The sequence below is a fragment of the Neovison vison genome, chromosome 11 (assembly GCF_020171115.1).
Source record: "Neovison vison isolate M4711 chromosome 11, ASM_NN_V1, whole genome shotgun sequence".
NCBI lineage: Eukaryota > Metazoa > Chordata > Mammalia > Carnivora > Mustelidae > Neogale > Neogale vison.
The window spans coordinates 68,868,964-69,008,548 of record NC_058101.1 but is presented as its reverse complement, the minus strand read 5'-3'; the positions used below and the strand labels follow the sequence as shown (position 1 = coordinate 69,008,548).

Below are 139,585 nucleotides of genomic sequence, written 5' to 3'. Positions count from 1 at the left end.
GCATGAGCAAGGAGAAGGTCAGAGGGAGAAGCAGACCCCCAGCAGAGTTGGGAGCCCCATGCGGTACTTGATCCCAGGACTCTGGGATCATAACCTGAGCCAAGGCAGTTGCTTAAGTTAACTGAGCCACACAGGCGCCCTTTTTCTTTTAAAAGTCAACAAAGTGTGGAGATTCAAAGCACAGGCTGTCAGACTGTGCACTCAGAGTGAGTGAGTACTGGGAGGTGGTGGAAACCAATAACCGCCACAGCCTGAGGTCGCAGACTTGTCCCAGGGCCACATTTAAGGCCTGCAGACACCCCTTCGAGCCCGCCTCGGCCTGGGAACGGGGCTCGGGTCCAAGAAAGGTGCGGAGGGAAGGCTGGTGGAAGACGGGCGTGACCCCAGCTGCTGTCCCACGGCATGACAGCAGCGGAGCTGCGAGCACAGAGCACCGGCCGGCCAGAGCGGAAAACCGCGGGCTTCTCTATTGCAACCGGTCAGTCCCGGGCTCCGGAGTGCGGCGGGCAGCCGCCTCCACAGCTCAGCCCGGCGCGTCAGCCTCCAGCGAATTCCTGGCCCCAGCACACGTCGAGGCCGGGGACAGAGGAGGCGTTCGGAGAAGGGGTCGCACGGGATCCCAACAAGTTACTGGCGTCTGGTCTGCATACGGACGCCTTGACCTTCTCTAGGTCACTCCGCAATGGGACAGCGGCGCAGCTTAAAGGAGTCCGCGGCACACACCTGCCCACGACAGGTGAGCGCTCGGAGGCGACGGCACCTTACACGGCAGGCCGATGAGACACAGCTGAGAGCTCCTAGCAGGAGGTATGGCACAAGACAGCCTCCCACCTCCCGAACCAGACCCTGCGGGACCTACTGGGACGCGAGGGCGGGGCCTCGCGGGCGGGAGGGAGTTCGCCCATGCACGCGCCGGGAGTATTGGCAAGGGGTTGGGAGACTGTGGGGACTGTGGGGACTGCCGGCACCGGCAAGTGCCTTCCCTTTGCGTATTTCCGGCGCGACGGCGGACGTGATGACACACTGAGCCGGCACCAGTTATGCGGGCCGGTTCACGCTTGTTCGGCGGCTGCTCCCGGAAGCCGCCCGTCGGGGCAGGTCTCGTACTGGGGTCTGGGACCCGGGATCCGCGCCCAGCGGTTAGGCACGATGCGGCTAGGCTCCGGGACCTTTGCCGCCTGCTGCGTGGTGATCCAGGTGCTCGGGGTCGCGCTTTTCCTTCGGGGATTCTTCCCGGCTCCGATTCGTTCCTCCTCCAGGACGGAGCACCAAGCAGAGCCTCCAGCGCCCGAGCCCTCAGCTGGTACGGACCCCTCCCGGCCGTCTCCGCTCCTCCCCACCCCTTTCTCCAAAGGAGCCTTCTGTGAGCATCGCCTCTTGCACTCCTCGGGACTTCCGAGTGCTCTCCTCGTTGGGAGGAGAGGACTCCACGCCCAGGAGTCCTCTCTCTACCGCCCCAGCCCCTTTCTGTACGCCACAGCGTGTGGCACCCACCACTACCAGCCACGCTGCAGTCTCCTCCCTGGTCGCCGCAGAGAAAGCTCTGCACACCTGCTCTAACTCGTCTCCTGACGTCGCTCGTCCCGTCACACCCCCGCCCCTTGCCCGAACAGTCCGTTGTGTCACTCCCTTTCCCAGACACCCTTTCTGCTCAATAAGACACAGCATATAAGATTCCGCTGACCCCAAGCACTGCGTTTTCTTCTGTGACATTCTTTCAGTGAATGTCCCCCTTTTCCTGCCAGTGGCCCTCACTTACCCAGTAGTACACACTAGGTAAAGTCTCTCCCGTTTTTGACTAGGTCCCCACAATACCAGCCACTGACCGTGTAGACAGTTTGTAGACGCTTGCCCATCCTCTACCTGCTGCACTGTGTTTTGAATCAAGCTCCGTAAATGTCAGATATCCAGGGTTCTCACGAAGGAACTCTCCTTCCCCAATACACACCATGCATAGGGCAATTCATGGTTAATACTGGGGCTCCTTCAGCTTCCTCATTATCCTCGCACTGTCCAGTAACCGGTCCTTTTCTTTGGCTTGGGTTAGGTAGATATGACAGTATATGTGCTAGAGAAGTGGGCCAGAAGCAGATTATAAGGTGCTTGGGGGCTAAATACAGTTTAAAAACTTAATTTCCTTTTTCCTTTCAAACATTTTTAGGAGACCGTTCCAACTGGACCAAGCTCCCACCACCTCTATTCAGAAAAGTTGTTATTATGCTGATAGATGGCTTGAGAGATGATTTTGTGTTTGGGTCAAAGGGTGTGAAATTTATGCCCTACACAACTTATCTTGTGGAGAAAGGAGCATCTCATAGTTTTGTGGCTGAAGCCAAGCTGCCTACAGTTACTATGCCTCGAATCAAGGTAAACAGTTTGACTTAATGTGTTGTAAGTCACGATTTGGCTCTTTGGGAGGTTTGGAGGGGCTCTCTGTACTCTTTTACCTAGAGTCCCAATTTTAACTTGGTGGAAATTAGTTGAGTGCTGTCCACCTGGCTGGGGCAATAAAATGCTGACAAAGCCGCACAAGATAGGGTAGAACCCTATGATTTGTGTCTCTTGTCAAGTAGCCCCAAGTTCGCACTTCTTGGAGGGCATAAGGTGTTTAGAGCCAGATCAGTCAGGTTAGCCTAATCCTGAAGATAGTGTCCTCCTTGCTAATCTGGTCTCTTCTTTAATCATCAGTGGGTCACTTACAGTCCAGCCTTTCGGGTTAATCTAGTTCAGTCTCTTGACTTTATAGATCAGAAACTAACTCAGATAAGTTAGATGGCTTGTCCACAACTATAGTATAAATAATAACCAAACCTGCATGATCTGGCCTCAATAGTTATCACTGTTTCTACTATATAACTCACCTTTGAGGTGCTCAGCCTAGTGAGTGTGGCTTTAAAGTGCATAGTGCTTTACCCATGAACTACGAGTTTAAAAAAAGAAGAAGAAGAAAGGGTAAAGCTGTATCAATTGGCTCAAGAACTATTTATTATGCAACTACTGTAAAGGGTTTGCAGTTAGGGCAACATAGTATCTGCTTTCATGGTGCTTTTCGTCACCTGTGAGAGACATAGCCATTAAGCAAATGAGCAGACAAACTGATTTGTAGTTTAAAGTGTGATTAATACATGATGATGAGAAAGAGCAGGATGTGATGCTCATTACTGGGGGGGTTGGGAGGCCTCAGTGTAGATTGAGGGTCAGAAAAGCCTGCCTGAAGAAATGACAAGTTGAAACTGAAAGGGTGAGTAAAGGAGAGGAGGCAGAAAGAGACAGAGGAGCTTAAAAGTTTGTGACTATGTGGCTGGTACGGTAAGATAGTCTCTGGTTGGAGCCTTCCATCTATGGCTGACCATGTGTACCTTGTTATTTGGTGAGAAGGAGCCACTACTTGATTCAGTATTTGGTAGGTATTCAGTAATTGTTTACTGGATGAATGAAACCGTCTGGGATTGAAAGGGTTAATACCACATCTCTTCTTGACCTATTTTTCTTGCGTTTCCCACTTTCTGCAACTTTGGGATGTAGTGTGTCCTTCATTCAGCAGTATTTACTGAACATCTTTTGTGTATCACACAATTTTAGATAAGAGAGATTCAATGAAGAACAAGTGTCCTATCGTCATGGAGCTTAATTTCTAATTGAGGCGAGAAAAGATATGTAATTATATAAATAAATAATCGGGATAGTTTCAGAAAGTGATAAGTGCTGTGGAAGGAATCAGGGAGGCGAATATGACACTGATGAGAAACAGAGAGAGTGGGGCACCTTTAGTCAAGAAGCTCAGGGATGGCCTCTCAAGAATGCTCATTCTGCTGAGGCCAGTCTCGTTAAAGCTGGAAGAAAGGCATCCAGGCTCCTCACCATCAAGAGCACTGATTTCTTCATCTGTTCTATTGAAGGTGTGGAAGGAACCCATTCCTTCCCCCGGTAAGGAATCTGAGTAGGTTTATAAGAAAGCATGTAAGTGGGTGTGCAGGCTTCAGACTGTGTCCAGATTGCATGTCTGCTACTGTGGTTCTTGGGGCCTCCCGTTTCCAGCTTGTTTGTGTCATTTCATGGAATCAGTCTTGTGCTTCATTTTATTTGCTTTCAGGCCTTTGCAGGTTCTTGCTTCTCATTTCCCAGGAATGGAGATCTAGAACCGGAAATACATACTGGAGTTAGGGTTCACAGCTCTAGAATTTGGTAGGATTGGGTAGTAATTGGCCAAGGAGTATGTCCCCTACCCTGCCTCCTGTTAGGGAAGGGATACATTAATCTTGAGGTATTGATGCAGTCGTCACAAAATGCTGATCTTAGTGATTCAGACTAATAGCACTTTCCTAGCACTTTCTCGTGTTAACTAATTTGTGAATGCTTTTCCTTTCTTCAGTGAATTCATAGTCCTCATAAGGAGCAGGTACTGACCAATTGACTGCAGTGAGCACAAAGCACAGATGTTATGTCATGTGCTGTCACAACAGCCCCATGACCTAGGCTCCATGAGGCAGACACTGCCATCTTCTCCATTTTCCTGATGAGGAAAACAGGCTTGAAGTGGTAAAACCACACAGCTGGCATCAGAAACCAACCCTAGCCTATGTGTGTCTGGTTCCAGAGCCTCTGTTGGTCGCTGCTGAATAGGGTGACCAGGCCACATCCTCTTCCAGTAGTTTCTGCAGAGCTCTCCTTCATTCTCAGAAGGGAAGAAACTACTGTTCTCAAGGTCACAACAACTGCAGGATGACCTCCAAGGTGATGGCAGAGTTGGGCTCTCACTTAGACTTCCTAGGGCTCCCAACTGCCTGCATGCTTCCTGGGGTGAAGTGTACCAAGTAGTCCCTGCCCTCCTCAAAAATGTCAGTGGGAACATAGTCTAATATGAGAAGGAGGCAAATACCTTATAAAATCCCCTGGGAAAAGGATGGACAGATTAGACCACATGGAAACCAAAAACATTTATGTGGTGGAAGACACAAAAACCAAGTCAACTGACAAATGATAAACTGGAAAAATTATTGACAGTTGACATCACAAACAAGATATTAAGCCCATGATGTGTAAAGAGAATCTGACCAAGGACAACAATCCAATGGCAAAGGATATAAAGAAATCCACAAAGGAAGACATTGAAATGGCAAGTAAACATATGAAAAGATTCTGTACTAGTAATCAGGGAAAGGCAAACTAAAGCAATTTGTAAGCCCAGTTTTTGTCTGTCGCACTGTAAAAATGTAAAGATTGATGATGACCTCTTCTTTATATGAAACAAGGTAGACAGTACTTTCAACACTGAGCCAGCCCCTGCATTCTTATCACCCTGGTCCAGTCTGCTGTGGTCTCCAGCCAGGATTGTAGAAGTCTCTCAGCACCTCCTAGTGCCCAAGCCCCTGCAAACAAAGCAGGTCGTGGTGCTCTTCTTCAAACCCTGCACTCATTTAATCTGCCTACTAACCCAGGCCTCGAGTCTGCATGGTCCTGTTCCCGTTTACCTCATCCTCATCTGAGCTGCTTTCCCTCTTCCTGTGTCATTCATCCACATAGATCACACATATCCCAAGCATGCCGCCGTCTCTCAGCCTTGGGGCTTTCACAGTTTGCTGTGTTCCGCCTGGAAAGCCCCACTGTACCTTCCCTTCCCCTCCCCTAGACAACAACATGTCAGCCTTCAGGTCTCAGCTCAAATGGCACTTGCATTGCAAGCTTGTTAAATGCATGTCCATTAAAATGGTCTTGGTCCAAATACTGAGTACTTTGTAGCTGAGTTTTAAAAAAATAAATAAATAAAGTAACTGTGAGTTTTCTGGGGAGAGAAGTTAGGGATATGTTATTAATTGAAAAATAAAAGCAAGTTGCAGAATTGTTTATATAGTTTATTGCCATTGTATATTTGTGATTGTACACATACAGGAAAATATATGAAAGAGTACTTACCCAAAGTAACTGGTTGCCTATAAGTAGTAAAATTCTGGGGTGAAAGAGAGGCTCGCGTTTTTAAAAAATAATTTCATTGAGGTAGAATTTTCATACAGTGCAGTGCAGACATTCTTATGTGTACGGTCCGGTGAGATTTAACAATTGTGGTCTATCCGTGCAACCCTCACCTCAACTCTGGATCCTGATCCTCCACCCCGGGAGTGGTGGTTCTTGCTATCATTTTGCTGGTTTGTCAGTGAGTTACTTGCCTAAACTCGTTCTGTAGAGTCTTTCTCCTGGAGTGCACAGTAACTGGCGTCTGCTTGTTTTTGTTTTAAATTCTTGTTTTTATTTTTTTTTAAAGATTTTATTTATTTATTTGACAGAGAGATCACAAGTAGGCAGAGAGGCAAGCAGAGAGAGAAAGGAGGAAGCAGGCTCCCTGCTGAGCAGAGAGCCCGATGCGGGGCTCAATCCCAGGACCCTGAGATCATGACCTGAGCCGAAGGCAGCGGCTTAACCCACTGAGCCACCCTGGCTACCCCCAGATCCCATTTCTGAGTGTTGGGCTTGTCTGTTACCAAAAACAGCACTGATGGCTTAGGCAGCTGTGATGTTGGCCTTCCCTGTTTTCAACACATCCCTAGCGTGGGACTTCTCTGTGCAGTTCCAGGTCAGATGGACCCATCCAGGTCCCCATGGCCACGACATGGTGGGAGTAGGGGAAGGGGAGCAGCCTATGTTAAAACACCACAGGTTACTCACAGTTCTTATTGAGATTCTGTAGTTTGTCTTTGAAAAGAACTTCTCAATTTGTTATAAATCCTTGGTAAGTTTTTTAAGTCTTAAAATGGTTGTTTTGGGCAGTTCTGTCCCATTTTGTCTTTACTCTTAGTGGAGAGGATTTGCTGAGTTCCTCTGGCATTCCAGAAATCAGGTTAATTCATATTTGGTTTGTTTGATTGGTTGGTTTTTTGCTGTTAAAGACCTGGCAAAATTGGGCCTATTGTCATTATCCAGATTTCTGTTTATTTTCATTGCACAGGTAGGTCCCTAAATGCCAGTGTCATGGGTTGTTGGATAACTCCAGATCACAGGAGACACGTGACCCATTACTATGGCCTCTGAGACTGTGCTGAAGTGAGGGAGATTGTTGACATAATTCTGCATCAGAAAGGTATGGGGATATGTGACACCCACCCTTTCCTCCCAGAAATGATGGTGCTCTGTGTGTGTGTGTGTGTGTGTGTGTGTGTGTGTGTGTTTAGAGCAGGGGTGTCCCACCAGCACGCTTGGGCCAGTTTACTATGAGAATTTCTGAGAGTTCTTGCACAGAGACTGTGGGAGAGGCTGCTTGTACACATGGCGTGGTCATTAGAATGGCTAGGTTGTAAGATGAGTACACAGAGTTTGCTTATCACACAGGGCAGATTTGAAGCTTAGGTGGGGACCTGATAGGCAGTTGAGTATACAGCTTCATGTTTTCAGTGTATACCATGCTTTGCCATTTTCTTCAGTTGCTCTAACCTGCAGCTTTTCTGTCTACCATGGTGGTCCAGCTGCCCCAACCCCCTCCTTCATCCTCTCATTGGCTGAAAGACAGTCAAGTCTTTGAGAGCAGGTTTGCTAGTTTGCCAAAATCTGTGTGCAGCTTTCCCCTCTGACCCAGCTTCCAGTATTGGGGATGTCCTAGTTTCAAGCTCTCCTCTTTCATCCATAACGTGATCTGCGGCGCTCCTTCCCATGCTGTGCTTTGGATTCCATAGTCTAACTTCATGAATGTTTCCTTCTGCAGGCATTGATGACAGGGAGCCTCCCCGGCTTCATCGATGTTGTCAGGAACCTCAATTCCCCCGCACTGGTGGAAGACAACGTGATCACACAGGCAAAAGCAGCTGGGAAAAGAATTATTTTTTATGGAGATGAAACATGGGTGAAACTATTCCCAAAGCATTTTGTGGAGTATGATGGAACAACCTCATTTTTCGTGTCAGATTATACAGAGGTCAGTTTTTAGAATAAGAACCCTTTATCACACTGGAGTCTGATACCCTGTCGGGGAGAGGCAACACTGTTTTGTATGTGGCCTTTGTTGGTGTGCTGGGAGAGGTGTGGAGAGATTATAGACACCGTTCACCCACATGATCAGGTTCAACCCAGGGACATACACCCTGATGGAGATGTGAACAAAGCTCTCTTAGAACAGCTGAGCACCTGTTGATGGGGTGTAGATGACTAGGAAGGACTTCCCAGCAAGGAGCCATTTAAGCTTTTTTGAGAAGTGAGTGGCAGTTTCCCATGTGGACAGAATGGGGGGTGGCAGCATCAGTACAAGGCAAGGCAGAGGACTCCATGGCCTCCCTGGAATCCTTGAGGCTACTGGCTCTCCTGTTAGTGCAGCTGTGTCCCCAATGGGGAGGTAGAAGGACAGATGGTGAGCTGGGTGGAGCCTGGTCCTAAGGGACACTGTCCTGTGCTGGACAGGCTCCAATAAGGAAAAAGGGAGTGATTAGACCTGTAGTTAGAAAGCTGACCCTGAAGCAGAAGGAAGCCACACAGAACAAAGACAAACCCATACCAGCTCAGTTTACTGGGCCTGATAGAGCATTTGTACTCTTACTTACATTAATACTCTTTCCTAAAGTTGACTTCTGTACATGCAGCAGTTGCTTTCAGAAGTGAGTTTCCCTGTCCTCTGTCTCATCACTCAGAGATCCTTCCCTCTGTAGACTTTTCAGTGGGCGGAAGGTGGACCAGCTAAATGGTCTAGGCTGACCAGGCTCATGGCTCTGTCAGGGGATGCTCAACCGCTAGTTGCTCAGAGCTGTGTCTCTTTCTTCCCAGAACAGCCTTCGCACAGGACACACTTAGATGCCCTCACCTTCACCAACCCCCACCCCCGCCCCGGTCACCTGCGTCACCTGGTCATCAACTAGTATTAGTTAATTCTCAGGAGGGATCCCACAGAATTTTTTTTATTTTTTTAAAGATTTTTTTATTTATTTATTCAAAAGACAGAGATCACAACTAGGCATAGAGGCAGGCAGAGAGAGGGAGAAGCAGGCTCCCTGCTGAACAGAGAGCCCGATGTGGGGCTTGATCTCAGGACCCTGAGATCATGACCTGAGCTGAAGGCAGAGGCTTAATCTGAGCCACCGAAGTGCCCCCCACAGAATGTTTTTGTCAGAACAACACTTCTCATTTAAATTACCTATATAGTATGTTCTGTCTATACCTTAGAAACGTGAGGACAGTATTAGTGAAAGCTTAATCTAATGCTAATATTTGTTTGACTTTCTTATGACAGATTTTTCTGTTTGTGTTTGGGGTTTTTTTGGTGTTTTCAGACTCTGAGTCCTAGATTTTTTTTTGTTTAAAGATTTTATTTGACAGAGAGGGACAGCAAGAGAGGGAACTCAAGAAGGGGCTTGTATGAGTGAGAGAAGCAAGCTTCCCATTGAGCAGGGAGCCCAATGCAGGCTCCATCACAGAGTCCTAGGATCAGGACCCAAGCCAAAAGAAGACACTTAACCAACTGGGCCACCAGGTGCCCCAAATGCCTAGATTATATATTTTTTTCATTTTTATTAACATATAATGTATTATTTGCCCCAGAGGTACAGATCTGTGAATCATTAGGCTTACACATTTCATGGCACTTACCATAGCACATACCCTCCCCAATGTCCATAACCAGCCACCCTATCCCTACCCCTTACCTCCCAGCAACCCTGTTTGTTTTATAAGATTAAGAATCTCTTATGGTTTATCTTCCTCCCAATCCCATCTTGTTTATTTTTTTCCTCCCTACCCTCCATGACCCCCTGCCCTGCCTCTCATAGATGGCTTTGATGATATCAAGGTACCCTACACTGTGAAGAGTTTTGATCAAGAAAGGATGCTGTACTTTGTCAAATGCTTTTTCAGCATCTATTGAGAGTATCATATGGTTCTTGTTCTTTCTTTTATTAATATTGTATCACATTGATTGATTTGCAGATGTTGAACCAAACTTGCAGCCCAGGAATAAATCCCACTTAGCTGTGGTGAATAATCCTTTTAATGTACTGTTGAATCCTATTGGCTAGTATTTTGGTGAGAATTTTTACATCCATGTTAATCAAGGATATTGGTCTGTAATTCTACTTTTTGATGGGGTCTTGTCTTGTTTGGGGATCAAGGTAATGCTGGCCTCATAAAATGAGTTTGGAAGTTTTCCTTCCATTTCTATTTTTTGGAACAGTTTCTGGAGAATAGGTATTAATTCTTCTTTAAATGTTCAGTAGAACTCCCCGGGAAGCTGTCTGGCCCTGGGCTCTTGTTTGTTGGGAGATTTTTGATGCCTGCTTCAATCTCCTTACTGGTTATGGATCTGTTCAGGTTTTCTGTTTCTTCCTGGTTCAGTTTTGGTAGTTTATATGTTTCTCTATTGTCAAATTTGCTGGTGTATAGTTGCTCATAGTATGTTTTATAGTTGTTTGAATTTCTTTGGTATTGGTTGTGATCTCTCCTCTTTCATGATTTTATTAATCTGGGTCCTTTCTCTTTTCTTTTGGATAAGTCTGGCCAGGGGTTTATCAACCTTATTATTTCAAAGAACCAGCTCCTAGTTTTGTTGATCTGTTCACTGTTCTTTTGGTTTCTATTTTATTGATCTCTGCTCTGATCTTTATTATTTCTCTTCTGCTGAGTTTAGGCTTTTTTTTTTTGCCGTTCTGTCTCCAGCTCCTTTAGATGTAGGGTTAGTCTGTGTACTTGAGACCTTTCTTGTTTCTTGGGAAAGGCTTGTATCACTATATACTTTCCTCTCAGGATCGCCTTTGTGTCCCAAAAATTTTGAACAGTTGGGTTCAAACATTTGGGTTCCATGAATTGTTTAAGTTCTTCATTGATTTCTGGGTCGACCCATTCATTTTTTAGTAGGATGCTCTTTAGCCTCCATATATTCGAGTTCTTTCCAACTTTCCTCTTCTGATTGAGTTCTAGTTTCAGAGCATTGTGGTCTGAAAATATGCAGGGAATGATCCCAGTCTTTGGGAACTGTGGAGACCTGATTTGTGACCCAGGATATGATGTATTCTAAAGACTGTTCCATGTGCACTAGAGAAGAATGTATTCTGTTGTTTTGGAATGGAATGTTCTAAATTTATCTGTGATGTCCATCTGATCCAGTGTGTCATTTAAAGCCTTTATTTCAGTAAGGGGAGGTGTTAAAGTTCCCTACCATTATTGTATTATTGTTGATGTGTTTCTTTGATTTTTTTATTAATTGGTTTATATAATTGGCTGCTCCCATGTTAGGGGCATAGATATTTAAAATTGTTAGATCTTCAGGTTGGACAGACCCTTCAAGTATGATATAGTGTCCTTCCTCACCTCTTATTATAGTCTTTGGCTTAAAGTCTAATTTATCTGATATAAGGATTGCCACCCCAGCCTTTTTTTTATGTCCATTAGCATGGTAAATTGTTTTCCACCCCCTCACTTTAAATCTGGATGTGTCTTTGGGTCTAAAATTAGTTTCTTGTAGACAGCATATTGATGGGTCTTGTTGTTTTTATCTATTCTGATACCCTGTGTCATTTAATTGGGGCACTTAGCACATTTACATTCAGGATAACTATTGAAAGATATGAATTTAGTGCCATTGTATTGCCTGTAAGGTGACTGTTATCTTATATCGTGTCTGTTCCTTTCTGGTCTGTTACTTTTAGGCTCTCTCTTTGCTTAGAGGACCCCTTTCAATATTTCCTGTAGGGTTGGTTGATGTTTGCAAATTCTTTTCATTTTTGTTAATCCTGGAAGTTTTTAATCTCTCCTCCTATTTTCAATGACAGTGTAGCTGGATGTAATATTCTTTGGCTACATTATTTTTCTTGTTTAGCACCCTGAATATATCATGTCTGTCCTTTCTGGCCTGCCAGATCTCTGTGGATAAGTCTGCTGCCAATCTAATATTTCTGCCACTGTGTGTTACAGACCTCTTGTCCTGAGCTGCTTTCAGGATTTTCACTTTGTCACTAAGACTTATAAGTTTTACTATTAGATGATGGAGTGTGGACCTATTTTTATTGAATTGAGTGGGGTTCTCTGTGCCTCCTGGATTTTGATGCTTGTTCCCTTCCCCAAATTAGGGAAATTCTCTACTATAGTTTGCTCCAATATACCATCTGCCCCTCTCTCTCTCCTTCTGGAATCCCAATTATTCTCATATTGTTTCATCTTACGGTATCTCTTATATCTAGGATTCTCCCCATGTGGTCCAGTAGTTGTTTGGTCTTGGTAGATGTTCTTGGCTAATCTTCTGGGGGAGGGGTGTGCCATAGTGATTCACAAATGTCTTTGCCCGACGCAGAATTACACCCCCCTTGCCAGGGGCCAGGCTAAGTCATCTGCTCCAGTTTGTGCTCTGGAGCTTTTGTTCCCTGAACGCTTTCTGTAGAACTTTGGAGGACGGGAATGAAGATGGCAGCCACCTAATCTCTGGCCCCATAGGAGCCAAGAACTTGGGGCCCCACTCCTCAGAGCACCCTCAGAGAAAAGTAGTCAATCCCTCCCATCTCCCTGGTCTCTGGCCATGCTCCGAGCTCAACCAGCCTGTGACTGATAGCGTTTCTATCTCTGGTGTACGGCCCCATTTGGAGTCTTCAAACCCAGCAGATCCTGCCACTTGCTTCCATGCCATTCCTCCCGGAGGAGGGGGGGGGGGCTCTTTCTGGATCTGCCACTTATGGGGTCCTTGCTCGAAGAGCAGTCACCCAGCTGTGCCTTGGATCATGGTTTATGGTAACCCTGAGCTGAGAGCCCCCTCCTTGGCTGTCTCTGCAGGTGGCATCACTGCTTCGATACCTGGGAGCACTGCCACACTCAGACACTGCTGGTCTTTCTGTGACCCCATGGATCCTGAGACCACACTGTCCCCACGAGGGCTCCACCCCCACTTAGCCTCTGGAGCAACGTCCCTCAGTGGAGCCGACTTCTAAAAGTCAAATTTGTGCTCCACTGCTCTTTTGCTTGCCAGGAGCTGGCCTCTCCCATTGTGGTCTGTCTTCCCACCACTTCAGATTTACTTGTCCACAAGTCCTGCCTTCTGGAAAGCAGTCGATTTTCTGTTCCTAGAATTGCTGTTCTTCTTCTCTTCTATCTCCTGTTGAGTTTGTAAATGTACAGAATGGTTTGATAACTCTAGCTGAACTCCTGGAACCTGATGATATTTCAGTCTCCTACTCCTCCACCATCTTGCTCCTTCCTCCAAAATGCCTAGATTTTAAAAGAACTGTATCCTTTTCCTTGGAGAGTGTAGATCAAGGGAAATAAAGGAAGCTATTCATATGTACATTTCCCCCTTTACAGGTGGATGATAATGTTACAAGGCATTTGGATAAAGTATTAAAAAGAGGAGATTGGGATGTGTTAATCCTCCACTACCTCGGGCTGGACCACATCGGCCATGTGTCTGGGCCCAATAGCCCTCTGATCGGGCACAAACTCCGGGAGATGGACAGTGTCCTGATGAAGATACACACCTCACTGCTGTCCGAGGTGAGGCTTACTGTGGTGCGCTGGGCTGCACGAGTGTCAACTGTGCCAGCAACTCCTAAGAGATACCGAGTTCCTGAAGTGGACTCGAGACCTATGTAAATGCCACGCCCACCATCACACAGTTTGCCTGTAAGCACAGAGCATGGGCTCAACCTCCCAGCAGCTCTGACTATGTCTACCATTGACCCATTCATCCCCCTCCTAGTTCTTGAATGCCTGTCTGGGCATCTGTAGAGCTTATACTGTAACCAGGAAGGACAAGTGAGGATAATCAACGAGTACATAAGTATTCTAGGAAAACGTGGGGCAGGAGGAGGGACCAGCATCTGAGAGAAGAGTTACAATTTGAGGCAGAATTGTGAGAACAGCTGTCCTTCAGGATGGGAGTAAGAGACGGGAGCAGAGCCTTGAAGGGAGGGAGGGGGCAAATGCGCCATCTGTGAAAGTGCATTCCAGGTGAAGAAAGTAGCAAAAGCAAGGAAGAGCCTGCCCTGCACCTCAAGGAGCGGCAGAGGCCCGTGGCCGGAGCCCTAGGCTGAGGGGCAATCCCATGTGACACATAACATGGGTATGATAAGGCATGTGCTAGGCTCTCACAGTCAGCAGAAACCAGGTCCAAATCCCCTACCCTGTGATGTCCTAAATAGAACCCTGCTGTGCTTCATGACCTCCATATGATTCTGTTTGTTATATTTGTGATATTACTTGTTTTTGACCCTTTGATCTAGCTGTAAGTTCATAGGTTAAGAAAAAAAAGTCTAACTCATTTATAAAGAGTTATTATTTTAAAGTAAAGGTAAAATCTGAAGTTGTTTCCTTAACAAGATCATGTGTTCTCCTCAGTCTGAATGCAATTGAAATATTTTTTTTCTTTGCCTTATAGGAAAGAGAGACTCTTGTACCCAATTTGCTAGTTCTTTGTGGTGATCATGGCATGTCGGAAGCAGGAGGTCACGGGGCCTCTTCCATGGAGGAGCTTAACACCGCCCTGATCTTAATCAGTTCTGCATTTGAAAGAAAACCTGGTGAGGATTTAGGAATGTTTACTATTTTAAAACTGTATTCTGTGTATCTGTCTGGAAACTGTGTAAGTTTGAAATACCCCAAGCAATGTGAAGATGAAAATGGGGCAAAGGGCAGCCAGTATTTGGAATTTACATTTCTTGCCCCAATTTTTAAAATATAAATGTTCTTTTTAGGAATTTTGTTTTATGAATGTCATGGCCTGGGTATCTGAAACTTTAATAAAAATTACCAGTAGTTTTGGGACATCTGAACACATGTGAACTGAAAGAAAAAAACATTAATAATTTTTTAAAATTTTAAGATTGTATTTATCTATTTAAGAGAGAAAACACAAGCAGGGAAGGGGACAGAGGGAGAGGCACAAGCTGTCTCTCCTCTAAGCAAGGAACCCAGTCTAAGGCTTGATCCCAGGTCCCTGGGATCACAACCTGAGCCAAAGGCACACACCCAAACGACTGAGCCACCCAGATGCCCCAATAATCAAAATTTTTACAATTTTTTTTTAAGATTTTTTAATTTATTTGACAGAGAGAGAGATCACAAGCAGGTAGAGAGGCAGGCAGAAAGAGAGGGGGAAGCAAGCCCTGCTGAGCAGAGAGCCCAATGCAGGGCTCGATCCTAGGACCCTGGCATCATGACCTGAGCTGAAGGCAGAGGCTTAACCCACTGAGCCACCCGGGTGCCCCCAAAATTTTTATAATCTTTTGAAACTCTGAGGAGTCAGGATCGGTCAGAGCAGGACTAACTGAGGGCCTGTATGTCAGCATTAAGACAGCCCAGCTGTCCACCCCAAACACACATGGGCTGGCTTGCCTCATGGCCACGTGCCTGTCTCTTCTTCACCCTGCACTTCCTCTGCTGCCTCAACTTTACAACACGCCTGCCCTCACTCACCAGTTATTTCTGAGTTGGACACTCTCTGGCTTCCTCTTATGTGATCCTTCAGTACCATTTGGCATTTCTGACCCCCCGTTCCGGGAGCTCCCATTTGTCTGGTTTTCTTTGCACCTCACTTTGCTATCTAGTCCTTGTTAGCTTAGCTCCTGGCCCTGGCACTCTTTCTGGACTGCCTCCTGGTTTCACTCTATATTCAATTCTAAGATGATCTTGTCCACGCCCACAGTTTTAAGTCCCATGAATAGGCTTGTCAGATTTATCCCACTGGCTGTCTCCTCTTTTCCAGTCTTCAGACTGTCTACTCAGCTGCCTGTCTGACACCTCCACTTGGGTCTCCCAAAGGTAGAGCAACTGTGACAGCCTCATGTCTAATCTGCCCTCTCATATTCCCCTCCCACGTGGCACCTTCATGTGATTCTTCCAGGTAGAAATGTGGGCGTCCCCCCTTCACCATCCTTCTCCCTCACTCCTCACATTCCAGACCATCCCTGATCTCTGGTACATAAAACCTAGCTGAACTTTGGATCAATTAATAATCCTACGTGAAGCTTCTTTCCTACCTTGCAGCTTCATCCTAAACTATATTCACCATTACTCACTGTGTCCTGGCCTCTGCCCTTCGCACAGTCCTCCAGGTGACGAGCTCTTCCCCAGGTGCCCAGCTCTGTCATCATCAGCCCCTCAACCTGCTTGTCCACTCATCCCTGGTTTCAGCTGACATCTCTCGCTCATCCGTGAAACCAAATTGCCCTCCCTATGCTTGTCATTCACAGCAGTCCACGCTCGGTGCCCTCTTTCTTCGCTTAGATTGTAATTACAGACTTGCCCGTGTGATGCATGTAACAGCCGCCTGCTCTCTGCACTTCAGTCTGCAGTCGGGCAGGGCCAAATCTGTTTTGTTCATTGTACATGCCTACCGTGGGCCTAAACGTCACCTGGTATGTGATGGGTGCCAAAAAGGATTGTCAAAGGAATGAGTCTCCCGCTTGAGCGAGGATTGTTTGGGGAAGAATCTCCATTGATTTCTTTCAATCTTTTTGCAACAGTTCCTCCTCTCGGACATCTAATCTCCTAAGATGTAAGTCCTCAGCTCTTGGGACCTGAGCCTTCCTAGTCTAGGTGTCTTAATGAAGCCTATCTTCCAGTGAGCACACACACTAGCCACCGGAACACCTGCCTTCTACACCTGGCTTTCCCCCACTCTGTACCCAAAGAAGGGTTCCACGTGGCTCCCCTATGTGAGCGAGAGCCCCATGCCAGAAATGCCCTTTCCACTCAGCCATCCAGCAGAGGTGGGCCAGGCACTGGGCTGGACACTGTGGGCAGCCTCCACCCTCAGGGAGCTTATAGTCTGCAAAGCAAAAGAGAGAACTAAGCTGGTGACTTTTATTACAGGGATGTTAAGGGTCATTGTTGAACTCGAGTGCTGATGTTTCATCTCAAAGGAAGGTTGTCCTCCATGGAAGGCCTGACTGCATCTTCACTTCCAGGAATAGCCAGGGGGGCTAATTGTGCAGGACACCTGACAGGGTGGTTCAGGCCACTGACCTCAGTGCCAACAAGTGGGTTCCAAGCTTTTCTTCTTTTATTGACTCCTATAAAGAGTGGTTGTGTTCAGTTGTCTCATTATGCTTATTTTATGAGCCAGGACTGCCTTGCAGGTAGCCTGCTGAGAGTAGGTATTAATTTCAGGACAGTGTACCCCCAGTTACCGCCTTACCCTCAGCTGCCAGCAACTGTGGATTTTTTTTCCATCTCTGTAGATTTGCCTCTTTTGGACATTTCCCGTGAATGGGCCCTGTATTACATGGCCTTGTGTGACAGCTGCTTTCACTTGGCGGAGTGCTTTCAAGGGTCACCCAGGTTGTAGTGGCGTGAGGACTTCTTTCTTTCTTTGGCTGAGTTATGTTCTGCATGACAGATAGACCACATCATGTATCCATTCATTAGTTGATAAATATATGGCTTGTTTCCACTTTTCAGCTGTTACGGATAATGTTGCTATGAACATTTGGGAAGTTTTTTGTGTGGATAGATGTTTTCTTTCTTTTTTTTTTTTTTATATTTATCATTTATTTATTTGCGAGAGCGAGAGTGAGACAGTGTGTGCAAGCAAGGGGAGGGGCACAGAGAGTGGGAGACAAGCAGACTCCACAGTGAGTGGGGAGCCCAAAGCAAGGCTTGATCCCCAAACCCTGAAATCATGACATGAGCTGAAATCAAGAGTTGGACACTTAACTGTCTGACCCATGCAGGCACCGTTGGACAGATATTTTCATGAGGTATTGTGCCTTTATTTTTAAAAGATAGTTTTGCTGGGTAGAAGTCTCTGAGCCGACCATTTCTCTCTCTTTCAGGACTTCAGGTGCGCTGTCCCACTGCCTTGTGGCCTGCATGGCTTCTGATGGGACTTCCTCTCAGTCTGCCTGGGCTTCCCTTGTCTTGTCTGTCAGCATTTTCATTATAATATGTCTTTGTGTTTTGTGTTTATCCAACTGGGAGATCATTGAGCCTCTTGGATGTGTAGATTAATGGTTTTTGTCAAATTTGGAAAAGTTTCTGTTTTTCAGATTGTATACTTTTTATCACTCTGCCTTTAAATTTAGTGATTCCTCTGCCTGTTCAGTGCAACTATAGTGAGTGAGTTTTTCATTTCAGTTATTATATTTCTCATCTTCATGGTTTCCATTGATTCTTTTCTTTATAATTTCTATCTCCTTGTTGATAATCTCAACTTGATTACACATTGTCATCAGACCTTCCTTTACTTGTCTATGCATGGTTTCCTGGAGCTCTTTGAACATGTTTTCCATGGTTCCTTGGAAGTCCATCTATTACCTCTAGTGTCTGGGTCCTTTACTGGAAGGTTCTCTTGCTTTTTCTTCTGTTTGAGTCATCATTTCCTGTTTCTTTGCTTAATTCTTAATAGTTTTCGGTATGAAAACTGACCATTTCAAATCATATGTTGCAGCAACTCTGGATGCTGACCCACCCCCAACCCACCCCACAGCTGTCGTCATTGTTGTTCCCTTGTTTGCCAAGCAGCATGGCTAGGCCACTTCAGTGGCTCTCTCTCGCCCGCAGTGTGGAGTCAGCTGTGGCTCCCAGGCTGGTACAGCCACCCTGGGGTGTCAGCAGTCTCACTGACACCCTGTGCCTCTCTCTATCTCTGTGACAGCTGTGCCAGGCTATTACCTCTATTGCTGTCACACCCAGCTTCAGGCTGCACTCATTGCCAGCTGACTGCCTTATTTTTGACAACTTATAATAAATGTGCTGCATAATCTGATCCCGTGTTTGAGCCCCTTTGCAGGGTCATTTTCAAGGCCATTCTATGAGGTGGTTCTGACCCTTCTCTCCTGGCCCTCTCTGTGAGAGCCCAGCTAGTGTGTGGTTTTAGCTTGTGGCTGTCATAAAGCTACCAGCCTCCACTTACCGGCACACCTCCAAAATCTCCATTGTTTTCAAGAGCATTCCTAGGCTTGAATTCACTACCTTCTGTTTCAGACAAAGTCAATTCTTTTGTGGGGAGCTTTGCTCTGTTCTGTGGCCTGCCACAGGAAAAGCCTATGGTCTTTTCCACTAGCCTCTTCTGGGGGCAGCCTCTACCCTGGAAACAAACTGGGGCAGAAGAAGAGAGAACCCAGACACTCAGCTGGGATTGAGCCTCTACACCACACAGCTGAGGAGGACGGGTGATGCTGGCAGCCTGTTCTCCCCGGAAGAGCTCAGAGCCCTCACGGGGACCCAGTGGGGAGGGAGCCCCGTGTTCTTTGCTGCACCCTCTCAGCACGGAGTCTGTCCCACGGAGCTATGGGAGGAGGGAGGAAGTCATGGTTCCTCCGGTGCCTCACACTTCTCTGTTCTTACCAAGCTTTAGGAGATTTTCTTGAACAAAGATTTCTTTATTTACTGTATGCCCCGGATGGTTATATCATGGTGGTGGTGGTGCTTTTTATAATTTTTACCAGTTGCGCTTTTTTCCTGGCAAGCCAATCCACAGAGCTCCTCAAGGCACCATTCCTGATAGGTCTTTAAAGGCTTATTTTTATCCTACAGGTTTATGTCAATTTTTGTTGCTTATTCTAACAAAAATTAATCTTAATATGTTTGTTATTCTGAAAAATAAGCAGTTTTGAATTGTGTACCATGTGATTTCAGGTGCCCCAGCCTGCTGCTGTCCACCCCCGAGCTCTGGCCTCATGCCTCTGTTCCACCTTCACACAGGGCAGAGCTAAGATATGTTATGGTCTTCCTCCTGCTCACTGGATGTGAGCTCCGTGAAGGGAGGGACTTGGCCTTTTCTTTTATATTCTAACCCTCAAGCCCAGAATCGTGGCATGTACTGTCTGTGTCCTCAGTATTTGTTGATGGAAGGTGTGAAAGGTGGCTGAGCTGTACAGAGCACATTGCAGGGGCCAGTGGAGAGGAGACAGGTGGGAGGTCTGGGTGCTGAATGGGGAGAATGGTTTTCTGAAATGCTTTCCTTCTTCTATAGGATAAAACCCACTGTGTAATGTGGCCTCCCTTGTAGTAGTATTACAGAATTACCATTCTCAAAATACTGCTGGTAAGAGCTAGTCATACTAATCAGTAGAGCAAAGTCAAGAGACCAAAAATAGACCCCGGTAGATTTGGGCATTTGGTAAGGAAAGGTGGCATTTCCCATTAATAGAGAAAAGACATCTGGAAGTGATGTCAGGACCTTCTGGGAAAAAATCATGCTGAGAATCTACCTTTTCTCTGAACCTGTATAACTCGCAGATCAAAACATTTAAGTGTTTCTTAAAGACTCCTTATTGTGTAAATTTTCAGATATACAAAAGTATTCAAAACAGTGTAATAAAGTGCACCACCCAGTTTCAGTGTATGGGCCAGTTACAGCCAATGTTTTTTTTTTTTTCTTTTTCTTTTTTTTAAGATTTTTATTTATTTATTTGAAAGAGAGACAAAGTGTGAAAGAGAGCATGGTCAGGGTGAGGGGCAGAAGGAGAAGCAGACACCTCACTGAGCCCCCCAGGCGCCCGTTATGCCCATTCTTTTTTTTTTTTTTTAAAGATTTTATTTATTTATTTGACAGACAGAGATCACAAGTGGGCAGAGAGGCAGACAGAGAGGGGGAGGCAGGCTCCCTGCTGAACAGAGCCCAATGCAGGGCTCAATCCCAGGACCCTGAGATCATGACCTGAGCCGAAGGCAGAGGCTTTAACCCACTGAGCCACCCAGATGCCCCCTGTTATGCCCATTCTTATATCTTATGTCCTCTAGCTTTTTTTCCTCTCCTGTTTTATTTGGAAGCAAGTCTCTAGAAGTTATGTACTTTTCTTTCTTTTTCTTACTTTCTGGAGTAGCACATTTGAAATACGGTATTCATTCCTTTATTTATCAGTGGTGGTCAGTGTTCAAATTTCCAAAGTCTGTCTCCCTCATTAGTTGTTTAAGTTAAGATCCAATAAGATCCATGCATTCACATCCTCTTCTCTTTCACCACAATTTATTTGTTGAAGAAACCCTGCTTATTTGCCCTGGGGAGTCTTCCTCTGCACTGTCTGCCGACCTACCCTCTGTTCCTCTGTGAATCCTCTCTGATCAGGAGGCAGATTCAGATCCCATTGGTTTGGTTGGTTTTCCTAAGGCTGTTTCCAGCAGGATGCACACAGTGTCTGACTGTTTGCTGTTTGATGAAGCCAATAGCCATTGATGACCAACTAGTAATTCACTGGAGGTTGCAAATAGTGGTATTTTAATTACCTAATTCTGTTTTTCATTAACTAGCCAGAACAATTCTGTAAGGAGAATCTTCCCTAATTTACTTTTTGTTACCTAACTACCATTTTTTAACATGAGATAGGAGTAAAGATGAATTATTCTTCCCACTTAATTTCCAGTTCCAGATCAGTGAATTAGTTCACTGTGCGTTCGCTAGCATGCTTCAGCTATAACCAACTAGTGTTTTGTGCTGTTGGTGTTCAGTAGCATTGTGAATTCATGGATTTAAGCATAGTTTGTTTCAATTCACCATAAATATCACCCTTATTAATATTCAGATTGTCCCATCTTTGGCCAGTAAGAGCTTCTGATTCAGATTAGCTCCTGAGTCCTTCTAACCTGAAAGTCCCAAACACCTTTGTTTCTCTGAGGGCTCTGTTGCTGCCTTGTCTAAAAAGTTGTTTCAGCTTCTCGTGCACAGACCCTTGCCTAGACCTGGAATCAGCTGCTTTTCCCAGATTCCTTGGTCCCTTTCAGTGCAAAGGGATCTTTGAGGACCACCATCTCAGGACTAGCAGTACTCGTGGATACTTGTGTAGTTATCATTTCTGGACAAAGCAAGGAAATCTTTTTAAGATAAAATAGGTCTTGAGTTTGTACTGATACTTGCAATCCACATTCACTACCATAAAATGAAATTCATGGATCTTACATCTGTTCTCTCTACCTCCCAAGCTTAGAATACTGGTTGTCACCAGCCTTGGATATGAGTGTCACATAATGACCTACAATGGTCCCAGAATAACACCAGCACCACCACCTTTATCGGTGCCAAAAGCAGTTTAAGGTGGGCTTTCTGTTTTGGGTTTTGTTTTATTTCAAATCAGTGCCCTTAGTATAAGAAAATACTAGAAGAAAACAAATGATAATTCTGGAGTAGAAGGTTCTTTCTAAACATAACCCAGAAAAGGTTAATATACTTGACCAAATTAAAAAGAAAAAAAAAATTCTATACAACCAAAAAGTACCATAATCAATATATTGTCCTGGCATGGTTAGGCTGGGTGTTCCCTTTGCAAATGAGAACAGTCTGACAAAGTTGCATTCTTGTCCAAGGCATGAGCTAGATGGTGGCAAAGCAGGAGTGTGAGCCCAGTGTCCTGCTGTGGAACCCATTCTCCTTGGGAGGGGCAGTAGGACGGCCAACCATTGCTAGGACTTGAAGTCCTTCAGTTGCTTGGGCCATCAGTAGGCAGATGTCTTGTTTGTTGGAGTTGGTTATAGGACTTGGCCCAGCTGAATCCAGCCTCATTCTACCCTCCCCAGTTAGAGGTACCTTCTACAGCCCAGGAGCTGCTGAGATGCCTGTGTCTGGTTCTCAGCACTGTGTAGACCTCTCTGAACCCAAGGGGTAGGGGCCGCCAGAGATCCCACCGGCACCCTGGTTCAGGGAAGGCCCCATGCCACACAGAATGAATGTTTGGTAAATTTGTTGACATAAACACCAGTGAGGTGATTTCTGAACGAATATTCATGGAATGCTTTGAAGAGGTAGGTAATTGGTTATAGCAAGTTGAGGGAAGGACCACCGTTGTACACACTTGAGAGCCTGTTGCTTAAAACACTTTCCTTTCTCTAGGTGACATCAGACGTCCAAAGCATGTTCAACAGACTGACTTGGCTGCAACCCTAGCAATAGGGCTTGGTCTTCCGATCCCAGGGAACAGTGTTGGCAGCTTGCTGTTCCCCACGGTGGAAGGGAGACCTGTGAGAGAACAGCTGAGGTTTTTACATTTAAATGCAGTGCAGCTCAGCAAATTACTGCAAGAGAACGTGCCATCCTACACAAAAGGTAACTCCGTTAATGACAATGTCATTAACTGCACCTGGCGTTTTCCTGTTTGTTCGTGGTGTGCACGACTGTGCTTCTGTTTTCTTACAACCATGATGGTCACCGTTAGCAGCACGGACAGATACAGTTATCTACATCAAGCTCTTTCATAAATGTACTCATTCAACAAATATGGACTTTTTTAACTAAGTTCCTGATTGGCTGAGGACTGTTAAAAGCTCCTGAGGGAGCTCCTGAGGGCTCTGCCCTCATGGAGCTTACCTTACAGAGGTGGAGAAGGAGCAGCAGCTGTCAGATGGTGATGAGTACCTCAGAAAAAGGGTGTACTGGGGAAAGGATGGGGGACGCAGGTGGGTGAGGGATGTTGGGGCAGAGGCCCGGCCTTTGAGATGCAGAGGGAGCATGTGGCAGATGCAGGATCCTACAGAGGAGATGTGTCTGCACCTTCAAAGGATGACCAAGGGACAGAGTGGCTGGAACAGGGTGAACTGGAGCAAGACAGAAGGAGACGAGGTCAGAGGGATATGGAGGCCTTTCAGGCCTTGGAAGGGCTCTTAATTCCATCGTGAGCTGGGGGTGGATCTCGTGCAGAGTCTGAGGTCTTCGAGCTGCAGTTTCAGAGGCTGTCTCAGGTGCCTATGTGAAAGGTTCTGCCTTGTGTTGTAGGAGAATCTGAAGGCTGCTGCGTGTCCCAGTGAGAGGTGAGATGAGGGCCCAGACAGTGGCGGCGCTGTGTCCAGGACAGACGATGGCATTCCGGATATATTTTGAAGCTGGTACAGGCAGGACTTACTGATGGTGAACCAGAGGCATAAGGAGCAAGCTGGCGTGTTCAGCAGAACAGTGGAAGAATGGGATGACCATTACTGAAGTGGGAAGTGGGGTGCTTGCAGGATGAGGGGATTAGTGTTGAGGAAGCCAAGTAAAGAAAGAATTTTCGGAAGGGAGGAGTGAGCACCCAAGTTGAATCCTGCTCAAGGTAAGATAAAATGAGGAACTGAGACTTGTCCATTCACCTGGCAGGTGAGGTTACCAGCGACTTTGTCAGGGCACACAGAGTGCTGGGAGAAGGCGGAGCTGGAGTCGGGACAGAGAAGGAGGTGGGATGTGGAGATGGCTGTATTATGAGGTGAACAGAGACCAACAAAGGATATGTTTATATTTTTAAGCCAGGAGAAACTAAGGGGTAGGAATGATCCAGAACAAGAGAGCGTATCTCCCCCAAGACCATCTTTTCAAACAATTTATCTGACCATCAAGTTGCATCAGTGACAGCATGTTTGGTGCAGGGACTCGGGCTGGTTTGGGAATCTGGAGACAGTCGACTCCTGGTCTGAGGTGCATTTAACATGTTGTTGGCAGCTTTTCCTACTTGAGACAGGGAGTACTAGTTAGTAGAGTGAATGCCTGAGTTGTAGGCTGGCCCTGACTTGCCTGTGGAAGATCAACAAGGACTAATGGGGCACTGAGTAAGTATCCTGAATGGTGGAAGAGCTTAGGGGGCCAGCCCCTTGTCCATGAGGTGGCCCCAGTGAGCAACTGTGTGAAAAGTGAGGCCGGCCCAGGTGCATATTTCAGTCCAGAGGAGAGTCAATATTTGTTTTCAAAAGTAACTTGTGAGTTTAGTAGTTTTTGAAAATTTGCTGTTGGTAATATGTGTCGTTTTTCCTCTACTAACATCTAATAAAGCACCAAACAAAAGGGACGCCTGAGGGGCTCAGTCGGGTAAGCGTCTGCCTTCGGCTCGGGTCATGATGTCAAGACCCTGGAATCGAGTCCTGGGTTAGGCTCCCTGCTTGGTGTGGAGCCTGCTTCTCCCTCTCCCTCTGCCCCTCCCACTGCTTGTGCTTTCTGTCTCCTCTCTCTCTGTCAGGTAAACAAATAAAATCTTTTAAAAAGTAAAAAACAAAACAAAACCACAGTGAGGGTTGTTTGCTTATTTCAGGAGGAGCAAGTAGGGAGAATTAAGCACTGCAGTGGGTGTGGCCAGAAAGAAGCCCATGAGTTGAACATAGGCCAATCCCTGGCATGAGAAAGCATTCAAGGGGCCTTATGCTCCTAGGATGCCCCTTATCTATACCATCAGTGATCCTGTTTCCTGAGACAAAACTAAGTACGTGTCTGACACTGTAATCGATTTCAAGGCCTCCGCTAATATCCAGCCCAATCTGATACAACTCTCCCATCACTCCACTGACTTTCATTCCAGTGGGACCAACTTTTCTCACCTCAGGATCTTTGCATGTGCTACTCACATAGACTGGATGCTCTTCCTAGTTGTCACCTGGTGGATTCCTGGGCCAGGTTCCACTTCAGCTTCAGTGTCGTACCTTCTTATCCCCCACCCTCCACCCCAGATTTCAGTCCATTTCTTCAGTGTTACCAAAAGTCTCCCATATTCCCCTACTTAAACCTCCATAGCATTTTTCACAATTTGTACTACATGCACATGTGAGAACCCAGCTAGATCACAGGCCCAAGCAGGCAGGAACTACACATGTCGTCAGTGCTCAGTAAATACTTGTCTGGATACATACACAGGTTTCCACTTCTCTGTGATTCTAGGTGGTTGGGTATAGACACAGGTATCCCCATGTCTGTGTGACTTCAGGGTGGTGGGGTATAACAAGAAAGGTTTCCATCCTAAATCCAGACTAATGGCGTTTAGATCCCAGCTATCACCTGCCAGCCCACGAGCTGGTGTCTGTGTGCCTCTTCTCTGGAGTGGGCTTAGTCATCGTGCGGGGCTGTCACACTGGTCACCAGCTGGTCACACTGGTCACCAGCGCTTTGTCACCCAGTATCCACAGCAGTGGCAGGACTTCCAGCATTTGGGCTGTGCTCAGGGTTATACAGCAACCCTAACCCTAATCCTGAAGGACAGGGCCTAGACCACCTTAGAATAGCTCTGCTGGAGGTTGGAAGAGCACAGTAAACACCAGGGAGTCTCCGAAAGGCAGTTCTTGCTTTGCAGACTAGTTGAGTCACCAGTAAGTCTGGTCCAGCTCCAGAGGGAAGCAGCTTCCTGATGCTGAGCTGCCTGCCAGTGCCGTTCCAGAGTGGGAGCCGGTGGCGTTTGGGGCTGGGCTTCAATCCAGGTGCTGTTCTGCCAGCCCTAGCTGTGTGTTGGGATGGATGGATCTTCTAGCTCAGCATCACGGCAGGAGGGGTCGGGATGTGTGAAGAAGGGAAGCAGGTTAGAGATGGATGCAGTTAGTCCACAGTGGGAAGTGGTTGTGGTGGAAGAGGCGTCGGGCCACTGCCTGCATGATCCTCACAGTGTGTAAGCGTCAGAAAGATTTGTAACACCAAGGGCCTGGTAATGTAATGCCTTTCTGGGCTGTTTTTGGGTTTGTTTTTTAAAGATTTTATTTATTTATTTGTCAGAGAGGGAGAGAGAGCATGCACTAGCAGGGGGAGTCTCAGAGGGAAAAGCAGACCTCCCACTAAGCAGGGAGCCCGATGGGGGGCTCCATCCCAGGACCCTGGGATCATGACCTGAGCTGGAGGCAAAGGCTTAACCCACTGAGCCACCTGGTTCCCCTGGGTGTTTCTGTATTGCACATTAAAGAAGAAGAAAAACTTGGAGAGAGACTGAGAGAGAAGGGGGAGGAGGAGGCAAGGCCAGGGGTGGGAGGGAGAGAATGGGCAGCAGAGCAGAGGGCACGCACATCTATCCATGTTGTGTGCTGCATTGTGCCTCGGGCCGTGGCCGGCTGGCAGGTGGGCAGGATGTCCCAGGACTCATGAGCATCATCAGCTGTTTTACTGAGGCACTGGAGGCTACTCCCCAAGGAATAATAGTTCCTCTTCACTAGGTACCAGGCTTTATGCTCATACCATGTGCCGCGAATAACTGAATATGTTGAAGTGATAAATGTGTGTGACTCTCTGTGATTTCTGCATGTAACCCTGTCCTCTTCTTGTTAGAGCCTGGATTTGAGCAGTTTAAAATGTCAGAGAGGTTGCATGGGAACTGGATCAGACTGTACTTGGAGGAAAATAACTCAGAAGTCCTTTTCAACCTGGGAGCCAAGGTTCGCAGGCAGTACTTGGAGGCCCTGAGGACCCTGAGCCTGTCCCTGAGCAGACAAGTGGCCCAGTACGACATCTACTCGATGCTGGTGGGGACTGTCATGGTTCTGGAGGTACGGGTGCTTGTGTGCAGTTATGGCTCAGTTGTTAGACTGATTTCATACCTCAGCCAGAATATTGTAGTTTAAAGCATATAAAATACTATTTTTTTCTAAAAAGGGGATAATTCCAGTTTCCATGTTTGAAGTCTCTCATTGTGTGTCCTCATGCCCGAGGTATCCTCAGGTGTCAGGCGGCTGTGCTCCACATGGCTGCATGCATACGTTCTTGGCAGGTCATCAGAAATCGTGTTTATTGGGCTTTCTTCTGTTTCCAGCATTCGAACAGCTGGCCTAAGGTCAGGAGATAGACTTTTTCTGAACAGTTCTCTCTAAGCCCAGCAGTCGTGGACACAACTGTTTTTTTTCCCATTCCAGGTTCTAGTGCTGCTCCTACTGAGCATCCCACAGGCTCTGAGCAACAAGGCTGAACTGGAGGTCCCTCTATGGTCGCCTGTGTTTTCTCTGCTGTTTTATTTGGTGTTCCTGGTTCTTTCTGCTCTTCACGTCATCGTGTGCACCTCGGCCGAGAGTTCGTGCTATTTCTGCGGCCTCTCGTGGCTGACGGCAGGTGGAGTGATGGCACTGATCTCTGCACTGCTCTGTGCGGTCGTGTCTGCTCTTGCCAAGGTGTTTGCTGATGGGAAACACCTGAGGAAGGTAAGACTCATTTTTCCATGTAGGACACTGGCCATTGTCTCTTACTTTGCTGTCTTTAATTTGTCAGACGCTGGTAAACCCCAGGTTTGTATATCAGGCCGAGTCAAGGAGTCGAGGAGAGGAGCCCATACTTCAGAGGGGCCAGCATGTGAGCATCCTGACATCTGACACTCAGATCTGTGTTGTCAGGTCACATGCCCCTTTTCTTTACAGGAAAGACAGGGTCCCCATGAGTGTAAACATGGCAGGCACTGCACAGAGCTGTTGGTCACACATGAATAGGCAGTTGTCTGATAGGGCAGTGTGTGAATCAGACATTTCTCTGCCAGTGTTTGAACTGCAGCCAAGGGAAGAACACTTCAGAGAGAAAAGGGTCAACTTGTTAGACCTTCCAGGAAGGTCAGCAGGAGGCCAGGACCCTGTCCTCATCCTGCCCTCCTTGGGAGTCCATCCTACCTTTTCTTTTCAAGACTGACATTTTCTTTGGGATTTCTTAGAATCTTTGGCCTCTGACACCTTTATTCATGGTTGTGCTGGCAGGCCAGTGAAGCAGAGGGGAACAGCCACAGTTGCTCCATAGTACCTGGAGCCCAAGGAACTCAGGGAAGTGATTCCAGCTCCCCCTTACCACCCCCAACCCCTGCCCAGTGCAGCTGCCTCATCTCGGAGCCATCTAATATCCTTCCCTGCGTGCATGTGTCCAAGGAGCTCATAGGTTGTTGTTCATAGTGCATTTCTATTTCCCATCAGAGCATAGGTTTCCCTAAAGCGATTTGATTCCCCGGGACCTAAATAGATTCATGGCATCTCTCCTTTCTTACACAAGCTGTACATGATAGGTAGAGTAAATATTAAGTAGTTATCAACTGATAGCATTAAATTCTCATCTTTAATTGTAAATGCTTTCAGTTAGTGTATTTAAAGGATAGTGCTGGGATGCCAACTTTGTTGTTTCAATAGACTTGACCATTTTAATGAAAACTTGTCTGGATTTCTGGAAAATTCATAGTGAAATTAGATGTCTGCTTTGGTAGAATATATCCTGGGAATGCTTTGGTTTGAAATAGCAGGAGCTGACTTTGGACTACGCCTGAAGACCTCAGGCTTCCAGGGAGAGGGTGAGGGTTCCAGGAGGGCTGGTAGGTGAGCTCTCTGAGCTGCAGCACTGCCCAGATGGTATGGGTCACTCAGCTTAGGACTTGCAGTCCAAGGTGACAACTGGCTGTACCCCAGGGGAGAGTAGGCAGTCCCATCAGAGCAGAAGATGGGTGTGGGGCATGAGGGGCAGCAGGTACCTGTCATAGCAGGTGATGCTCTGTAAGCAAGAACTTTTAAGTGCACGTGGGATTTGTGTCATTTTTATATTTTTCCCTCACGAAATGCATTTTCCTTTTATAGAATCCAGCTCATCCAAAGGCACGATGGTCGGAGTTAGATGTCCTTATCTTACTGGGGACCCTGGGCCACGTGCTGAGTCTGGGTGCGAGCAGCTTCGTTGAGGAGGAGCACCAGACCTGGTATTTCCTCGTCAACACCCTGTGTCTGGCTCTGTGTCACGAGCTCTACAAAAACTGCTTTCTGAGGGACGACGGTGAGCCCCAGCCGTGCTCACACGTGGAGCAGGGACTCGTCAGCAGTGAGCCAGCCTTATGGGACAGGAACATCCACTGTAACGTGTCCGAGCCCCACAGAGTGTCTAAGAGCCCTACTTCCCTTGACACGCTCAGAGGCTACGAGAAGTGGATGGTGTTAGCAAGCCCATGGGTGATACTTACCTGCTGTCGGCTGCTGCGGTCACTCAACCAGACGGGTGTGCAGTGGGCCCACCGGCCTGACCTGGGGCATTGGCTCACCAGGTGAGAGCAGGAGCCATGGCCTTAGCCAGACCTTTTATGGTTGACTGGCCACACACAGAGTCTTTTTCAAAATGTAGACCTGTTTTTTGTATTCAAAACAGAAGTGGTATTTGAGATCTGAAGAAATGGGAAAAAAAGACCGTAAGCCATGAATTAATGTTGAAAGATGGATTTATTTGTTTTTTTTTTTAATTGCTGAATCACTGTATTTGTTTATGTTTGAAAACCTTTGAGTTTTAAAATGACAACTGCAGCAAGCATGTAGTTTTCTCACTTGCTGCCACCTCCCTGACAAGGTAGGGCTGGGGCCAGGGTCATGCTCCCTCCGGCCACCCACTCCTCTCTCCACCCTAAAGCCAGTGGCTGGACAGCCTCATCCAAAGTATAACAGAGGGGGAGCACGAAAGTAAAGAGAGGGAACTGGGGCAGAAAAGGTCAAGATTTGGCTGTATCAGGGTGCCTGGGTGGCACAGTTAGTTAAGTGTCTGCCTCTAGATTTCAGCTCAGATCATAGTCTCGTGTCTGGCTCCACACTTAGCATGGAGTCTGCTTTGATATTCTCTCTCCCTCTGCTTCTGCCTCTACCCTTACCCCTGTGCATTCTCTCTCCCCACTACCAAAAAAAAAAAATATATATATATATGTATATATATGTGTGTGTGTATGTGTGTGTGCGCGCGCTATATTGTGTGTGTATATATTTTTTTATTTTTAAGATTTCTTATTTATTTATTTGACAGAGAGAGAGAATACACATAGGCAGGGGGAGTGGCAGAGTGGAGCCCAATGTGGGGCTCAATCCCAGGACCCCAGGATCATGACCTGAGCCAAAGACAAACACTTAACTGGCCGAGCCAACCAGGCACCCCAGAATTATAACCTCTTAATTGTCAGTGAAAACTTAGAAACTAAAGTAGAAGGAAAAGAACAGAATGGACATTTGTTTCCTGTTGCTGTGAAGAACTTGGATGAAAATCACCAGCAGGAGGGGTGCTGGGGACAGTGCCAGACATGTTCCTAAAGAAGGGAATGCCAACGGAAAGAGAAAGGACATGCTCATCCTCCTGGGGATCGGGAAGCTTCAGGTCAAACAACAAGGCATGATTTTACTCAGAGTCAGGTGGACACACAGAAGGAAGTGATAGAACCCAGTCCGGGTATGGAGCAGAAGACCCCTGACCACATGCTGCCGTGGTCCTTTGGAAAAATACCTGGAATTACCCATCAAAAGCTATAAAAATCGTTCCTCTGGTCAAATAATTCTGGTGGGAAATTTTTCCCAGGTGTTAGTAACTCTGTTAGCAAACCCCTAGCAACCACCGGAGTCACAGGCAGCTTTTTCTGGGTGCCTGCCATGTGCCTGCTCATTTCATTTTCACAGCAAACCTGCACAGAGCTCACTGGCCTGTCCTACCTCAGGAGAGGAAGCAGAAGAAAGCTGAGGCACCTGCCCAAGCATGTGATTTTTGGGAGAGCTCTGGGACAGCCCAGTGGCCTCACTTATTTTTTCTGGAGAGTTGAAGCAGTGCAGGAGAATGTCCTGATTGCCAGCCCAGATGCCTTGCCCCCCACTCCTCAGTCTGGACCCTCCTCCAGCAGACTGGGTACAGCCTCTTCCTATCAGGATGCTCGCCTCCTGAATCACCAGCCTTCCCTATGCTGCTGAATTCTTCCTGTCTATAAGAGGCGGCTGTGTGGTCCTGTTTCTCCTTCATAGCAGAGCTTCTGGGGAGGCGTATAAACTTACCTTCCTTATTGCTGTTTTCAGTTGTTATAATTAACAGTCCAGGAGAGTGCACAAAACACATTTTATTTTTTTCTCTACAAGACTTCATTCTTTTTTTTTTTAATTTCTTTGCAGCTTAACAGTATTCATTGTTTTTGCACCACACCCAGTGCTCCATGCAATACGTGCCTTCCCTAATACCCACCACCTTGTTCCCCCAACCTCCCACCCCCCGCCCCTCCAAGACCCTCAGGTGGTTTTTCAGAGTCCATAGTCTCATGGTTCACCTCCCCTTCCAGTTTCCCTCAACTCCCTTCTCCTCTCCATCTCCCCATGTCCTCCATGTTATTTGTTTTGCTCCACAAATAAGTGGAACCATATGATAATTGACTCTCTGCTTGACTTATTTCACTCAGCATAATCTCTTCCAGTCCCGTCCATGTTGCTACAAAAGTTGGGTATTCATCCTTTCTGATGGAGGCATGATACTCCATAGTGTATATGGACCACATCTTTCTTTTTTTTTTTTTTTTTTTTTTTTTTTAAATGGACCACATCTTTCTTATCCATTCGTCCATTGAAGGGCATCTTGGTTCTTTCCACAGTTTGGCGACCGTGTCCATTGCTGCTATAAACATTGGGATACAGATGGCCCTTCTTTTCACTACATCTGTATCGTTGGGGTAAATACCCAGTAGTGCAATTGAGGGTCATAGGGAAGCTCTATTTTTAATTTCTTGAGGAATCTCCACACTGTTCTCCAAAGTGGCTGCACCAACTTGCATTCCCACCAACAGTGTAAGAGGGTTCCCCTTTCTCCACATCCTTTCCAACACATGTTATTTCCTGTCTTGCTAATTTTGGCCATTCTAACTGGTATAAGGTGGTATCTCAATGTGGTTTTAAATTGAATCTCCCTGATGGCTAGTGACGATGAACATTTTTTCATGTGTCTGATAGCCATTTGTATGTCTTCATTGGAGAAGTGTCTGTTCATATCTTCTGCCCACTTTTTGATATGATTATCTCACAAAACACATTTTAAAGGGCAACAGTAAATGGACAGCCAGGTGACCGCCTCCCAGAGCAAGGACAAAGGCAGGGCCAGGCCCCAGCATGACCCCTGTCACCACCTGCCCTCCCTGGGCCCACGTCTTGACACTGGCCACATCTTTCCTCTGAGTCTTTCCTGAGTAATTTTTCCACTGATGTTTATTCACTTGACAAGGCAGTCATTCATCCACTTAATTCTGAGCATCTAGGTTTTGTGAGCAAGAACTGTGGTGAGTGACACAGAAGAGAACCCTGCCGTCCAGCGCAGCACTCCCCAAGGTAGCAGGATGGTGGCAAGGGCCAGGCGGAGAGGGGGACCTGGCTCTGCTGTGACAGCTCCATGCTCCAAGTGGTGACATCCAGCCCCTCTGCAAAGTCTCCCCACCTGACAGTAGGCAGACTCTCCAGTGAGTCAGTCTGTGCCAGTGAGTGAGCAAGAGAGGGCCACACAGGCAAGTGCTGGCCTCCCTGCGCAGCATGTGCCCTGGTAAATCCAATGAGCCCGGAATCTCCTCACCTCTAGGTGGGGAAAGGGGGGCTGCCAGGGGAGCCAGTGGATGGCATTTTGTACAGGGAAGGCCTAGCAGCAGGGGTTGTTTGTGAATGGAAACGAGCTTGGGGTAGCCATCCTTCATTTGTTGTATTTTAAGAACCTTTGAGTTTAAATCACCAATGATTTTCTTTTCTTTTTTGCTTTTCAGAAAAATCAGCTATTTTTTTTCCAATTTATTTATTTTCAGAAAAACAGTATTCATTATTTTTTCACCACACCCAGTGCTCCATGCAAGCCGTGCCCTCTATAACACCCACCACCTGGTACCCCAACCTCCCACCCCCCCGCCACTTCAAACCCCTCAGACTGTTTTTCAGAGTCCATAGTCTCTCATGGTTCACCTCCCCTTCCAATTTACCCAAATTCCCTACTCCTCTCTAACGCCCCTTGTCCTCCATGCTATTTGTTATGCTCCACAAATAAGTGAAACCATATGATAATTGACTCTCTCTGCTTGACTTATTTCACTCAGCATAATCTCTTCCAGTCCCGTCCAGGTTGCTACAAAAGTTGGGTATTCGTCCTTTCTGATGGAGGCATAATACTCCATAGTGTATATGGACCACATCTTCCTTATCCATTCATCCGTTGAAGGGCATCTTGGTTCTTTCCATAGTTTGGCGACTGTGGCCATTGCTGCTATAAACATTGGGGTACAGATGGCCCTTCTTTTCACGACATCTGTGTCTTTGGGGTAAATACCCAGGAGTGCAATTGCAGGGTCATAGGGAAGCTCTATTTTTAATTTCTTGAGGAATCTCCACACTGTTCTCCAAAGAGGCTGCACCAACTTGCATTCCCACCAACAGTGGAAGAGGGTTCCCCTTTCTCCACATCCTCTCCAACACATGTTGTTTCCTGTTTTCTTTATCACCTTACGCCAGTTAGAATGGCCAAAATGAAAATCAGCTATTTTTAATACAGTTCTTAGAAAGCCACTCAGCGTAGACCCATGACATCAATGGTTATACTTGTTGGTAATTTGGGGCTCTTCCATTTTTATTTCAGCTCTGATCACAAAGCTGAACTCTCTGTTCTGGCTGCCCTTTCGCTCCTTGTGATTTTCGTGCTAGTTCAGAGGAGGTGCTCCCTGACGTCAAAAGTAGCCATGGCACTTGGCCTGCTGGGCGTCTATTGCTACCGGGCAGCCATTGGAAATGTCCTGTTCCCATGGCAACGAGACAGCAAAGACATTTCAAAGTAAGTGCACTGGCAAATCAATGTCATGTTTTATGTAGTAAAGCCGGCCATGCAGTCTTGAGAACTTTGGAGTGGTTCCTGTGAAGTGTGATCTCAGCAGCTACTAGACCTGACAAGGAGAACCTCAGCGAACAGGTTCTTCTAGCCTCTTTGCTTTGGTAGGAGGGAGATAAGTAATGCAGTAAGGTCACTGAGCTTTCCTTTTTGAAAAAGGGGTTCTCTTGAAATAGGGAATTTAAAGGATTTACTTTTGCTCAGTTAAGACATGGTAACAGGAATTACAAAGAATGGATGCTTGCTAGCAGTTGGGAAACAAAGCACACCAGAAAAATCAGTTTTCTCATAATTTACAGTGAACTCCAGGGGTGGGGAGTGTCCCCCCCGTTCTGAGTCATGAAGGCCACTTTTTGTCACAAAGTGGCAGCTTTTCTTTCTTTAATGGTGATTGTGGGATAGAGTGAGCAGAACCACCCTGGAGGCTGTTTGCACAATGTGTTAAGAGCCTTGAGTGTGTCCAGCCTCTGACCGGGGCACCATCTTATGGAATGTACCTCAGGAATCCAACCAGAGAGGAGGCCTGCAACCAGGACACAGGCAGGCTCTCTGGAAACTGGAAATAGGTGCACGTAGTACAGAACAAGGTAATTGGCCACCAGCAGTGGGATGAGCCTCTAAATGCACTTTGTGCTGACTAGTGTGTTTTCATCAAAGATGTGAAGATGTGGGTCAACTGCATCTATGAAACTGTGGTATGACCCCAGCTTGTGAAGTAGGTGCATATTGTTTTATGTTCATATGAAAGGCTAAAATAGGTAATTGGTTTTAAGTATCTTTAGGACATGGAATCAGAGGTGGCTTGTTGTCTTCCTTTTCATGCATTTTTTTTATTGCTTTTCTAATCAGAGAAAGAAAAGCAAATGTCATCTTCTCTGAAAAGGTCAAGGTGTTAGCTGAAGGCTGTGACCAGGCTGTGTGGGTGTCCAGGAGCCATGGGGCACATCTGGAAGCCAGACCCACCAATGGTAGAGGCAGTTGAGGTGACACCAAAAGCCTGGCTGAGGTGACAGCAGGGTGGCAAGCCTTCTCCTGAGGCAGTGAAATCAGGTAGGGGGAGACATCTCAATGACTGTCCACTTCGGAGTCCTGACTCTGAGCAGATGCCAAGGCTGGGCGTCACGTTTGATGGTGTTCAAGTGTGAAACGTGAATAAATTCCTCGTTTCCTCTCAGATCAGTGCACCTAATTTCACCATCACTCATCTCAAGACTTGGACCACTTGCCGTTTGTGGATGCCACAGTGTACACCTTGTTGGTGTCTAGAGCATAGGCCACCGCAGCCTTTCATTAACTTGCAGTGCTTGGCTCGCATTCTTCCTGGAAAATGCTTCCTTCCCCACCCGCATCTACCCTGGTTCTAGATCCCTCTCCGTTCTAGGTCTACTCTAGTACTAAAGCCATCCCAAGTCTAGCTCCCTCTGCTTCCAGCTCTACCCACATTCTAGAGCTGTCCAGGTTCTAGATGGCTCTAACTGCTGCTTCCCACTGTGTAGTCTGTAGCTGTCCGTCAGTAATAAAAATATTCCTTTACTTCTGATTTTCTTCACCACTCTGAAGCCCAGGCTTGGCTGGAGTGGAAGGTCAGATTGCCATGATCCTAGACGTGTGGGAATGGCATTGGATGGTTTAGGGCAAGGAGGTGGACCCCTTGAAGGCATTCGCTAGTGCTCTCATTTCGTGTTCACCACAAACACTGCCCTGGCATTCCTCCACCCTGATGACTTAGGGCCTTGGCTGATTACTCCTTCTTTAACTCTTGTGGGTCAGTTATCAGCGTTCTGTTTAGCACACGCCTTAGTGACAGGGTTGTACCTGACCCCAGCTTCTAGGCCAGCATATGACCCCCTGGGCAAGTGTCTGCACGCGGGAGGAGGCATGCAGCAGACAGTGGTCTGAGTGTTTGGATTAAACTACACTTTAAGAAAAGGGATTTTTGTAAGTGCATAAACGTCCCTAAGAAAATCTAAGATAGGAAGATTCGGTTTTTCCAAACAAATACATTATTATTGTAATGATTTCATTTAAAATTTTATTTACTTAGCATTACTTTAAGTGATCAGCTTTTCTTATATATAGAAAATATTTGATTTATGAAATTTATTTAAAATATGGGTTAGAGATACCTATGTTTTATAAGATGAAATTTTTTGATAGAGCATCATAAATTATATCCTTTACAAATAATTGGAAATGAAGTGCTAAATTCTCTTTTTTTAAAGATTTTATTTATTAATTTGAGAGAGAGAGAGATAGGGAGAGAGGGCAGAGGCAGAGGGAGGGGCAGAGGGGCAGAGGGAGACATAGACAGGGGGAGGGGCAGAGGCAGAGGGAGGGGCAGAGGCAGAGGGAGGGGCAGGGGCAGAGGGAGACATAGACCTCCTGAGCAAAGAGCCTGGTATGGGGCTTGACTCCAGGACCCTGGGATCATGACCTGAGCCGAAGGCAGATGCTTCACCAACTGAGTCCCTTAGGCGCCCCTCACATACTTCTTAATAATCCTTAATATTTGTGTGCCACATGCTTTTCCTGTGTTCCTTTGCTTAATTCCCAGGACAGCTTATGAAGTATATGTACCATTTCTCTTCATTTTAGGAATGATGAAGTGAACGTCAGAAGCCTTAACTAACTTGCCCCAGCAACAGAGGCAGGAAGCGGCAGAGCCCAGACTAACGTGGCCCTGTCCTTCTCCAGGCCCCGCAGTGTGCACTACACTGTTGTGTGTGTATGAGTGCTTGGTTGCAAACATGCCCAAATATATCTTAACATTATGAATTTAGGGACATTTCTGACAGCTTGACCTTGTCCTGTTGCAGTGGTCTTTCTGATTCACCATGAAGCAGGTGGATGGTTTTTCCGGCACCCTGCAGGTGATGGCTCTCATCCTGCACCAGGCCGTGCTCGGGCCAAATGAGCCTAGTTTCCCAGAGGCCAATTCCACTGGATAAGTGCACAGAGAGGACAGGCCTGCCAGCCTCTGGCAAGGGTGTCCTGGGGGGCTGATATGCAGAAGCAGACACCTGCCCCTTCCACAGAGTAACCCACGTGGGCGGGAGCTGTGGCTTGTTTAGTCAGCTAAGTAGACACATGGCTTTCATGGGAAGAATATATATGAGTTTTTCAAGCTGGTGCTAACAAACCAAACTTGTTTTGCTTTTTTTTTAGGGGTGTTATTGAAGCTCGTTTTGTTCATGTCTTTGTCCTTGGCATTCTGTTCACGGGCACCAAAGATTTGCTTAAATCTCAAGTCATTGCTGCAGACTTCACAATCAAGACTGTGGGTTTATGGGAGATATATAGTGGATTAGTTCTTCTGGCCGCTTTGCTTTTCAGGCCACATAATCTGCCAGTCTTAGTGTTGAGCCTCTTGATTCAGACACTAATGACTAAATTCATCTGGAAGCCTCTGAGGCATGATGCAGCTGAGATCACTATAATGCATTATTGGTTCGGTCAAGCATTCTTCTATTTCCAGGTAGGTTTTCACTATTATTGTGGAAAGTCTGTTAACTTTTTGTATGTCACTTTTTTCTTTGAGAAAAGCTTACCATAGTTTGGGACGTTGAAAAGGTTGTTTGGTGAAGGAACTGTCAATGTGGTATGGGGAATGATGCTTAAATCCTATGTGCATTTGATAGGATAAAATATGCTTAGTTATTTAAGATGGACATTCGGTATGGATCCAGGAGTGCTTAAGACAGCATGTGGTTGTGTACTGGTCTGTTTGCCGTGACCTGTTCGGGACACACATCACAGTTCCATTGCTTTCCCTGATGAGGCAATGACTGGACTCTCTGCCCTTCCCCCTGGCCATAATGCTGGATGCTGTTGGGTGTCCTCACTCAGTCATCAGTCCTGTGGAGCCCCGTGGTCATCATGTCTTCTCCCCAGTGTTAAAGGGCCCACCAGAGGAAAGTCTAAGCCACCTCCAGGATGGACCTTAGTATTCGCTTACATGCTTGGAGTGGCACCTGGACAAGTGGACAAAGGGACCAGCTCCTAGTCTTGGAGGGACTCATTTCCAACCCAGCCTTCCTGCATCTCTGCCCTCGTTCAGAGGGCCCCACCCTCCATCTAGTGGCTGCTTCTGGTACCTTCGAGGGTGGGCACAGCTCCCCACACTCCCCGACTTCACACCCTCTGGTGGAGGAACTGTGCGGAAGGCCCTGAGCACTCTGTTGTGTTTTGCCGTCTTTAAAGTGAGGTTCTGCACTGTCTCTGCGCACCCTCTTCATTCAGTCCTTAGGAGCACGTGTGGTGTGTTTGTCCCAACAGGTGGGCCTGGGGCTTCTTCCATGCTTTGCTGGTACTCCTGGTGTCACCCACAGAGCACCTCCCTCACTGTTCTCTGTCTGTTCCCGGAAGCCCAAAGGGGGTGAGGGGGAAGTTCTAGAAATCCGTAAGTCCTAGAGAATGTGACCTGACCCTCAGACCCTCCTTACCATCCATCTTTCCTGGAGGACTCCTATACTCTGTCCAGCCTTGCACGTGGGTAGCTGTGAAGAAGCTACCACCAGTGGCACCAGTGAAGAAGCAGCACGTGGTGCACGTGGCACCAGTGAAGAAGCAGCAGCCAGGCAGCCTCTGGCAGGCACCTGCTGTGCCCTAGTGTCATCTATAAAATGGGCCACTCAACAGCTTATCTCCTCCTTGGCTGCTGTGAGGACCAAGTAGTGACAAACAGGAGGTAGATATCCTGCGTAGTTGTTCTCTGCTTGCCGATGTTCCTCAGGACCTGTAGGGGAGGCCTGACTGGGGTCTGTAGGACCTAGAGAGTAATCGGACCTCCCTGGAGTCGCTACCCATCCCAGGAGGTTTTGGTGACCGAAGACCACACTGACAACCAGCATGCAGCGCCAGGAGAAGTGCTGGTCAGCTCCACCCCGTGCAGGCTGGCCTCCGCTGAGCCACACAGTGGTTCAGCTGTGTGTGTCTCCGTGGTGTCCAGTAGCCCCATCTCAGACACCACAGCTTTTCTTACCAATCAGAAGAAATGTAAAAGGTTACCAGCCTCATGGATGTGAGGGAGTACAGTTTGCCCAGGAATTCCAACTCAGAAGGGGAGGAGGATGAAGGAGGGCTGTTGTAAATACTGGCACAAGTCGCAGAGGAGAGAAACGCAGGTCTGGAGTCAGCCTCTGGGGGAGATCTGCTTGGCCTTGTTGTCAGCGTCTCTTTCACACTTAGCCATTCACTGTAGCTGATGTGTTGCTGTAGAAGGACTTCAGGCTTTGCTAAGCTTTCCAGAAGTTTCTAGACGGCCTGTCCATCTCACAGTCCTCTCTTTGGAAGTCACACACGGGTCTCATCCTGGTGGTCGCCTCCATCCAGGAGTTCTGTGTCTCTGATCACAAGTGCCTTGGTGGGGAATGGGAATGCCATCACCATGGAAAATCGCCAAGCCCCCTCCCTTGTCCAGTTCCTGGGCACTGTGCTGGACAGCGAGCATGTCCGGTAAGCACAGAACGCTCCTGCCCCAGAGGTGCGTGGATAGCCAGGGCTCCATGTAGGAGTGGCAGTTGGTCACATGGTAGACCCTGCTGGCACAGATGGCGAGATTCTGGTGGTTTCCCTCTTAGCTCAGAAGAAGAAGGTGTCTGCTGGTTAGGCCCTCTGGCCTGTGCCAAGGCTTTGGCGTCAGGAAGAGTGATGGAGCCACTGTCACGCCCCCAGTGAGGAGACCACCTCACGTTAAGCGTGCCCCTCTGTGGCCACATTCCATGGGGAGTGACTATAACGGCACCATGGTGCTGGTGCTTGGCAGTGGAACGCACGTGTCCAAGAGCCCCGGTGCCCCTGCAGCAGCACTGTGGTCTGTGCTGGGGGTCTGTCGGCACGCAGAATGAGCATAGACCCTGGTGCATCAGGCAGTGACCAATAGCAAGGCGGACCTCCCTCATCTCAACGCTCCCCCTTGCCCTTCTCTCGTGGTCAGGTTTCCTGAGAGAAGACCTACAGGCTTGCTCTCCCCCCCCCTCCACCCTTCCTGCCCTCAGCGCCGGGACTCCTGACAGCACAGGGGTTGGGAGTGTGGTGCCCAGCTGGCCTCCTCTGGCATGTTCTGCCTGTTTGCCACCAGTTCCCTGAGAGTCACAATGGCACCACATCAGAACAGTTGAGGATTAAATGAGTTAAGGCAAGTAAAGCCGCAGAGCAGGCAGTCTGGACCATAATGGTCTGTAGCCAACTCTCTTTCCATGACTGAGGCAGCTTCGGTGGGACCTCCATCGGCTTCCCAGTGCTGGAGCCACGAGTCTGTCATCATCACGCCTCCCCTTGCTGCAGCACTTGGGGTTCTTGCTCTTCCCTCCTCTCAGCAGCTCTGGGAGTTCCTCAGTCTACAGTGAGGGGCTTCTAAGTAGGAATTAGGTCATCAGGAGAGAGCCTAGGCAGCCACGGGCAAGGTGGATGAAGGGGAAGCTGCACAATAGAGCTTGCTGTCAGGGGAGGGGCCTGCTGTAAGAGGGGTGTAAGGACAGGAGTGAATGCCTGTCTTTGAGATATTTCGGAGGTCTGCCAGCATGACCTGGTGGCCACCTGAAGTGACGCGGCAAAGGAGGTGGCTGTGGAGTTCCACTGTCACATTTGTGAAGCCAAAAACCCCCGCTGGAGTTGTGTCCTGGGTCATTGAGAAGTGGTTCCAGGAGAGGCCTTAGATGGACCAAGGCAGACAAATGTCAGACTTAAAAATGTCCTGAATAGTTGAGGAAAGGACACCAGCAATGATAAAGACTGCATGTGGAGAGAAGAGCTGAATCTTGGGAGAGGTTTCCCTTGGATGCAAACCCCACCTTCCTGGGCAGGGTGAGCTGTACATCCCTCCCTGGTCACAGCCCAGCAAGGTCTCGGGTCTCACACGTCAGCTAGACACCTAGTGGCCAAGCCCTCCCAGTGACTAGCATGCCCTGTCCTGCCTACCAGCCGTGTCCACCTGTTGCAGAGGCCATATGGCAACACTGCCCTCAGCCTCTCCTTGGCCACTTTGCCCCCCAAAGCCAGCCAGGTACAGCCCTCAGACAGGTCCTTGCGCAGGGAGGTCAGCGTGTCTATCTCAGGTAGGTAGAGCTGAAAAGAGTTTGGAATTTGCCATGGTGCATCAGCAGACTTACATTTTTTGAGTTTCTTAAAGGTAGAAGACATTTCACTTTCTCCTCCTGACCTGGAGTGAGGTAGGACAGGAGAGGGCGGGGGCTGGGGCTCCAGTGTGTCCACATCGCCATGACCGCACGAAGCTTTTTGTGGTTGCTGGTGGCCGTGTCAGTGCTGTTTCCCCTTGTGTTCCAGGGAAACTCCAACAACATAGCCACAGTGGACGTCTCAGCAGGCTTCGTGGGCCTGGACACCTACATGGAGGTCCCAGCTGCGTTCCTGACAGCATTTGCCACGTTTGCAGGGCCTGTGCTATGGGCCAGCCACTTAGTGAGCTTCCTGAGCTCAGAAACCCGCAGGTGAAGTTCCTCCTTTGTCTTTCAGCACAAAATCTGATGGCATGTTGACAGTTTGAAGAGAGAACCTTATTCCAGATACAGAACCTTATTCTGAACCCCAAGGGCCTAATGGCCTTCATCAGTTTTCTCTCCACAGCATGTGGGCCAGAGGCTAGTGCAAGAGCAGGTCTGTGGCCACCCTGTGTCAGGATGGCTGGGAGGCTATGGGAGTATCCAGCTTCAGCTGCTCTCTTCCAGGTCACACCAGGATGTGATTTCCTTGGGCACAGGAAGGAAAATCCCTTCTCGGCTTCTCTGCTTGCTGGTGGCCTGGTTGAGTGGCGTGGTCAGGGAGGGGTCTTCCATTTGGGGCATGAAGACAAGATGTGCTCGTTCTCACCTCCAGGGGCCCTGCTGCAAAGAGGAGCCTGCACAGGCCTGAAGGGCTTCTCACTCAGTGGCCATGCCCTGTCCTGCCCCTGAGAGGCCCCCTCAGGCTCCACATGGTCCTGCAGACCGATGGGACAGCCCACCCCACCCTCCTGCCCATCGTGCTCCTTGGTGCTTTATTATTTGTTTATGCATTGGTCCTCCCAGAAGGGGGCTTCCTAAGGCGGGGACTTGGCTGTGTTTGGGCACCATGATAACCTCAGTGCCTGGGTCCAGCCTGGCAGAGTGTGGCCTGAGTGGTATGTGGGCTGTCTGTTTCTGCACTTTCCTTTGTAAAATGGGGAGATGGTATTGCCTCCGGGGTTGTGGGGCCTACATCAGGAGTCCCACGGGTGCTGCAGGTAGCATGAGCAGCCATGCCATGTCTGTCAGGGCTCCCCCAGTGCCCCCCTCCCAGAAGCCCCTGTGCATTTCTTAAGCTACACAGTCAACCCACAGGCATGCCCCACCACCGCTGCACACCCAGATGCCAGCATCTTGCTCAGGAGTCGGACCAGCCTTGTGCTGAGTGGGCCGCAGGACATGTAGATCACAGCCAGTTAGGGAGACCCCAGGAGGACACTGTTCCTGCCTAATGTCCCACTGTCTCCTGTCTTCCCCAGGAGTATCACCTAGGGGAAGTCAAGGCTTCCTGTTCCTATTACCCCTTTAACGCCCACTTCTCTGCCCCCTATTAAAAATGCAGCCCTTTAAAAAAAATGCAGCCCTTGTTGTGGTGACTGTTAACCCCATGTTTGAAGCTCCAGGGACATGTTCAGGCCCCACCTCTCAGGATAGCACTTGGGGGTCCCCACATACTTCATAGGATTCCTCTCATTCTCGCCCCAGACTGGCTTCTGGGACCCAAACCATGGTGACCCTTGACTTCTGCCCTGAAGTTCCTGTCCGCAAGCCACCATCTTCTGCCGTTGCCCAGTTACATATGGGGTGAAAGGGAGTGTATGTGTGAGTGGGGTGACACTCTCAAGTCAAAGTTTAGAGCAAGAAAGCTAGTAACAACTTCAGCTGTGGAGAGCAGGCTTCCTGTTCTAGGGACCTTCTAGCCTCCCCTCTAAATTGCCATGGTTAACACTCAGCTTTTCCAAATGTGGGACTCTCTTTCATCCAGCTGGTTTTCCTGAGGACAAGGAAGATGCCTACAAGTCACCGTGTCTTCCTCGTATACACACTTTGGGATCATCCATGATAGAGTCCTCTTAGAGGCACTGCGGGGCTGGTGGTCAGCACTTGCAAGCCAAGGTGCTGCTGGCCGAGCAGAGGTGTGTTCAGGCTTTCATTCTGTCTTTGAACCCATGTGGGCTGCAAGACCACCACGGAGCCATTGGTTCTCTCCCTAGCAGGCTCCTTGATGTCTCTGTGCCTAGGATTAGGTCAGGTTGGGAGGCCTCAATCCTTGTCAGTGCCATCATGTGTGGGGGACTTAGGGGGCCACGAGTTGGCCTTGGAGAACTTATCTGCCACAGTGCATGTGGCTCCTCGAAGCAGGCCATACCTGCAGTGTGCAGATCAGCTGGATGGGTGCACCAGGGCAGAGGAGGGCCAGACGGTGAGAGTCTGGTCTTCTATGAAGGACAGCTTCCTTGGCGCTGAAATCACAGTTTGACTTTCCTGCATTTTCATCTGTTTATACTGGGGAGACAAAAAGACAAAGCATTTTTTATAAGTAAGCTGAAAGCATTTTAATTGGCCTAGGAGTATTATATGATATTTTCCCTAATTAAGGAATGTTTCTTTTATTTTTGTAAAGGGTTTTCTTTTTCCTTTTTTAAAAGCTTAAAACATCAAAATTTACTCATTGATTTTGGGGTGGGAGTGGTTCAAAGTCAAGAAAACTAGAGCCAGATTAAAATGGTAGAAAAAAAATATTTCTCATGGCTCAAAAATGGGGTCTTGGGTGGTCCGTGATGCTTGGCTTCAGGAACTGGCTTCAGGTCTGGAGCCTGGTGGACAGCCGTGATGAGCCAGGCTGCAAGGCCTTCATCCATTACCCTTAGGTGCACGTGGTTCTTTGCTGAAGTTCTCTGAATGGTGACCCTACTGGGTGTTGCTATGGCAGGAAGAAGGCAGAGTCTTCTGAATAAGTCAGTGTTTGCTTTGTGTGACATTGAAATGCCAGAGGGGCAGGTTCCTGGGAGCCCCATCACCCTCACTGTCCAGTCAGTAGGCTCTTATCTGAGCACAGACTCCATGGCACCTCCCAGGAGAGGGTAGCAGCGCCATGAGCCACAAGCTTCCTTCATGAAGCTTTTCCCAAGAGTTTCCCTCAGCAGGTGTTGGTGCAGTGGCCCTCAAAGGAGTTAATGAAGTAATGCCACAGGGCCCAGCTCCCTTGAGATCTCTGCCTGAGGGACTGGATCTTGAGTGAGACCCAAGGTGCAGGCGCAAGGGTTCCCCTGAGGAGTTCATGGTCTGGCAGCAGTAGCAGAAAGATGAGTCAGTCATCTGCTGAGCATGTCACAGAGATGAGGTCAGAATGGCTGAGCCCCTGAGTCTGCTGGTTTTGGTCAGGATGGCCTCCCAAAGAAGAGCATATGGGTAAAAGTAACCACAACCAATCAAGGGAGCGAGGAGGAGTACATGCACAGGGATGAGGCCACAGGATGGTGGCAAGTAGAAGCAAATAGACTGTCCCCTGCCAGGGGTTGAGGCAACAGCTAGAGAACCCAGCAGGAAGAAAGGATTGGCACCAAGGCCCAAGATGGAGAGCCAGTCAGGTTTGGTGAGGGCACAGCGGAGGGCAAGAGCTGTGAGCGTGAGGGGCCAGGCATCCTTTGGCCCCTGAGTGGCTGTTGGCACCTTTTGTCAGACATTGAGCCTGCCGAGGGGATCTGAGTGGCATGGTAGTGGTGCTGAGTCGCTAGGCCTAGGAGCGCCTTTGCAGAGCACATATGTGCACACACACCAAGGCACACTTGTACACACTCGCTTCTCCGCCTCAGGGTCTTTGCTTCCCCTACACAGAGCTCCTCATTGTTCACCCTTTGTGCCCAGACCCTTCCCAGTGTGATCATGGTGTCCCCCCCAGATCCCCTAGAGCATAAAGACCATCTACTCCCCACCTGGGACTCCAGTAATCCCACGTCCCCATCCCTATGCACGGCTGTGCTGATGAGAGTCCTACACAGTGAGGGTGGCTGCGTGTGTAATGGGGGTCATATTTCAGGAAGGGGTGGGCAGCGGTGACATGCGGCATTTACCAGCCCCAGAAAGGCCACCTGTAGTCATCGTGGTGTTTGCAGGGAGACGTCAGACCTGGAACTGGGCTTTAACAAGAGCCTGGAAATCCTGGCCTCTGAGGATCTGTGAGGTGTGAGTGTGTGATGGAACTCTCATTTTAGAAGAAGCAGTCTCGGGACGCCTGGGTGGCTCAGTTGATTAAGCAGCTGCCTTCGGCTCAGGTCATGATCCCAGTGTCATGGGATCGAGTCCCACATCGGGCTCCTTGCTCGGCAGGGAGCCTGCTTCTCCCTCTGCCTCTGCCTGCCTCTCTGTCTGCCTGTGCTCGCTCTCTCTCCCTCTCTCTCTGACAAATAAATAAATAAAATCTTAAAAAAAAAAAAAAGAAGAAGAAGAAGCAGTCTCAGGAAGTTGCCTTCAAGAATAGGTTAGATTTCTATAACGATTGTGTGATGGTTTGACAAGAAAGGGAGGACAGACGTATGCTTTGAGGGTGTGCACATGTTTGAGAATGCTCTTCTTTGCTGTTAATTTGCTTAGCACGCCCTCTCAGGCCAGTGTCCCCAGATCAGACCCACCAGATGCCTCACTGGGCAGCACAAAGCAGAGCTCAAAACATGTTTCTCATCCTGTGTGATTTTCATTTCATTATGTTTCATAGCATTTGTGATGTATTTTACAGTAGTACATGCACATAATTCTTAAACATAACTATTGCAAAATTTGGGGATACACTTTTCACAAATATTTTGCAGGTTGAGTCACTGGAAAGTGACAAGGCCGCCACCTGTAGCTGTTGTCCCCTTGGATGGGCCCACCAGACTGACCAGATTGGGCAGGGGGTATACCAGGAACAAGAGTTACCACGGTCATTTTCACAATAAAAATACTGATTACGTGTGTGTTCATACCTTATGTGATGCAAAAGTGCCATATACTAATACACATTCCCTTTGTATTAACAGTGGTTCTGCACTGAGTCACGCTTGCTTCTGCTACGCACTGACCTGTTCTTTTCCAGTCTCCGCATATATCATTTTGGTGACATCCCTGCGTCACCATTTGTTTATATGGAGTGTGTTTTCTCCAAAACTTCTTTATGAGGGAATGCACGTCCTCATCACAGCTGCCATCTGTGTGTTCTTCACGGCCATGGATCAAACCAACACAAAGTCTTAGCCACTGCAAAAACAATATGTTTTTAAAGTCTACTATTCACTTCATGCATTTGGGTAATGAAATAAAGATCTGCCTAAACACAAAAACGTTCTAAAGAAAATTGTGAATTCTACAAAGTTGTTGAATAGTTTCAGTTTCTTTCTCTGATGTACTTGAATATAGATTAAATAATGGTTTAAAGGGTCACTTTTAAAATCATCTAGTTTGAATATGAATCATATTCCCCTGTTGACAATCACTCCATAAAGTTCTGAACTTTTAATTTCCTCTCAATAAGTTAAGATTTCACTCAAATGTGTGTGTTTTAATTGGTGAATAAAAAGGTCTCAGGTTTATTATGGTGTTTGTGGACTTCCAAGAGCCTGGGACCTCTAGGAGGAGGCTTACCTGCTGCCGGGGTTTATTCACAGAGCCCAGACCCCTTAATAACTCTAGAAACCACTGGAGGTCTCAAGGAGCATTAATGTGTGTTACATCTTTCAACATTAAGACATTTCAAAACCTATTCATTGAAAGTATAAAGACATAAACTCATTCCATCTTAACATAGAATATTTTTAAGAAAAATAACTTTTCCAAGCCAAGAATATCTACTGAGGAGAGTGGTGGTGTTTTACATTTTTGCACATCTCTTTAGTGTCTTAGTTGAAGATTAAGTTATTCAGTTAGACTGGGTTAGAGTTTGCATTCTGGCTGGTCATATGTGTGTTTGGTTGAAGTAGTCACACAGATATGTAGTTGGGAAAGAGAGGAATGTCTTTTTTTACTTAAATTTAATTAACAGTATATTATTAGTTTCAGAGGTAGAGCTCAGTGACTCATCAGTTGAATATAATACCCAATGCTCATTACATCACATGCCCTCCTTAATGGCCATCACCCAGTTACCCCATTACTCTCCCACCTCCCCTCCAGCAGCCCTCAGTTTGTTTCCTATGATTAAGAGTCCCTTATGGTTTGTCTACCTCCCTGATGAAAGGGAGGAATATTTTTAAATCCTTTTTGTATTCACCGTAGATGTTCTTTTTGACACTACTCTAAAACATGACAGACAATGGTTCCTTAATGGTTAATTGGAGAAAAAGCAAGTGCCGGCAAAACAGGTAAAGCCCCACTGAGGTCTGCACCTGAGGTAACAGGACGGCCTGGTTGACAGGTTCTCTGTCCGTGTTAACATGCCATTGCAGGGAGCTGGGTGAACCGTACATGGATCTTTCTGTATGATTTTTGCAACTTCTTAAGAGATTTAAACTACTTGAAAATAAAAGTTATTTTAAAAAGGAAAATAATAGTTGCAGTGTGGACTCTGGAACTGTGTCAGTGTACTTTGTGTTCTGCTCTATTAAAGTTCACTGTCTGTGTTGTTTCCTGAGTGGGTCTGTTGCCCAGATAGGATTCTGTAGGGTCATGTGGAAACAACACCTGTGTAGACGTTGACACCATACAGTATTCACACCAGAAATCAGTCATTACATTGCCAGCAGTCTCCTCAGAAAAGTCTTCCAGCATTGGACACTCACAGAGGCAGATGCAAGTTTTCCAAGACTCTCTAGCTTACAGCTTTAACTTACACAATGATTTGATATTTGTATGCAAAATGGTCACCATGATCAATCTAGTTAACACCTCTCACCACAGAGTTACCATTATTTCTTGTGATAAGGACTTTTAAGACCTACTTTCTTTCAGATATATAATACAGCGTCTTGAACTATCATCACCATGATGCAAGTTATATTCCCAGGACTTTGTTTCTAACTGGAAGTTTATATCTTTGACCCCCATCACCCATTTCACCCACTCTCCACCCCTGCCTCTGATGACCCCCAGTCTGTTTTCTGTATCAACGAGCTTAGTTTTTTGTTGTTTAGATTCCACATATATGTGACATCCTACAGTATTTGTCTTTCTCTGTCTGACTTACTTCACTTAGCAGAATCCCCTCAGGATCCATCTGTGTTGTCACAATTGGCAAGATTTTCTTCTTTTTCGTGTCTGAGTGAGTGTGTGTGTGTGTGTGTGTGTGTGTATCTATGTCGTGTTTTCTTTATCCATTCATCCATCAGTGGACACTGAGCTTGTCTTCACATCTTGGCTATTATAAATAATGCTGCTATGAATGCAGAGATGCAGACATCTTTTTGAGTTACTGTTTTTGTTTCCTCAGGTAAATACCCGGAAGTGCAATCACTGTATCAGACGGTGGTTCTATTTTTAACTTTCTGAGGAACCTCCATATCATCTCCACAGTGGCTACACCGATTTACATTCCCACCAACAGTGCACAAGTGTTACCTTTCTCCACATCCTCAACACCATTATTTCTTGTCATTTTGATGGGAGAGTGTTTCTTAATGTACAGATATCTAATATTTACAAATATTTAAGATTTTTTTTATCACTTTCTAAAATTGTTTTTTCTAGTTATAGGACATCTCCAACTTAATGATCCATTCTGAAAATCCGTTGTTTCATGCTAAAACACTAACTGGGGATCTATTTTCCATTATTTTAAATAGAAAACCATGAGACTACAATTCATGTCATAACCAAGGACCCAGCCAGTTCCTAAAGTGAAGCTACACATAGCAAAATGTCTACATGTAAGAACCACGCTATCAGGTTAGGGAGTAAAATGCTTAAAACTCGTTCCTGGCCACTGGATAGTTAATATGGTTATTAATTGGTGTCTTTTTCCCTAGCTTTTTAAAATAGAAACGGGTGCCTTGGTGGCTCAGTGGGTTAAAGCCTCTGCCTTCGGCAGGTCATGATCCCAGGGTCCTGGGATTGAACCCCACATTGGGCTCTCTGCTCAGAGGGGAGCCTGCTTTCCTTCCTCTCTCTGCCTGCCTCTCTGCCTACTTGTGATCTATCTGTCAAATAAATAAACAAAATCTTTAAAAAAAAAAAAAAAAGAAGAAGAAGAAGGACAGTCCCTGGGACCAAGGATAATCCTATAAAATAAAATAAAATAAAATAGAAACTTAAAATCATTTTAAGTCATTTTTCCTCACCAATATAAGCATTTAAAGCTATAAATTTACCTTTTTTATTTTCACTATATTTATAAATTTTCATACGCTGCATTTTTTATTATCATTCAGTTTGAAATATTTCCTGCTTCACTTTTATGGCCTAGCAATTGGCTTGTCTTGATGAACAGTCCATGTGCAATGGTCAAAAAAAAGGATTCAGCAATTGTTTGATGTGATGTCCTATAACTATTAGGTCAAAGTACTTGTTGTCAACTAGACCTTCTACATCCTTACTGGTTTGTTTTCTACTTATTCTTTCAATTGCCAAGAAGATAGCTAAAATTTTCAACTATAATTGTGAATTTATGTGTTTCTCTCCTGAATCTCTTAGTTTTTGCTTCATATATTTTGCATTTCTATACACTAACAATAAGTAGCAAAAAGCTAAATTAAGAAAACAATTCCGTTTCCAATCGCACCAAAATAAAATAAAATACCCACAAGTAAATTTAACCAGGGAGGTGAAAAACCACTATTCTAAGAACTATAAGACATTGATAAAGACAACACAAACAAATGGAAAGCTATACTATGCTCATGAATGAAAGTAATATTGTTAAAAATGTCCATATTCCACTCCCCCCCCCAATTCTACAGATTTAGTGCAATTCCTAACAACATACCAATTGTGGTTTTCACAGAACTAGAACAAATATTCCTCAGATTTGTATAGGACCACAAAAGACCTTGAATAGCCAAAGCATTTTTTTGTCTTTGAGAGAGCTGCTTTATTAATACAAAACATACAACTACTAAGTGCTAAGAAATTTAAATATGTAAGGCATAGCAAACAGGTGGCAATTCAACATCCAAGGTCCACAGAATGCTTGGAAGACTGCAACAGATTAGACTCCCAGGGTGGAGAGGACGTCTTCAGAGGTAAAGGGGGCCCCAGTTTTAACATCTTTTCAAGTTCCCTCTCCTCATCAAGGATCATGAGAGGCACTCCAATCAAGGGTAGGTGTGCAATCTGGTGCTCTTCAGGCAGGTCAAAACTCTCAAAATCTAAAGGATTGAAGGGAAATAATTTTTCTATTTCTAGAAAGGTGTCATCCTAGGCAAGAATGGAGCTTTTTGCTTTGACAGTCTTCTCAGTCACCTTTTAGGCAGAGAAGGTTGGCCGCTTCTGACTGAGGGGCCCGTTAGTCTTTACTGAATTTTCTGTGGCTCTGTTGACAGTTCCCAAAGACTTTGTGTCAACTCTAGCTAAGGCTGCTTGAGCATCAAACATTTTGCCTACACCTGGTATTGAAACATGAGATCTCCTATCTAAAGCTTTGGCTGGAGTCCTAGACCCTGGCTTCAGCCTGTCCTTGGGAGCCACAGGTGCCTGGTTCTCCACCTTCCTTATTAACAAAGATCAGAGTAGCCATTCTGGACTGGGTTGGGGTTGACAGCCAAACTCATCCAAGACTTGGCCTAACCAAAGCAATTTTAAGGGAGGGGTGTGGGAGGTTGGGTAAGCCTGGTGATGGGTATTAAGGAGGGCACGTATTGCATGGACCACTAGGTGTGATGCATAAACAATGAATCTTGGAACACTGAAAAAATAAAGTTAAAAAAAAAAAAGAAAGCTGGAGGTATCTCAATCCCAGATTTCCAGATATATTATGAAGCTATAATTAAAAGAGTATGGTACTGGCACAGAAATAGACCTGTAGACCAATGGAATGGGATAGGCCAGAAACAAATTCAAGGTGTGTGGGGGTTTTTTTTTAAGATTTATTTATTTATTTGACAGCGATCACAAGTAGGCAGAGAGGCAGGCAGAGAGAAAGGAGGAAGCAGGCTCCCTGCCGAGCAGAGAGCCTGATGTGGAACTCGGTCCTGGGACCCTGGGATCCTGACCCGAGCCAAAGGCAGAGGCTTTAACCCACTGAGCCACCCAGCCACCCCAAATTCAAATTTATATGGTCAATTAATCTATCACAAAGGAGGCAAGAATATACAACGGTGAAAAGACATCTGTTGTCTCTTCAATAGATGGTGTTGGGAAAACCAGCAACATACAGAAGAATGAAGCAGGACCACTTCCTTACACAATACACAAAAATAAACCCAAAATGGATTAAAAACCTAAATGTGAGACCTAAAACCATAAAACTCCCAGAGAAGAACATAGGTAGTAATTTCTTTACCAGCAGTAGCATAATTTCTGTGGATGTCTTCTCAGGCAAAAATAAAATAAAATAAAAAATAAACTATGTAGACTGTACCAAACTAAAAAGCTTTTGCACAGTGAAGGAAACCAACAACAAACAAAAAGGCAAGCTACTGAATGGGAGAAGATATTTGTAAATGATATATCTGCTAAGGGATTAGTATCCAAAATATATATAAAGAACTCCTACAACTCAATACCAAAAAAAGATTCTATTTTATTATTTTTTAAAGATTTGTTATTTGGGGGGCACCTGGGTGGCTCAGTGGGTTAAAGCCTCTGCCTTTAGCCCAAGACATGATCCGAGGGTCCTGGGATTGAGCCCCGCAATGGGCTCTCTGTTCAGCAGAGAGCCTGCTTCCTCCTCTCTCTGCCTGCTTCTCTGCCTACTTGTGATCTCCATCTGTCAAATAAATAAATAAAATCTTTTAAAAAAAATTGTTATTTGAAAGAGAGTGGGGGGGTGCAGGGGAGGTGGAACAGAATTCAGATCCTGACATGGCTCAATCTCACAACCCTGAGATAACAACCAGAACCAAAACCAAGAGTTGGACACCTAACCCACTGTGTCACACAAGTGCTCCCCCAAAAAAGAATTTTAAATGAGCAGACATTTTTGCAAAGCAGAAATATGGATGGCCAAAAGATACATGAAAAGATGCTCAACATTGCTAATCACAGGGAAATGCAAATGAAAACCACAATAAGTCACCTTACACCAGTCGGAATGGTTAAAATAAAAAAGACAAGAAATAGCAAGTGCTGGTGAGGATGTGGAGAAAAGAGAACTCTCATGTACTATTGCTGGAATTAATAACTGAAGCGACCACTATGGAAAATATGGAGTTTCCTCAAAAAATTAAAAACAGAAATACCACACTATCCAGTAATTCCATTCCTGGGAATTTACCCAAAGAAACAAGAAACTAATCCAAAAAGTTATATGCACCCCTGTTTATTGCAGCATTATTTGTAATAGACAATACATGGAATCAACCTAAATGTCCATTGGTAGGTGAATGGATAAAGAAGATGTGGTATATATATGCATTAGAATATTACTCAGCCATAAAAAATGAAATTCTGTTTGTTATTGTTTTGTTTTTTAGATTCCATATGACTTCACTTACATGAGGAATCTAAAAAACAAAACAACAACAAAAACAGAAACAGACCCATAAACACAAAGAACAAACTGGTTGCCAGGGTGGGGTGTATAGGAACAGGCCAAATAGGTAAAGGAGATTAAGAGTACAAACTTCCAGTTATAAAATAAAAAAGTCAAGTCAAAATGATGAAAAATACAGCATAGGGAGTATAGTCAATAATATTATAATAGGGGCACCTGGGTGGCTCAGTGGGTTAGGGCCTCTGCCTTTGGCTCAGGTCATGATCACAGGGTTCTGGGATTGAACCCCACATCGGGATCTCTGCTCATCAGGGAGCCTGCTTCCTCCTCTCTCTCTCTGCCTGCTTGTGATCTCTGACTGTCAAATAAAAAATAATAATAATAATATAATAACATTGCCTGGTGACAGATGGTGACTACACTTATTGTAGTGAGCATTGCATAATGCCTAAAAGTGTCGAATCACTATGTTGTACATCTGAAGCTAATATAACATTGTATGTCATCTATACTTTAATAATAAAATTTTAAAAAATATTTTTAAAACCTATTATTAGACACATGTACATTGATATTTGTTATGTCTTCCTGATACATTTACTTTATGTCAGTATGAAATCTACTTCCTCATCGCTGGTAATACTCTTTATCTTTTTTTTTTTTTTAGATTTTATTTATTTATTTGACAGAGAGAAATCACAAGTAGATGGAGAGGCAGGCAGAGAGAGAGAGAGAGGGAAGCAGGCTCCCCGCTGAGCAGAGAGCCTGATGCGGGACTTGATCCCAGGACCCTGAGATCATGACCTGAGCCGAAGGCAGCGGCTTAACCCACTGAGCCACCCAGGTGCTCCTAATACTCTTTATCTTAAAATCTGTTTTATCTGATATCAATACTGCCACTTCAACTTTCTTTTGATTAGTGTTTGTATATAACTTCTCCAGCCTTTTTATTTCAACCTACTATGTCTGTATTTTAAGTGTATTAAAGGCTCTTGTAAACTCAAAACTTAGGTTCTGTTCTTTTATCCACTCTAACAGTCTCTGCCTTTTAGTTGGAATATTTAGTCCCATTTACATTTAATGCAATTATTTGTAGTGCTGGATTTAGACCTGTGACTTCTCTGTTTGTTTCACTTTTTGTCACTGTTTTCATATGTTTCTTTCTTGTCTCCTTTAGATTAATACTTGTTAGCATTATGTTTTATTTTCCCATTGTCTTTTATTCAAAAAAATGACTGAAATTATCTTTTAGAATAGTTTTAGAGATACAGAAAAATTCATTGGGAAGTACAGGGAGTTCTCATATTACAGTCCCCCCACACATAGTTTCTTTTATTAACATCTTGCATTAGTGAGGTACACTTGTTAAAATTCGTGAGCCAATGGTGATACATTATTATTAGCCAAAGTCTACTGTTTATGTTAAGGTTCACTCTTTGTCTTGAATATTTTATTAGTTCTGAGAAATGTATAATGACATATATATACCATTATATTATTATATAGAATAATTTTACTGCCCTAAAAAATTCCCTCCACTCCACAGATTCATCCCTCCTTCCCTTGAACCCTTGGAAACCACTGATCTTTTTATTGTCTCCATAGTTTTTTCTTTTCCATAATGTCATACAGTTGGAATCATACAGTATATATGTAATCTTTTTTTTTTTTTTAAGATTTCATTTGCCTATTTGAGAGAGAGAGCAGAAGCAGAGGGGAGGGGCAGAGAGAGAGGGAGAAGTAGGGTCCCTGTTTGGAGTCCAATGTGGGACTCAATTCCAGGACCCTGGGGTATTGACCTGAGCCAAAGGCAGACACTTAACCAACTGAGTCACCCAGGCGCCGTGTATGAAGCCTTTTTAGACAGACTGGCTTCTTGCACTTAGCAATATGCATTTAGTTTCTCCGTATCTTCTCATGGTTTAGCTTGTTTTGGGGTTTTTTTTTTTCTGTTTTGTTTCGTTTTAACAAAGATGATCTATGTACCAGGAGGATAAGATGACTGCATATCTGTTTGCCTGGCACTGTCTTGGTTTGTCTCATTCATTCATTCATTCATTCACTCATTTTTGAGAGACAGGGATGGGGAGAGGCAGATGGAGAGGAAGAGAGAGAATCTTAAGCAGATGCCATGCCCAGAGCAGAACCCAGTGCAGATTTCCATCTCACAAGCCTGAGATCATGACCTGAGCTGAAATCAAGAGTCAGGTGCTTAACTGACAGAGCAACCCAGATGCCCCTAGCTCATTTCTTTTTAGTACTGATTAATGTTCCATGGTCTGGAAGTACCACAGTTTATTTATCCAGTAACCTATTGAAAGAGCTCTTGGTTGCTTCCAAGTACGGGCAATTATGAATAAAGCTGCTATGAACATCTGTGACTGGCCAGTGTCACTTAAGAATTCAGCCCCACTTCCTGCCCACGAAGATTTTGGGACACGGTGTATAGCTACATGCAGGGACCTGAGAGGAGCAAGGGGGGATCTCCAATATTGACTTATAGAGACCCACAGAGCCCATGTCGGGAGGGAATGGGGACTTGGGTAGGGAGGCCCATATGAAAAGAAAGCCTGGTTTAATTGCCATGTTTGGACACATGGAGATAACGCTTTCACTTTTGTCAAAAGTTGGGGATGTATTGTCAGTTTCATGGAAAACATCAGTCAGTTGTTAATTTCAAGGAAAACAAAAAAGACACTGTCTTCATAGAACACTGTATACTTTACCTGTGAACAATGTCTACAATCTTAACAAAGTAGAATACTAATTTGGCAAAAAATGGAAAAAAAAAAAAAAACGCCAAAACACTACAGGCAGTGTGGTGAGAAAATGTTGTGTGTCAAGTTGGGAGTGTAAGTTCAATAGTAATAAATCAGTAATCATGCCCAAAATAGAAATAATTAGAATTTCAGTGTAAATCATTGTTTTCTATAAATACAGAGGCATATTACCAAAGAGAGTTGATGCTCATTAGGGTGGAAATATGGAGTAGGAGGGTGAAAAAATAGTACAACTGACTGAAACTAGATGCATTATTAGCTTGATCTAAAATTGAAAAATATATGAGAGTAATTGACCACAATAACAGATGAATTTGGGGGGGGAATGACCATGTTCATGAGACAAAGACACTGATGGAACTCAGTACCCCTTTATACAATAACAACAAAAAAACCTCTTAGCAGACTACAAATAGAAGAAAATACACTTAATGTATTAACGGGTATCTACCAAGATCCCAGGTGAGCCCCATACTTAGTGACTTCAGTCCTGTCATCCCCACCTGTACTCAAGTTTATGTGGGAGATCTTAGGAAGAACACTTGGGCCAGAAAACATGCAGGGGGGCTGGAGAGCAAGAAGCAAAACCATCAATAGTCATAGATGATATTGGAAATAGACGAGCTATTAGAACTGAGAAGAAATCTTTGCAACATTGCTGGGGACAAGATCCAAATGCCAGGTCAGCAATTGTCTTTAAACCAAACAAGTAGAAAATGTAGTTTAGTTTTCAAACAGACAGCATTGATAATAGCCACAAAACTTGAAATGCATCTCAGGGATGATCTGAAAAAAGCCATGCAAAGTATTTCACAGAGAAAAATATTAAACTTTATTGACAGACATAAAGGAAGACCCAAATAAGTGAAGGGACAGACCTAGTCAAAGAAGGATGGTCGGGCTCACAATTGTCAAGGTAGCATTCCCCCTAAATTAACATACTGATTCAACACAGTTTTAGCCCACATCCTGGCAAGACTCTGTGTGTCACGTGACAGTCTAATCTGTGGAAAGGTCCAAGAACAACACAGAAAACTGAACAAGCAAATACAGAAGCCTCCCTAGCAATAGTGGAAATGCAAGTGAGAACAGCGAGATACCATTTCCCCAAGAACAAGAAGCCAAAGCGAGGCAGGTGTGGAGGGATGGGGGCCAGGGCATTTCCTGCTGGGGGTCCTGTGACTCTAGGAACCTGTGTCCACACTGCACAGTACAGAGTACCTGGCAGCTCCCAGCAGAGCTGAAATACACATGTCCCACGATCACATCTGGGTTGGGACCCACAGAAACAAGAGGACAGGTTTTCACCACTGTGTGGATTATGAAAGTGGAAAGGGGAGTAATCCAGGAGTGTCTCCGTAGGGGAATGTTGAAGGAGCTGCAGTTTATCTACACAACAGAATACAATATGTCAGTTTGAGTAAATACGCCAGACGTACAGGGAAAGCCACAAATCAATCTAAAAAATGTAATGCTGAGGGCAAAACAGCATATTGCATGAAGATTAAACATAGTATGATACCATTATGTGAAGTTTAAAAACGTGCAGAAACAGTACTGTATAAATGGTGGTGCATGGACACACACATTGTGGCCGAAGCACAAAAATATCCCTGGGAATGACCTGAAACCAACCTGAGATGAGGGGTGGTCCAAAGGACGAGGAGGAACCTCTGGCTGCTCCTGCCATACTTTATATATTTAAAAATAGAAGAGGGGGCGCCTGGGTGGCTTAGTCCTTAAGCACGTGCCTTCACCTCAGGTCATGATGCTGGAGTCCTGGGATCCAGCCCCACATCAGGCTCCCTGCTCAGTGGGGAGCCTGCTTCTCCTCCTCTGCTTCTGCCCCTCCCCCTGCTTGTGTGCTCGTTCTCTCTCTCTCTCTCTCTCTCTCTTTATCTCTCTGATAAATAAATAAAATCGTTAAAAAATAAATAAAAATGAAAGAGAAATATGGATGAAATATGGAGAATAACATTTTAGACTATTAAAATTTTTAAATTTGAGGTTTTTGTTTTGATGGCAATGCAAACTGAATCCAAGTGGTGGATTCATGTGTGTTATTTCTATGCAATACTTCATGTTGAACATTTTCTCTAATTGAAATAAAAGAAGCCTGTACAAAAAGAGGCTGTTCTAAGACCAGCAGGCAGCCACTCTCCACATGCAGCTACTGAGCACTTGAAATGCAGCTAGTCCAAACTAAGATGTACTCTATGTGTAAAATACAAGCAGACTTCTGGACTTTGTGTGGAAAAAAAAAAAAAAGAAAAACCTGAATGTAAAATCTATTTACCCTCTAGTTCTCCCAAGAGCAAGCACCTGCACTTGAACCAGGGCAAGTGGCAGGCTGGGGAGTGTGCGGCACCGTCTGGAATTAGACATCTGGTCCAGCCAACAGCTGTTGAAGGAAACACTGATAAGCTGAGTTAGCAGGGTGCTGAGTTGAAGAGCTGGGAGATGGGCGTGTGCAGGACATGTGGACAAGATTCTGGGGTAGGTGAGGGGGTCGGGGTAGAGCCACTCAGCCCAGAAGGGAAGATGTTGAATTTAGGGGGAAAGCTGAGTTTAGGGTCCTAAGGGACCCTGAAGGGAGTCACAAACAGGCCGTTGGCTGTAAGCACCCAGAGTCTGGAAGGACACAGAGAGTGTCATGCTACCAATCCCAGACCCTCAGGTATGCTGCTTAGAAACAGATCCTTGGTCTTGCCGTGTATCTAGAACAAGGCAGGTGTCCCAGGCACCAGGAGAGACCGAGTTCAGGCCACAGCTCCCACACCGGCTCCATCCTGGGCAGAATTGAGTTCCTGAAGTCTCAGTTTTCCCACCTGTAAAGTCATCGTTTCCAGGATTGAAGGGGCAGAGAGCCTAAAGGGCCTGACCCAGGCTGAGTGCTCCAGACAAGCTAGCCATTTATCAGGTGAGGCCCACACCACTGACAAAAATGATGGTTTATACGCCAGGTTCCCCTTGGAGCCCCAAGGGCTGGCCTGCAGTCTTCAGAAACCCTTGTTGGATGGGCAAGTGAGGATGAGGCCTCTGCCAGCTGGTAGGGCCTTCTTTCCCCAGCCTCGGGAGTGGATGGTGTTGGGAGAGCAGTGAGGGAAGGCAGTGATCTCATGGCTGGAGATGACTCCACTATGGAGAACTGGAGTAATGATATAGGGGGAAATAATGCGAGTTACACCAAAAAGACAAGAGGGACTCTCATTGGCATGCCCACTGGGACAAGGGTAGGAATGCAGGGCAGACACTGTCCTGCAGGTGAATTCAAGGAAGGTCCCAGCAAAGGTGATGGCCCAGCTGAGCCAGAACAAGGGGACACAAGGGGACAGGGGACAGGCATTCTCACAGAATGAGAAACAATGAACCAAGGCTGGAGCTGAGAGAGTAGGCAGAAAGAAAGCTCCTAAGGTGAATAAGACAGAGGCTGACCCAAGGTCCTGCAAATGCCCTGAGGTAAAGAGGCCTAGAGGAATCCCTGTCAGAGGGAGAAGGTCACTTTCCAAAATAGCCTGGGGTCCTGAAGCCTTTGTCTCCCAGCTGGACTGGCAGTCGCCCCAACCTCCCGGGCACTGAGGCCACTCCTGCCCCAAACCTGCATGGAGAGAAGAATGACATATGCCTGTCTGGATTTGCAAATTAATGTAGTTATTATGGCTGTTATCTCAAAATATTTGCAAATAGACCACATATAACTTATTTTCAGAAAGTTTTTTCCCCTTGGGCTATTAATTTTAATGTTTCAGCTTTTTTTAGAATATTCATCTGGACGATCTATTCAGGTCTGTAAATACCCATGGTCTGATGAGGGCTCCAGCAGCGTCATTCGCGCACAGCATGTCCCAGGCAAGGAGTGCTGGTCCTCTGAGGTCCTCTGCAGCTAGGCCTGCACAGAAAGGCATAAATGTTTCCTGCAGGAAAGGATGAGCAAACCACAAACCTCAACTGAGCTTTGCCCTGAGCTCAGTATTGTCCCCCCAAAAGTATGGTCCACCCAGAGCATGGCATTATTTGCAGATTACATTGGATTAGAGCGGGACCTAAATCCAATGAGAATGTCCTTGTAAGACACAGAGGAGGGCACACGGGGACAGATGAGCAGGCCGTGTGAAGATGGAGGCAGAGACTGGGACATCAAGGATCACTAGCAGCCTCCAGAAGCTGGGAGAAAGGTCTGGAATCTTCTTCCTCAGCGCTTCCAGGAGGAGCCAACTCTGCCAGCACCTTGATCTCAGGCTGCAGACTGTGAGCAAAGCCACCCAGTTTCTGTGCTTTGTGACAGAAGCCACAGGCGATGGATTCAAGCTCCAGGGTACCAGCCCCACACTTTGCTTGAGAGACACACCCTCCTTATTCTCCTGCTCAGCATCACAGCTCCTTCCGCTTTCCCACTGCACACCAAGGATCTGACGTGTACCCTACTCTTTATTCATAAAGCCCTACCAGATAGGAGCCTCTGCTGAGGTTGTCCCCAGCTCCTCGTAGCTCACCGAGAGGGCCAAAGGGTCAGGCTGGGCCAGGTCCACCAGATTTTGCTTTCCTTCAGGAAAAGGGGAGTTCTTAAAGAGCAGTTTCTGAGTAGGATAGCATGATCTGACCTGTGTTTTAGGGAAATGTTGCAATGGGAGTGGAGAAAAGGAAAAGGATTAGGCTGGTGGGTTAGAAAAAGGGTAAGCACCGCCACGTCTGGGGCCTGGGTGTTGAGGAGAAAGGCAGGTGAGGTGGGCACCCCTCCTGGTGCCCTCAGCCAATCCAGAGCAGAGGGAGTGCCGGGTCAGAGCCGTCTCTACCCACCCACCTACCCATCCTGCACGTTGCGGGTAGATCTGGCCACATCCGGCCACAGCCTTCAGGGCCAGGACAAGACCCGGGCAGAGATAAGCAGGAAAGGACTGCTGTGTGTTTAGAGGTGGGTGCTGTGCTTTAACACAGATTTTATTGATCCCAAAGTGACAAGACATTTTATTGACATTCTCTTGATAAATGGCAGATAAAAAGGCAAAACAGAGATCAGGACTTCCCTAGATGAAACTCCCATGTATAAACAGATTCCCCTCTAAACATGGAGATTTTAAGACAACTGTTATAAACACAGCTCTGGGAACCACCAGGCTTTTTCCTGCCACCCCAGGAAGTCCTTAGAAAATTCAGATTGGGGACACAATGATTCATGAATACTCTTTTTCTAAGTTCATTTTTTTTTTCCATTTTGTTGGTATTTTGTTCCTGTCAGTCACCGTCTTAAAGAGTGGCAAACCAAGCAGATATTGGATCATCTGGAAAGTCAACCAGTTGGCGTTAGACTGCTGCCTCCGTCTCATGTAAGAAATAGGTACGCAGGTATATAATGTTTATACATATTTATATGCCAGAATTCACTTTTCTTAAGGATTCTGTCATTTACTAACTTTCTTTCTTGATGAGAAAGCTGTGCTTTGGGGCAGCAATAACCTGGAGGGTACCACAGGACAGCGTGGCAGGCAGGCAGCCCTTGCTCAGAGGGGGAGTTGAGCTAAAGGTGACCCCAGGGGGGTCAGCACCAACAAGCCGTGGCAAGTATCCATGCAACACAGACCCTCCTAAGCAGCAAGGAGCTCAGCTTGCCCCACACCACTGGCACCAAAGCCAGCGCGGCTCACATGTGGCTTGCTGTGGGTGCGAGCAGCTGCTGTGTGTGCCGGCAACTGGGTGAGGGCCCACCCCCCTCTCCTCCCCCTGCATGTGACAGAGTGTGCAAAGCTCTGTGCAGCTCAGCACCCGCCAGGCACCCTCCCAGGCATGCTCCCCATGAGCAAATCCCACCACACTGCAAGGGGGCGAGTCTGCAGCCAGGCTTCTCCAACTCAGACAGGCTATACCTGGAGCCCTGGACACTCCCAGCTGGGCTGCTGCCTGGCCCTCAGACATGCCTCATGAGGCAGTGTGTGCCACACATGCATTTGCGTTTCTGTGCCCTCGTATGTGCCTGTACTTATGTGTGTGTTCATGCTGTGTGAATGTGTGTGCCTGTTCAAGGCCTCTGGCCATACTGTGCCATAACACCCACCAGGACTGAAATCTTTCATCGCCAGCTGCATGGTCTTCATCACAAACACTGTCTCACTGCTCTTTAAAATCAAATGATTGTTTAATTGAATTTCAGTCAAAAATCCAATTGTGTGGTTCGGATTTGTGTTGCCAAGGGCAGACCACCCCCTCTGACAAAGGAAAGATGCCTGCAACCCTGGGAGGGCCTACTGATCAATCTAACTGATCAATCTAGGCAAATTCGCTTTGTTTGGTGGCTTCCTCATGTGTTGTCTTAGAGTACTCCCTTAAAGACAAACAACCTTTGTGTTGGAGACAATAACTTATAAACTCAGCAGTAAGCCACAGAGCAACCCTAAATGTGTTTGTTTCATCACGGTACTTCGTCGTAGTCATGAACTCGGTCTGGCCACCAATAGGCCAGCCAGTGGTTCATTATTATTCTCAGAAGCAGAGAAAGACCCATTCTAAGAAAGTTCCAGGGACTGGCTTTATTTTCTAAGGAGCATTAGGAATCAATTTTTAAAAACTGAAACTTATAGGAAGTAGGATGGGCGGGCCTGAGAGGTGAGTGCCATGAGGCAGGTGCCTGTCCAGGCGTGGGAGTGGCCCAAGGAAGTCAGTTCTAATTCAAAGGAAGCTCAGTAGCTTCATAATTCCCTGCCCATTTCCCTGAGTACTGATCTTTGGAACAAGGTAAGTTTAGGGAGACTTGATTTTATTTCCCCTAATAAACTCTGGAAAAAAAAAAATCCTGGTATCCCACATCATTATATCGGCCTCTATAAGAGTTAACAATGTATGTGGAGTTAGAAACACTCGCACCTTGAAATCTCTCGTCTAGTCTGTTGGTCACATAAAAGTTCGCCAGGGGAAATGCAGCTGTTGGAGCACCCCCAGGTGCTCCCTGCTGCCCCAGCCAGATGACCACACAGATGGCGTGAAACTCCATCTCCACCTCCTGCACTGGACCCACCCACCTCACCCCTCTTCTGCCTTCTGTTCTAGCCCAAGAAATGTCTGAAACTTTAGAGAGGCCACTGATTCTGATTGCAAATCTGAAAGATTCATAAGGCATTTTAACATTTTAAGCTGCACAAATTCTGTAAAGATGGAACATTTCAGAAACCAGAAGGATACTGGGGGGTCTGACAACTTATGTCCTTGCTGTTTGCTTTCTTGGGGTGGTGCCTGCCCAGTGGCCTTCCCACCCTGTGCCCACCAATCTGGGGTACACTGGCCTAGAAACCTCTGCTGTGTAAGTTCTGGGGGATCAGCCTGGCAGCTGTCTATGAGAGTTCTGCTCCAGGAGTGGGGCGCATTCCTGCTCAGGAAGCAGGAAACATCTGGCAATTCCTTCTTGATTTGACTTAGGTAGATTGGAGAGAGTATCTTAAAAGCCACTTTTGCTGCCATGTATCATATTTTCTGTATAAGGTTAATGGCCAGTGAGCTGGTGACGCAGAGGCATGAGAAGGACCAGGCTATGAGGACCAGCAGTTGGACTAGTTGGGCTGTGCCCTCAACCTGGCTGAATCCAGAGGCTGAATATGGGCCAATATCTGAAGAGAACTGTGGATGAGAACCCACTAAACTGGCTGTGAATCATCCTCTTCCCTCAAGCAGTATCAGCATAACAAGGAGGAAACATTGGCCTATTGCCTCTGATCATATCCCCCATGTTACAGAGGAATTGCCGGAGCATCAGTGTGATGGGTTTGCCACCCCCACGGATCATGTGCTAACTGGTGACAGATCTCCACTCCTCTGCCTGGTCATGGGACCTCTGCTCTCTAACAGCCTCCACTGCAGCTGGGATGGGGCTTTGGTTGTCTAGGTTAGGGAACTTGGGGTTTGTGCAAGACTTCTTAACCTGGGAGTTAAGAAGTCTCATCCCAGAGCCTGGACCTGAAAACCACCTCCAGCCCTAAAACTGGCTACATTCCCACAATTAGAAGTGAACGCCTATACACTAGAAAGATGTTACACGTGATTCATTTAGCTTTTCTCACCTAGAGTGCTTTGTGTGGTGCTCACCCCTGGCAGAGCACTGGGTGTGCCCACACTCCCTTTGCAGGAGGCACACACTATTCAGGCCAGGATGGGGCTCTGCTCCAAGCACCTTGAGAATTACCAGCATCCCTGTCTGGCTCCACAAATCCAGCACATGCAACAGAACTACCTTTTGCCCCAAGACTCTGAGCCAGCCTGGCTCCCAGCCAGCCCACCAGACCGGATGGAAACACATTTTGCTGTCATCTAGTACTCATTTCAATATAATGTGTGTAAGTATGCACACACATGTATATATATCCTAAGGATATAGAAGTATGACCTTCACATCAATTAAGGCTATTTAAGGGGTGTATTTTAAATGAAATGCTATAATATGCAAAATTATCAGATTAATGAATTAATTAACAGGAAAATAATCTTTGCCAGAAAAACTATGACTGTGATTTTCCAAAATAGAATCGGATTGTCCATATATATTAACCAAAAGTAAGCCCAGCTTTGCAGTAGAAACCCCACTGCCAGTCTGAAAGTTAGCTTTAGGAAGGGGTTGGTTGGATGGAGTCAACCACCAGCAGAATACAGCTGTTCAAATTCAACACTTGACCAAATTCAACCATTTGCCCCAAACTGATTTGTGTGTCGACGCCCCCTAACTCCGATTTTATGAATATCTCAATAACATAGCAATTAATTTAATAAAGGAACTAACCAATTTTAAATTGCAATAAATTTACCAAACATTTTCACTGTTTATGGAGAGCTTTACAGTAAGAAAGTATCAACAAAAGCAGGCACATCCGTGTACAAAGTGTTGCCGCTGGGTGCTATTTCACTTCGGCCACCCATAAAGTACCCGCTGCTCTTTCTGTCCTCTCAGCGTGGGTCCTTCCTCCCGTGAAATCACCCTCGCTCTCTGAGCTCTCTCACCCTGAACCGGACTTGCCAAAGAGAAGTGCGATGGGGGCGAGGCAACCCCAAGACATTTATTGTAAACTTTAAAATGGAATCCGGATACGAACAGACACAGAAAAGAAGAGAAACCTCCCAGACACAGAAATGGTGATAGTGAAGGACCAGTCTCGCGGCGAGGAGCCCTCAGCGACGCGAGGCCAGTCCGCCCCTGAAGGTGCCACGCCACGCCAGCCCTGGTCCTCCCTCGCTGCGGCGGCCGGGCGGGGAGGCGTGCGCGGGCTCGAGCGCTGTCTATCTGGGGTGGGCCCGGGCACTCAGCAGGCCGGGTTTGGCTCCCACGGGCGCCCCGCCTCGCAAGGTGGCCGGCAGCAGTAGGGGTAGGAGGCGTTGAGGTCGGGGTCCGAGGGCGCGTACCCCGGCAGCTCCACCGACGGGTGCCCCCCGCAGCACACCTCCACACCCGCCTCGTCGAACGCGTGGAAGACGCCCACGTTGATGTAGGAGACAGCGTGGTGCGCCGCGAAGCCCGCGCAGTCCCCCGGGGCGGTGAAGTCCGACTCCTCCGGGGATAGGATGGAAGCCTCGCTCGGCCGCGGCTGCAGCCGCCGGCCCCGCCGGCCCCGCCGGCCCCGCCGCGCCCGGGAGGCTGACGGCTGAGCGCGGAGCCCGGGGCCGCCGCGGGGCCGCGCCAGGGCCCGGCCTCCCCTCCGCCGGCCGCGCCGGCCACGCCGTGCCTGCGACGACCTGTAGTTCTTGACCAGCAGGAGGCTGAGCAGGCCCAGGAGGCACTCGAGCGAGTTGAAGACGGTGGAAAGCACCAGGCCACGCTGGTAGTCCTTCAGCTGGCGGCACTTGGCGGACGTGGCGCTGTCCAGGGTGCTGCGGGAGCGCTGCGCACCGGGGGCCGGGCCGGGGGCGGCAGCCGCGGGGCCCGGGGCCGGACCGGGGGCCGCGGCCGGCGCGCGGGGCGGCAGACAGTAGTGGGAGTACTTGCGTTCCACTAGGGACACGGTGTCGCCGTCGATCACGGCGCCCGCGAAGGCGCTGAGAACCCCGAGCATGAAGACGAGAACGCCGAGCAGGAGCAGGTTCTGGCTGTTCACTGGCCCTGAGGGCCCGGCTGCGGCCCCCGGCTCTCCCGGCGCGGCCTCTGGAGCCCCTGCCGGGGCCGCGGGGACCCCAAGTCCCGGGCCCGGCCCCGGCCCCGCGAGGGGCGCGTCCCGGGGCCCGCAGCAGAGCAGGGCGGCGCCGAGCAGCGAGAGGCCGGCGGCCAGCAACAGCCCCGAGTAGAAGGCGCCGGCGGCCGCCCCCAGCCGGAACGGCTCCCCGCGCAGCTCCGAGCCCAGCGAGAAGCACTTGAGGCCGACGGCGGCGGCGCTGAGCGCGCAGGCGAGCAGGAGGCAGGAGGAGAGCGCGGCGCAGGCCCCGCGGACGCTCCACTTCATCCTCCGCGCCCGAGCCGGCCCGCACCCCGCGCGCCCGCCGCCGCCCGCCGCCGCCCCCGCCGCCTGCGCCTCCTCCCGGCGCCGCGCGGCCGGACCGCCGGCCTCCTCCTCATCCTCCCGCGTCCTCTCTGGCCCGCGCCGCCGCCGCCGGAGTCCGCATCCTCCGCCTCGCGCCGCCGCCGCGGCCCCGCGCCGGGAACCGATGCGGCGCGGAGGACCGCAGGGCGCGCGCGCCCCCTCCCCAGCCCGCGGCGCCCCTCCCTGGACTCTCCACTCCCCCCACCCCACCCGCGGCCCCGTGAGCCTGGCCCAGGCGCCGCCCTCCTCCGCTCCCCCCAGCCCCCGCAGCCCCTAGGACGCCCCTCTGCCGCCTCCCCAAGGAGAAGTGCCCCCCCGCCGTCTCTCCGCCTTCCTCCCACTATCTTGGCCGCTTTGGGAACACCACCCCCCACCGCAAGGCTCTCTCCCCTCCCCCCGGATTCCCCCTAGGGGTCCACCCCCCAATACCTCCCACCTCTTGTGCCCCTAGGTCTGCACTTCCCCGGCGACCAGGTTCCACGCCCACCGGCCTGCCAGCGGCCTGGACGCCAGAGGAAGTTAGCTTGGGGTGCAGGGAGGAGGGGAAGAGGGGAAGCCGGTGCCGTCAGGGTATGAGGGAAAGCCTGGGTACAGGAGAGGGGGAGGGGACCAGTCTGCAGGACAGGGAAAGGAGAAGGACCCAAGAAGGGAGAGCCCAGGTGGGGAGGAGGTTTGGGTGGGGGGACGGGAGATGGGAGCCCAGAGAAGGGGTGAGCCTGGATGCTGAGGGGGATGGGTGCGGGAGTCTGGATGCCAGGGAGGGGAGGGTTAAGGAGATCAGGTGCTGGGACCCTACAGCGCAAACTGGGAATCGCCAGCTCCTGTGCATGGGGGTGGTGGGTGTAAGGTTTTGCAGCCAAGGTAAACACAACACCAGGCGAGGTAGGCGCAAGTGGGGAGGTGGGTAGAGGTGCTGCCCAGCTGGAGGTGAAGCCTCCGACAGAACCTTGGATGAATCTCATTTGGACATGCGGAATTTTCCTCAGGCTCGGGTGCGTGTGAGTTAATTCATCAGAAGGCGATTCACGGCCTGAGCGCAACGGTGGGGGAGCGGGGGGAGGGGGGGCAGTAAAGAGCCTCTTTCTGACCATCCGACCTCAAGGTGGGTGAAGCAAGGCGCGTGGGGCGAGCGAGATGGCCTTCCCCCAGGTCTCTCTGGGCCCTCCATCTTCTTCCTGTAAGGTGCCCTGGGATGGGACGTCTCCGGAAGGCCCTCTGAGGTCCCATCGGGCCGAGTGGCTGGGCCTGCGCCTGCGGTTCCTTCCACACCGTCCCTGCAGCTGCAGCAGCAAGACCTGGGGAGCCCATGAGTCACTCTGCTGGCTAACTGCAGCGTTAAATAACTTTGTGTTGCATCCTGGAGAGGCAGGCGTGGCTGCAGCTAAAGAGCTGGGGGCGCTGGGGGAGCAGGGGAGATGCAGGGTGCTTTGGAACACACCTCTGTTCGTGCCACTTCTGGCCAACAGAGACATCCCCCTGAGCTCACAGTTTCATGCCCCTTCCTGCGAGGAGTGCGTGACCATTGGTGCCCCATGAGTACCCCGGCACAAGCCCCCAGAGGTTCCTTGTGTCTGGAGAAAGCCACACCCACATTCTCAAGGCAGCCCGTGTGCAAGAGCCCCTCGCCCACATTTCACGGAAACCATCTGCCCAGTAAATGTAATATGAAGGCCCTTCATGCGGCTCTCTGGACATTTGCGTGGGATTGACTCGAAATGCGATAGCTGTGAGGAGGAGCAGGTTTCACTGTATTTTTAGCAGGCAGTGCAGATTTTAGAACATCAGCTGAACCTCCTCGTTCTGTCCTGCTCCTCATGCAGGATGACTTGCCAGAAAAGTGGGAATAGTGAGCCTTCTTTCACATTTATGGTGTATAGGTTTTAAAAGGACAGTGTGTAAATCAGCTTGTATAATAATCGTGGCACCCACGCGCGTGAGCGGAGTTGCCATGAGCTTACTTCCAATGATTATTCCGGTTTCCAGGGAGACGAGGTTTGCAGCCACCTCCGTGGAGAAGGATGGAGCAGTCTCTCCATTCCTCCGTGCGTGCCGCTGCAGCCAAATTGATTAGGCTTTGGGGGCGGAAGTGAACTGACGTTAGCTCTTCCTCCGCCCCGCCCTGATCCTCCGAAGAAGGCTGGAGGCCGGAGGCTGGAGTCCTTGCACCTGGCGGGAGTGGGGGCGGGGCACGGGAAGCGGGGCTGCACTGGAAAAGGCTATGTGGTAGCTGCTGTGAAGGTTAGAGGCTTGGGATTTTTTTTGAGATCTGGCCTCCTCTCTCCTTGAGTGCCCCCACAAACCCATCAACCCTTGGCTATACACTTTCATTCCCCTGACCACCTCTGTTCCTTAAACTCATCATGCCTCTTCCTGTCACAGGGCCTTTGCATATGCTATTCCCTCTTTCTGCTCTATGTTTCCCTTGCCACATCCTCACCTGGCTTCTGCCGTCTCATTTCGTAGATCTTAGCTTCACCTCACTAACTTTTATTGGGTGTCTGCTGTCTTCCAAACACTGTAGAGTGTTTTGCACAGGTTTTCTTATTTAATCCTTGCAACAAACCCTGAGTCAAGTGGTCTTGTTACTCTCATAGAGGCTTTCCATGAATAAGTTAGTGACTTGTGGAGTCAAGGTTCAAACCCAGCCTCTGTGCACAGCCTCCCTACCCCTTCACCTCCCTCTGCCCCACTAACCTCCCTCTCTGCTTCCCCTCCTCCCTGTGCTCCCACCTCCCTGCCCCCCAGCCCCTGGAAGAGGGTTCCCCATAACAGGTAGGAACTCCTGGTGGTTTAAATGCCTGTCTTTCCCATCATGGTTGCTCAGTGCAGGCAGTCTATGTCCATCTTGTCTCCCTGCTTCTCCCCATCAGGATTCAGTCCTGCCCTAGTTGTGTGGAATGAGTGAATGAGCAAATGAATGAGCAGTGGTCAGCTGCTAACCTTGTGTCACTCTGTCTTGTGACAGAACCTAAACATCTTTTTGGTTCTGCTCACTGGGAGAACAGGCAAGGCCAGCAGGCAGAAGAGGCATCCACCTCTGTGTTGAGGTTAAGGAAGGCTCTCTAGGAGGGAGCCACGAGGGAGGTGGGAGCAGGCAGCAGGAGGAAAGGCTGAGGAGGGAGCTGGGAACTCTTGGACCTCCAGAGACCTTGGGGCCAGAGAGCAGGTGACCTGCCATGAAGGGTCTTGAGCCGTGCCAATTTTGAATTCATCTTGAGAATGGGGAGACCCTAGACGGGCAAATGGATGTTATGGTGCATGTTTTGGAGGAATACTACCCAGGGTTCAATCCAAGACTGGGTTGAGGATGAGGGGATGAAGGCATGTGGGAGTGGTGGGAGCATTTGGGGCTCCCACCCATGGAGGGTCCTGCCCCAGGACCCCAGGATGGAAGGGTCCTGCCCCATCATGGTGCTTATTGCAAGTATTGTAATCTCTGCTATTTGCTGTCTGGCACTGAGCAGAGAGTCACCTACTTCCCCTCTGTCTGTAGGAAGGAGGGCCATCAGTCTGTGATCCCTGTGTTGTTGTTGTTGTTGTTGTTGTTGTTGTTGTTGTTTAATTTTATTTATTTATTTGAAAGATGGAGCATGAGCAGAGCAGGGGGAGGGGCAGAGGGAGGAGGATAAGCAAACTCCCCACTGAGCAGGACTCTGAGATCATGACCTGAGCTGAAGGCAGACACTTAATCAACTGAGCCACCCAGGTGCCCACGTGGTCTCTGTTATACAGAGCTTCCTTTTAGAGTGACCCCACAACCATCCCTCTCTCAGGAGAAGGGCCTCTCTGCACCTGAAGTGGTTTCTAACACCTATAAACAGGGGTGTGAATTGGAATGACCCATGTACATTTTGAAAACTGATTCTGTTGCTTTCTGGTGGAATCCTTTCCCCTAACCCCTACCAGACTCAACTGTGAAGCCCCTTCCCTCCCAGCCATGCAGCATAGCCAGAGGAGCCCCTGGGAGGGAGTAGTGTGGTCTACAGTGGGGTGATTTGGGGCGCTCAGAGGTCAGGCAAGGGACAACACTGGAAAGAAGCAACACACCAGTGAGCAGTGACTTCAGACCCATTGTTGGGGCAGAAGGAGTGATTCTAAACCTCACAGAGCCTACCAGAGACCCATCACAGGGACCAGGCTAGCCCCTCCAAGTGGGACACAACATTTCCTGAGTCTAAAGACTCAGAACCAGAGCCCAGAGATGGTGACTCAAACCATCATGTGTTGTTGTTGTTGTTGCTTTTTCTGATTACAACAGTTATCATACTTCAAGTGAAGAATATTTTCCCTATCAGCTTTAAATTTCATTTTAATATTTATGTATTTATTAGCATTTGAAATCCAGTCTCCTAGAGAATTGACTTCAGTTAATTTGATTGATGCTAATTATTTTTCTCTAATTTATCATTTAACTTTTTGGTATTTTTATCCTTTATCTTTTTAACTGGCTAAATAGTCAAATGTTTCTCTTATTATTAATTCTCAGCCCCCGTTTTCCAGGAGCAATCAATATGAATCCTCACTTATCGATGTGGTTTGTGCATTTCCATGCCAGCTCTGCATAGGGGATGGACAATCTGAAGAATCACTCTCACAAAACCAGAGCCAGTGAGCTCAGCAAGATGCAAGAATGCACCTTAATTATTATTTCAAGTGCTTTTGTCTTGTGAGATATAATAGATCCACGGAAAAAGTCTGTAAAATACACATGTAACAGCCTAATGACTTATAAATGAGCATCTAGATACTTGCTGCCAAGTCAAGGACCAATATGGCAGGACCTGAGTACATAGCAGGCCCCTCCCAGTCACGCACCCCTCCCAGAAAGGCTCTGCCAGCTTCACTTGAAACCACCTCCTTGTGTTCACTTAGACTTCTGTCACCTGGCATGCACCCCTAAGTACTTTAGCTTGGCTTTGTGTGGTTTTTGAACTTCTTATAAGTGGAATTATAGAACATGATTGTTGTATGTCTGCTTTCCTTCATCCAACTTGATATCTGTAAAATGTATGCCTGTCGATTTATGTATAGCTCGTTCACTTTCATTCCCGGATACTAAGCCATTATAAGAATATGCCACAATGTATTTATCCATCTTACTGATGATTTGATTTGATGGTTTATAGTTTAAATGACTAAAGCTGTTGTGAACTTTATGTGTGTGTACTGATGTGCTTTGGCATGCATTTTGTCAGATCATGAGGAACATATCTGTTCAGAATTTCGCACGCTTTTTTACTGAGACACAATTGACGGGTGATTAGCAATCACTAATTTCCAAGCATACAACTGCACGCAGTGGTGATACAAGGTTTTTCCGCTCTGCACAAAGCCCCTCCTGTCAGTCTGCCTCTCCTCACTCCAGCTCCCACACCCCTGCTCATCTGCCTTCTGGGCTACAGTTTAAGTATAAGATTTCATATACCTAGAATCATAAAATATATATTCTTTTATGACTGCTTCTTGCATTTAGCATAATGCTTTGTTTTTATCCATTCATACATATTGCTGAGCCCAATTCCACCAAAATTTGTTTATCCATCCACAAATTGGAGGATATTACAGCTTTTTCCACTTGAAGTTATTATGAATAAAGCTGCTATTAAGATCCATGTACAAGTCTTTTGTAAACATATTTTTTGTTTTTTTTTTAAGATTTTATTTATTTATTTGACAGACAGATCACAAGCAGGCAGAGAGACAGGCAGAGAGAGAGGGGAAAGCAGGCGCCCTGCTGAGCAGAGTGCCCGATGCAGGGCTCGATCCCAGGACCCTGAGATCATGACCTGAGCTGAAAGCAGAGGCTTTAACCCACTGAGCCACCCAGGCACCCCTAAACATATGTTTTAATGTCTCTTGGGTATATACCTAGGAGTGGGATTGCTAGGTTCTACAGTAAGTTTGTATTTAACTTTATAAGAAACTGACAAAAACTCTTTTCCAGAGTGACTGTGCCACTGCATGATCCCAACGGCTTTGTATGACAGTTCCACACCCTCACCAGACCTTGGGGCTGTCTGCAATCTTCCTTCCAATGTTGGCCATGCTGGTGGGTCTGCAGTGGTATCTCACTGCCATTTTAATTTGCATTACTCTGGTGACTAATGATGTTGAACCTCCAACATTTCTTCTTTGGCGAAGTATCTGCTCCTAAGAGCTCATAAGAAGTTAATAAGTTGTGGCTTTTTGTTTATCTTCTTTCGTAAAATATCTTTCTAAATCTTTTTCTGATTTGTAACAATTGGACTGTTTTCATGTACGAGCTCTTTATACATTCCAGACACAAGTTCTTCACCAGGCACTTGTATAAATAAATATTCTCCCCGTCTTGGACTTGCCTTTCAATCTGTTCATCAGTACCTTGTAAAAAACAAAAATTTTCCATTTTGTTGGAGTCTGATTTATTACTTTTTTTTATGAGTTTTGTGTCCTGTCTAGGGAACATTTGCTTAAACCAGGGTTACAAATATTTTCTTTTATGTCTTTTAAGAGTTTTACAGTTTTAGGCCTTACATGTAAGTGTCTGATCCACTTTGAGTTAACTTTTGTGTATGGTGTAACGTAACAGCCAAGGTTGTTATTGTTGAAGATGATGTCCAACTGTTCCAGTATCATTCGCTGAAGATACTCACATTTCCCATTAAACTACCTTAACACTTCTATTGAAAATCAGTTGTTTGGGGGGTGGGAGGTTGGGGGAACCAGTTGATGGGTATTGGAGAGGGCACGAATTGCATGGAGCATTGGGTGTGGTGCAAAAATAATTAATACTGCTAAGCTGAAAAATTAAAAATTTAAAAAAATTTTTTAAAAAGAAAATCAGTTGTTTGTAAAAATGCAGGTCTATTTCTACATTCCCAATGCTGTCCCATTGAGCTATGTCTGTCCTATGCCAATATTATACTGTATTTACTACTGTAGCCCTCTAGTAAATTTTGAAATCTGGCAGAATAAGTCCTCCAAATTTGTTCTTTTTCAAAATCATTTTAACCACTCTAGATCCTTTGATCTTCCATGTAAATTTTAAAATCATTTTGTCAGTTTCTACCCAAAAATGTCTATCAGACTTTTGATTGGGGTCATATTGAACCTATAGATTACTTTGAGTAGAAATGATTTGTTAGCAATATTAAATTTTATAATCCATGAATGTGATTTGTCTCTACATTTATGTCTTTATTAATTTCTCTGAATATTTTATAATTTTTCAGTATACAGGCCTTCTATACATTTTGCTAACTTACCTGTAAGTATTTCATATATTTAATGCTTTTATAAATGCTACTTTAAATAATATTTTATTGTCCAATTGTTTGTTAGTAGTATATGGAGGTACAATTGGTTACTTAAAATTGTCTTTTTATCCTACCACCTTGCTTAGTCCACTTATTAGTTCTAACAGCTAGTTTTTTTCTTTTTCTTTTTTTTTTTTTTTTGAGAAAGAATGAAAGACAAAGCATGACAGGGGGAGGGGCAGAGGGAGAGAGAGAATCTCAAGTAGGCTCCACATTTAGTGCAGAGCCCAACAAGGGGCTCAACGTAGGGCTCGATCCCATGACCCTGAGGTCATGACCTCAGCCAAAATCAAGAGTTGGTCAATTAACCAACTGAACCACCCAGGCGCCCTTCTAACATCCATTTTTGTAGGTCCCTTAAGATTTTCCACATAGACAACATATCATAAGTAAGTAGAAACGGCACAATGTTTCCCTTCTCCCTTGCATGCCTTTTATCTCTTTTTCCTGCTAGGATGCATCTGTTTGGCCCTCACGAAGAACAGAGGTGGTAAGAGTAATATCCTTGCCTTGCCCCTGATCTCATGGGAAATCATGTGGTCCTTCAACCTTCAGTTTGATGTAAGCTGTAGGCTTTTGTAGATAACTTTTCCCCAGTTAAAATCTAGTTCTGTGTTCTGAGAGTTTTTATCATGAATAGATGATGAATTTTTTCAAATGTCTTTTTTGTTGTCATAATCTATTATCCTTTTTACACATAGTTGGATACACATATCCTTTTTACATACCATTGTACTGAAGATTTTTAGGCCTGTGTTAATTAGGAGTATTATTTATAGTTTTCATTCTTGTGATTTTTTGGTTTTTGTCTTGTTTTAGTGTCAGAGTGATGCTGATTTCATAAATGAGTTGGGAAATGCTCTCTCATTTTGTCTTTTCTTTAAAGGTTTGTATAAAATTGGTATCATTTCCTGCTTATTATTTCTTACTTAGGAAATCACTTCCTTAAGTGTTTAGTAGAATTCACTTGTGAAACCATTGTGAAAGTTTTCTTTCTGGGATGATTTTACCTATAAATTCAAATACATTCAAAAGATTTGAAAACAGTTTTGGAGATATTTGGGTTTAAAAAAAAATTTTTTTAAGATTTTATTTATTTATTTGACAGAGAGAAATCACAAGTAGGCAGAGAGGCAGGCAGAGAGAGAGAGAGGGAAGCAGGCTCCCTGCTGAGCAGAGAGCCCGATGCGGGGCTTGATCCCAGGACTCTGAGATCATGACCCGAGCCGAAGGCAGCGGCTTAACCCACTGAGCCACCCAGGCGCCCCTGGGTTTAAAAAAATTTTAATGAATGCTAATAGTTTGTGTCTTTCAAGGAATATGTCCATTACATTTATGTTTTTAGATTTGTTGGCATAAAGTTGTCCACAACATAAGTAGTTAACTTATAAGTTGGTTTTTCTTTTTCAGTCTGTTAATGTGGCACATGATATTCCTTGAGTTTCAATGTTAAACCAACCTTGCATTCCTGATATAAATCCCACTTAGTCCTTATCAAGCACGTACCATCTTCTGCCTGTTATCAGGAGGAGAAACAAAGATTTCTGCCCTCTATGTCTTGGTGTTAGAGCCACCAAACACACACACACACACACACACACACACACACCACGCCACAGTCAAGCACTGAAGGGAGCAAGCTCCTCACACTAGAAGTCACAGACCAAGATGAGCATTGATGGTGAGTGTTGGTCTCCCATGGCCAATGGGTCCTTCCCAGTGGCTGATGCATGGCCATTAGCCTGCATGCACCCCTCTTGTGCTGCAGTGGAAAACTCCAGCCATCACTGCATGGATGGGCATAGCAGTGGGCTTGGTCAGATGCCAAATGGTGTACGCACTTCAGCAGAACAAAGGAGCACACACTGAATCTGAAAAGGAAAGATATTCCCACACAAGGTGATAAGCCCAACAGACTGTGAGGTTTTGTTTGTTTGTTTGTTTGTTTACCTCTGGTTTAGTGACTTAAAATAATGCATGAATCAAATCTCTTTTTTTTTTTAGATTTTATTTATTTATTTGACAGAGAAATCACAAGTAGGCAAAGAGGCAGAGAGAGAAGGGGAAGCAGGCTCGCCGCTGAGCAGAGAGCCCGATGCGGGGATGGATCCCAGGACCTTGGGATCATGACCTGAGCCGAAGGCAGAGGCTTTAACCCACTGAGCCACCCAGGCACCCCGTGAATCAAATCTCTTAATGAACTTGAATTTATTTTAAAAAGTTCAATAAAGCTTAAAGAATAAAATGTTGAAAAATTTTTAATTCCTTAACATCCATAGGATCTGTAGTGAAATTCCTTATTTCATTGCTGATATTAGTAATTTGTATGATTTTCTTGATCAACTTGACTAGAGGTTATCAATATTTCTGGTCATTTCAAAAAAACTAGTGTTCAGTTTCATTATTTTCTTTTTGTTTGCTTTATATTTCATTGATTTCTCCTCTTTCATTAGTACCTTTTTTCCTGCTTACTTTGTCTTTATTTTTTTTATTGTGTTATGTTTGTCACCATACAATACATTACTTTGTCTTTAGTTTATTATTTTTCTAGTTCTGATTTAAGACCTTTCTTCTTTTCTTATATAATCATTTAATGCTATAAATTTTCCTTTAAACATTGCTTAGTAGCTTAAAATAACAAGTGAATTGAGCTTGAATTCATAAAAGAAATTTTCACTTTTTCTTTATACTCCCCCACAACTTTTTTAAGGTGCTACCTGATGAAAAATACTAAATGGGAGTCCTCAGACTTGAAGACAAGAGCTGGAAGGACAGATGGATGGTGGATGGATAGATGGTTGAGGGATGCGTGATGGAGGAAAGATGGGGGATGGATAAATAGGTTGGATGGATGGATAAAGTAAGATACAAGAGACACCTTGAATGGACCAGTGATGACAATGGCTCATGAACCAGGGAACAGGATTAACTCAATTCTGCATCTGCTAAAAAAAAAAAGAAAAAAGAAAAAAGAAAAAAAGTGAGCTTCTTGCATTATGCTGAGGTAGTAAACAGCCTCAGATGAGCATGGCTTACAACAAAGTACCCTTATTCATATCACATGGATGTTGGACAGCGGTGGTATGTCCTGTTCATTATGGGACCTCAAATAGGGAAACAGCCCCTTTGGGGATGAGGTGTTTTTATGGAAAAGGGATAAAAGGCAATGGTGGACCTATCCTATGGCTGTTTAGAAATAACATTTTCACTTCCTCCCGTATTACCAAAGCCACAGGTCAGTTGCTTAAGGTCAGTTGCAGGGATGGAGGGGATGGATCTCAATTCTGTTACTAGAATGTTAGCCACAGCTTTACCACTCCAGCTGGGCAGTAGTGTTTTATCTCAACTCCAGGCCCTGAAGCCACCTTCCTTGAGGCTACAGTTTCTTCTGAGCAGACAGATCCTTTGAGCCAGACTATTCTATCACAGAGCTTTTAAGTCTTCCTCTTTGTCTTTGGCTCTATGATCATTACTTGAGTTTTTCTGTCTCAATCCACTACAATCACACACCTCTCCTGAACTGAGGATCCTCTCCCTTATTAGTCGTTTTCTAATGCATTCCATTTGTCTCTTCACTCTCACTTCCTGTGGTGAGTCCCACACCGAGATTCCAGGCTTTGGCCATGCCAATCTTCTTGGCTGGCTGAGAAATGGGATGAAGAGGGAAACCAAATCTACAGTACACTCTAGTCCCCATTGCTGTCAGCAGTCCTTTACTCAAAGCCTGCCCCAGCAGGTGCCATTGGGTGTTTGTAGGGCCCAATTTTTGTTCAGACATCCATCCTCTTCCAAATAGCCCAGATGGCTCAGGGATAATGACCCTCCTGTTAGTTTGTGACCTCCTTGGGAGCTTCCCAGGTGAAATCTGAAACAGGTCTCCAGACTGAAAGGGCAAGGAGAGACGGAAGAAAGAGACAGTCTACTTTGGGTTGGCAAATGGCAGGTTTAAGAAGCAGGGAAATTTACCTGTTAGTCTTGTCTGGGGCAGCCACAATACAAGAAGATCTTCACATCTGCCTTCCAGAATCTTGAACATTTACATAGTGGTCTTAATGGTGTTCAGTCACATATACAATCCAGATAGTCTCAACACATTACTCTCTCAAGTCTGCTCTTTGGAACAGCTTCTGGGAGTGGGGAGATCAAGCAGAACGAACATTCCAAGGACAGAGGAGAGAATGAAGAGCCTCAGATTACCCAGGTCCAACTCACAGGTCAACAAGCTGTCAAGTCCTCTTAGTGTCCTCCTCCAATACCTCCACCAGCTCTAGGGGTGGGCTATGATTAACCCGGTAACCAAAAGTAAGCCAGGAGGTAGCAAACGTTTTTTGTCAAGGGCCAGATGGTAAATATTTTAGGCTTTAAAAGCCATTTGGTCTCTGTTGTATGCACTCAGCTGCAAGCAACCCATGTGTGAAGCCCACTGTGGGCCACCTCTCCCTAGAGGTCATGCCCCTTAGGGGTCCCTCTCATCTCCACTGTGGGCTTTCCTAGACTCTGTCACTTCTTGGGGGCCAGTCAGATAAGCCAGTCAGCCCTGCCTGCCACTGCCACCAGCTGAGGACCCCTTGGTCACTGCTGAGGGATGCAGAGCTGGCAGTAGGAGAGAAGCCAGCCCCTGAGCTATTGGGTCCACACTGCATATCTTCAGAGACCCCTGGTCACCCAACCTCCTGAACTTGGATTTTGTGAGATGACACATTTCCTTCATGTTTCAGGCAGTTCAAGCTGGTCTCTGCTACTGTCCTGGCTGCTCTGAGCAGGACCTCACAGCAGCATCGAGCATCCAGGTGGCTGGGCTACAGCTTGCCATGCCCACACACCCCAAGACCACTCCCAGGGCACTTCCAGCTTCATCTCTGAGGCTGTCCCTATGTAACATCCACATCCTGTATGTTTGGTGCTAACAACAGTCTCTGGGTGGGAAAACCTCGTTTCAGTGCTTGGAGGCAGCATGGAGCTGGGAGGCTTCCATGTGGAAGCTCAGCAGAAGATCACAGACCAGAAGCAGAAGGGTAGTAATGCACATCTAAGGTCCAGGTTGCCTCGGCCCCAGGTGCTCTCCTCAGGAGCAAGCATTGGCTTGGGCGTGTCTGGTGCAGCTGCCCACTGGGGAGACTGTGGTCTCAGAGGACCAGGTTCCACTTGGCAGGGCCTGGTGATCCGACCTGGTTTTGTAGGGTACAGCAACTGATCTTGAAGTAACAGTGGTGAATTTGACGTGTCACCTGGGCTGGGCAACTGGATACCTAGATATTTGGCTAAACGTGGTTTCCAGGTGGGTCTCTGAGTGTTTCCAGATGAGGTCAGCACTTGAATCAGTGGGCTCAGTAAAGCAGCCTCATCCAACACTTTGCGGGTATGAACAGAACCAGCAGTAAACGAAGGAAGTCTTCCTTCTGCTGGTCTGCTAAGCGGGGGCAGGAGCACACAGCATTGCTTCCCTGGGTCTCCAACTTGTGGATAGCAGACTGTGGGACTTCTTAGCCTCCATAGCTGCCCAAGCCAATTTCTGGAAATAAATCTTCTTTCTCCATCTCTATATCCTATTTGTTCTGTTTCTCTAGGGGTCCCTGTCTAATACAATAACTGAATTTTCATGCACAAACATCTGACAGTCTTTCCTCTGCAGTTATAGAAAAGCTGCTCAAATGGCTGGAACGACAAACTGCAGGGCAGGACAGGTTCCAGCTCTGTTCCTGCAAGTTCTTGGGCTCTTCCCTTCTCTGGTCTTGGCTCCACCTCAGACTTGCTTTCCCCAAGACAGCTGCAACTGGGGTCAGTCCAGGAGAAGGAAAGAACCGTGATTGTTCAGTGGGGGCCAGGACCTTTCCCCTCAGCATCTGTAGCAGATGTCAGGAAAAACCTTCAGTGTGGCTCAGCTCTTGTTCCCAACAAGTCTGGCCAGAAGGCTGAGGCTGGCTTAGACCAGGCAAACCGTGGCCCATGGACCAAATCTGGCCCACCACCTTGTGAGTCACCTAGAGCTGTCCTAACCAAATACACAAAGCAGGGGGCTTACAACATCAGAAATGTACTGTCTCTCAGTTCTGATCCAAGAACAGAAGTCCAGGATTAAGAGCAGGTTTCCTCTGGGGGCTGTGAGGGGCATCCACTCCAGACCTTTCGTCATCCTTTGGTGGTGCTGGCAACCCTTGATGTCCCTTGGCTTTTATTTTATTTTATTTTTTTTAAGATTTTTATTTATTTATCTGACAGAGATCACAAGTAGGTAGAGAGGCAGGCAGAGAGAGAGAGGAGGAAGCAGCATCCCTGCTGAGCAGAGAGACCAATGCGGGCCTTGATCCCAGGACCCTGAGATCATGACCTGAGCCGAAGGCAGAGGCTTTAACCCACTGAGCCACCCAGGTGCCCTGTCCCTTGGCTTTTAGGCCAGTCCTCCAATCTCTGCCTCCGTCCTTGGATGGCATTCCCCTCTGTGGCTCCTCTTATAAAGACACCAGTGGTTGGTTTAGGGCCCATGCTGATCCTGTGTGTCTTCATTTTAACTTGGTTACATCTGCAAAGACCTGATCTCCAGACAAGACCACATTCACAAATTCCAAGTTAAAAAAACAAAAGGCACAAGTTAACTCAGCACAGCCTTCTTTATTATGGTTTTGAAAAGAAAAGACAAGGCAAATCCCAGTGGTGCTGAGGCGATGCCTGCCCCAACTTCCCCACTCCGTGAGCCCCAACCCCATGGAGGCAGAATGCTACCTGGCCAGCAGTCACAGCTACTGGTCCTCTATTTGGTTAGGTGAAATTAAACTGTTCAGGTCTGTAAGCTTAAGAGCTCCATCTCTTCTGCTCTCTTCCCCTGGATGGGTGTCTGGTAATAACCTGGGCAAATGTGGGCGGCACTGGTTCTGGCCACCTGGCTTGCACACAAGGCCACTCCTCCCATGGGGTGTCATCCACTCTCCCACCTGTTCCAGAACTGGCAGAGAACAGGGCATCATTTATTTTCCCTCAAAACTCAAACAGAAGTAGCCTAAATATCCATGAAGAGAACATTGAATAAGCTATGGAAACTTCACAGAGTAGAATTCTGTGGAGCCACTAAAAATATTGATGGGTCAGTTACAAAACATCCTGTGTCCTGTGGTTTCATCATAGAATGGTTCACACCACCGTGCGTGCCAAGAGGAGGGAGTCTGCAGAGATCTGACACCATCAATGCGCACAAAGCTCTTGGGATGGAAACACCATTAGAGAGTGAGGTCTGCACTCCTCCCATGGACACTTTCCCTCTTTCAGGCAGGTGAAGGCGTGATCTTTCTCTGCATCTCTAGCTCTCCAGCAATACATGTTTTCCCATGTGGCTCCCAGAGGTTCTATTTCAAAGGGCAATCAGCATCTTGTTTGGTGGTGATGTGCTGGCCTAAGAACAGTCCCAGGTCCTTGCCTCTGGTCCACCTTAGCCACTTCTGACAGGCCTACCTGGCCCAGCTGGTACTGACCAGTCTCTTGCCCAGAGAGAGCACCTTTCCCCTCATGGGGAGCTTCTCCTGCACTCTCTGGCTGTAGATGAAATACCCTCCATGGGGTAGGGCATCTGGGTTTCTGAACTGCTGCCCAGGGAGGTGGGAGTACCCTGCAATGTGGAGAGCTCACTTCATGTGGGCAAACTGGCCAGGGGAAAGCCCCCTCCAGCCTCCTTCTAAGGCTATTCCGAGGTGTGGTTTCTCTATGCAAGCCTGAGGGGCAAACAGAGGTCCTTGAGAGCCCCGAGGCTCAGGATGCTAACTTGGCTTGGCTCCAACCCTCCCCAACTCCCTTTCTGCCCACCCCCACTGCTGTCTGGGATTGAATCTCCCTTAAGTATTCACACTTAAGCCATGCTCCACACTGTTTTCTAGAGAATCCAGGAGTATAAGTTACATGTGTTGCATGAAAAAATGCCCCAAAACTCATGGCTTAAACAATTTCATTTGCTCATGATTCTATGAGTTAGTCATTTGGCTTGGGCTCAGCTGGGCAGTTTCATGCCAGTCTTGCCCGAGTCACAGTGAAGCCGTGGTCAACTGACAGCTGTCCTAAGATGAACTCCCTTGTAAGTCAGGAAGCTGGGGCTAACCCTTTGCTTGTGGGACTAGGAGAGACCTCAGCCACTGCCACAGCTCCTGTCCTTCCCCTCCCCGACCTGCTGCCCCTGGGAGTGGGCTTACAAGGGACATCCAGTCAGGAACCCCCCAAATTACCCTTGGAAGACCCCAGATCCTGCTGGAATGGGGCTAGGGATGTCCAGACCATCAGAAGGATATGTGTTCTTCCTCCTGTCCCCATATCAGCCCTTTCTGCTCCCGAAGAAGTCCCTAGGACCACCAGGTGTTGGTCCTCCCACCACAGCCTTAACAGAGGCACATGGTGCTGAGGTTTGCAGTCTCCCACCCCAGGACAGGGACTCAGGCACATCAAACCTGAGTCTGCCCTACCAGAAGATAACTACAAAATGAGTGAGGAAGTGCTGATTCCTCCTAGACACCATTCCCAAAACACCGAGCACAGGCCTTGCTTTCTCTTCTTGGTCCAACATTATTCTTTACCCAAGAATTTCTGTACCAGCCCCACCCCCACCGACCCACCCAGGTCAGCACAGAGCCCAGACAGGTGCTACTTCAGCCCCTCATCCCACTACCCCCAGCTCTGCAGCCTTCCTTCCATACCCCCTCCACTTGGATCTCTGTCCTCTCCCACAACCCCCAACCTCCCCCTCCACTCTCCCCGGTCATGTGGGGGTGGGTTCCTCAGTGGCCTATTGTCAGTAGGACCTCATGTTGTGCTAGTGCCCATGCCACACACTTTATATCACCACTTCTCACCACCACCACCACCACCACCCCGAAAAAAAACCCACAGCAAGATCTTGTTGGCCAGAAACCGAGTGGGGGCCTGGAGAAGCTGAAAGAATTCTCTGAGGTCAAGCAGCTGGTGGGAGCAGAGAACAGAGTCAGGGTCGTGGGTGCACACCCACCCTCAGCCCACTCGATGCCCCAGGCCCCATCCTGGTTTCAGAGTCTGAGGCATCTCCCCACTCACCAACACCCCCCTTTCCCAATGGCAACATGGCCAGTTAGCTCCTCTCCTGTCATCCCTCTGGCAAAACTCATCCTGTGGAAGTAGAGAGGCTTGATGGATATGCCCTTTCTCTGCACTGGAAATGGAATGAGATTTCTGAGTGTGAGCTTTGATTTTTCTCACCCCTGCCATCCCCTGCCATCCCTCTTGCCTAGTTAATTTTAATTTCAGGCATAATACTCCTTGTGCAATTGCATCCGCTCCACAGTTTGGGATAAGAAACTGGAGTTCTCTTCATGTAATAGCTATTTAAGACATATTTCTTTTTATAAATGGATCCCAGGGTGTACTTGCTAATTTTGAAATCCCACATTATGATGAAGTAAAATTAATAGGAACCCAGCAAAGGAGAAAACTCATTTCTCTTCAGACATCTCCCACATTCATTTGTGGAGAGGTTACCTATTGTATCTGATGGGCCTTTGGCAAGGGTGTACATCAGCAATGTATCCACAGGCCCACCTCCCAGGTGTCCCGCTCAGGTGTTCCTCATGGATGTCTCTCACACGCATTACAAGAGCATCTCACAGGTGTACTCAGAGGTGTCCCTCAGGCACACATCATAGGCATACCTCACAAGTATGCCTCATGGGTGTAGCTCGAAAGTACATTTCACAGGCTTATCTCATAGGTGTATCCCTGACTGCATCCAGGGTCCATCCCTCAGGCCTGTTCAGGGCTCCTCAGGGCCATGTGCACCGTCAGTGGGTGTGCCAGGAAACGAGATGAGGGAGGGCAGGAGCCAGTCCAGTCAGTGTGTGGTTCAGCAGTTCTCCTGGGGTCCCACAGGGGCGGTAGCTGGGATATTTACACATGACCCCATGAGCCACAGGTCAAAGACTCCTCCAGGGACATAAAATTCTGATGCCTCTGGGCTCCCACACCTGCCAACACTGCAGGCTCAGGGGCAAGAAAACCTACAGGTAAAGTGACCCAGGTACCACAGAGTGGGTCTGGTGGGCACACTGTGTAATGGCGAGGGGTAGGGGAATGCCCATGCTCTGAGCTCCCGTGAGCTCCACCCTTCACCCCAGGTGTCGGGCTGTGGTGCAATAATGCCCTGAGTTCCTCAGCCAGCTCCCTGATCCACTGCCCACCCACTCTGCAAAAAGCCCCCACCACCAATCCTGAGTTTGTTGTGCCTCTGACCCCACAGCCATGTTGCTCCGACGGCTGCGACCTAGCCCTTCTGATACCAGACATGGGTGCATCCCTCACTGGAGGGCCTCCCCTGCCCCAGTAGGGCTGCCAGCCAGTGCTTCATAGGCAGGGAAACTTCACACCTCGGCCCCATGCCCTCAGCCCTTCCTGGAAGGAGCCAGCTGGCAGGAGTTGGGGAGCAGAAGCAGGGAGGGTGGCTGTCGCCGAGAGTGTGCCTCTGGGTAGAGTGAGCCAAGGATTTAGGAAGTGTCTCCCCAAAGACCCTGCTGCCCTGGGCCCCTCACCCAGACAGCCACCTCATTGGCATGTCCCTCACATCAGGCATCACTTGGACTGCAGCTCTGAGCGTCTGGAGACAATGCACTGGAAGGCTCTGGGAGCCGTCTGGGAACTGAATTCAGAGCAAGGGGACCCCCAACCCTGGCCCCCAATTTAAGCACCACAGCACCCCACCCACAGCACCCCCTCCTTCTTCTCCCCCAGTCCCCAGGCAGAACTCACTATTTTTAGGAAAAGTGGGATGCTCAGAGCAGGTCCCTGAAAGGAGTCTGCTGCGTGACTCAGCAGAGACAGGAATGTCACAGCACAAGGGCCTGTGCCCGGCACTCGGCCAGCTGGGCCCATTGTGCCCAACACAGCTGCAAGGCGCCCGCCCAGAGCCCACGTGGAAAGACCCCCGGAACCAAGGCTGGTGCTAAGAAAACGTGTCTGGCCACGAGAAGACCCCTGGCCCTACCATCACACATGTGCCCACACTCACACATGTGCACACATATGCACACTCATGCATTCACATGCACACACCTTTACCAGCTGAGCACAGTAAAATTCAGAATCACATACAAACCCTACATCCTGGTTTAAAAGCGACATGAGGAAACCTTCAACATTTCTCTCAGTCCAGGCCCCTGGTTTGTGATTCCTGATCCTTGGCTTAGAGGGGCCCGAAGTCCTCCTAGCTACACTGTTCTGCTGCTGCTTCTGGGGGAAGGCCATGGCTACTGCTGCCAAAGGCGAGCCCAGAATGCCAGGTGCCCACCCAGGTTCTGCTGAGTGATGTGCACAGCTGGCTCACACCACGGACATAGCTCCTACCCCCAGCCTTCCAGCAGTCCGTGGATGCGCACATGCACACACATGCACTTGTACACTCTACTCATGTGCACACACAAGCACACGTATGCACTTATACACTCCACCCACATGCACACACACACATGCATGCCCACGCAGGCACTCCTACACTCAGCCCATGTGCACATGCATGCACTGTACACTCCGCCCACGTGCACACACATGCACTTGTACACTCTGCCCATGTGCACGTGCACACACATGCACACGCATGCACCAGTATACTCTGCCCACATGCACATGCATGCACCTGCACACTCCATGCACGTTCAGGTGCACATGCATCCACACGCATGCATTTGTACACCAGCCCACATGCACAAGCACACACATGCACTTTTATGTTCAGCCCATGCGCACACACACTTGCACACGTGTTTATGCATGTGCAGCCTGTATACACATGATTGTGCATGCACATACATGTGCACACAGTCTCTTGAGAGAAGTGGAGGACACTCCAGCAGCTGGAGAGTCAGACACACATGGAGCATGTCCTACAGCTTTAATCCGACCTTTTTGCCACACACAACCTTTTGTCACACCTTTTTCACCCATAGAGAAGCTAGCATATATATAACACCCAGGCAGGTGGATAAGGAGAGAGGCGCCGGCGGCTGTCTAGGTATGCCAGTCTCTGAGCACAGATGCTCAGGAGAAATCCTGTCCATATAACATGGCAGTGTCCACAGTGTGGTTGTGGACTCTGTAGGAGGAGAGGGTCTAGCAGTGTGAAGAGTGCCAAGTAAGTAGGGATTAAGCCAAGGAAAAAGATGTGTGGTGGAGATTCATTAAGAAAAACTCTAACTAAGGGTGCTAGCTCTTAACAGAGAAGCTCTGATGTGCACTCAGGTGACCCACTGTCACGTGCAAACCCCTCCCCTGCGAGGCCACTCCCTCACCATCAAAGAGAAGGGAAAGTCTCTGCAAAACCCCATCTAGTGGTCCCACCTCCGCAATGGATGCTGGGCCACCGTCCCCCACACACACACACTTCCCTCCATCAGAGGGGAGCCATGGGAGCTGCGCTCACTGACCTCTGGCACCTTACAGGGGACCCCCCTCCCTACCCAGGGCTGAGCTGCCTCTCCCCTAGGTGGGGCTAATGCCCCACCTCCCCAGCCCACCAGAGCCCAGGTCTGAGCGCCAGGAGATGTGGGGCTGCCTGTTGGACCGTCCAGAATTCTCAGGCAATCCCCCAGACAGAAAGTGTCACGGTGTTTGTAGGATTACTCTCTCCGTGGGATTAGGTGTAAGGGCCTGCCCCACTGGCTGCCCACGACCCCTATCACAGGCAGAAGCCCCCAAGCTGTGACCCACCTGCTCCCATTCCAGGGGGTCTGATCTTCCCAGGGGCGGGTGGTGGAAGTGCAGGATCTAAGCCAAGGGGGGCAGGCATGGGTGAGTCAGCTGGTGTCCTCCCAGGACTCAGTAATCGTCACTAAGAAAGGCTTTGCTGATGACAGTGTTTGCTGGGAGTCTGCATGCGCCTGGGGACCAGCCACGTCTCCCGGACAGGCAGTGGGACACCATGAGCCTCAGTGAGGAGCAGGTGCAGCAGTTCCTCGACCAGAACCCCAGCTTCACAGACGAGTACTTTGGGAAGAAGCTGAGCCCCGAGAATGTAGCTGGTGCCTGCGAGGATGGGCAGGCAGCAGACTGCACCAGCTTCCGAGAGCTGTGCCAGGTGGAGGAGAGCGCAGCCTTGTTCGAGCTGGTGCAGGACATGCAAGAGAGCGTGAACATGGAGCGTGTGGTCTTCAAGATCCTGCGGCGTCTCTGCACAATCCTGCATGCAGACCGCTGCAGCCTCTTCATGTACCGCCAGCGCAATGGCGTGGCTGAGCTGGCCACGCGCCTCTTCAGTGTGCAGCCAGACAGTGTCCTGGAGGACTGCCTGGTGCCCCCTGACTCTGAGATCGTCTTCCCGCTGGACATTGGAGTCGTGGGCCATGTGGCTCAGACCAAGAAGATGGTGAACATCGCGGACGTGACGGAGGTGGGTTCTGGGCCACGACGGGTGGGGTCAGCAAGGAGTCCCTGCAGGTCCCATGGAATGGGTCAGCTGGCAGGACATGTCAGGACCTCTGCTTTCAGGAGGGAAGCCTGGGGCAGTGGGGGAACTGGGGTGGGCTGGGCCAGAGCTTGCAGAAAGGAAGGGAGCCAGCCTTGAGCTGGCTGGGAGAGTGATCAGGGCAGGCCCTGCTGCCCCCTTGACCCACAGGTCCCAGGATGGAGGATTGGAGAGGAAAGGGTCAGAGCAGGGGCTGGAGCAAAGGCCAAGAAAGGAAGGGCCAATGGACTCCAGAACCCAAAATGCACAACCCCATATGAGACCAAGCTGCTTCCTGGTGCAGGCAAGTTTGGGGGTTTGGGAGAAGCAGCAGGGAGACCAGGGCTGGTCCAGGATGGGTGGGAAGGATTGACAGCAGTGCATGGAGCTAAGATTCAGGAGGCCAGGGTCTTGATGTGTTGGGGGGAGGTGGGAAGGGTGTGGAGATAGTTCACTAGGAGCTCAGGAATCCTGGGGTGGACACCAGGGTGGATGGGACTAGGGGGATGGAGGTACCTGTTGGATGTGTGTGTGTGAGGGACAGAGGACCCCAAGGTGAGCATGGGGATGAAGGGCTCCAAAAAGAAGGCAAGGGAAGCGGCTTCTGGGGGAGAACAGGAGCCACTGGCTTCTCCCCTCTTCTCCCTCCTCTCTTCTCTCCTCCCTCTAAAAGGGGGAGGCAGGAGCCCTGAACTGGATCAGCCCCTTCCACTTTCTGTGAAGGAATCCGGAAGGGATTGCCCCCAGGATGGGCTTCTCCTGAAACAGTCACCATCTCCTAGTCCCTAGAGACAAATAGACACGTGCACATCCCCCAGGCCCTCTGGGGCCTGGGAAGGAAGTGATTGCAATCCTCTTAAATTTATCTGCTCTAAACAACCCTGGGTCCAGCGACCTGAATATAGTAATCTCTGGGATTAGCTTCATCTTCACTCCATTTTAAGAAACAGGTCACCCCATGCATCTGAGTATTGGTAGCCCGAGCTCACAGGAAGAGAAGGGATCCAGCAGCCGGGAGAGGTGTAGGGGGGTGTGCACTGAGGGACTTCCACAGCCCCTTCTCTCCCTTTATCTTGTCCCCTCCCTTCTCAGAGTCTGGGTGGACCCCTCAGCCCCCAGGGGTCTATCCTCCGGCTAACCCCCAAGCCTGTGCTGTGTGAGGTCAGGTTCAGGTGGTAGGGCTGTTCTAGGTCCTGTGCCCTTCCCATCCTTGAGGCCTTGACCTCTCGAGACTCTTCCACCTCTATCAGGACAGCCCACTCTGATCTCTCCCTAGTGGACAAGGGGCACAGTGTTGACCTCAAGCCTCGGGACTCTGCTGGGTCTTGTTTATCTCAGATGCAGTGGAACCGACAACAGAATCAAATCAACCAAAAAGCAAGTTTCCGCTAAGTGGGTCACAAAGACCTAAGTATTGCACGTGTCAGGCTCCTGGACTCATGCTATCTTCAGAGGGGAAACTGAGGCAGAGCGCCTTGTTCTATCTGAGACTCCGGCACCTTCCTCGCTCGATTAGAAGAGCATGGGGGCTGCTTCTGGAGAGTAGTATGTGCCTGGGGGACGTGGCCTCCTCGCAGGCAGCACAGAGGAGGACACCAGGGGCTGCCTCATCACCCTACCACCACCTCGCAGCTCTTAAGACCCCTGAGGGCTCATGGCAAGGCAGCTAGGCAGAAGGCCCTGATAGGCCGGGGAGGGGACATGGCTCAGCCATGGTCCCCAAGCTGCTGAGCAGGACCAGACCCAGGTCCTGGCTCTGTGGTAGTGTCTGAAACCCCTCCAAAGAGCTGTGGGCCCAGAAACAGCCCATCACGAGGGTCCTGCATGTCTCAAAGGCGTCCAGACCCCAGATGTATCAGGCAGCTCTTGTGGGATCAGAAGAGGCTGGACTGTCACTGGGGACGCAGCTCTGCGGGGTAGCTCAGGGACTCAGCCCAGCTCAGAAGAGGGGGTAGGGCAGCAGCACCAGGCTGACCCTGCAGAACACATATGGGCCAACAGGTGTGTGGGTGCTGCAGGTGACAATGATGAGGGTCTAGGCAGTGGGGCCAGGGCTGGGGGCTCTTCAGGGCAGTCACAGGACTCCTAGACTTACTGAAGCTGGGGGGAGGGAGGTGCCAAGGTGACAGCGGGGCCTTTTCCATGGGGTGGTGGGTGGGTTGCAAGCCCTGGAATGGGGGCACAAGAGAGCAGATGTTTTGTGAATGAGGCTTAAATGCAATGGGCCTGGGGCTGTTCCTACTCTGACACTGTGGTTCCAGGGCTTCTGGGAGTGGGAGTGTTGCCCACTGCCCCCAAAGTGGTTGGGGCTCTGAGTGGGGCTCTGGGACTGCAGGGTCTGAATCAGGAGAGAAGCCAGGTGGGAGCCTTGATACAGAGACAGCAGAGTAGAAAATGCAGGGAGGGGCCTGAAAAGGCACAGGGGACAAAGGTGTGGAATGCAGGGGATCCCAGCCCTTGGGTGACTCTGTTCAGAGAGCACAGCTCCTGGCCAGAGCCTGCTCTGGACCTTCCCAGTGCTCCCTTCACGTGCATCTAGGGTGTGAGGGCGGCTGAGCTGCTCCAGACACACCAAGAGGCTCCAGTCATGGGCCATGGGGTGAAGGCCCAAGGGTGGCGGGAACAAGAGGGGCTGTGCAGTAGGGCGTGGGATACCTGGGAGCAGGGGGCACCGTGCAGGACCCCAGATGGGAGCAGCTGAAGGGCAGGAAGGAAAGTCTGGGGCAGAGCTGAGGGCCTGCCAGGAGACCGGGCTGCACAGCCAAGACACAGAACCCCAAAGTGGCAGGGGCCAGAAAGATGACCAGAGAGCACAAACGTGGAACATGGGCACAAGGAAACAGCCCTGAAGCATGCCTGCGCTCAGTCATTGCGCTCAGTCATTGAGTGAGGCGGCGAGACAGGGCCCCGCACAAGCTCTCACTTTATGTCACAGAACCTGGTGCTGCTGCCGCCTCCGGGAATCCTGTATGGATTTCCCTTTGATGCCAGGTGCCCTGTGGCTACAGGTGGTGTAATCAGGCAGGAGAGGAACAGGGACAAGTGGGCGCTGGACACACGCATCCCTTCACGAGAGCATGGACTGCCCTTGTCCCCAGCAGGCTTCCTCTGACCTCCCATTGGCCTGAACTCTGGCCCAGCTGCCCATGCAAGGGAGGCTGGACAGTGGATACAACGTCCTTGAGCTGCAAGGAGGCTGAGCCTCAGAGAAGACACAGGAGGTCACATGGAGTCAGTCATCCAGGACCAACAGTCCTCGAGTAAACCCAAAAGAGCTCCTTCAACAACAAGTAATCATCACAGATGTAGGCAGAATTTACAGGGGTTTTCTCACTCAACCCAAGCTGACCAGTGAGGAGAGGGGCACAGGCCCATCCCGTCCTTGCTGGAGGTCCAGGCCTCCAACCCAGGAAGTCCAACTCTGCTGTCCCCCACAGCTCTGCAAAGGGTCACTTTGGCCTCATGCAAATAAATAGCAGCGCCCAGGAAGTAGGAGGCTAGAGCTAGAGTCACATCCACCCTGAAGGGCAGAGTCCTAGTCATCAGAAGGGGCCTCATCCTGGTAACACTGCATCCCCTGGGCCTATTCCCTCTAGAGGCAGAACTTAAGAGCCCCTCAACCAGTCCCCCATCAAGGAGAGGCCCAGGAAGCAACACTGAGACTAGCAGGACCTGCCCTGAGAACCACAAGTAGGCAGATGCAACAAGTAGGCAACAGGCCTCACAGAGAAGACGCTAGTTGGAGCACAGCCCCAGGAAACCTGCAGAGGACCCTCCACCCTGACTCACATTAACCCTTTATTCAGCCAACACACTTGTGGCCTGTGGGAGATGACCGCAGGGCAGGTGAAGGCAGGAGACGGAAGTCTGAACTAAGAGGGGCTTATGGACAGGCAAATGAATGATTCCAGAGGTACCCAAGAGGCTGGCTTGGCCAGAGGACAGCCGATGTGGGAGGACCCAGGCCTGCCACAGCCCAGGCCTTGTGAGGACTCAGCAGAGTCTGTGATCCAGAGCTGGGATTAGTGGCTCCGATTGGGGGAGCCACTCAGGCCTCTAACCCCCCACTTGGAGCCACAAGGACAGGCCACGAGCCATGTGCTCTTACACTGCCTGGGCTCCTGATGCCTGGGGCAGGGCCACCTGGGGCTCAGCACTGGCCTGGGCGGTGGCCTGGAGCTTAACTCTGCCCCCACCGGGGACGGGGAAGCCCGGGCTCTCCAGACTGACGACCTCTCTTTCCTCTCCTCTTGCTACCCAGTGTCCCCACTTCAGCCCCTTTGCGGATGAGCTGACCGACTACGTGACGAAGAACATTCTGGCCACGCCCATCATGAACGGCAAAGACGTTGTGGCTGTCATTATGGCTGTGAACAAGCTTGACGGCCCATGTTTCACAAGTGAAGATGAAGATGTGAGTGTTGGGGGCCTTCTGAGCCTGCAAGCCTCTGTGCGTGGGCCACCTCTGTCCCCGGGTCTGTCCTGTGCCTGGTGGGCACGTGTGTGTTTTCCCGGCATCTGTGTGCACACCTCTCCTCAGCTTAGCTCCCTGAGCTCATCTCTGTGTCCCTTTTACACGTCTGTATGTCTCCTCACGTGTACGGGCCCACACGTGCTGACATCAGTATCCTGTCCAGGCAGCTGGGCACCTCTCCAGCCTTGCACACCTGGGCACCTGCTAAAAACCAGGGTTGCTAACTGCTGTTGGTGTGATGTCTGTTTCAGGTCTTCTTGAAGTACTTGAATTTTGGCACCTTAAACCTGAAGATCTACCACCTGAGCTACCTGCACAACTGTGAGACACGCCGCGGCCAGGTAACCGCCCCGCCCCAGCCCACCCTTGGGGACATCTGAGTGTGTCCCCGCCCCTGTGCCAGTCTCTCTGAACAGTGACAATATGGTGCTTAGCCTGGGGGGCTCAAGACCCGCAGCTGCAGGGCTTCCTGTGGCTTTTCATGGCTGTGGTGTGATGTTGCTGCCGGGAGACAGTGTTGTGGGGACCATCTGCAGCTGGGACCCAAGGAGAGGTTGGCACTCTCATCCCTTCTGCTCACCCTGACTCGCTCCCAACCCAGGTGGTGTGGGCACCTGCAAATGCAGCAGACACTACTCCTTAGAAGCTGCAGCAGACCCTCTTCGGGAGGGGCTGGGGTGAATGATGAATGGGCAACGGGGACAGAGGTTCTGCCACCTGGCGGCAGAGTCCCCTGGGGGGTTCGGCCCCTAGCTGCACAGGATCACCACTGCTTCCAGGGCTGGAATCTGCTTCCCCCCACCTCTCTCCCAGCAAGGAGAGTGTGGGGCCTGATGGGAGCAAGGTGGGGCCTTGTGTTTTGGGAGTGGGTACAGAGCTGGCGGGCACAGGAGGTAAGTCCCTTCTGTGTCCTCCTACCTCAGTTTCCGCCCCACTGGAGGCCTGGAAGACAGTGTGTGGGCCCTGGGAGAGGACAAAAAGGCAGCTCTTGTCCCTCTGGGCCTGGGGCTGGGAAAGCTATAAAGATATGGCCTCCAGGCTGAGCCTTAGAAGATGTGGAGGGTGACCTGATCACTCCATACCCTCCCCACTTTCTGTTCCGTCTGCAAATGCTGTGTGCGTCCTGGTCACCCGCTGTAAACTTGCTTAAAACGATGAGAGGTTCCTCTGCTTGTGTCAGCATCTACAAAGGCTATTTGGGTTCCTCCTCCTGACCCACCAGCTATGGAAGAAGCAGCCTGAGCCGGGGATCTGAGATCCCCTGAGGGTATCTTCTGACCATAGGCCAGCCCCACTGACTGGGAAAGAAAATAAAAGCCGAGAGAGAGCGATACCTGCCACAGGCCATGGCTGTGCAGCAGGGGCAGTGGGAAGACCCTTGGGGGAGGACAAGAGGGTACCCTGAGCAGAGGGAAGAACATGGCCTGAGGCCTTGGAAGAAGTGCTGGCACAGCTGGGGGTTGCTCAGGCAGGGCTCGGGGCCAAGTAGGGAGCAGAGAAGGGCTGTGTGGCTGACCCAACACATGAGACTGGTTTCTAGAAAGGACCCCAGGTGCATTCTTCTCTTTAGGGGGAAGTCACTGTGAGCCCCACGCTGCAGGAACAGGGTTCTCCACCAGAAATGTGTCTCCTTTCACACTTCTAAGAGTTTATATTATCATTTGTTTACATCCCTCTGGAGTCATGGGTGTTTAGGTTATAACCCTGGTCAACTTGATTGATTTTGTTGTTCAGTGTGTTCTGACTGTAGCCATTCTCAGGCCACCTAACAAAACCCGTCAACCCTATCACTCTGGGTTGTTTTCTGTGTGTTTCGTTGGCGGATGGGTGAATTTGCTAGTTTCCAGGGTGGGGGGTGTTGAACACTCCTCTGTACTTTCTGGCACAACCAGACACTCCAGACTCACTTGTATATTTCCCGTCTGGCCCTGGAATCAGCAGTTCCCCAAGGAGCCCGCTGCTCTAATTGGGGAGTGGTCTTAGAAGCAGAGATCTGGGCACTAGGTGTGTTCTTGGCTACTGGGGTGTACATACGAGCCTGTGCGTGGACACATCTGCAAATAGTTCTACACATAAGCACAAATCCACAGAAGTTAGACTTGCCTTCTTGCTGGTGTTTCCAACATGATCTGTCACCACACAGATCATTCTGGCTTCCCCACTTGCTACGATGCAGGTCTGCACTCTGACAGTGAGACCCCTGGCTCCCCTCCTCCACCACTCATCCACATTACAGTTCAGTCCCAGTGTGGGCACAGCAAGAACAGAACCGCTACCCCATCCCCCACTGGAGAGAGTTTTATCAAGCAGAGGACAGTGTTTACGGGCAACCCCTTTTCTCGTTAGACTTAAAGACTCTGCTCATTTCCAAAAATGCTTCAGTCAGCCCCTTTCCCCCACCTCCTTCAGTGAGGTGGTTCCAAGTGTACAGTTTGGTTCTCTAGTCAGAGTCTGCATTCTTTCGTGGAATCTCCCAGCCTGCTAAAGGACGGTCTCCTTGCGGCACCGTAGGGTCTGTTGTTCGTGCAGTAAACGTCTACAGACCTAACAAATGCATCATGACAGGTCTACACTGTTACAGTACCCTGCAGAATAATTTCACTGCCCTAAAATTCCCCTGTGCCCTACCCACTCGTCTCTCCCTCCCCACCACGGAGCCGCTGGGAGCCACTGATCCTTCTGCTGCCTCCACCGGTTTGCCTTTTCCAGAATGTCATAGAGTGAGAACCATGCAGTGTGTAGCTGTTTCAGATCAACTTCTTTCCCTTAGTAAGATGCATTTACAGCTCCTCCATGTCTTGTTATGGCTTGATAGCTCATTTCTTTTTAGAGCTGAATAATATTCCATTGTCCGGATGTATCACATTCACCTGTGAAAGGAGATCTTGATTGCTTCCGGTGTGGGGCAATTATGAATAAAATTGCTATAAACATTTGTGTGCAGGTTTGTGTGTAAGTTTCAGTTCAGGCAAGTATATACCAGATATATATATATCATGTCATCTGCAAGATGTGTAGCTGCTGGATGATACGGTGTAAGTGTATCTAACTTTCTGAGAAACTGCCAAAAAGCAACTGTGTCATTTTGCATTCCATCGATAATGAATGAGAATTCTGATGGCTCTGCAACCACAACCTCAACCTCGTGAGTTTTTGGTACTGTCAGTTACTTGGATTTTAGTCATTCTAATTGATGTATCTGATTTTTGTTTTAATTTACAATTCCCTAATGATGCATATTATTGCACATTTTTTCAGATACTTATCTCCCATCTGTATCTTATTCTTTGGTGAGGTGTCTGTTCACATCTTCACCCATTTTTAAATTAGTTTTCTGTTTCCTTATTGTTTACAGTTTTTGTAATTTTTGGATACAAACCCTTTACTGGAGTGTGTTTTGTAAATATTTTCTCCAAGGATATAACGTGTTTCCTCATTCTCTTAACAGTGCATATGGGAAAACAAAAGTTTTAAATTTTAATGAAGTCCACCTTACTAACTTTTCCTTCACAAAGTGTAGTTGCATCTTCAAACTCATTACCATAACCATCAAAGTGGATAAAGTAGATGTGAGACAGATATCATAGAATATGATTCAGCCTTTAAAAAGAATGAAATCTTGCCACTTGCGGCAACATGTGTGGAGCTAGAGAGTATAACCCTAAACAAAGTCAGTCAGAGAAAGACAAACACCATAGGATTTCACTTGTATGTGGAATTTAAGAAGCAAAACAAACAAGCAAAGGGGAAAAAACCAAGAAACAGACTCTTAACAATAGAGAACGCACTGACTGTTGCGGTGGTGGGGGCGGTGTAAGAGGTGATGGGGACTAAGGAAGGCGCTTGTGGTGACGAGCTTCCGGTGTCTGAGGAAGTGCTGGGTCACTGTATTGTGCACCTGAAATTAGCACCGCACTGGGTTTCACTAACTGGAATCAAAATAACAACTTCTTTTAAAAATCTCATCACCAAACTCAAGGTCATCCAAATTTTCTTCCATGTCATCTTCTAGGAGTTTTATAGTTAGGTCTATGAGTTAGTATTTATGAAAGCTGTAGGGTCTGGATTTAGATACACTTGTTTGCATATGGATATCAAATTTGCAAAACTATCCTTTCTCCACCAAATAGCCTTTATTCCTTCATCACACTGCAGCTGTGCAAGTCTGTTTCTAGGTTCTTGATTCTGCTTTATTGATCTATGCATCTATTTTTTCACTAATACCATAGTGTCTTGATCATTATAGCTTTGTAGTCTTGAAATCAGAAATATCAATTCTCCAACTTTTTTTCTGCAGTATTATGCTGGTTATTCCATGGGTCGGGGGAGGTGCCTTTCCATATAAACTTTAAAATCAGTTTGCCATATGCACGAAATAGATTGCTGATTTTAATTGGGACTGCATTTGTTCATTTGTACCTAAGCATTTTATTTTTATGCTAATATAAGTGGTTTTGCGTTCTTAATTTCAAGTTCCAGTTATGTATTGCTGATATAAAGAAAAGTGGCTGACTTTTGTATGTTACCCTTGTATCCTCTGACCTTAAAGCAATTATTTATTAGTTCCAGGAAGGTTTTTTAAATGATTCCTTGGTATTTTCACATAAACAATCATGTCATCTGTAAGCAAAGACAGTTTTATTCCTTCCTTCCCAATCTATCTACATAGTATTTCTTCTTATGTTATTGTACTTGCTCAGAATTCCAGTACAATGTGGATAGGACTGGTGAGAGGGGACATCCTTGACATATTTCCAATATTAGGAGGGAAACATCTAGTTTCTCACTGTTAAGTTTGATGCTTGCTGAAGGGTTTTGTAGGATTTTCATCTAGCTAAGGAAGCTTCTTTCTATTTGGCAGAGTTTTTATTCTGAATGATTGTTGGATTTTTATAAAATACTTTTTCTCCATCAATTGATATGAACGTGTTATTTTTCTTCTTTAGCCTATTGACGTGGTGGATTATACTGATTTTCAGATGTTGAGCCAGCCACGTAGACCTGGAATAAGTCATACTTACTCGTGGATTATACTTATTTTTATACTTTATTGGATTGGTTTTGGTAATATATTTTTTAAAGATTTTATTTATTTATTTGACAGACAGAGATCACAAGTAGGCAGAAAGGCAGGCAGAGAAAGAGACAGGAGGAAGCAGGCTCCCCGCTGAGCAGAGAGCCCGATTCGGGGCTCGATCCCAGGACCCTGAGATCATGACCCAAGCTGAAGGCAGAGGCTTAATCCACTGAGCCACCCAGGCGCCCTGATACAAAAATTCTTAATAAAATATTACCAAAACCAGGGGCGCCTGGGTGGCTTAGTGGGTTAAAGCCTCTGCCTTCAGCTCAGGTCATGATCCCAGGACCCTGGGATAGAGCTCTGCAACGGGCTCTTTGCTCAGCGGGGAGTCTGCTTCCTTCTCTCTCTCTGCTTGCTTCTCTGCCTACTTGTGATCTCTCTCTGTGTCAAATAAATAAATAAAATCTCTTAAAAAAAAGAATTTCTGCAAATGCTCCTATGAGATTTTGGTCTGTAGTTTTTCTTTTTTGTGATGTCTTTATCTGGTTTTGGTATTAGGTAATGCTGGCCTCATAGAATGGGCTAAGAAGAGTTCCCTCTGCTTCTATTTTTTGAAAGAGACTGTAGTGAATTTGACGTAATTTCTTCTACCTATGTTAAGTAGAATTCACCAATGAGTTCATCAAGGAAGGGTGCTTTCTTCATGGAGGATTATTAATTATTATTCCAATATCTTTAATATGTACAGTTCTGTTCAGATGATTCTATTTCACTTTATATGGGTGATGATAGTTTGTGTCTTTGAAGGCATTGAAAACTTCACTTTATCTAAGTTGTTACCTTTGGGGGCTTAGTGTTGTTCTCAGTGTTTATCTTTTTCCTTCTGCTTGCTTTAGGCTTAAATTGATTACCCTTTTCTAGTTTCCTGAAATTAGACTATTGATTTTGGATCTTGCTTTTCCTCTACTATGTTCACTCGATGTTGTCAGCATGCCTCTAAGCACCACTTTCACAGCATCCCACAAACCTCAACAAGCTGTATTTTTGTTTCCATGTACTTCAAACTCTTTATAAATTTCCTTGGAGACTTCTTCTTTGACCCATGTATTATTTAGAAGAGTTCTGTTTCATATATTTTGGAATTTTCCAACTACTTTCTGTTTAATTTCTGATCTCTAGTTTAATTCTACTGTAGTATGAGAATACAAAGATATGTTTTATGGCCCAGAATATGGTCTATTTTGGTGAGTGCTCCATGTGACCTTGAAAGAACATATATTCTGCTGTTTTTGGATGCAGAGGTCGTACTGATTTCCTGCCTGCCAGATCTACCAGTTACTGAAAGAAGAGCATGGAAGTCAGCCGACTAGTGGGATTATCTCTTTCTTCCTCAAGTTCTATCAATGTTTGCTTCATGTAATTTGATGCTCTATAGTTAGGTCCATACACACTAAAGACGTTATCTCCTTGGAGAAATGACCCCCTGTATCGTTATGTAATGTCCCTTTTTACCCCGATAATGTTCCTTCTTCTGAAGTGTGCTTTGTCTACAACTGATAATAGCCATGGCAGGTTTCTTTTGATTGGTGCTAGCATAGTATATATTTCTCCTTCTCTTTACTGTTTTCCTAATTATTTTTATTGTGGTAAAATACACCTATATAAAATTTACTATCTTAACCACTTTTAAGTCTACAGTTCAGTGGTATTAAGTGCATTCATATTGTGTAACCATTACACCATCCATCTCTAGAACTCTTTACATATTCCCAAGCTAAAACTCTAGCCTCATTAAATCCTAACTCCCCAGTCCCCTTGTCCACAGCTCCTGGCACCCATCATTCTACTTTCTGCCTCTGTGATTCTGATTGCTCGAAGTACCTCACATAAAGGGAATCATACAGTACTCATCCTTTTGTAACTGGCTTGTTTCATTTAACATAAAGTCCTCGAGGCTCATCCATTTTGTAGCAGGTGTCCAAATTTCTTTCTTTTAAGAATGAATAATATTCTGTTATCTGGATAGACCACATTTTGCTCTCCTTTTATCCATCAATGTACACTTGGGTTGCTTCCACGTTTTAACTACTGTGAATAACACTGTTATGAATATGAGTGCACAAACATCTCTTGGAGACCCCGCTTTCAGTTCTTTTGAGTACATACACAAATGTGGAATTGCTGGGTCATAGGGTAGTTCTATTTTTAACTTTTTGAGGAACTTTCATACTGTTTTCCACAGTGACTGCACCATTTGCTGTTTTCGCCAACCGTGCCCAGCGTTCCGATTTCTCCACATTCTCTCCAACACTTGTTATTTCCTGGGTGTTTTTATAGTAGCCATACTAATGGGTATGAGGTGGTGCTTTATTGTAGTTCTGGTTTGCATTGCCCCAGTGATTAGTAATATTGATCATCCTTTCATGTGAGTATTGGCCATCTGTGTATCTTCTTTGGAATGTCTATTATAGTCCTTTGCCCATTTTTTAATCTGGTTATTTGGTTTTTTGTTGTTGTGTTTTAGGGATTCTTTACATAGTCTGCATATTCACCCCTTATGAGATATATGATTTAAAAATATTTTCTCCCATTCTGTGGGTTGCCCTTTTACCTTTGATGCACAGAAGTTTTTAATTTTCAGAAAACCCAATTTATCTATTTTGTTGTTGTTGTTGACTGGGTCTTTCTTGCCCTACCCAAGAAACCATTGCCAAACCGTGTCAAGAAGCTCTTGTTGGGGCGCCTGGGTGGCTCAGTGGGTTAAGCCGCTGCCTTCGGCTCGGGTCATGATCTCAGGATCCTGGGATCGAGTCCCGCATCGGGCTCTCTGCTCAGCGGGGAGCCTGCTTCCCTCTCTCTCTCTCTGCCTGCCTCTCTGTCTACTGTGGTCTCTCTCTGTCAAGTGAATTAATAAAATCTTTTTAAAAAAAAAAAGAGTCTCTTATGAAGAAGCTCTTGTCCTATGTTTTCTTTTAAGAGTTTTATAGTTATAGGTCTTCTAGGTCCTTCATTCATTTTTAGTTAATTTTTGTAAATAATGTGAGTTAAGGATCCACTTCAATTCTTTTGCACAGGGATATCCAGTTTTCCCAACACCATTTGTTCAAAACCTAACTTTCTCCCCACTGACTGATCTTGGAATCCCTGTTGAAAATCATTTGACCATTTATGTGCAGGTTTCTTTTTAGACTCTCTGTTCTATTCCATTGATCTATTTGTCTGTCTTGATGCCAGAATCACATTGTTTTGATTAAGGTAACTTTGTAACCAGTCTTGAGTTCAGGAAGTCAATGAGTCCTCCTCTTTGTTCTTCTTTTCCAAGATTGGTTATTCAGGGCCCTTGAGATTCCATATGCATTTTAGGATTTTTTTTAAATTCTGCAAAAACATCATTGAGATTTTGATAGGGATTATATTGAATCTCTAGGTCCCTTTGGGTGATATTGATACTATAACAATATTAAGTCTTCCAATTCATGACTAAGGTCTGTCTTTCTATTTATTTATGCCTTCTTTAATTTATTTCAGCAATGTTTTCTAGCTTTTGTTGTTACAATAATGCTAGCTTTTATAATTGCCCATCTTTTTACTTTTAATGAAATCTTTATTTCTTTATACATCTGTGAGTCCCTTTCTTGTGTCCATCATTTCCACTGCAGGACTCCCTTTCACACTTCTTGCAGGGCAGGTCTTGACCAATGCACTCAGCTTCTATTTACCTGGGAATGTCTTCATTTCTCTCTCAATTTTGAACAGGTTTTTTTTTAAAAAATTTTAGCACTTTGGTTATGTCAACCCATTATCTTCTGACCTCCAAACAAGATTCCTGATGAGCAATCTGCAGACAGCCTTAGTGAGGATCTCTCATATGTGACAAGTTGCTTTTCTCACTGCTTTCAAGGCTTTCTTTGTCTTGGCTTTCAACAGTTTGATTATAATGTGCCTTGGTGTGTGTTGTGCTTCTTGGGTATTGATATTTATGTATTACATCAAATTCAGGGGGTTTCCTGTCATTTTTCTTCAAACACCCTCTCTGTATATCCCTCTGACGTGGCAGGGTCTAGCCCACCTCCCTTGGGCTGATGTCCTGAGTTGTTCTCGTTCTGTCTGTCCCTGCTCTGTAGACCCCTCTACTCCCAGGAATGGATAATGCAGCTTCCTCTCAGTCAGGCCCCTGAACTTAGTTGTTGTGTGGACATTTCCCCAGTTCTTATCAGCAACATCTCCAAAACAGTGACTTCAGGCCAGGATTCAAAGCCCATCTCAAGCATCCCAGGTGTGGATCTTAGAGAGGCAAGTCTGGGAGCGTTTTCTTGGCTCTGTCCCACCACACACACTTCCCCCCATGTGGTATTGCCCAGAGGTGGGGGAAAGGGAATGCAGTTCCGTCCAGGAAAGTCACCTGGGAAAGCCAGGTTTTTAATTCTCTGCCTGTTGTGTTACTGAGCCTCCACTTCCCTCTCCAACTAACCCCGCTTGACTGCTCCCCTTTATAGACACAAATCAGGGCCCAGTCTGCCAAGATCATGGACGCATCTCAGGATCCTTCTCCTTCTGCACCTTGTCAAGCCCACCCCCACTCAACAGTCAGAGCCCTACTTTGAAAACTTAGGTCATGTCACTGGGTGGCCTCAGGGACTCCCCTGCAGTCCTCTTCCCCTGCTTCTGTCTCTCCCCACCCCCTGCTCCATCCTAGCTATTGTCCCCCATAGCCATTGTCCGCTCCTATATCGGCAGGTCCCTCTGCCAAGAACACTGTTTCCACACACCAGTGGCTCCTCTGCAGACAGATCTCCCCTGCCCTGAGTATCCCTGTTCAAGCCCCACATTCCCTACCTAGCCCTGCCTCCTATATTTCCTTTGTATTCCCTACATCTCCACGTAACAAGCCATATGGCGGTTCATGCTGCTCATGTGTTAGATCCCCCTGCCCCCACCTAGAAGTGAATTCTAAAACTCAGGGATTTTTGTCTGTTCTGTTGTCTAGCTATCCCAGATCTAAACCAGGTAATAAGTATCATTCCAGGAGTGAACTGCCAAAGCTTAGGGAACACGGACTGTCTGAAAACGCATTGTTTCCTGTTGCTCAGACCACACACGTGTACAGACGTACTTGAAATGAGAGCTCCACCGTGGATGTACATGTCTAGTTGTGTGCTTTGATTTCCTACTCAGACATCACCTAGTCCAGGTAGAAAGCTGTTTCTGATACCTCACACTGTGAGCAACATTTTTAAGAACCCTAATTAATTTGCACAAAGCATGGGGCTCTACTTCACAATCCTTTTTTTTTTTTTTTTTTTTTTAGAGAGGTAGATCTACCTTTCTCTCCATAGAGACCAAACTTCAGCCAGTGACTAGAGACTGGCACCCAAACTGCTTCCAGTTAAGCCTGGTCCCTGTCCTTTCTTTTTCTCCAACTTGTGCTGCAGGAAAGCAGGCACCTGGGAATTAAAGCAGTCCTCCAGCACAGCTTGTCCCGGCCCTCCTCAAACCTCAGCAGCTTTCCAGGGTCCTAACAACCCCTCAACCAGGCTATAGTCCCTCAGACCAGCCCTCCATCCTCCAGGCAAGAACTACTGGCCACCCTTCTTGCAGGCTCCACTCAGGGGCTCCTGTCAATCCCTTCCTGAAAGAAGCTAAGCCGCTTTGGTCAGAGGCAACAGAAGCAACAAGGTAAACATTAGGTTTGGCTAGGGATGTTGGAATTTCTCCCTGATCTACTGCATCAAACTGACCCGTTTTAGCTGAATGATTCCCACTGCCCAACAGTCCAGATTGCACCAAAAGCTAGATGAAGGGCCCCATTGGTGAGGACTCTGGCCTCTCTGACCTTCTAGGCTGCCCGTGTGACCATGGCCTGCTGGCTCAGTGTGAAGACCAGAGTCCTGCCCCCTCCCAGGGCAGGACAGTTTCCGAAGGCCATAGAGACAGCATGCATGCTCAACTGCTGGCCTCATATTCTTGTCATGTGGACAAGTGGAAACACTCAGAAGTCAGAGCATGTGGGTCAGAAAACAACAAGGAGGGGCTGGCAGGCCTCTCTACCCTGGGCAGTACCAGCTGGCTTTGTCGTGAAGCCCCCACTGTGGTGTTACTGGACACAGTGTTGGGAAGAGATGCACCAGGGTACAGATCGTCTTTCCACCATAAATAACCCAGGAGCATGGATAACGTTGAACTATAGTGAAATAACAAGGAAACAATGAGGTTGCATATTTATACCCTTGTCCTAATATAATTTTCCTAATTTTTAAGCTCAGATCATTTAACTTTAATAATGGCTGGGTTAAATGATTGGCCCTCAAAATTCCTGACGGTTGGACAACCAGCTCTCAGGAGCTCACCACTCAGTAAGAGCTCTGGGAGCCAAGGCCAGCTGCAGTTCACCAGGCCACCTTTCCTGTCTGCCCCCCCCCAGACCCCAGGCAACCTGACACCGCCCACCTGGAATGTGAGTGTCAGGTTGGGCCTTGCAAGGCCAGCCTTCCCTTCCAGAGGCTTTGCAGCCCTCTGTGTTATCTGTCCCCAAATGCAATTGGATACCCCTTATTTCTAAAGTCACCAGGGGACCCCTCACCATTATCCCAGGTTTCCCATTTTGAAGCATGAATCTGTGAAAGGCAACACCTCAGCACCCAGCTGACGATGGCTCCTGATCACTCAAGCACCTAGTGTTTGGTTCACATCACAAGTGCTGGCACTGGTGTGCTGTGTGCTGAGGACAGCAGATACAGGCTTAAGGTCAAGAAGGGGTAACCACTCCCCAGGGAGCGGTCAAAGTCCAGAAAATGAGGCGTGAGTTACACCCTGAAAGAGGGGACAGGGAAAGGTAGAGGCCCTTGCGGAGCCACACAAGGTCCTAGTCTGACTCAACAAATTTCCTATATTTTAAAGATGAGATTTTACTTAAGAATCTGAATTTCTAACTTCTCTTGAAAATCTGAGGCCAGGGATACCTGGGTAGCACGCTCTTAATTTCAGTTCAGGTCTTAATCTCAGGGTTGTGAGTTCAAGCCCCACATCGGGCTCCACACTGGGTGTGGAGTCTGCTTAAGAAAAAAGGAAGGAAGGAATGGAGAAAGGGAGGGAAGAAGGAAGGAAAAGAGAAAGGATGGAAGGAAGGAGGGAGGGAGGGAAGCTTGAGGCCCACCCCCTGACCCTTATGGCTGTTCCTTGAGGGTCCTGTTCTGCTAATCTCTAGCAAGCAACATGGAGGATGTCAGCCAGGGTCAAGGACCTCCAGTCTGGAGTCTGGGGCAGGGGTAGGCTGTCCTAGGAATGGGATGAGTAGGAGCAGACTCAGAAGGTCCCAGGTTGCAAGGGTGTCCAGGAGGCCCAAAGCACTGGAGATTCAGGAAGAACCACACCAGAGTGACACAGGACAGGCACTGCATGAAGATGCCTAGATGAAGCCCCAGAACACTCCAGAGCCAGAGCTCAGAAGAGCCTGGCAGGGACGGGGAGGGTGCTGTGCTGACCGGGTGCTCTAAATCCTGACGACACAGGTGCGTGCTGACATGAAAATTCATCCAGCTGTGTTCCACCTCACTTGCTCACTGTGTGTGCCAAACTCAACTCAGAAAGCTAAAAAGGAAACAGGAAGATAGAGGAAGGGCAGAGGCCCTCGGTGAGCCAGGCTGCCTGACATCAGACCCTCTGAGCTCCTATTTCCTCAGCGCCAAATGAGAAGCTATTTTGGAGCAAAGACGAGCACGTGATGACTAGTCCCTGGTCTGATGGGAGTAGGGGAGGCTTAGGGTGTGACAAGAGGTGCTCTGCCAGGAGGGAAGGATGGGACGAGGTGGAGGGTCAGGAAGAGTCTCCCTTAGGTGCTGTGCTATGAGGTACAAGGCCTCCTCCTCCCCATTGTCTTCCTCCTGGGGGACAGGCTTTGGACACCAAAGTATTCAGGCAGCTCAAAATTTAGATGTGCTGCCCAGACACACACCCCTTCCCTGCACTCAGCAGGACCAGGAGATCTTCAGCTGTCCCAGATATCTCTAAGCAGCTGGCCTCCCCTCATTGTTACTGCTCTGGTGTGTGTTCTGGTCCTAACCAGGGCTTTGTACACAGGGGGAGCTCAGGGAGTATCTGTGAGTTAGACACACAGATGATTAACACATTCATATGCACACTCATACGCATACTCACACATAGGACTCCTAAAAGCCACACACTCTTCTGACAGCCCAACTCCTATTCCACCATTCTTCCCAGCATCCCAAGAGAAAAACATCATTATACCCATTTTACAGGTGGGGAGACTGAGGTCTGGAAGTTAGCTGACCTTCCTAAGGTCACAGAGCTGAAAAGAAGCAGACCAGCACCCTTACTCACTAGGTGTGGAGAAAAAGAGTAAAGAGTTCTGTATCCAAGCCATTAGCCAGGGAGGACTGGGGCACTAAGCCAGCAGCTCAAAGGTGAAGGAGACACAGGGCAGTGCATGAGTGAACACCGAGTCCTGCCCTCCTGCTGTGCATGTCCAGACGTCAAAAGTGGCATCTGACTCCAGGACCTGGAATTCAGACTGTCTGCCTTAGAGCTTCGAACCTCGCAGCCTTCCCTGTAGTCAGCAAACACACAGGTGTGAGGTACTCTGCTAACCATGGAAAAGCTCCACCTCATGGAGCTTGTGGTGGAGTGGGGAGACAATGAGACTGTGCCTCTATGAGGTCAGAATGAAATAGGGTGTTGTAAGGATCAGGTTTGGCAAGTGCTCAGGACAGTTATTCCGAAGATGACTTTAGACTAAGACTCAAAGAAGAGGAAGTTCTGGAATGAGTGCTGTGAAGGCAGAGGACAGACCTTGTACAATGGCCCTGTGGTCAGTCAGAGTGAGTGCTTATGGCACATGGGAGTGCCTTGCAGACCGATGGACAAAGAGGGGGCAGCCAGGCTACCAGGAAATCCTCCTCCACCAGTGGAGAGTGGTGGGTGGGAAGAGGTCTCCGTGAGCCTTGTGCTCTGATGGAGAGCATTAGGATTAAGCTGCCTGCTGGTGAGAGCACTCGAGGGCAAGTGGGGTCTCCAGAGCCCATTCCTGCCTGTGACAGCAAAGGGTGGGCAGCTGCAGAGGGCCTGAGAGGGGCTGGCTGAAGGGGAACCATGCAAAGAAGAATCATGGTGGCAGGGAAGTCTTGGTACCAGGGAACACTTAATACAGGCCAAAAGATGCATGAGGTTGTGAGTGGTGCAGCCTGAAGGCAACTGTCTTTGGGCAGTGGCTGAGGAAACTGAGAAACTCGAGCCAGGCAGGTGAGGGGAGAGCCTCACGGAGTTCCTCTGAGCTTGGCCAGTGAGCCTGGACAGCAGCCTGGTGTTCAGTTGTGAGTCAATGTCCTGGGAAGGGTCTGGCCAGGGCCTCATGGAGCATGTCAATGAACTATCACTCTCAACTCATTCGGTGGCATCCAAAATGCAATGAATCCGTGCTCTCAAACCCAGCTTCTCAAGGCTGATTAGGGAAGGTAGGTTGGTCAGAGTTTTGCCTTTAAATTTTAATGCATTCACTCTTTCACTCACTAACCTAGCCTAAGGTCAGCACCAGACGGTGAGTGACAATGATGTAGCCAAAGCTTGGAGGCTTTACCTTCCAAGAGGTTTCAGGGCACCTGGGTCAAAGAGCAGGTAGTCATGTGCTTGGATGAAACCATGGGTGATGGGACTCTGTGGAGAGCTATCGGGAGGGTACCATCACCAGTGTCCCTCTGAAGCTCTGTGGTCAGATGCATGTGTACATGTGTGTTGGGTATCACACAGGTGTTGCGGGTGTGTAGGGCCACAGGCTCACAGCGGTGCCCCCTAGCTGCTGCTGTGGTCACATAGGGGTGTGTGTGTGTGTGTGTGTGTGTGTGTGTGTGTGTATGACCATAGGCCCACAGGTATCCCCGCCTCATGTGCTGCTATGGTCACACATGTGGGGAGAAGGGGTGGCCACAGGCTCCCAGGTGTGTCCTCCCAGCTACTACTGTGGCCACCCAGATGTGGAGGGCCGCAGGTTCACAGGTGTTCCCCCACCCCCAGGTGCTGCCGTTTTCACCCAGGTGTGTTTGTGTGGCCACAGGCTCACAGCTGTGCCCACCCCCCAGGTGCTGCTGTGGTCAGCTAACAAGGTGTTTGAGGAACTGACAGACATCGAGAGGCAGTTCCACAAGGCCTTCTACACCGTGCGTGCGTATCTGAACTGTGACCGGTACTCAGTGGGCCTCCTGGACATGACCAAGGAGAAGGTGAGGCCTCAGTTCTCCACAGGACTCCTGGCCAGCCTTGTCCTACTCCTATGAGGGCTCACCAACTCTGTCCCTTCTCTTCTCTGCTCAGGAGTTCTTTGACGTGTGGCCTGTGCTAATGGGAGAAGCCCAGCCATACTCAGGGCCACGCACACCCGACGGCCGTGTGAGTCATGTTGGAGGGGAACAAACCAAGCCCATGTATCTTGCTTTCCCTGGCCCCAACTACAACTCCAGAGTGGGGAAGGGACTTGTGCCAACCTGACCAAGGGTGGGAGAGGGAGGGCTACAGGAAGGATGTGGGGCTGTGGGCCAGCTGGCTACCTGACTGCTCTGGAGGGCAGTCGCTGAGTGCTTGTCTGCTGTCCCCAGTGACTCCAGCCCATGCTCTGGGGGCCAGGCTGGGGTAGGTGCAGATCTCCTGATGGGGTTATCAGCCCAGTGAGAATGACCAGCAGCTGCCCCACCCTTAAATCACTGGAGCACCTCCCGTGTGGAACCATGTATACGTGTGTGTGCTCATGTGGGTGCATGGGCAGGAGAAAGGTGGTGTCAAAAGGGCATGGGAGCAGGGGCAGATACCTCTGTCACTATTGTACACCCAATCTGGCACACACTACCCCACCTGGCCATGCTTCAGTCTTCCCACCGGTCACATGGGGCTGGTAACTGGGCCTTCCTCACAGGATTGTGGGTCAAGTGTGTAGAAGAGTCCCTGTTCATGGCTTGGCTGTGACCATGACTTGCCACAGTTGAGTGTTTGTGTGTCTGTGTATGTGTGTACTGGCCTGGGTGGGTTGCGTGCATACATTTGAAGGAGTCCCACACCTAGTTTGTGTGTGGGCTTGAGTGGGACACAGACAGAATGAGGACAAATGCAAACCAAGTGTGTATTGTGTGTCCCATGAGTGTCAGTGATGGTCTGTGTACATAGAGTGCATGTGAGGTTGTGTGTAACTGTATGGGTGTGGGGTTGTGAGCACATGTGTGCACATCCATATGTTCATGTGATATTGTGTGTAACTGTGTGGGTGCACGTGTACATGTCCATGTGTGCATGTGAGGTTGCATGTAACTGTGTGGGTGTGAGCGCATGTGTGCATGTCCATGTGTTATGTGAGGTTGTGTGTAAGTGTGTGGGCGCATGTGGCATCCAAAATGTGTGCACGTGAGGTGTGTAACTCTGTGGGTGCATGAGTGCATGTCCATGTGTGCATGTGTAGTTGTGTATAACTGTGTGGGTGCACGTATGCAAATCCATGTGTGCCTTGAGGTTGTGTGTAACTGTGGGGGTGTGGTGTGTGCTCTGTGCGCAAATGCATGTCCAGTATGACACCTGGGTAGCTCCTCTCACCCTCAGGGAGGTTCCCACCGGGGAGCTGTCCCAGGGAGCCCTTCACGACTGCTGTGGTCCATTTTGCAGGAAATCGTCTTCTACAAAGTCATCGACTATATCCTCCATGGCAAGGAAGACATCAAGGTCATCCCGTAAGTGCCAGGGTCTTAGGAGAAGCATCACCTGAAGGCAGAGCACCCTCAGACCCAGGCCCGGTGGGCTTTGGGGATTTGTCACAATGGCTCAGCAGCCTCAGGCGGGTCCCTCACACAGGTCTACTCCCTATGCTGGAGGGTGAGGCAGAATGGGATGGGGAAGGAGGCACCATGGACGTCCAGAGTGGACTTCCAGAGGCCCAGGTGAGCTATCCAGGTGGTCCTGTCAGCAATAACTGATCTTTGAGTCCCTCAGGGTCTCATCTTAGCTCACCCAGCCACCCACGCAGGTGGAGCCCCCAGAAGGCACACCCCATAGGGCAGGTAGGAGGGGATGTCCACCCCAGGGAAGCACAGCTAGGCTGAGGGCAGGTCAGGGCTCCAAACTAGAGACACTGGGAACAGGTGTTCGCCGTTTCTCGCTCTGTAGCTGCACGGCCATGTGACCCATAAGCCTGTCAGAACCCCATCCTGCAAGTTCCACCGAGGGACTGGGATCCAGGCACTAAGCCTGCAGGACGGGTGACTAACACTGAGCTCCAGGGGCTGGACTGAAGAGTGGGGACCCCAGTGAAGAAAGGGCTTCTCCAGGGTGAGGGGCCTCAGCATAGGCAGAGGAAGGATAAAACAGTACAGACACCCCCAAACCACACCCCTGGCCTCCTCTTATTCCCCCTGAGTCCACAACCTGCTAGCCTTCCCACCACACCCAGAGCTCAGAAAAGGGAATCAAAATTAACACACACACACTCTGCCAAAATCTACGTGCACATCTAATAACCCACCGACCATCTGACCCTCTGCTCTCTCCCCCAGCACACCCCCAGCTGATCACTGGGCCCTGGCCAGTGGTCTTCCAACCTACGTGGCAGAAAGTGGCTTTGTGAGTCTGCTGAGGCCCTGCCCTTGCCTGGCGCCCCGGCCCTTCCTGCCAGCTTGTGCACCCCTGCCAGCTCCCAGCTGCCCTGCCTCACCTACATAGAGCTCATCGGGCTGGATAGTCGTCTTTAGAACCCTATCGTACATTGGGCTGCTTCAGGTGAAATGGTTTTCCTAATCCTCTTCCAGATCTGTAACATTATGAATGCCCCCGCCGACGAAATGTTCAAATTTCAGGTATCTATTCATTTATTAGAGAAAGTATGCTTACTTAGGGAAGAACACATTGTGGTTCAGAAACGATGAACCAAATTAGTTTCTGCTCCTTAAGAAGCAACCTCACAATCTCAGGGGTTAACCACAGCAGACACACACTTCCAGGCACGGGTCTATGAGTAGGCAGGCGAGGCCAGACCACAAGGGGCTTTTCAAGTCTGCCCCTTGGATCCTCCTCCGGGGACACATGACCAGAGCAGGCTCTTTTCTGCTCTTTTCAAGTGGTCTCCAAGACTCTTCCAGGAACTGGCCACTACCCACCTTTCACTGGCCAGGTGTCAGTGGAATGTGACATGGGAACAGCAGCATATTTTGTGGGGCCCTCAGAATAGAATGCAATAATTCAACAATTATTATCAACATTAAGATCATGGCGGCAAAGACAATCAAGCGTGGGAGCCTCCTAAGACAGGGGATCCTGGGTGCCCGTAGGGGATCCTGGGTGCCCGCAGAATTCATACCATGAAGCTGCCCTGGGGGGCATAGAGCCCCAGTTCCATCTAGCGGGAGAAGTCACAACACAAACCCAGGGACATAGAGCTCTCACGCATGGCGGGGGGCGGGGGGTTAGCAGACAAGAGGAACGACCCAGTCACCACAGTTTGAGGGCAGAAGACATGAAATGGGTGCTTGCTGGGTGACAGGCCTGAGTCAGGGCCAGACCCAGAGGAGCGGGCATCTCTGGACACTTCTCCCTGTAGGAAGGGCCTCTGGACGACTCGGGGTGGGTCATCAAGAATGTCCTCTCCATGCCCATCGTCAACAAAAAGGAGGAGATTGTGGGGGTTGCAACATTCTACAACAGGAAAGACGGGAAGCCTTTTGACGAGCAGGATGAAGTCCTCATGGAGGTAAACACGTGTCACAGGGGCAGCTCTTGGAGGGATGCCTGTGTGATGGCATGGGACCCAGTCATGTGGAGACCCTTCCTACCACCTGCTTTAGCAGCGTGAGGCCCGAGGAGAGTGGGACCAGAGGAGCTGTGAGGGCCCTGGAGGATGCTTGAAAGCCCTCAGGGCACTGGAGCAGCACTCCACACACCAGGACACAGGGTGGTGACACTGCTGATGTGTCTGCAGTCCCTCACGCAGTTCCTGGGCTGGTCAGTGCTGAACACGGACACCTACGACAAGATGAATAAGCTGGAGAACCGCAAGGACATCGCCCAGGACATGGTTCTGTACCACGTGAGATGTGACAAGGACGAAATCCAGCTGATCCTGGTACCACTCCTGTCAGGCCCTGGTCCCCTTTCCTGCCCAGGGGGGAGGCAGGGCATCCCTGCAGTTGGGGCATATCCTGTGGTCAGAGGGCCGGGCTAGCCCTGGAGTCCTACGTGCTCTGCACAACCAGGGGCAGTCCCTCCCCTGCATCCTCAGCTGCGAGCAGGGATTGGTCAGAGCCCTCCTGGTCAGGCTGTGTGAGGACTCCCCCTGTTGTCCATGTGGAGAGCTTAGAACAGTGCCAGAGAGGCAAGGAGGGACACACAGGAAATGGGAGCCACTGTCACTTCTCTCCGAAGCTAGAAGCTCCAGCTGGGACTCCTGTCTTGTGCCTGATGTCACCTTGTCCCACACTCATGAGGGGTGTAGGTGACGCTGGCACCCTCTCCCATACTTATGAGGGGTATAGCTGACACTTACTCTGTCTCAACACAGCTGTCTTCTCTCTTAGCCAACAAGGGAACGCCTGGGGAAGGAGCCTGCCGACTGTGAGGAGGATGAGCTGGGGACAATCCTGGTCAGAATCTGACTCCCACCCCTCAGGTGGAGACTGGAGGGGCCTGAGGGTCGGGGGTGATTTCCTCAATCCTAGGAGACCTAAGCATGTCATCTGATGTTTGCTGCTGTCTGCATGTCTCTATGCCTGGGACGTGTGTGTGAGTGTGTGTGTGTGTGTGTGTGTGTGTGTGTGTGTGTGATATCTCCTAATGTGCCTATCTTTGCACCTGTTTCCCCGACAACAACTCTGTTCTCATGGTGGGTCCTGTGAGTGGCCAGCCACAGTCCAGAGCAGCTGGAAGGGCAGATGTCACCACAAACCTGGGACATCTAAAACTGGGCAAAGGATCCTGGGAGGGGAAGAGAAAAGCCTGCCTCCCTCAGCCCCACAATCCCTCCCACAGAAGGAAGTGTTGCCAGGGCCCACCAAGTTCGACATCTATGAGTTCCACTTCTCTGATCTGGAGTGCACAGAGCTGGAGCTGGTCAAATGTGGCATCCAGATGTACTACGAGCTGGGCGTGGTCCGAAAGTTCCAGATCCCTCAGGAGGTGGGGATGGGGTTTATAGGAAGGGGTCCAGATCCACTGGGACGTGGTGGGTTGTGGCAAGGGGTCCCAGATCCACTGGGATATGGGGGGGGTTGTAGCAAGGGGTCCCAGATCCACTGGGAGATAGAATTTGGACATGGTTAAGGGGTCCCAAGTCCCCCAAGAGGTGGGAGAGATGTGGTCAGAAGTCTTGGGACCTACAGAGAGTTTGGGGACAGCCATGTTCATTATAGAAACTGTGCCTAGCATAAATGATTGAATGGATGTATCAATGGTTAGATGGGTGGAGGGAATTTTAGGTCAATGGCTGTTCTAAACAATTTGACCATTAAGAGCATCATTAGGCAATAGTGGGATTTGGGCGTGGGATGGAGAGGAAACAGGAGCCCATGAGCTACAGAAAGCAAAAGCCATCTGCACAGTAAGAATGTAGAGAACCCCTTAAAGGTCATCCCAGGGTGGGGGGGTGGCCCTTCCAGCTCTGCCCTGAGCCCTGCTGCTTTCTGATAGTTTCCTGGCTGCTGTCCTGCCTCCACCTTCACACCTCAGGGAGTGTCTGCTTCCCCACCATGCAAGTGAGGGAACCGTCCCTCTTCGTGCCTCCTCTGAGAAAAGGTGCAGCACACTGGCATTTTCAAAAGAAATTTTACTACATACTAAAGGAAAACACAGAAGCAAAAAGCAGAGAAATGATTACTAGAATTTTTTAAAATTTCAGAATGATTTTCTGGCACCAAAACTCACAGCGGATGAGTAAGAGGCCCCTTCTGCCGGCACCCTGTTGTCCAGGGGTAAATGCTCTTGTAGGAGAAGGCTCACATGCCCGGGGCCTGCCCCTTCATCTCTGAACCCTTAGCCTCCATTTTATTTCTCCACTGTCCATGCCATGAGCCCACACATGGGCCATTCAAACAGAACTTTTCTTCCAAAACATTCCATACCTCTTGCCTGGGGTCTCCAAATTTGGGACTGGGCAATAGGTTGGAGGCCCCCTGCAAGCTGGAGCTCTTCTTAGCTTTGACACGGTCCCCTCCTGGTGTCCCTCTCAGGCTGCCCGCCACCACTCATCCACCCCATAGGTGTCCCACCCAGGAGAGTGGTCAGGGGCCAGCAGCATATGGCTGGGAGAGGAAGGACTCTCACACCAGGCTGTTGGGGGGACTCCTGCACCGTGCTCAGAGCCCATGCTCCTCCAACTCCCCTCAGGTCCTGGTGCGGTTTCTGTTTTCCGTGAGCAAAGGTTACCGGAGGATCACCTACCACAACTGGCGCCACGGCTTCAACGTGGCCCAGACCATGTTCACGCTACTCATGGTGCGTGTCCAGCATGGGCATGACAGGGGCCGCCCTTGCCCCCCTCCCACTGGGTCAGGCCTGTGAGGGGCAGGTGCTGGAGGGGGGTGCTCCTCTGCGAGCGAGGTGGGGGCCTTTGCGGGCAAAGAAAAGGAGGAGGTGGGGTGCACCTCCCACCCCAGGAGTGCAGGAGGGCCCCTGGGCTGAGGCAGGCAGTAGCATGAGGCCCTGACCCATCCCCACCCTTCCTGCATCCAGCCCACCGCCCCCCCCACCACACCCGCAGCGGGGAGGAGAGGGGAGGGGAGGGGAGGGGAGGGCAGAGAGGGGCAGGGCGGGGGAGACTACTGGAGCTGCACAGCTGTAGGGCCCTGTACCCTCAGACTGGGAAGCTGAAGAGCTACTACACGGACCTGGAGGCCTTTGCCATGGTGACCGCAGGCCTGTGCCACGACATCGACCACCGCGGCACCAACAACTTGTACCAGATGAAGTAGGCAGCACGCTGGGTGCCCGGGGTGTTCTGGGGGAGCATGTGTCCAGTGGCCCAGGGAGAGGCCAGCCCAGAGCTCACTGAGGGTTGGGGTGCACCTTCCCTGGCGAGCAGGGAACTGCAGGAGCACCCAGAGGCCAGAGCCTCTGTGGGGGCTTCTGGCCAAACTGATTCTAACGAAACCTCTGTAACAGATCCCAGAACCCCTTAGCCAAGCTCCACGGCTCCTCGATTTTGGAAAGGCATCACCTGGAGTTTGGGAAGTTCCTGCTCTCCGAGGAGGTTCGTGTCAGAATTTCTCCGTATTTATGCCTAACTGTCACTTGCACTCCTGGCCCTCCCTGGCCCAGCGCCCACGATGCCACAGGGCATTCTGACCAGGGGCTAGAGGAGGTTCGGCGGTGATAGGTGGGGTTTGAACGTGGAAATGCACCCACCACAGGGTGAGGTGGGCTCAGGTGTCTGGCAGTGGTGGATCTGGTGCAGGGTCTGGTGCCCAGGACCTGCGACCTGAGGGTAGGGCCAGATAGATGGTTCCTGGGAGGGGAAGGGACAGACTGGGAACCCTAACCCTTCCTGCAGTCCCTGAACATCTACCAGAACCTGAACCGGCGGCAGCACGAGCACGTGATCCATCTCATGGACATAGCCATCATCGCCACAGACTTGGCGCTCTACTTCAAGTGGGTGCAGCCGCCTTGTGGGAGGCGGGATGAGAACCTGGGGGGTCCTGGGGGTGGTAGGGTAGGGACCTGGAACTCCTAGAACACCCTTGCCAGCACAGCGGCCCTGCAAGGCCTGAGCTCTCTACCTCAGTTTCTCTCCCAGAAGGGTGGTGGGGTTAGGATCAAGGAGGAGTGGGGTATCCTGCATGGGGTGAGGAGGGGGTCAACTGTCTCTCTCTGTTCTTGGGGTTCAGGAAGAGGACGATGTTCCAGAAGATTGTGGATGAGTCTAAGAACTATGAGGACAGGAAGAGCTGGGTGGAGTACCTGTCCCTGGAGACGACCCGGAAGGAGATAGTCATGTGAGCTGTGGGGGCAGCAGGAGCCATCTCCATGCTGGCTAACCCTCATGTCCCCCCAACAAAGGAGAAGACACCAGGCCCCTGAATAATACACAAGAACAGCTCTTCTCTAAACAGCTTTGATGAAGCGTCAAAATGAAGCCTCTTACCTGTTCCTCGTTTTCAGGGGAGACAGGATTGGGGTCAGACAGTCCATTTCCTTAGTTTGTGGATTTGGCAATAATTCTTATTCATGAACCTTAACTGATGCATCTACAAAGTGGAGATTCAGAACTATGGTCCTCCGGGCCCATCCCAGAGATCCAACAAGGAAATGTATAAATCATGGGCACTGGGAGCTGCCCAGTGAAGACATGTTGGTTTTAGCTTATGGAGGCAAGGGGCGGGGGTGATGAATGAGGGTTAGGGTTGGAGTGGGTGTGTGTACAGTAGGAGGTCTACTAGTGGAAGGAGTGCCCAGAAGCAGAGGTGGAAGGGAGGGAGGGAGGGAGAGAGGCCAGCCTGGGCACACCTGGAGCTTCATCTTCCTGCAGGGCCATGATGATGACTGCATGTGACCTGTCTGCCATCACCAAGCCATGGGAAGTCCAGAGCAAGGTCAGAATTCATGCAGGGCCCCAGCCTCTTGTCATTGCCTCTTGCAATTGCATCTAGGAGAAGCCTGAGATGGGGGACAGAACCTTTGTTTGCAAGTAGCACTGAGGGCTGCCCCCCCTGCTCTGGGGCTGGACTCACGGCCACCATGTGGGCACACACCAACTGGTGTGCTCACTGGGCGGTAGGTCCAGCCTGAAGACTGGGGATCCCAGAGGGCCTGAGACAGAGAAGACTGAGGGCACTTTGTCAGTTTCTGACCAAGCGCTGAACTCAACAAGATCACTGACTTTTATGTACCCCCTGCCCACCAGGTTGCTCTGCTGGTGGCGGCTGAGTTCTGGGAACAGGGTGACTTGGAAAGGACAGTTCTGGATCAGCAGCCCATTGTGAGTGTTACTTCCAGAATCTTCTAACCCCACTGTGGTCTTTGGAAACCTCAGGCCTTGCTTGGTGCAAACAGGGAACCCCTGGGGATCTGGGGTGCTGGGACCTCAGGCTCACTTTGTGGGGTCCATCATATGACATGAGCTGACTATAAATTAGATGGCTCGGGATCTGGGTACAGTTGTAGGAAAAAATAGGGTTTAGGTAAAACTGTGATGCCCATGTGGAAATGGAAAGTCATTGTCAAAAGTGGTCAAGGCAGGCCATGACCATCTCCCAGGGCCTCCATGGCCCAGGCAGCCCCACAGTGAGCCTCAGCCAGGCTGAGAGCTGCTCCAGGAAGGCCTTCAAGTGGGGAGAGTGCTGTGCCAGAGAAGGCCAGTGGCAGGAGTCCAGGTGCCCTCACCGTGGTAGATGGAGGATGCTGAGATCTTTGGGTCAGCAATGTGGGTCCAGGAATATGCTGCTAGGCTACAGTGGAACCTGCATAGTATCCAAGGGGATGAGGACAGCATAGCATTGTCCAACAGAAGTTGGACAGAAGTTGGAAAGAGGGTTTGTCTTACAAGTAAATTCCAGTCAGTGGAGCTGCCTGATCATGGGGTGGAGAAGGCTTTGGGGCCAGAGACAGGCTGCAGGAAAGGGTGTCCTAACCAATCAGCCAAGTCGCTTGGGGACCAGGCAGGCCTCTAGTTCCTGCATGGCTCACCCTTGCAACATGGAGCTCCAGACAGTAGGTAGCTATGAAGGACAGACTAGCAGGGGACAGCCCAGGGGGTCTGGAGTAGGTGGACACCAAGGATAACCCGTCCAAGGGCCTCTGGATTTCGCCCTGCAGGGGTCTCAAGCCAGGTCTTCAGTTAGCACCATGGATAGCTCCCAAGAAAGTGGGAGGAAGGGGCTCCAGGACCTGAAACTGGGAGCATTATGGTGGACTCACGGTGGAACTACCAGATAACTCAGAGAAGGGGAAGGGCATTCTGACTGTCCCCCTATAAGGGCCAGCATCTATCAAGGCAGGCTAAGCCCCAAGACCAGAGGCTCCACTCATTCCATGGAAACTGCTTCATCTGTGTCTCTGTGGACATGTTCATCTGAGCCGGGTGGGGCTGAGTGAGACCTGCAGGCTCAGAAGAGGTTTCTCTGCTCCCCCCCAAGCCAATGATGGACCGGAACAAGGCAGCCGAGCTCCCCAAATTACAGGTTGGCTTCATCGACTTTGTGTGCACATTTGTATACAAGGTGAGCAGGCTGGTGTGGGGCCTGGCTGGGTTCACAGGAGTGGGGGGACTGGTGTGGGTTCACACGATAGCCTGGCCTGCCATAGCCCCTATTGCCTCATCCTTGCACTTAAAATCTGAAATCCTCAGTGTCATCCCAAGGAGTCCCTTCCCACCTTCCCCTCACCAGTTCCTCAGAAGCTCTTCATGCTTTCCCACAGGTCTCCACTCTCTGGGAGATCCTCCTCCCTCCATGAGGTCTCACCTCACGTGTCCCTTCCCCAGACCCCATCTAGCCACCCCCAATCATGGCCTACAGCGTATCTGTGGGTGCATCTGTTCAGTGCCTATGAACCCAGGGGGACAGCAATGGGTCCACCTGTCCCAGCTGGGAATGCCTTACCCAGCAAACACATGTTGCACTTGAGTGACCAGGGAACACTGTGCCAAGGACATGTGCTGTGACATCACAGCCCAGAGGACTGGTGAGGGAGTGTGTTGGGGGGTCTGACTGCAGAGCCCCTCCCAAGTGATGCCTGACACATCCATGGGCTCCATTCCATCTGATCCTGGGGGCTGTGAGGAGGAGGTTGTCTGCTTCTGAGTGAAGTCAGTCCTGATTGGGCCAGTCCACTCCCCACCTCGACCATCACGGCACCTGGGCTTCCCCTTACTCAAAGTTCAGCTCCCTTTGGCGCCCCCTCAGCAGGACTCTAAGTGCTGCAAAGGAAGGCAGAACCAGGATGAACAACCCAGTCCTGAAGGTCACAGGTTACAGCCCCACCGCAGCACCCCACTTCCACTGCCTTCCCCAAGTCCATCCACATGCTCCATGCTCGTGTGTGTGTGTGTGTGTGTGTGTGTGATGTGCATAGAAGAGCCCAGAGAAGGTGCTGCAAGACCAACCTGTCTGCCCGAGTCTTTCCACCCTCTCTGCCAAAGGACTCCCCTTCTGCCATTGATATTCTCTATTCCTGGGGTCCTCACCCCACTAAGACCACCTGTGCCCTTCCATCCTCTCTTCTCCATTTCCAGGGCTTTGCTGGGAAAGTGACATCTCATCCCTTCTCCCTCAGACAGGTCCCCTCCCAAGTTCTCCTCTTGGGTGAGCAGGGCAGGGTGGTGAGGGACAGGTTGGCGTCAGCAAGGGCCAAGACATGGGGAGGCCACCTGCCCCAGATGCTTAGAACACTCAGGAGGTGTGACACAACTTCTTGATTCCCTGTCTTCCTGTCCAGGAGTTTTCCCGTTTCCATGAAGAGATCCTGCCTATGTTCGACCGACTACAGAACAACAGGAAGGAGTGGAAGGCCCTGGCTGACGAGTATGAGGCCAAAGTTAAGGCCCTAGAAGAGCAGAAGCAGCAACAGGAGGAAAAGACAACAGCCAAGAAAGGTCTGGGCTGCAGGGCGGGTGTTTGGTTAGTCCCCACATGGAAGTGTGTGAAGGGATGAGGTTAAACAAGAAGGGCAGGTGGCAGATGGTGCTGGGGCTGGTGTGCTCAGGCTCCTCCCTGCAGAGGCAGCCGTCCCTCGGGATTGGGCCTGACTGCAGGATCTCCTTGTTCCTTGCCAGGGACTCTCATTTTCTCTAAAGAAGTAACTATTTGAATGTTACTTCCGTTATAAAGGGAGGAAAGCCCAGGTGAAACATTGGGAATTCTCAACAGCTATTTCTTCCACCATCAGGCAGCAGTTCCCTCCTAATTAACTTAGGAAAATCTACCTCCACTTCCATCTACCCTCAGAAACAAAACAGAAGACCTAAGGGCGCATATCTGACTCCAGCTCAGGTCATGATCTCGGGGTCCCGGCTGGAGCCTCCCCAGTGGGCTCCGCGCTCAGCAGGGAGCCTGTTTGTTCCTCTGCCCTTCCCTCTGCTTGTGCGCACACGCGCATACTCTCAAACGAATAAAATCTTAAAAAAAAAAAAAAAAGACCTAAAAAAAGAAAATACGGGAGCTAAGAGTCAAGCGTACATGACATCTCCCCCTTTACTGCGTCAGAGCCTTTCCCTACTCAACCCCACCCCTGCCTGCTGTTTTGGTAATGTGGCTCACGTGGCTTCATTGTAAGGAATCATCATGCGGCCTAGACAGAATCCTTGACATTGTTGCCTTGGTATTTGCCTGTGTGTGGCCACTGTGGCCCTGGGACTTTTGCTATTTCCTGCCGTGGGGAAGAAACCTATGTCAAGTCGTGGGGGTTGTGGGGGCACCGGAACTAAAAGTGTCATGAGAGCTAAGATAAGAAAGGCTGAGCCCTGGCTAGGCTAATCAGCTCAGGCTTCCCACAGGTCCCACACTCTGCCCTCCCTCTCACGGGGCTGGCAGAGGACACAGGGCAGGAGAGGCGGGGCCGGCAGACACAGTCCTCTCACCCTCATTCTCTCTTGCAGCAGGCACAGAGATTTGCAACGGCGGCCCAGCACCCAAGTCTTCGACCTGCTGCATCCTGTGAGCTGGTCCATGGGTTCTGACGGTGCCCCAATCCGTTCACCCGCTGGGACCCCACCTCCAACCATTTGCTACAGGAGGTTAGGAAGCCCAAGAAAAGGACTGAAGACAATTTTGGATATTTTGATTTTTTTAAAGATTTATGTTTTTATATTGGGGCACCTGGGTGACTCAGTGGATTAAGCCTCTGCCTTCAGCTCAGGTCATGATCTAAGGGATTTCGTGCTCTCTGCTCAGCAGGGAGCCTGCTTCCCCCTCTCTCTTTGCCTGCCTCTGCCTACTTGTGATGTCAAATAAATAAAATCTTAAAAAAAAAAAAAAAAAGGTTTTTGGGGGCGCCTGGGTGGCTCAGTGGGTTAAGCCTCTGCCTTTGGCTCAGGTCATGATCTCAGGGTCATGGGATCAAGCCCCACATCAGGCTCCCTGTTCAGCAGGTAGCCCGCTTTCCCCTCTCTGCCTGCCTCTCTGCCTCTTATGACACCTCTCTCTCTGTTAAATAAAATCTTTAAAAAAAAATTTTTTTTATAAAGTCAACTACAAATACACTTTAGCGTCCTTTACACTCATCCGTCTTTTAGAAACACAGCAATACCACAGAGAGACGTTTGGAAAGGGTCTGTGACCTGCGTGTCTGAAAGCACTGGGTGAGGTCCACAGGCGCACATGTAATGTGTATATGGGTAGACGAGATACACATATGTTGTTACCTATCTGGTTCCGGGGCAAATAGGGCCAGAAATTTAGAATAAAATAAAAACAAGTTGCCCTTTTCTTTAATGCAGCAGCAGTTGTGGTGGAGGGCACATCATGTCTAACCTAGGAGAAAGTTCTGCCACAAAGGTCAAGGCCATGAGTGACCTGAGCAAAAACACCTGGAACAGCCCTCTGCACTGAGGTCAAGGGGGCACCCTGCCACAGCTGGGGTCTGCCCAAGTCCTACACCAGTGAGGGTTCCCTTAGTGTTCCCTTAGTGCACCAGCAAAGCCACACCCAAACACATGACTACCACATGAAATGGGTACTACTTACCTGGTAGAAGCTAAGAACTTTTCAGATCCTGACCACGTGAGCTCCAAATCATTCATTCCCAACACTGGACACCTTACCCCACAGTAAACTCCACTCAGCTGCCTGATTAGACAGGCTGTGGAAAAGCCAGTTTGGATGCCACGCAAGCCCACCCCGAGGCCCTGAGCTCCTGGGCAGAGGGGGTTGGGGAGAGAACGGGGTGGGGGACACCAACACCCCCCACAGCCATGCAGTCACAGCAAGGAGACAATTTCCATCTCAGCAGGGAGACCCGGTGACAGTCCATGATTAGGGCACCAGCCAACAACTCCAGAAGGAACTGAGCTGGGCTCACTCAGCCTTCAACTTAACTAAAACCAAGGCTTTCAAGTGCTTATCCACTGTTTCTCATCCAGCACCACCCCCCCATTTGCAAAAGAAATCATTTTACCAGCGAAATTTGTGCCAGGCCTATGACTGGGAAGTGGCCCCATTACAACATGAGTCAGAGGGGCAGAACGCGGCCATCAGTTCAGCAAGAGCCCAAGCCCACTGCAGAGCTTTATGCAGCACCCCAGCCTGATCCTCAAAAGGTCACAGGCCTTCCTTAGGGTCAAGGGGAGGGTTCCCGACAAGGGGAGAGAGATCCAGGTCCCATCAGTAACGGCATCAGGCCACCTCCCACCCCGCTTTTGTACTGTCCATCAAAGGGTCTGGGCCAGAGCTCACTGAAGACCAAGCAGCAGCCACAACACCCAAGCTGCCTGTGTCTGGGATAAACTGCTCCCTTTGGGGGTTCCCCAGTCAGACACCTCAGAGAACAGGTGGTGGGAATTTCTGTGTTCCCTGCCCATTTGTGCCCTGGACCATGCGTCTGAGAAGGTCCATTCTTCTGAAACCCACTTCCCAGCCCACCCCACCCCCTACATAAATGGAGGACAGAGCACAACTGCGGAGCTTGAATCTAGAAATCAGACAACTGACGACAGTACAGGAGAGCATCAGACAACAAAGAAAGCTTTATTCATCCACACCGTTCCAGAGAAAGGCAGCCTCACTTTAGTATGCTGTCATCTTGGGCTGAAAGGTTCAAAGGAAAATATTCGTGTTATTATACACTCAGGCGATCCAAAAGGACCACTTCGCACGTTCGGTGCTCAACAACCCAGGATATGGCTACAGTGGAAGCCCAGCCGTATGCTGCCTCAACTCTTGTCCCTGCGCGCTCTGACTGCAGCCTGCCATGGCAGTAGGTGGGGGACGATGCCTGGTTCTGGTTCTATGGGCCTCTGAGGGTGGCACATTCCCAAACAACTCCCCTCCAACGCCCAGAGATCTGGGCCTTGCCCAAGGCAAGGTGTCACCGTGTCCCCCCACATCCACGGACCTGCTGCATCTCTCCCTCCCCCAGAGGCCCCGCTGGCCAGTGCTGGGAGAAAGGAGGCAGCTCCTCCCCCTACTGCGGGGCTCGCCTGAAGCAGCACCTGTACGTTTCTAAACCCAGGCAAAGGACCAAACTTTCAGATACACTCAGTCCAGTACCTTCTGCCAATTCTCTCTCAATCCGTTTCCGTTCATCCTCCTTCTTTTTCTCCTCAGCGGCTATCCTCCTCTCCTCTTCTGCCCGAGGTTTCAGGTAACCTGTGTAAGGAAAGCGTGAATATGGAGAGGTACTTTCAGTGTCTTCACAGAAACACGTAAAAGGAATTTAGTGCCCCGTGAATGCCTGACCCGTGTGCTTCCCACTCCTCTCTCTCGGCGTGGGTCAAGGCCTGACTAGAGCTCAGCAGAGTGCACAACCGGGAGGGCAAATGCAGGGGCCGCGCCACCTGACCAGACCTCTGCTCAGCAATCTGGGCCACCCGAGGCTACTCGCATCTGACCACGACACTCCTCCAGCACTCACCTGGCACCCCAGTTTTCAACAAGAACTAGCTGCTTTCCAGCTCCCCCGGGTGCCCAACATAAGAATGCACTTTGGGTCCTAACCACCTGCGCTAATCGCAAAGCGACCTACACACCTGCCGCGGCAGTGCTCCGTGGTCAAGCTCGCTCGGGTTCCTGGGGCTGGCGCCTCCCAACCCTGTCCCCCCTTGCCCTTCGCTGGGGTTTACGAGACGGCTCTGGAGAGGCCCCCCCCCCCACACACACCCCACCCCCCGCCTGTGAGAAGCCCCAGGGTTTCCCCTGCCGTCCACCAAGATAGCGGCACCGCCAGCCGTGGTCACTCACTGTAGCGCTTGGCCCCGTACGCCATGCCGAGGAACAGGGCGGAGTAGCGGCCCAGCTGCGGAGAGAAGTTGGTCAAAGGCGGGGCCGGGGCGCCGGGGGCGCGGGTCCCGGGGAGTGGGGTTCCCAGCCCGCGGGGTCGGGGCGCAGGACGGGGGCCCCGGGAGCGTGGGGACCGGGCGTAGGGTGGTGGTGATGCTAGTTCCAAGCCCAAGAGATCCGGGCGCAGGGAGAGAGTCCCGGGAGCGCGGGTCCCGGGGGTGGGGTTCCCAGCTCGCGCGGGTCCCGGGGGTGAGGGGAGTGGGAGTGAGGGGTCGCACCCGCGGGGGCGCGGGTCCCGGGTTCCTTGGGGTCGCGCACGTGGAGCCGAGCACCCGGTGACGGCCGCAAACCCTAATTCACCTTGATGAGCGGGGAGACTTGCACAGGCGGCACCATCTTGCCCGTAACCTTCACGCCGGAAGCACAATCCGCGGAGGACGCTGCAGGGCCGGGCAAGCTGCGGACGCGTAAAAGCGTACAAGGGCAAACGCATGCGCCGTCAGGGGTGAACAGGACATGGACTGCGCCCCCCGGTGGACGGAGGTGGAACGCGCCTGCCCTCTAGGGGAGGGGATCACGCGAGGCGCGCGGCTCGCGACCAGCTGCGCATGCGCGACTGCGGGAGCCGCAGGTGTAGGTTGGGCAGCGGGGGCGGCTTTTGCCAGGGATGTGGAACCTCGGCCTACCCTCATGTTCCCTGCAGCCCCTGATGTTGTCAGGCCAGGATGAAATCAATGGAGCGCGCCCATTATAAGTCCATATATTTGAAAAATATCAGCCAGGCACACAAAGTGTAAAATAGATTGTTCTCTATTCTCCTGTAGTGTGTGGTCTCTCCAGTCAGGACTGGTGAGTCGGGGAAGGAGCCCCCATTCCCGCCCCGCGGCTGGAGTGCAGCCTTCAGCTACATCCAGGCCCATGACCAACCCAGGTCAGCCACAAGGACTGCCCAGGAAGAGCCCATGGTCCAGTCAGAGGTTTTGGGCTGGGAATCCAGGGTCTGCGGACTGATGTGACCTGAGTGCAGGCCCCCTTGCCCCAGGCCTCTTACCCGGTTGGGGTGGGGGAGGCTGTTGTGGCCAACCCCTCTGGACTCAGACTAATCATGGTGGCCTCAGGACCCATTCCTGGGACGGCACTGCCTTCGGTGTCCCTTACGACTGCCGCCACCTCCCAGTTCCAGTCCCCCAGTGGAGTAGAGCTTCCTCACTGCAGGATTCTCTCCAGCACAGGGGGCTGGGGTCTTCCTGGGAAGGGCACCCTTGTAGAGCCTGCTCCCTGGTTCCAGCCCTGGGGACCCTGCCGTCCCCAGCTCCAAGGTCCGCCTCAACCAGGGCTTCAGGGACCACTGAACCTCCAGATGGGCCCTCCTTCTCTCACTTCTGCTGCTCACGGTGGGCGGGGGAGGAAGCCACACCTGTGAGTCACTGTGTCCCACTCTGAGTTGCTGCTGGTCTCCCCCACTTCTGAGGTTAGCCCTGGCAAAGACATGACCAGGTCAGCCACAGGTGTGCAGTGGGGCTACCCAAAGATGGAGCAGTGGTGGTCAGAGAGCTTCCCAGCTGTGCTGGCTGTGCTGACACATGGTTCCCAAAGCAACCAGGTTTGTGTTGGGGGGAAGGAGGCAAGGCTGGCAAGAGAACCACTCATCCCCCTGGGCCCTGCGCTGCTCCAGAAAGAAGCTCCCTGAGAACCAGAGCTTAGGGCTCACTAGGGCCCCTGGTATGCCAGAGGGGAGCCCACTTTTCCTCAGTCTTCCAAACCCTCTTGTCTCCTGAGAGAACTTAACTATAAATCTAAAGGGAATGGAATGCAGAGACAAAAAAACTGCATGGCACGAAGCAGTTCAGTATATATGCCTGCAGGGGAGGCCCTTCCAGCCACCTCCAGGGTCCTGGGCCCTTTGCTCTGCAGCTCATTCTGGAGTCCTGGCTCTAGGCCTCCCGCTGAGAAGCTGGAACACCGCCTGCGTTGTTACCTGGGCTGAGGGTGGGAACAGGGAGGCCCATCTTGTAGGGCCACCAGGCTCTTGTCTGAGCTCTCTGAGGACCTCTGCCTGATACCATCCATGGCTGCCTCTGCCAGGCCTGGGGTTGAGGGAAGTCCTTCCCAAGCCCCTCATTGCTCCCTGAGGGCGCTGTAAGCACACATTGACCCCAAATGGCACAAAATAAACCTCTTCAACCAACATGGGTGTGGCGATGCTGAGTGCACACCCCCCACTCCCACCCCATCCCCACTCTTGCCCTTGAGCATCTAGGCAGATGACCTCAGCTGATAAATATGTTCTTCCTTCCCTGGATATTAAAATAAACAAGACTCCTCAGCAGCTCCTGCTTCCAGAATCAAAAATAAGTGTCTCTTGGGCTGAAGGTGAGGCCACATGTTGGTAGGGGACCACCTAACAGTAGCTTCCAGTGGGGCAGGGTGGGAGGATTGGTAGGGGGGGGACACACAGGTACACATGCCACACATGCGGAAGACCCCTGAAGCTGGGGGAGACTCACTCTGGCCCTAGGCCCTTCCTGAGGGCTAAGGGGGCTCCAATCTGGCTCGGACCACAGGAACCACTGGCTGACACCTCTGCACCTGTCAGGGCCAGCTGTCCACTCTGAATCCTGATATTCTCTCTGGAGCCAGGCTCCATGGCTATCTTTAGTGCTGCCAGCCCAGGAAACCTCCCCAGGGGCTCTGCCCGTGTCTTCTGGCCTTTCCCACATCAGGGGCCTTCTGAGCACAGATCCTGTATGCCTTCCCTTCTCAATGTGGTGGTCCCAATCCTCCAGCCCTCCTAGGGTCTCTCCAAGCCACCACCGTCAAAACCTGCCCAACTGGGAGTACAGCCCAGCCCAGGTTTCCCACGTTAGTCATGTGTTCTGCCTCTGGAAATCCTCCAGGCAGAATTCCAGGAGCTCCCAGTTCCCCCCTGGTGGGTCATGCCTCTCTAAGGTCCACAGGGTGTCTGTTGTCCCATACTCAGTGCAGGCAAATGGTGGGCGGCCCCTGGGATCACAGAGGTGTCATATGACTGCAAGAGTATGCCCCCGGGGGCAGGACCCCTGCCACGGTGGCACTCACATGTGATGTGGTTCCCAGGTGTGCCCTAGGGGATCCCTGCTGTTGATGCCTCCCCCCAAGGTGTAGGTACAAGGGGCTCTGAGGGCTTGTTCTCTGGGTGTGAAATTACAGTCCTGACTACCCACTTCATTCTGTCTCCAGGCCTTCTCCTAACTCTCACCCTTTCGTTCCTCTAGCCTGTACTCCCCACAGCCCAGGACTAGGGCACCCAGCCACTGACCCTGTGCTGACCACTAATATCTATCTGCCCCACCACACACAGGCACCTAGGCCAGCTCCCCTCCCCAGACTCTGCCTGCTGGGCCATAATGTAGTGGGGAAACCTGTCTGAATGCTGGCCCAGGGCCCATCCCATCTGGATGGTCCTCCATCCCAGACATGTTATCCCCACTCCTTGCCAGGCAAGGGGCCACCTGCCTGGGGCCCCAGTGAAGCAGGGAGGTGAGGGCACACACAGCATGCTTAGAGAATGCCTGGTCACCAGCCTCCAAGGCCACTCACAGTGACTTTGGGCAAATCTAGGAAAGGTCCCCCTTCCTTTGCCTCCTACAGCCTCCTGGGTCCACATGCAGGTGGCCCTGGAGAGGCACAGAAAACAGGAGAACAAGGTTCTTGGTGAGGTGCCTGGGAAGCTGAGGCCCCTGCTGAGCAGGGCAAGATGGGGGCATCTGAGTCACCCGCCAGGTGCCAGAGCTCACTCTGCACTTGTCCTGTCCCCAGGGTGGCCCTGGCCTGTCCTTGTAGGGAGCGGAAGCCAGAGTCCGAGCTGTCCTAGGGGACTGGGCAAGAGCTTAAGACGGGCGACCTGGGCAGGGAGGGCACAGACCATCGCCTCAGGCACATCCAGGCATGGTGAGTGTGGACAGCAGGCCACTGGGGCAGGAGTGGGTGTGAGTGAGCATGCCTGCATCTGTACAGGGTGCGCCTTTGCGACTGTGTGTACATGCGTGTTGCCTACATGAGTGTGATTTGTGGGAGTGTGTGTGTGCGCACACGAGTTGAGTTTGTTTCTGTGTGTGAGGGTGTTCGGTGGGGAAGATCTGTGCCCCATGGCTGCTTCAGGGACATCTGCGGTTGGAAGATGAGGGTCCTGGTCTTCACAGTGGAAGGGTCCCTAGAACAGGTCCGCCCACTTGCTGGCCCCCTGCATGGTCCATTTGCTCCTTGGATGTCCAGGCCCAGCTGGCTCCTGGCCAAGCTCAAGGCGAGCCCTGGGTGCCATGCTGTCAGGACCTGGCCAGGGCTGCCCCGGCCCAGGCTTGGGGTCCCCCTGGAACCCCTAGTGCCATGGTCCACCCATCCTCTGTGTTGTCTTCCAAAACACCAGCCTGCAGGCCCCTCAGCCTTGGTGTTCTCACATTAGGCCAGCAGGAAGACTAAGAAGAAGGAAGGGGGGGGCCTACGGGCCCAGAGGGCATCATCCAACGTCTTCTCCAACTTTGAGCAGACCCAGATCCAGGAGTTCAAGGAGGTGAGGCTTTGCTTTTGTCCCAGGACCACTCCACCCAGTAACTCCTGCCCAAGGGGTCGCCTGTGAATCGTAATGCAGTTGACCAAAAGACCTTGCATGAGCCTCACACTGGAGCCAGTGAGAGTAGAAGCCTATCCTAACATGGTGCAACTGGCCTGGGTTTCAGGCATTCACACTAATGGATCAGAACCGAGATGGCTTTATCGACAAGGAGGACCTAAAGGACACCTACGCCTCACTGGGTAGGTGCCGTAGGACAGAACTCCACCACAGCCCGCCTCGGGGTGTTCTTCAGTCCTGGCGAGACTTGCTCTGCACCTGGGCCTTACAGCCTGACCTGACACACACCATTTCCCATGGGCTTCGAGGTGTCGGGCTGGGCCTCCCCTAGGGGAGAGATCCCTCTGGCTCGATCAGGTCATCCCAGTGTGGGGTGGGTGGCACAGCTGAAGCAAGGGCACCCTGGATGGGAGGCTGGGACCAAAGCTCCAGGGAAGCACTAAGACCCCAGAGGGACACTACTACATGGGGAGGCTTGTCCTCCTTCCCCCAAGCCTGGCAAGGAAGCCCAGAAACAGACTTGGGAGAAGACGCGGAGAGCGGCTCATGGTCCTCTGAAGAGACAAAGGCTGGCCCTTTCTTCTTCAACTTCCCATCTGGGGGCATGTTCTCAGCCTGAGGCAATCCCAGGGGAGAATGGGTAGGTTTCTTTCCTCTGGGCCCCCTTACACTCAAGTAAGCAGATCACAGGTCTTCCTGGGCTACATGCATGACCTCTTCCTCCTCCCCAGCTGCCCATCTTCCCAGGGCTCAGGGTTTGGGTTCTGCTAACATGCAGACCTGGGCCCCCACACCTGGGCCATGTGACACACACACACCCCCGACTGGCTCACCTCCCTCCTTCTGGCCTTCCCAGTTTGAGTGATAGAGGTGGGAGACCAATGGGGACAGCGGATGCATCAACAGCAGGACATCTGTCCCCAAGATCCTGTGACATTCCTGCCCGGTCTTGTGTTGGTGATAGGCAAAACCAACATCAAGGATGACGAGCTGGATGCCATGCTCAAGGAAGCCTCGGGGCCCATCAACTTCACCATGTTCCTGAATATGTTTGGGGCAAAGCTGACAGGTGAGAGCTATGGGTCCAGGCTCCTCCCTGGCCAGGGGCAGCCCTCAGGCCAGTCTGCCAAAGCACTGTGTGTTTTGTTAGCTACTAACACTCAGAAATTCAGATATTTCATATAAAAATGCTGATTTTCAGATTTGTTGAAGAGCCCTAGGACTTGACATTCTGGTCCCCACATTCGTGGGTCACACATGTGACCAGCAGGCATGTGAGCTCATCCTTCCTCCCGTCTGCCTAGTGGTGATAACCTGTCTTTCACTCACTGAGCATTCACTCCACCTTTGGGCCTAGGCGGGATTCTGGGGATGCCCAGGCCCCTCAGAGCAGGGGCTGCAGGGTCTCTGCAATGCTCAAGTGCTGGAGGGACATACAGGCCAAGCCCTGGGATGGCCCAGAGCAAGATTGGAGCCCTAAACAGTTGAAAGCCTTTTGTGGGCAGGTACGGATACTGAGGAGACCATCTTAAACGCCTTCAAGATGCTGGATCCTGATGGCAAAGGCAGCATCAACAAGGACTAGTGAGTGTGGCTACGGGCACCTAGGCAACACCCCTGAAGGATGCCAAGCCCACCTCCCCTCACCCCAGTCTCCAGGCCTTGGGCTGCCTGTCCCCAAGACCCTGAGTCCCTAACTGAGAGCAAAACCAGTCTTGCCCAGCCATTGGCCAGGGAGGTCATCGCCACTTGGACCATCACTGGGTCTTTAAGCCCTTTCGGGGGAGTGGGCCGATGTGGTATACCAGGCACTTGCCCCTAGCCCCCCAGTCTCCTCCCTGTAGATGGAGCCCCCCCCCGGGGTGGTGACCCCAGAGCGTGCGAGTCAGGAAAGACTCCCTGGCAACCACTCCCTGGTGCCCAGGACTCACCCTTTAGTCAGGTTTCTGAGAGGCACCTGCGCTGTGAGTGGGTGGGATTGTAGGGTGACCAGACCCCTGCCTTGGGGTATCCCATGGTGGAAGAGCCAACAATGTGAATTGACCCAAGTCATGGGGCTCTCCTGGGGCCACCCCTCCAGTTCTTCTAGTGCCAATCCCTTTCTTCAGTGCAGCCTAATTTGGCTCCTCCCTCCTTTTCCTCAGCATCAAGCGGCTGTTGATGTCCCAGGCAGACAAGATGACCGCCGAAGAGGTTTGGCCCACTCTGCCCTCACCCCACTTCCTTACCCCATGAGCCTCTGGAAGCTCAAGAATAGGGGGTTTAGCTAGGAGGACTCACCCTGCCCCCCCCCGAGGCTACAGCATCAGGGTGGGCAGGATATCCCGACCCCACCCCTGGCTCTGCCGTGTGCCCCCTAACCTCCCTTTCCCCCACCCCCACAAGCAAAAACAACCCTGAACCTGGCTGGAGTTCAGTGTCTGTAATTCACCAGACCATTTTGTTCCTTCCCCTCCTCCCTGGGCCTGACTCCCCCAACCGGACGGGCTTGCAGGTGGACCAGATGTTCCAGTTTGCTACCATCGATGCTGCAGGCAACCTGGACTATAAGGCATTGAGCTACGTGCTCACCCACGGGGAGGAGAAGGAGGAGTGAGGGGCACCCCCCATCCCCACCTGGGCTGCAGCCAGTTCAATAAACATGAACCCATAAACCTGCCTGCCAGTGTCTGAGGGGGAGAGAAGGTGTCCCCCTGGAGGTGGGAGGATCTGCAGGTGCGGGACTTCTGCCTAGGACTGGGAGAAGTGTCTGCCTTGTTGGGGAGAGTTTGGGGGAGGGCCCATGGGGGTAGAAGTGTGTGCTTGGAACTGGGAGAGGCTGGAGGGGAAGGGTCTCATAGGGCTGGGAGCATCTGCCTGGAGTGGGAGGATCTGCCTGTAGGGCCCTCCCTCTGCTTCCCCCTCCCAGAGCAGCCTGACCCCACCTGCTGTCCTTGCACCCACTCCGGGAGTCAGTCACTCTGCAGTCAGCAGGGGTCGAGAAAAGGTATGGGTTGGGATTCCTCAAGGAAGCCGTTTCTCACAACTGTCCACTCCAGCTTCAGTCATGCCAGGGGCCCTCAGGACTCTCAATCCATGAGGCTTCCCCTCAGCCCTTGTTTCTCAAGCCAGGTCCATCCCGCATACACGGCTCCTGCACCAGCCACCCTGGGTCTGGCCTGGCCACTGGGGCACCTGCCTGCCCGGTGGCTGCTCCAGCAGTTCTTGCTCTAGCCACAGGGTCTCCCCTAGGCCATCCTGCTATGCTCTGGGTGTGCCAAGGACTCCAAATCCCTCTGGCACCTGCTGGATGCTGTCACCCTGGGACCAGAGCCCACCCCTCCTGACCACCCCTTCATGTCCCCAGGACCACTTCTTGATGCACTGATGGCTCTTTTGGCTTCCAGAACTCTGCAGGGACCCCTGTGACCTCTCTGCAGGTCCTGGGGCCTCCAGCAGCTCAGGGATTCCCCCAAACAAGCAGGTAGGGCCAGAAGAACGGAGCTGGGAATGAGTGGCCCCTGCCTGAGCTTCCTACAGTCCATGCTGGAGGTGGTGGGGGCGTGCCCACGCGGAGCCTCAGGGCGTAGCTGCCGGGCAGGGCTCATGATCCACAGCCTCTGGGGACGTGTCCTCCTGGATGGAGTGGCTCATGTGGGCCTCAGCCTGTAGCCGCCGGTACCGAGTGTGGAAGAACACCACCAGGAAACAGCTGAAGAGGGCGCACAGGCCAGCCATCAGCAGCATGGACACTGGGGAGACACAGCCCAGCTCTATTCTGAGGCTCGCTCAAGCAGCCAGAGCTCCCCACCCCTAACCCAGAGCACCCACAGATCTGGTAGAGCTCCAGCTGACCCCACTAGCCATGAGCAGAGAGGGACCTGGAAACATCTGTCCCAGCTCCCAACAGGCCCTGAGGGCATTCACAGACCCAGGTGTGGTGAGCTCCAAGGTCCGCAGTATGGGGTCTCCAGATGTGGCCACCTCACCCCCGTCTTTCTTCCCCTGGTCTCATTTCAAAATGATTCACATGGGTTTCAGACATTGGGCTATCACCAGGGCCTCAGGCCTACTCCCAGCACAGTAAGCCTTGGAGGGGAAAGGTCACCCTCGTTGCCCTCCGACCCCCTGGACCCTTTCCCTGTGGGTGCCCAGTGCATGCAAAGGAGAGTGAAAGGTGCCAAGAGAAAGGAGCCCATGGAGGGGCTGGGAGGGAGGTGAGGAAGGCCCAGGAACTGACCTCCTCACTTGTGCTCTGGGGTCTCTATGCAGGTGGGGGCACTCACCTGTCCAGTCCAATGGGCCCTGGCCATCCTGGCAGGTGGAGACAGACGGCTCTGCACGACGCACAGTCAGGGCGGTCAGCAGGACCATGATGAGCAAACCCTCGGCCTGCCTGGACAGACACAAGGCCTTCAGCCCTGCCCTGGGTACTGCTCAGTACTCACAGTGCCACTGGGCTTTCTGAGGCCAGTGTCCTGTTCTGCTCAGCATGGGGCATGGCAGCTAGCCCAGGACTGCACAGCTCAGAACAGTGGCCTTCGCCCTAGCAGGCTGGTTACCCACTGTGTAGCCAGGGCTGGGGTGAGGACAAGGATTCTGGAGTCCCCAGGGAAGCGGTGGAGGGACAGACACTCACCCCAGCACGATGACCAGGCCTGCGGCTGTACCCTCACCTACAGGGAAGGAGCACTCGACCACCAGCTCCATGGCGATGGGCGCCACTGAGAAGCCAAAGAGTCCCAGCAGTGAGCAGATGGCGGCCAGTGCCAAGGTCTGTCCCTGCAGCTGAGACACCTAGGGGGATATGAGCCACATGGAGAGATGGGGCACTGGTCAGAGTGTGCAGCATGGACACCCAGCCTCAGCCTGGCCCTGCACCAGCACCCCCTCTCAACTGAGCAGTGAGCAGGGATGGGCCAGTGGCCAGGGTCAGGGACCACCCCAGTGGGCAGTGCCTAAGCCTGAGAAGGTCTGAATTTCTGCTTTGACCCATCTGTCAGCTGCCCTGTCCCAGAGCATCCCACTTACACCCCTGTAGGGTGGTCTTGGTTCAAGGGGACTCTTACCAGCGCAAAGGCCACGCAGACTATGGAGGTCAGACAGAAGCCAATCTTGACAACTTCAGTGAACTGTTTGGTCCGGTCCACATACAGGCTGAGAACCAGTGCCCCCAGGACTCCAAACATAATGAAGAGAGCCCCACAAAGGCCTGCAAATTCCTGGAGGACAGGAGGTCAGAGATGCCCCATCATTGGGTCACGGTGATACCAGGGCCCAAGGAGAAGGACCCCATCCTCAGGGTGTATGCCATAGCTGAGAAGCCCACAGCAGGGTGACATGGAAAGCTCAGCTGCATGGTTAGCCATGAGTGAGTGGTGGCACGTCCCCCTCAGGTGCCTCTTTCCTGTGGCACCCCACGCCAGGAACCCAACAGTTGCTAAAGGAAAAGGCACTAAGGGGTACCCATGTGCTGCTCATGAGTTTGGAACATACCAGGCCTGAATCCCACACCCAGGGCTGACGCCAGGCAGCAGAGGGCAAGGCCAGAGATGCTATGAGCAGAGCAAGGCCCTCCCAATCTCCAAATATCAGAAGACGACCATTCCCTGGAGACCCGCAGGGTTGGGGCCAACGTGGGTGGGGCAGTGGGAAAGATAGTGAAAAGAGCCACACAAAATCCCAGCACATCTCTGGGCACTGCCACCACCCCTCCCCAAGGCCACGACCCCACGATCAGGCTGCATCTGGCACCCAACACAACGTTTCACACACAACCTCTCAATACCACCCATAAGAGGAGGTTACTCTATTCAGGCATGGAAACCCAGTGTTTGGGGCAGTCTTCAGGGTACTAGCAATGGCCCCCAAGCCCCATCCTTGCACAGGAGAGGGGGCTGGGTGGGGCCAGCACTCACGTTGGAGTAGCCCTTCACACAAAGGACCTGCTCCAGGAGAACCGAGAAGCTGGAGAAGATGCCGATGCCGCCTCCGAAACACACGGCCAGGATGATATAGGCTCTGTTCCGGAAGAGCTGGAGGGGAAGGGACCGCTCAGCCGGGAGCGAGTAGGATGCTGGGGACACCCCAGCAGGGCCTGTCCTAACCCCCTTCCCTCCTCAGCCTTCTCCCCCAACCAGGTCACCCCAGCCCTGGATCCCACAGCACTAACCAGCTTCAACCCATCCAGGAACTTCTCTGAGGTGGAGTGGGCAGCCCCTGCAGAGGGTGGGCTGGGAGGCACACTCTCCCAGAGGCAGGCAGTGGCCAGGAGACAGGCGAGGCCAGCAGGTATGATATAGATGCCCAGCTGCGGAGAGGGCATACGTGAGTGTGTGCATGTGTGTGTGTGCACTCACACATGCACATCAGGGCTTCACACCCACTGTTCTGGGCACACTGCCTCCCTTGCCAGCCATCCCTAGGCAGACAAAGGCAAGCCCCAGGGCCTGCTTTGCCCTGCTTCCTCTAGAACCCAGGCTTTCAAAATATCCCCCACAGATGACTCCCACAGTGACACCCTTAGCCCGATCCTCTCCCTGGGCCCCAGATTCACCCATCCAACCGCTGACTGACCCTTTCTGTCTGTCTTTGTGAATGACCCCAACACATACCGAGCCGCACCCCACAAATCTGGCCTGAGCCTACCGCAACCCAGCCAAAATCCTAGCTCCCTGCCTGCACAGTGCAGCCACATCTTTGGCTCCCTGAGTGATTGACCAGGTCAAATCACTCTCCCTTTGACACTCCCAGAGCTGCCATCACTCAATGCCAACCACCTGCCACCTGCACTGACCCTTCCCTCCACCCTTCCCTTGCTCAGCAGACACACTGGCCTCTGGCTGCAGCCCCTAACCCTCAACCTCACATCCACCTCAGGCATGTGGAAAAATCCTGTGGGCACCAAGTGTAGTTGCCAATGTGGTCACAGGGAGGGGGCAGGGGCACACTCTCAGACAGGTGTGGGCACACTTGTACATGCGCATGCACATACCACATACACACATGTATGCACATGCAAGCCCACCGTGCAAACACATGCACCACATGCATGCACACATACCTATGCACATGTGAGCCCACCATGCACACATATGCACCCCACACATGCACATATACCTATGCATGTGTAAGCCCACCGTGCACACACATGCACCACACACACATGTGCAAACACCTATGCACATGCAAGCCCACCATGCACACACATGCACCACACACATGCACACACACCTATGCACATGCAAGCCTACCGTGCACATACAAGCACCACACACACGTGCGCACACACCTATGCATATGTAAGCCCAGCATGCACACACATGCACCATACACAGGCACACACACCTATGCACATGTGAGCCCACCATGCACACACATACACCACACACAGGCACACACACCTATGCACATGTGAGCCCACTGTGCACACACATGCACCACACACACCCACACACACCTATGTACATGTAAGCCCACCGTGCATACACATGCATCACACACACGCACACACACCTATGCACATGCAAGCCCACCGTGCACACACATGCACCACACATATGTACCACACACTTGCACACGTGTATGTATATACGAGCCCACCATGCAAACACATGCACCACATACATGCACCACCCATTTGCACACGTGTATGTATATACAAGCTCACCATGCAAACACGTGCACCATACACATACACACATGTATGTATATATTAGCCTGTCATACATACACATGCACCACACATGTATGCACATGTGAGCCCACCATGCACACATGCACCACACACAAAGGCACACACATATGTGCATGCACCTCATGAGCTCCCTCACCATCAAAGGGATATCCTTCTCCTCCTTCACCAGGGCAGGTGATAGCAAGTTGGCCACCAGGATGCCCAAGGGGTTTGCTGGATGGACAGACGGAGACACATGTCTGCTCAGCAATGGCCAGGCCTGGTCTCCAGCCCACAGCCAGGGCCCTTTGCCCTCCAAGAGCTGGGAGTGCAGAGGTGCCACAACCCCCAGAAGACCAACAGCCTCACCCCTGTCACTCACACATGGTGCCGATCATGTTGGCTGTGGCTCTCTGGTGCTCCGGGAACCACAAGGCAGCCAGCTTGGCTGGAGAGAAGATGACCAGGGTCTGTGCCAGAGCACAGAGGCTCTGCCCAGCCATGAGGAAGGCAAATGGGTCCTGGATCTCGACGAACAGGAAGGGCAGGGTTCTGAACACACTCCCAGCAAAGTTCAGCCACGCACACACGATGGTCTGCAGGGACAGGGACAGGGACAGAGCACTGCCTGGCCAGCCCAGACACCCCACCCGCACCCTGACCACTGCCTTGCCACCCAAATGACTCTGCCTGGAGACCCCCCGGGGAGGAAGCAATGGCTCTTGAGCCCTTCCTTACTCAAGGACCCTGCCCCATCTAAGAGACAGCCCTGGCTTGGTTTCCAACTCACTGCCCAGCGGAGCCCAACAGAGTCCAGAACCCAGATGGCCACCACGCCGGACGGGATGGACGCCACAAGGTAGATTAGCGAAAGCCAGTTGATCTGCTCGGTGGAGAGGAAGAAGTGGTGGGCAATCGTGTCGGCCACGGGAGCGAAGCTGAGCCACAGCTGTGGATACACACTGGTGTCAGTCCCGGGGCCGGGCACCACAGAAACTACAGCCACCCGCTGTCCCAGGCTTGGCCAGCCAGCCTGAGGCAGAGAATGTCCAGCAGTCCCATAAGGGTCAGGCTCTTCACCCAGTCACCTCTGAGGGAATGTACCAGGTGGCAGGGGTGCGGGGGTCAGATAGTATGCCTGGAATGTGGAGCAGATCATCCCACAGACATGGTCTTGGCGGGAAGACAGAGGCCGAAGACCCAAGCAGAGCCTAAAGGACCGGGAGTCCTGCCAAGACTGACCCTCTAAGGAGAAGGCCCAGAGGGAAGTCAGTGACAGGCAGAGGACTGCAGGGGGAAGGGAAGCTCTATGTGGTGAGTGGGCATGAAGGCCAAGTGCTGGATGGCATTGGGGCCCGGGAGGCTAGAAAAGGAGATCCTGATGAGCGGAGCCAGTGGCCCAGCCACCTCAGTCACACAGATGTGTAGATTGCCCAAATGGCTGGGAGAGGAGCACATTTTGGGGTAAGGGGGACACTCGTGTCTGTGGTGAACATCCCGGTAGATAAGGGTAGGAAGCAGGGTGGGTTTGGAGCCATTGAAGGGATAGTGAAAGGGATGTTTCCATGGCGGGGAAGGAGGATAGAAAGAGGCCTAAAAGGTATCTCCAGGTTGTCTAGAAACTCAGAGTCCCAGGTGGAAACCCCTGGATTGTGTGTTGGCCCTGCCCAAGGCCCGCCCACCTTCCTACAGGAGACCCAAGTGTTTGGGAGGTAGACCCTCCCTGACAGTGTAACAGGTGACATTTCCCATCCTCAGGTGCTCTCAAACACTGGGACTTTTAACCCCACAGACCTTCAGCAAACAATACATTCAATTAGGTCAGTGGGGAAGACTTCCTGGTGGAGGTGAGACACTGTCTCCTCTCTGAAGGATGATGGGTGAGAAGAGGGGCTCTCCAAGGCTTATAAGGAGAGAGATGCGAAGCAGGTCAGGGAGGGACCAAAGACAAGGGTACCACAAATCAAAGTCCACATCAGTGCAACTCTGTGAGACACAGGAATGCAGGAGCTGGCCCCAGGACCACACCCTCCGTGGTGAGGCTTGCTGACCCAAGCAGATACTGACTGCAGGCCTCACATGACAAAGAACTTGAGCAAGAGCTGCCTTTTCTTCCTTTTTCTTTTTTAGGGACAAAGCAGAGGACAGCTCTTCCAGGTGCAGAAGGAGACCCCATGCAGGTCCCGCTGCTTCCTGCCCAGCCTGATCCAGCAGAGAGGGCTCAGTATCCGTTCTCTAACCCTGCCCTGCCGAGCCAAGCCCGTTCCTTGTTCCTCCCCAAGTCTGTGGCCGGCAGAGCACAGACGGGTCTGAACTGTGCCAGGTAACATGAGGACAACAGTATGTCCCCAGCGCACAAGAATTCCCTTCAACTTTCTCCAGCCCTGCCAGGTAACCCCTCACCTCCCTTTGAGTGTGCTGATAGTTGCTCCACATGCTGGTTCCTGCCCAGACTACTGGGCAGTCTCCTCACTCCCCTTTGGGGCCTCACTCCAGGCACTGTTCCACCTACCTCTGACACTGCCCTCTCAGAACGTGGGACCTGTGGCCACCCAGCTGCAGACCAAGTACACGAATAGACTTGGCTGGGGTGAGCCTGATGGTCAGTGCTCACTGTGGTGACCACAGCAGGGATCACCATTCCTGGTGAGAGTCCCGTTTGCTCCATAATAACTCGTGGACCAGAGGGGAGTAATAAGCAGGATGCTGTCTCGGTGCCCAAGGAAGTTCTAGAAGCCACTCACCACACCCCTGCACTCTCAGACTCATCAAAGCCATTTTAGGGGCTGAAGGAGACCCCTGCTCTGTGTCCTTAGACCACTGCACCAAAAACCAATTCTGGCCTTCTAATCAGCTACACAGGGACCTGGTGAGAAGCCACAGAAAAAAAAAAAAAAAAAAAGAGGTTTCCAGAGTCATAGGAGACTTCAGGCCAGGCCATGGATGCCACCTGTCCCAGCACAGGGCCGGCTCTCCATACCCAGGCCAGTAAGGAAAGGAGGGAAAAGGCCCTGATCAGTGTGGAATAACACCCAGGAGTACTTGCTGCTCAAGAACCCCCAAGGCAGCGTCTGCCCAGAATGTCCACACCTGCCTGCCCATCCCTGCTCATAAGTCTGTACTTCCCAATTGTCCCTCAGCCACTCACAGCCTCCCCCAGCTGTGGAGCCTGCTGCCAAGGTAGCTGTTCATTACGTGATTACCTGGTGGCCAAATGTGCCTGACAAGTCACATAAGCTGTGATAAGCTGTGTGGTAGTGGACAAGTTCCTTCAGGCACACACAGGAGGCAGAGCAGGCAGCGTGGTGTGGGACAGCACTGCAGTCTGACCCCATGAGCAGGTGGCCATGTGAGGGTCAGGTGTGGGAAGGCTGGCTCCAAACCCCTGACCATTCACGTGCAGATGGGTATCTGTCCAAGGAGCAAGGGGCTAGGGAAGCAAAAAGCTCACCCCCACTGAGCCCACTGTTTGTGATGGGCTGGGGAAAGAGGGGCCCAAGGCCCTGGGCAGTACAACCTGGGGGCTCGGAGTGAGTTGGGGACAAGCAGGTTGGGGAGCTGGGTCCCCAATAACTGGCAGATCCTGTTCTCAGTGGCTGATCAACTGGTCTCAGGGCTGAGTGGCTGCCAGCAGTGGGAACCATTCTAGAACAGGTAACCGGTCCCTGGAGACCCCAGCTGGGGAGCTATAGAGAGACTGGGGCATACGTATAAGGAAGCCCCACATGCCGAGTCAGAAATGCAGTGAGGACCTCCAAGGCACAGGTGAGCAAAGGCGGCTGGGCCTTGCCCTGCCTTGTGGGAGTGGGTGGGGTGGGGAGTCTGGAGAGGGAGGGCAGGAGCCGGATCTGAGACCTGCTGCCAGATGTTGGGTCTTCCAGGAGGGTGGGGTAACTGGAAGACCCCTTTTCGGCTATGCCAGTGACTCCCCTGTCCTCCGACGCAGGAGAGGGAGTGTTTCAAAACACTGTGGGTCACAGGAAAGAGGCTCTGCCACCACGAGGACAGACGCTAACCCCTTTTCTCCCTATGTAGCCGGGAGAAGGGGCCCTGTGCCTCCGCGCCTGCTGGGGTCTCCCGGTCCTGCACTCCCAGCGGTCCCGCCGCTCAGTCCTTGCAGACCAAGCACTCTGGGCGCACTGGGACACCGGCAGGTGGGAGGAGCGCGATGATTCGGACCGGGGTCCCCGCTCCGCCCGCCTCCGCCCGCGCCCGCGCCCGGGCGGGGAGGCCGCCCCAGACCCCTGTACCGTGGCGTTGGAGAAGTTCAGCAAGCTGAGCACCAGCAGGAAGACCCAGCGGCGCGCGTAAGCGCGGTAGCCCAGCAGCGCGCCCAGGGCCGAGGTCGCGTCGGCGACCGGTCCGTCCTCCTCCTCTCCCGCCATCGCCGGCAGCTCCTTTGGTCGGATTGAGCAACTCGGCGCCTGGGCGAGGACCGCCCTGGGAGGTGGTGCCAGGCGCGCGGGGCGGGCCGCGCGGGGTCACTCCCAGCCCCCAGGGCAGGACGAGGTTGGACCCTCCCCCATTAGCCAGCCAGAAAGGAAATCTCTGCCCCAGGAACAGGCACAAAGTCTCCTGGTAGGGGCCAAACAGGTCACGACCTCTGTGGTCGTTGAGGTGGACGCGCGCACGTGGGTGGGTACAGGAGGTGGGGGGACATCGGTAAAGTCATTCAACCCCGCAAAAGGTCCGTATTTCCTGGAAAGAGCGTGGAAAGGTCCCCTCCACCACCACCTCCCCCAATTCCCGCTGTCCAAACAAGGCACCAGGAACAGCAGGTAGCCAGCTTGGAAGAGGAGGCTATAGTCAGTTTGCAAAGAGCCTCCAGTCCAGACTAGTCATTAGATTGGGCCCTGTGGTGAACAGAGGTGGTGCTGGCCAAGGGGGAAGCGGAGTCCAAGGCCAGCCTGTCCTGCCCAGGAGAAGGGCAGTGTCACAAGGGTGAAACTGGGGGCAGTCAACCTCTCCCAGTTGTCAGTTGCAGTTGACAACTGAGGAAACAGCCCAGGCACGGTGGGGAGAGAACTGAGAGCTGTAAGACAGAGAGGAGGGAGTGTCAGCCGACTCTCTTTCACAAGAACTACCCTGTGGGTGGACAGCCTCCTCTCCAGCTTGCTCCCCACCCAGGAGTCCACCGCAGACATCTCTTCTACTCTCCAAATAATATTCTCCCTAAGGTCACCTGTGACCTCAATGCTGCTGACATAAATGGACATGATACAGGCCTGGCA

At 50.0% G+C, this 139,585-nt stretch overlaps 6 protein-coding genes, 1 long non-coding RNA gene and 1 pseudogene across 12 annotated transcripts; 4 read left to right on the top strand and 4 right to left on the bottom strand.

Annotated features, from left to right (window-relative positions):
- Positions 1-1,041: 1,041 nt before the first annotated feature.
- Positions 1,042-46,475, top strand: PIGG (phosphatidylinositol glycan anchor biosynthesis class G). 3 transcript variants are annotated; one of them, XM_044268006.1, is made up of 13 exons: positions 1,042-1,303; positions 2,162-2,367; positions 7,691-7,900; positions 13,249-13,437; positions 14,321-14,462; positions 22,709-22,921; positions 26,852-27,069; positions 27,433-27,714; positions 29,113-29,570; positions 33,911-34,102; positions 37,322-37,631; positions 41,441-41,604; positions 46,176-46,475. In XM_044268006.1, exons 1-13 carry the CDS (start codon positions 1,150-1,152, stop codon positions 46,387-46,389), a joined length of 2,952 nt encoding a protein of 983 aa, XP_044123941.1. In that variant the 5' UTR covers positions 1,042-1,149; the 3' UTR covers positions 46,390-46,475. The 3 variants fall into 3 exon arrangements, with proteins under 3 accessions (XP_044123941.1, XP_044123943.1, XP_044123942.1); XM_044268008.1 differs by lacking the exons at positions 26,852-27,069; positions 29,113-29,570; positions 33,911-34,102; ... (1 more) ...; positions 41,441-41,604; positions 46,176-46,475 and having other exon boundaries at positions 27,433-27,570; XM_044268007.1 differs by lacking the exons at positions 1,042-1,303; positions 2,162-2,367; positions 7,691-7,900; ... (1 more) ...; positions 14,321-14,462; positions 26,852-27,069 and having other exon boundaries at positions 22,775-22,921.
- Positions 46,476-50,226: 3,751 nt separating this feature from the next.
- On the bottom strand, positions 50,227-50,797 carry LOC122890041 (annotated as a pseudogene).
- A 13,969-nt stretch (positions 50,798-64,766) lies between these two features.
- On the bottom strand, positions 64,767-65,897 carry TMEM271 (transmembrane protein 271). Its single transcript, XM_044224132.1, has one exon. The coding sequence runs from the start codon at positions 65,895-65,897 to the stop codon at positions 64,767-64,769; it is 1,131 nt and encodes a 376-aa protein (XP_044080067.1).
- A 401-nt stretch (positions 65,898-66,298) lies between these two features.
- LOC122890036 lies at positions 66,299-73,948 on the top strand. The gene is made up of 4 exons (XR_006381020.1): positions 66,299-66,634; positions 71,920-72,024; positions 73,187-73,221; positions 73,725-73,948. It is a non-coding gene; the product is annotated as an uncharacterized LOC122890036 (long non-coding RNA).
- Positions 73,949-86,177: 12,229 nt separating this feature from the next.
- Positions 86,178-118,816, top strand: PDE6B (phosphodiesterase 6B). Of its 2 annotated transcripts, none has more exons than XM_044225715.1 (22): positions 86,178-86,645; positions 90,961-91,113; positions 91,425-91,514; positions 106,285-106,425; positions 106,517-106,591; positions 107,849-107,913; positions 108,733-108,799; positions 108,985-109,032; positions 109,773-109,922; positions 110,151-110,294; positions 110,746-110,811; positions 111,197-111,343; positions 112,550-112,657; positions 113,020-113,129; positions 113,324-113,411; positions 113,712-113,812; positions 114,049-114,156; positions 114,690-114,753; positions 115,065-115,139; positions 116,296-116,379; positions 117,596-117,752; positions 118,758-118,816. In XM_044225715.1, exons 1-22 carry the CDS (start codon positions 86,178-86,180, stop codon positions 118,814-118,816), a joined length of 2,568 nt encoding a protein of 855 aa, XP_044081650.1. The 2 variants fall into 2 exon arrangements, with proteins under 2 accessions (XP_044081650.1, XP_044081649.1); XM_044225714.1 differs by having other exon boundaries at positions 118,755-118,816.
- A 2,005-nt stretch (positions 118,817-120,821) lies between these two features.
- Positions 120,822-122,562, bottom strand: ATP5ME (ATP synthase membrane subunit e). The gene is made up of 4 exons (XM_044268005.1): positions 122,452-122,562; positions 122,053-122,107; positions 121,363-121,461; positions 120,822-120,900 (listed from the first exon to the last, which is right to left on the bottom strand). Exons 1-4 carry the CDS (start codon positions 122,485-122,487, stop codon positions 120,875-120,877), a joined length of 216 nt encoding a protein of 71 aa, XP_044123940.1. The 5' UTR covers positions 122,488-122,562; the 3' UTR covers positions 120,822-120,874.
- Positions 122,563-126,250: 3,688 nt separating this feature from the next.
- On the top strand, positions 126,251-129,359 carry MYL5 (myosin light chain 5). Its single transcript, XM_044225952.1, has 7 exons — positions 126,251-126,292; positions 126,533-126,640; positions 126,807-126,882; positions 127,665-127,769; positions 128,206-128,284; positions 128,845-128,893; positions 129,195-129,359. The coding sequence occupies exons 1-7, from the start codon at positions 126,251-126,253 to the stop codon at positions 129,294-129,296; spliced, it is 561 nt and encodes a 186-aa protein (XP_044081887.1). The 3' UTR covers positions 129,297-129,359.
- A 380-nt stretch (positions 129,360-129,739) lies between these two features.
- SLC49A3 (solute carrier family 49 member 3) lies at positions 129,740-138,739 on the bottom strand. 3 transcript variants are annotated; one of them, XM_044268003.1, is made up of 10 exons: positions 138,605-138,739; positions 135,145-135,303; positions 134,737-134,950; positions 134,512-134,588; positions 132,852-132,989; positions 132,598-132,714; positions 131,749-131,901; positions 131,319-131,476; positions 130,966-131,075; positions 129,740-130,431 (listed from the first exon to the last, which is right to left on the bottom strand). In XM_044268003.1, exons 1-10 carry the CDS (start codon positions 138,737-138,739, stop codon positions 130,259-130,261), a joined length of 1,434 nt encoding a protein of 477 aa, XP_044123938.1. In that variant the 3' UTR covers positions 129,740-130,258. The 3 variants fall into 3 exon arrangements, 2 of the variants coding, with proteins under 2 accessions (XP_044123938.1, XP_044123939.1); XM_044268004.1 differs by having other exon boundaries at positions 129,740-130,391; XR_006386749.1 differs by having other exon boundaries at positions 130,352-130,431; positions 131,356-131,476.
- Positions 138,740-139,585: the final 846 nt, after the last annotated feature.

What these genes read in the sequence shown, in the direction of transcription:
- SLC49A3 (XM_044268003.1), bottom strand. Translation starts at nt 138,739, where the DNA reads ATGGCGGGAGAGGAGGAGGACGGACCGGTCGCCGACGCGACCTCGGCC. An exon ending in GGCCTGGTCATCGTGCTGGG is followed by an intron (nt 131,076 to 131,318) that starts GTGAGTGTCTGT and finishes GTGTCTGTCCAG; the next exon opens with GCAGGCCGAGGGTTTGCTCA. An exon ending in GGGCCCATTGGACTGGACAG is followed by an intron (nt 130,432 to 130,965) that starts GTGAGTGCCCCC and finishes GTGTCTCCCCAG; the next exon opens with TGTCCATGCTGCTGATGGCT.
- PIGG (XM_044268006.1), top strand. Translation starts at nt 1,150, where the DNA reads ATGCGGCTAGGCTCCGGGACCTTTGCCGCCTGCTGCGTGGTGATCCAG. An exon ending in ACACCTCACTGCTGTCCGAG is followed by an intron (nt 13,438 to 14,320) that starts GTGAGGCTTACT and finishes TTTGCCTTATAG; the next exon opens with GAAAGAGAGACTCTTGTACC. An exon ending in ATGGGAAACACCTGAGGAAG is followed by an intron (nt 27,715 to 29,112) that starts GTAAGACTCATT and finishes TTCCTTTTATAG; the next exon opens with AATCCAGCTCATCCAAAGGC.
- TMEM271 (XM_044224132.1), bottom strand. Translation starts at nt 65,897, where the DNA reads ATGAAGTGGAGCGTCCGCGGGGCCTGCGCCGCGCTCTCCTCCTGCCTC.
- PDE6B (XM_044225714.1), top strand. Translation starts at nt 86,178, where the DNA reads ATGAGCCTCAGTGAGGAGCAGGTGCAGCAGTTCCTCGACCAGAACCCC. An exon ending in TTCTGGATCAGCAGCCCATT is followed by an intron (nt 115,140 to 116,295) that starts GTGAGTGTTACT and finishes CTCCCCCCCAAG; the next exon opens with CCAATGATGGACCGGAACAA. An exon ending in AAAGACAACAGCCAAGAAAG is followed by an intron (nt 117,753 to 118,754) that starts GTCTGGGCTGCA and finishes TCTCTCTTGCAG; the next exon opens with CAGGCACAGAGATTTGCAAC.
- ATP5ME (XM_044268005.1), bottom strand. Translation starts at nt 122,487, where the DNA reads ATGGTGCCGCCTGTGCAAGTCTCCCCGCTCATCAAG. An exon ending in AAGTCTCCCCGCTCATCAAG is followed by an intron (nt 122,108 to 122,451) that starts GTGAATTAGGGT and finishes TTCTCTCCGCAG; the next exon opens with CTGGGCCGCTACTCCGCCCT. An exon ending in GTACGGGGCCAAGCGCTACA is followed by an intron (nt 121,462 to 122,052) that starts GTGAGTGACCAC and finishes TTCCTTACACAG; the next exon opens with GTTACCTGAAACCTCGGGCA.
- MYL5 (XM_044225952.1), top strand. Translation starts at nt 126,251, where the DNA reads ATGAGGGTCCTGGTCTTCACAGTGGAAGGGTCCCTAGAACAG. An exon ending in TGGAAGGGTCCCTAGAACAG is followed by an intron (nt 126,293 to 126,532) that starts GTCCGCCCACTT and finishes TTCTCACATTAG; the next exon opens with GCCAGCAGGAAGACTAAGAA. An exon ending in GGACACCTACGCCTCACTGG is followed by an intron (nt 126,883 to 127,664) that starts GTAGGTGCCGTA and finishes TGTTGGTGATAG; the next exon opens with GCAAAACCAACATCAAGGAT.